We start from the raw sequence: 129,674 nt of genomic DNA on the forward strand, positions 1-129,674 counted from the left end.
CCTCTCTGTGTCTGCCTGCCTGTCTCCCTGCCTGCCTGTATGCTTCTCGATCTGATCTGTCAACACGATCGTCTCTGTCGGCCAGCCTATCTGCGTGTCGGTGTGGTATCCCGCCAGCCAGCCTGACGATCCATCAGCCAAATCCGGCCTGTCCATCTATCAGGCAGCCTATCTTACCGTACGTCCGGCTGTCTGTCTGTCTGGCTGCCTGCCTGTTTGTCTGTCTGCCTGCCTGTCTGTCTGCCTGCCTGTCTGTCTGTCTGGCTGCCTGTCTGCCTGCCTGCCTGTCTGTCTGTCTCTGTCTGCCTGTCTGTCTGTCTGTCTGCCTGCCTGTCTGTCTGTCTGTCTCTGTCTGCCTGTCTGTCTGTCTCTGTCTGCCTGTCTGTCTGGCTGCCTGTCTGCCTGCCTGTCTGTCTGTCTCTGTCTGTCTGTCTGTCTGGCTGCCTGTCTGCCTGCCTGTCTGTCTGTCTCTGTCTGTCTATCTGTCTGTCTGTCTGTCTGTCTGTCTGTCTGTCTGCCTGTCTGCCTGTCTGCCTGTCTGCCTGTCTGTCTATCTGTCTATCTGTCTATCTGTCTGTCTGTCTATCTGTCTGTCTGTCTATCTGTCTATCTGTCTGTCTATCTGTCTACCGGACCAGTCTCCATCTCCGTCTATCGCTTTGCCCCAATGCGTGCGAGCACCGCATTGGGGCCACGCGCACGCGCGCAGCGCGTGGGTGGGTTGCGTGGCGCGCCGCCTCCTTGGCTCGGACACCACCACGGTAGGCAGCGCAGCGCCGTGGGGGAGGAGGGGGGGGAGGCGGGGGGAGGCGGGGGAGGGGGGGAAGGAGAAAACCCCACGGGGGCTTGTGGGGAGGGGAGGGGGTGAGGGCTGGGTGCGCGAGGGGGGGGGGGCTCTGAGGACGGCGTTGGGGGTAGCGTGGGGTTATTGCTGGGGTAGAGGAGTGGTGATGCTGGGTAGGATGGGGGGAGGGGTGTGTAAGGGGGTGGATGGATGAAGACGGGGGGGGGTGGAGGGGAAAGGCGACTCGGCTGCGCTTTTTCTGGACCCGGAGGGGCGCGTAAACATACGTGCCCTGAGCATGATCCTGCTGCTGCTGCGAGAAGAGAGAAGGGGAGATTAGGACTCGCACACGCACGTGCGTGCGTGCCTCGGCCACCCCTCCACCCCTCCACCCCTCCACCCCCATACACCACCACCCAACCTCCCGAGCGAGAATAAACATCCAGCAGTAGTGTTGAGTCGCCCTTACCCCCCACCCCTCCCCACACACACGGCATAGCTCAGTCGGTGCATGTCAGTGTTGTTTGTGTGTGCGTGGGCATGTGTGTGTGTATAGTAAGTGCGGAGCGGTGATTTGCGCACCGAGTTACGAAACCGGCCCACCTGAGTTCCATGACCGCGGGCCACGGCGAACGTCAGTGGCGATTTATTTGAACCGGTGGCCTGGGCGTCCCCGAGGGCGACTCGGGACTTGCGTGAGAGTAGCCCGGTGCGAGGTGCAGACATCGCTACGAGAGAGACAAAGGCGGTCGGCCGTGGTTCTGACCACATCGCTCTCGTCCGTGCCATTCCCGACCTTAATAGGGGCACGATGACACAACATTTTCCCAGTCTTGATACATGGGGATGTTAATTGATAAATGTGTATGTATGTCGTGCGGTTCGCGCTACGAACCCGGTGACCCGAGTTCGATTTCCGCTCACGGCCAACACCAGTGACGATTATCTGAACCGGTCATGGGGCTCCCCTAGGTCGACTACGCCTCAAATGAGTACCTGGTGCGGGAGACAAAAGCGGCCGGGCGTGGTGCTGGCCATCGTAGGTGCTCGCGAACAGCACTTGCCCCAAAACGTCTGTTAAGGCTATTGTGGCGGGAGGGGGGAGAGACTTTGTCTTTATCTTTATACACACTGCTTGGAAATCGGAGTGCAGTCGATGTTCTTGTTTCAGTGATGGTGGGAATCGTTCTTCTGTAAACACGAGTTTGTCGCGAGACTTGCAGAACTTTAAGTTAAGCCTGCCTCGTGAAAAAAAATATATAATTACTTTTGGGGGCCCAAATTAAGTTATTTTCTACGTTTTATCGTCGACTCGACTACAAATATTATATCATCATAATTTACATCCGTCACTGAGCCACGGTCGTCTACGCGTATTGTACACAGCAATGGTACGTATTTTGTTACAGATGTACTCCAGTTTAACGTGGACAACTGCTGGAGCGAGCGCTGTTAGCGAGCACCTATTAATACTCCAATGAGTCGTGTAATATTTTGGAGTTCGGAGCGTAACGCTTAAGACTGGAGAATCGGGAAACACCACCACACCACCCATCACCACCCATCAACACCCAACCACCCATCACCACCACACCACCCCACCACCCAACCACCCAACATCACCCATCACCACCCCACCACCCAACACCCACCCAACCACCCATCACCAACACCACCCAACCATCACCCCACCACCCAACATCACCCAACACCACCCAACATCACCCCATCACCCAACCACCCATCACCACCCAACACCAACCAACACCACCCACCAAACCACCCACAAAACCACCCAACCACACCTAACCCCCATCACCACCCAACACCACCCACCCGTTGCCAGCCTAGTTCAAGTATAAATCACTGACAGCTCCTTTTTTTAATCCGCTACTGGATGAAGGCCTCCCCCCACGCCGTGCCGGTCATGATGGTTGTTTGACCATACTTCACCACGCCGGTCAGTGCGTGTTAAAGGAGAGAGAGAGTTTTCCGTGCCGTTCATGTGGGACGCAGTCACCCACCTACTCTAGCCGCGGGGTGATATCTACAGTGTGGTCCAGATGTCTCGTGACCCCCATCTAATGATCTCAAACGTTCAATTATATGCAAAGGAAAGCAATGTTTGACGTCAATTGGGGGGGGGGGGTCACGAGACATCTGGACCATCCTGTATGATGGGCGCAAGGGATCGCACACCCAGAAGCGTCCATCCTCGCGTCCCCCCTCCTCCTCCTCCACCCGAGCCGAATTCCTGAAATCTTCCTCTCTGCTCCTACCGTGCAGCAGAGCTTCCTCTGCACGACTAGACCCCCCCGCCCGCCCCGCCCCCCCCCCCGTCATGTCCTCAGGGCCACCGCAACTCTGCCTCTCTGTCCGCGGTGTCTCTCTCCGGGTCTCTGCGCCGCGTCTGTTCGTCTCTCTTCGTATGTTTGTTCTGCTGCGCCACTCTCCCTGTGCACGTGCGACTCTCTCCGTGTGTTTACGCCTCTCGATTTCTCTCTCTCGATCTCTCTATCTATCTCTATCTATATCGCTCTACATCTCTGTCCGTCTAGCTCCGTGTCCCGGTGTGTCCTCGTCTGTTCCCCCCCCCCCCCAGTGGCCCCCTCCCTGCGTCTCCGCGTGGTCCTCTCTGTAATATCTCTGCGCGTCTCCACTTCTCACTGTTGTCCTTCCCTCTCTCTGTCAAGACCCCCCCACCACCACCATCATCATCACCACCATCACCGCCTCCCCACTACCTCCCACACGTTCCCCGCCACAGGGACTCACTTCGTGTTCAGGCGGCACAGCTCACGGGCGCCCCCCCCCCTCATCCCCGATCGCCCTCCTCTCACCCCTCCCTCCTCTCCCTCCCACCGCTCAAAACCCCTTAGCCCCCCACCCCACATCCTCCACCCCCCCTGCCACCCCCCCCCATCCCTCCCTCCCTCCTCCCTCCCTCCTCCCCCGGCCGCACGTGAACTCTAGCGTGCGCGCCCGGGTGACGTCGCGTCGGTGCCGGGGCGTTGTCTGCGCGGCGCGCGTGCGTGCGCGCGTGCTCGTTTCGTCTGTGTGTGTGTGTACGTGCGTCCGTGTATGTGTGTGTGGGTGTATCCGCGCGTGCGTGCGTGCGAGCGAGTTGGTGCCAGTAGCCACGCACGGAGCAAAACTGCAGAAGCGAAAAATCTTCCTCGGGAGTGCAGCGCGCGCAGCCGACTGGATAACGGAGACCCTCACCTACACACTCGCATCGCGTTACCTGCCTGCCTTGCTTACATTCCTGCCCACCTACCAGCCCATATACCTGCCTGCCCCCCCCCCCCGCCTGCCGAGTTACCTTGCCAGTCGCTAGCGCGTGGAGAGATATGTCAGCTCGCACGATCTAAATTTCAGCACGTTCCGTACTCGACGCCGCGTCCATAAGCAGTTGCAGAGTTTTAGTTCTGGCTGTGAAGGACGAACACAATGGAGACTTCGTTTGTCAACTCCGAGTCGCGGTTCTCCGTGATGGGCGATGGATCTCTGCAAGGAGGAGGAGGGTGAGTCTGCGTGCCGCTGTGCCACACAACTCCACCTGTCGATGCGAACGCACACCTTGATGTGGGTGCGATTGGTGCCCATAATGTAAAGTGATATTCGCGTGTGTGTGTGTCGAAATATCTCCGTGTCTCTGTGTGTTCTTGTGTGTGTGTCTGTGTTTCATCGTGTGTCTCTGCGCGTGTCTCGTGTGCCGGTGTGTTATTGCGTCTGTGTGTGTGTTTACTGGACATATGTGATAAAAAAGCTTCATAGCTCATCGGATTCCTCCAGTATAAATAAAGATTGTGATTCTGTCTGCGTGGGTGTCTGTCTGCTGTGTGTGTCGATCTGTGTGTATGGCGGTGTGTCTATATGTGCGTGCGTGTCTGTGTGCGTGGAGACCGGGAATCGCTAGTCTAGTGGTTAGGGCAATGCGCTTTGTACTTATGTTGAACTTCTTTCGCACCGTACGTAGCCAACTGTGCTACGAACCCGGCGACCCGAAATCGATTCCTGCTCACGGCCGACACCGATTGACAATTATCTGAACCTGTCCGACCGGCCTTCCCCTCTAGGTCGACTCGGCCTCAAATGAGTGCCTGGTGCAATGTGTGAGAATTGGCACTGGGGATACAAAGGCGGGCGGGCGTGGTGCTGGTCACCCCGTCGTGTCCCGTGCCGGTCTTCATCGGTGCTCGCTAACATCACTTGCTCCAAAAAATACGTGAAGGCTATACGGGGGGCCTTTGCCTTGTGTGTGACCGTCTGTGTATCTCTCATGTCCGACAGGATGGATTATCAGGCGTTCATGTACGGCGCACGATCGAGGCGAAGCATTAAGAGGGAAGATAGCAAGGTGTGTCACAGTCCACATAATAGACTGTACCGGTAACCCGAAAGCGGGCTTTTGTTTGGTACAACAACAAAACTCGGCTTCAGCATTGCGCCAAACACGGGAGGCGAATAACTCTGTTCACTGATGATTTGGATAGTTTGTGTGTTCATTTTAAGCGCGAGGTTTTTTTTTTAAGCAATGTAGAACTTTGTCCTGAGCATGCCCTTTGAGTAAAACCAATGCACGTCATAACCCTAATCTTTGGGGGGGGGGCTACATTGGAAAATGTTAGTTTTAGGATTTTCAGAGTTATGCACACAAAGTCATAGGTATTAATAACAATCAGGAGCGGTGGAGTCGTTCGCTAAATCTGTGCACCATTTGGGCACTTGAACATTTTTTTGAATGTACATCAGTCATTTTCAACGTATTCGATATTCCCCTTTTTGAAGTTACAGCTCATTGTCACTCGACTGCTGGACGAAGTCCGGTCATGGGGGGGCGGGGGGGCTGGGTTGTATGACCATACTTCACCACGCTGCTCAGTGCGGGTTGGTGAAGGTGTGCTTGTAGGTAGCGGTTAGCGCGCTGCGCTATGAACCCGGCGACACGGGTTCGATTCTCACTCACGGCCAACACCAGTGACGATTATCTGAACCGGTCCCGAGCCTCCCCTAGGTCGACTCAGCCTCAAATGAGTACCTGGTGCGGTGTGTAAACATCGCGACTAGGGAGACAAAGGCGGTCGGGCGTGGTGCTGGCCACCCACCCCCTCGTGTGCCGTTCTGGCCTTCATAGGTGCTTGCTAACAGCACTTGCCCCTACAGTCTGTTAAGACTTTATGGGGGATCTTTGTCTTTGTAGGGAGTGGGGTGGGGGGGAGATGCCAAAACCGTTTCAGAAATCTCGTCTCGCCAGTCTCCAGTAATGTGTTGCCGTGTCCGGGAATCAAACTGGGGCGGTCTGCTTCAGAACGGAGTGCACAAGAGGCACGCCGGGCGCCACTGATCGGTCCACTGCTCTGCTCAACTCCCCGATGAAATGAATATGCGCTCATGAATATGTATCCCATTTATGAGATATCATTATGCCGTGTGTTTCATTTTCTCCTTTGCTGTGTTGGTTGTTGTTGTTGTTGACAACTGTGCCACCACCCACCCCCCATAAGCAGGTGGCTGTGTTCTGCTCGATTTGAGATGGAAATGTAAACTCATACTGGGGTCCAGACACAACTAGGGCTTTTTCTTTGGCGTTTGAATGCAGAAGAAAGAAATTAAGTAAAAACAAAACCACGACTAGGTTCAGGATCGGCGGGACCTGGACAGGTTTATTTTTCTATTATGAAATCTTCAATTGTCACGCGAGACGGGGAATCTGTGTTGACAATTTCAGCTCGTTTTGCTTCGTACATACGAAGATATCAAGATTTGAAAGAATAGAAACGGACAACACGGCAAGTTCAATAAAAGTGTGTAGAAGACGACTGCGACGGGAATGGGAGCGGTGGCGCGGTGGTTTAGCGCACTGCGCTACAAACTCGGCCCGCCTGAGTTCGATTCCAGGTTAACACCAACGGCCAGTGATATCTTAACCAATCTCGGGCTACCTCCGCCCCTAGGTTGACTCAGCCTTAAAAAGAGTTCCCAGTTCGATGCGTGTGTAGACATCAGCGATGTGGAGACAGGTCGTTGTCTTTTCATTTTGCGCCGCCCTTGATAGGCGCTCGCTAACATCACTCCGCTGTTGTGTGTGCAGGAGGGCTACAAGCTGCCGCACAGATTGATCGAGAAGAAGCGGAGGGATCGGATCAATGAGTGCATCGTGCAGCTCAAGGAGCTGCTGCCAGAGAACTTGAAGCTAGCGGTGAGTGAGCGAGTAAATTGGTGGGTGGGTGAGTGGGAGAGTGGGTGGGTGAGTGGTTGGGTGGGTGAGTGGTTGGGTGAGTGAGTAAGTGGGGGATTGGGTGGGTGAGTGAGTGGGGGGGTGGATGGGTGAGCGGGAGAATGGGTGGGTGGGTGAGCGGGAGAGTGGGTGGGTGGGTGAGCAGGTGGGTGAGTGGGGAATTGGGTGGGTGAGCGGGTGGGTGAGCGAGTGGGGGATTTGGTGAGTGGGGAATTGGGTGAGTGGGAGAGTGGGTGGGTGGGTGAGTGGGTGGGTGGGTGAGTGAGTTGATGGGGGAATGGGTGGGTGGGTGGGTGAGTGAGTTGATGGGGGAATGGGTGGGTGAGTGAGTGGGGGAGACTCTCTATGCGAGCGGACGAGTGTGAGATTGAGTGAATGTTTCCGTTTGTGAGCGATGAGTGGAAGAGTAAGTGTCAGGGAGGTGAGCGTGTGTGTATGTGAGAGTAGAGTAGACTCAGCATTCAAATGAGGACCTGTTGTATTTTGACTTCGTGTGTGAGCGTGCGTGTGTGTCTTTGTGACACACGCGGGCGTGATGCTGGCCACCCACCCCCTCGTGTGCCGTGCCGGCCTTCATCGGTGCTGCTCGCTAGCAGCAACTTGCCCCAACGGTCTGTTAAGGCTACACGGGGGATCTTCGCCTTTGTGTCTTTGTGTGAATAGGGAGCGGTAGTGTAGCGGATAGCGTGCTGCACTATGAAACCGGCGAACCCGAGTTCGAACCCGAGCCGGGCCTCCCCTTAGGTCGATTCAGCCTACAATGAGTACCTGGTGGGGTGGTGATGACCGCCCACCCCCTCGTATGCCGTGCCAACCTTCATGGGTGCTCGCTAACAGCACTTGCCCCAACGCTCTGTTAAGGCTACACGGTGGTGGGGGGGGGGGAGATCTTCTTTGTCTTTGTGTGGGGTGAGCGTGCGCGTGTCTCCTCTGCACGTGTGAGCCCGGCGCCTTGCGTTGTGTGTAAGATCTGCTCGGTGTGACAACGTGTGCGTGTCTTTGTGTGCTCAGCTAGCTAACGTATGAAAGCAAACACTTGGTGACACTGCTGCCTCTCTCTGGCAGTGGCTGCACATGCAATGGGCCCTTCACAGCACACAGAGAAGCCACAAACTCTCCTGTGAAGAACGGTCATATATATTTGTGTAAGCCAGACGAATGTGATGAGTGTTTTTTGTTAATTTTGCTTATGTATGTGCTTGTGAGAGCCAGCTTTCGCGTGCGCGTGTGTACATGTTTATCAGGCTTGTGTGTGTGTGTGTGCCGCTCCTGGCTAGCGTGTATGCGCCTTTGTGTTATCATGCAGTGTGTGTTTGTGTGTCAGGGCCAACTTTTGCGAGTGTGTTACTCTGGAAGGTTTTTTTTTTTACACCTAAACATCTTTGACTTCAACCCGATGGCAGTTGTCCCAGCTCTGAGCGTTAATTACATGGGAAGCGACTTACTGCGAAGCGTATACTTGGAATATGATTTCATAAAGACTTTCTATTTATGACTTTATGATATGGCACATAGTGTGTGTGTGTCAACTCATGGTGCGATTCGCAAGCATCAGTCCAAGGGCGGCTGGAGGTTATTTGCTTTAACGGCAGCGAATTAAAAGCCGCAGGATCAGCCATAATCATCATTCTCGTCCATCCACAATCATTGGTATCTATAAATCATCATCCATCATAAAGAAAAAAAACATCATCGGCAGCAGTAGCAGCAACACCCATTGCTCGTAGCCATTATTTAGAATTATTATCCATCATCATCACGATCATCAATACCTCGGTGGCAGCAGCTATAGCCATCATCCATCATTGCCATCATGGACCATCATCACACATCATCATCTCACTAACCGACACATTAGTATTATCATCATCATTGGCAGTAGCCATGCATCATTGTCATCATCATCTATTTTCCTTCATGTCTCCTCTATCATCATTGTCATTATCAACCATAATCAAACAATCAATCATCCATAATCACCTATCACCATCCATCACAATCCTTCCCAGGCAGTTCCTCCTGGGTCGATAAAATGAGCGTCACACATTGTTGAGGTTGCACAACTTGGTTAGTGCTAGAGAGCGCTTGGACAGACTGCTCCCTGCCACAGGAACGTGGAATTCCCACTGGCTTTGTAATCCTAACGGAGATCGGCCAGCCATTTCAGTGTGGGTGACCTAACTCACGGGGCATCCGTTATCATGCAAACGTGGCCCCAGAGTCAACAGGCCTCTGGCGTCTGCGGTCAGATTCTTTTGGGGGGTTTTGGGTTTACACAGGTGCTGGGAACCAAAGGCAATTCTCAGAACTTTGGCAGCGATTCTTGTGTGTGGGTGTGTGGGGAGCGGTGGTGCAGCGGTCAGCGCTACGCTGCGCTACGAAACTGGCGACCCGAGTTCGATTCCCGCTCACGGCCAACACCGGTGTAACGATTATCTGAACCGGTCCTGGGCCTCCCCTAGGTCGACTCGGCCTCAAATGAGTACCTGGTGCGGTGTGTAAACATCGCCACTGGGGAGACAAAGGTGATCGGGCGTGGTGCCTGCCACCCACCCCCTCGTGTACCGTTCCGGCCTTCATAGGTGCTCGCTAACAGCACTTGCCCCAACAGTCTGTTCAGGCTACACGGGGGATCTTTGTCTCTGGAGGGAGTGAGTGTGCGCAGGCAGTCTGGCAATTTAGGGGAATTCCGAAATATCAGAGTGCAGGTTCCTTGTTAATTTTTTTATTGTTATTCTGCGGGATATTTGGAGGAAATGACGGACGATGCAGCATTGTTTACTCCCACGAGTCTAGAGGTTAGAGAGGTCTAATGATTCACCACCGATTCAACGCATTGTCGCGAGTCGATTAAACAATCAAGTCTTGTTTCTCGCTTTTGGTGGCTGCAGCAGTCGCCTTTCTGCGCACGGTGCGACAATGCTGAACGTCAAATGACTCGATTATTGATGCTAACAACACACTTGTATCGCATCGAAATCGGGGGCTGGGTCGGCGGGGGGTGTTAGGGGGGGGGGGGGCAGGACAGATTTGGGTAAATCACTCGCTGCCGATGTGAGTCACAGCAACGGCCAGGAATAGAAGTTGGGTCGCAGCAGCAGACGTCCGAACACGGCCCACCCGCCCGCCTGCTCGCTCACTCCCACGCCTTGTTGGATTCTTGGTGGCTCGATTGAAATCCCACGAAACAGCAGCGCCAGGCGTGTGGCACGCACGTGGGACCGATCCCCAAGTAGCGTGCGCGTGCCGCGTGTTGGTCGCGTTGTTGGTCTCGAGGCGGCTACGTGGAGCTCGCGTTATTGATCCTTGGTCCATTGTTCGACTCGGAGGCTGTTCCCCCACCCTTTCTCACACGTGCCACTCTGCAAAATAAACTGCTTTTCGCAAGAGAGGTGGTGGAGGCGGGGGGGGCTTGCGACTCCACGGGTTGGCTTATTGCCCTGCTCGAAGCCGCCGCGGTCGTATTGTGTTGTGAAAACGGGAACCCCCAAGTCAATACCGGGCCATAAACACAAACAGCACTCGCACAAGACCGTGCGGTGTGGCTGTTAACACCTTGGGTGGAGCGGTGGCGCGGTGGTTAGCGCGCACTGCGATATAAACCCGGCCACCTGAGTTCGATTCCCGGGGCCACGAATAACATCGGCGGTGAGCGATATCTGAACCGGTCAATGACCGCGTAGGGACAGCTGCCGCTGGGGAGGTCCCCTTGGGTTAGACTGCAGCAGGCATTGCAGTGGTTGGGATGAGATGTTGATGTAAGGCTGCTTTGAGTTGCCGAGTCATTTAAGCGCTCGCTGTCAATGCCAATCCATAGGCTCTAAATCCTTGTCTTCTTGCACCGTGGTCCTGTGCAGACGCTGGGACACCTGGAGAAGGCCGTGGTGCTGGAGCTCACGGTGCAGCACATGCAGGCCCTCACCGCGCTCTCACAGCAACAGAAGGAGCACATCGCCGCCCTGCAGAGCGGTACGGCTCAACACAGACAAACACTCACACGGCCCGGGCCACGAATTCACACTCTCATGCCCGCTCAAACCAGCGGGAGCAAAAACTCAACTAAACTACAAACTGAACTTTTAACCAGCTAAGACCCACTCGCTAATATAGCTGTTGTTTCAGAAGCGACCTGGACACATTATATTTCAATGAAGTGGCAAATTTATAGCAGCCAAATACTCTGAATGCGCGTTGATTCTAAATGTGGAGGGACCAACCGGAGGACGCGGAGAAAATCCACGAGACCACGAGAGGAGAGAGAGAGACACGCAAATTACAAATATTCAGCAGGCGTCAGGGTCGGGTTCGAACCCACGACCTCCTGTATACATGGCGAGGTCGTTAACATCTCGCCACCGTGACTAACCACGGAGTGGCAGCCAAAGCAGGGAACACGCCCTGGAATTTACCACCTCGGAGATGGAGCGATGATATCGGAACCACGTGCAGTTACTCCATGGATTTTTACATCACAGGACTGTGAGAGGTGGTGACGGTTTTGGGGAATCATTGGCTTGATCATGGCTGATGGTGATATGGTGATAATGATGATGATGCCAGGTAGAGCAAGACGGAAATTAGATAACGTGCACAAGTTAGAGACGTCATATTGAATCAGAATATTTATTTATACTGGAGGAATCTGATGAGCTATAATGCTCTTTTTCACCGATGTCCAGTCGAGGAGGGTAAGGAAGTTACAACAACAAACGATACCAAAACGCGATAGTAGTGCAAAGTACAATCAAGGTTAACAAATCACCCAAAAACATACTAATACAACTAAACCACAGCCCGCCGGGGTTTTAACTTCTAACTCGAAAGCGACCTGCCCACAAGTGGCAAAGTGGCGCACCACGTGGGAATTTAGAGCGGCGAAATAATCTAAATAATAATCTAAGTAAGCATCTGAATAATCTAAATAATAATCATGTAGAAATCGTAATCTACATAATAATCTAAATCACAACCTGAATAGAAATCTTCATGGTAATCGAAATAGTCATCTGAATAATCTAAATAATAATCAAAATAGTAATCTACAATAATCTCAATCACAATCTGAATAAATAAAAACTTCGTAATAATCGAAATAATCATCTGAATAATTTAAATAATAATCTAAATACTAATCTAAAAAAAACCTAAATAATCGTCTGAATAATCTAAATACTACTCGAGATAATAATTTAAATCATCATCTAAATAATAATCTTAATAATCTAACAAAATCCGTAATGTGGAGCGAAAAAGACCTCGTTAAAACAAAGGTGGCTTTGGGTACCAACGGACAATGGCTCACGGACGGGGGGGGGGGGGGGTGGACGGGTGCGGGGGGGGGGGGCCCTACGAAGATTGCTTCTGGGGTTAAGAGCGCCCCCGTTGGCCACACTTGGGATGCGCGCACCATCTGGGTAAGTGGACCCCCCACCGCTGCGCCCGCCGTGGTGGTCCCAGCTGAGTCTAAACGACTCCCAAAATAGACACGGGGGGGGGGGGGGGGGGGACGCAAATGAGATGACCGCCGCTCGGCGTCTCCCCCTTCAAGGTATTTATAATCCCACTGTTATTTAGGGCAACGCGGAGTGGCACCTGTGGGTTGCAACCCCAACGAATTTCGCATTCAAGTGTTGTTGTTGTTTGTTTACCAAGAACACGGCGAGTGGTGGACATCACTCACCGTGTTCTACACCACTTACCGTGGGTCTTCACTCGATTTCAGTGGATGGGTGGAGCGGGGCGGGGTGGCACTTTCGCCGATAAGACATCATCAGTGCGAGGGCCGCCACGCATTTGAAACCCATTGGGGTTTGGCAGCACGATAATGATGGGAGGGTAGGGGGAGTGTTTTCACATTTGTGTAATTGTCGGGGGGGGGCCGCACTAAAAGGCCACCGGGGGCCACCCGCGGGCCTTGCGATGAAGAGCCCCCGCGAGTGGCCACCGATGCCGCCAATGCCACCGATGGCACCGCCGCGGCGTAGCGCTTGGCCCAACTCGACTTCCAAACCGGCCGGAGGTTTTCCAATTCCATCTCCCGGGCGGCGGTAGCTGAAACAACGGAGGTGCCCTAGCCGGTGTGTGCCGGTGGACATCAGCACCGAGTAGAAGGCAACCGAGATGGGCCGTAGTTGCAGTCCACGCCAATTCCATCGGGCATTGAGCCAGTCTTAGTAGGTGCTCGCTAACAGCACTTGACCCAGCATTCCACAATGCTACAGGGGGTGTAAGAGGGTTTAATTTGATTTGTGTTTGCAAAATTGCGGTGATGATCTCAATTTACGTGCAGCAGTGAAGATGTATCGTGGCATTGCAGGACTGCCAGGAATGACAATAGCGTAGGGAGGCTTTCATTCGGCAGTAGATAGACACTCGCTGATGCGCTCTACTGCTGATGATGGTGGTGATTGCAGAGCGCTGGATATGCCAGCAGTTGGAGGCGTTTGACGCGTGGCCTAAACGGGTGAAGGGGCAGCCCTGCAATGTCTCGCTCGCGCCACCGCTGGCGGAAGGGCATCCACCCGAGGCAACTGTAGAGAGCCCCCACCCTCTCTCTCTCTCTCGAGGGAATATTTGGCCTACTCTTCCACGCCGGTCACACATCTTGGAAGTACCCAGACTTCTTTGCCCCACAACGCACGCGACCTTTCCCTATCGACTCAACCGGCGTTTTCGATTAGCACGGTTGGCTACGTAGGGTGTGAAAGAAGTTCAACATGCGTGCGAACCCACTCATACTCGTGGGAGAACAGAGCGAATTAAAGGTTACGAATCCAGTGGATTTCCACCATCGTACCACCCTAATGAAGCTTAAGTCTGCCCCATGCAATAATTAATAGAACGCGGCGCGGGTTATTTCTGTGTCGTTACCATTGGCAGCCACAATAGGGTTGGCACGGCGAGGGTGGCGGGGGGCGGGTAGTGTGCACAGTGGCGGCGTTGCGCCCTGAGATTAAATCGACACGGGGGGGGGGGGGTATGTGCCGGGGTGGTGCAGGGAGGCAACCCCACTCTCACCAGCCCCTGCCCCCCACGGGGGGCGGTGAGAGTGGCTGCGATGGCAGATCCACACCGCTTCGCTCCACTCCCTCCAGTGTGGGGAGGCACCAATGCTAAATTCGGACGGTGCATGCCATCAACACTTCGTCCTGCTGCCTGCTGCTGCTGCTGCTCCCACTCGTGTGATCACACCCAGACGCGCCGCGTGGCGGGTGTGCCACAGTCAGGTGACAGGGTGCTAATGCAAGTTGGTGTTTTGGAACGCTTTCTCCAACTGCGCTCGAAAGTGTTAATGCGGTGCTTCTCGGCCCACTTGGTACGCCCCCCCCCCCGTCCGCCGCTTTGCCCCAATCAAGACCACTGGTCTCACGTGCCCCCCCCCTAACCCCCTAAACTCACCACCCTCCCCCGCCCGCCTGCTCCCCCATCCTCGTCCCACTCATGGCAATTAAGAATCTGCATTGCGGTGCAGTGCACGAGTTGTTTGATCCTTTCTACCAAACTGCGGTGGCCATGCTGTCAGGCGAACGTCCTTCCTTGGGCTGCCACTCCATCGTCAGTGTCAACCGACATCACAACAGCTCAATTTGACGCAGCCCACGACCGAGGTTTGCGAATTGCGGGAATATAAATAATTATTGCGAAAAATTCGCTTTTTTTATATATATACACTGGTGTACCACCAATACATCACATTTACTTTTCTTATCATTCCGTATTGAACATCCCTTATCAACGTCCACAATCGCGGCTTTAAGGAAACTACCAAAACGATTCTTGGAAAGTGGCTGTTTGGTTTTGGAAGGGGGCCCACCTCTGTGTGCCAGTCATTTGCCTGGAGATAGTTTTGACCAGGAACCAACCAACTTGGGTTTTAGCACCCTACGGTGGTGCGAAAGAAGTTCAACATGTATGTGTCTGTTGATTTCTTTCGCGCCGTACGTAGCAAACGGAGAGATGACTTCACAGAGGTCAGAGGCCACGGCTGGACATGGGGGCAGCTGCAGCTGGCCGTCTGGAACGCTCTTCCTTCCGATAGGAAAAAGCCACTGGAGCTATGCACTTTCAAATCTCAATTGAAAACGAATTTCTTTAGAACTGCTCTTTGTGATAATTGTTTTTTTTACCCTTCTATCTGGCAACAAAACTGACACCTTTTTTACAAGGAGTCATGTTTGCATAGACCACAATACCTGCAGTCATAATGCAAACAAAAAACATAACTCAGATAATGTGCACATTATCAGGACAGTGCACATTATCTGAGTTATGTTTTTTGTTTGCATTATGACTGCAGGTATTGTGGTCTATGCAAACATGACTCCTTGTAAAAACAGGTGTCAGTTTTGTTGCCAGATAGAAGGGTAAAAAAAACAATTATCATATTTTTTACTGGCAAATGAGGTTCCAAGGGTGTAACTGCTCTTTGTGTTTAGTTTGTTGTCCTTCCACCGCACCTCCGATTACCACGGTTGGCTACGTACGGTGCGAAAGAAATTCCGCATGCAGTACATGCGTTAAAATGCAAACTGTGGCTGCTGCTGCGGAGTGTTATTCAAACGAGTTGGGATGGCCTTCCTAAGAACTGGCGCTAAATAGAAATTCCTCGTCGGCCAAGGCTGTCGTTAGGTTTTGTGTCGGTCTAACGCATGCATCATCATGCTTTCTTTACATCCCTTTGTTAATCCACTGCTGGATGAAGGCCTCCTTCACATCATGTCAGTCATGATGGGTTGTTTGGCCGTACTTCACCAGCGCTGCTCGGTATGGGTTTAAATTTAGATTTAAAGCTTTCGTGACTGCAGGGATTCATCTTCTTGGTTCTTTCGGTAAGTCACGTAGAATGGAAATAATAAAATAATAATAAAACATAATCAAATAATTCTCACGACGTTTCGGCCACAACGCAAGCAGCCGTCCTCAGGTGAAGAACAGGTCTGTCAGAAAGACAGCGTCATTCAGACGCTGTCTTTCTGAGGACGGCTGCTTGCGATGTGGCCGAAACGTCGTGAGAATTATTTTATAATGTTTTATTTTTATTATTTTATTATTTCCATTCTACGTGACTTTACCGAAAGAACCAAGAAGACGGTATGGGTTTGTGAAGGGGACGGATTGGAGCCCAGTTAGCTGGGTTCGCGGATTATATCACTTGCGCAGCGATGTCAGCCGTGGCCAGGGAATCGAACTCGGGTGTCGGGGGCTGGTAGCGCAGCGCGCTCCGCAGCTGTGAAAGAAAAGCTTTACATCTCGTCGGATTCCTCCGGCGTATAAATAAATATTCTGATTCTGAGAAAGAGGTGGATGAGTTGGTGGAGCTAAACATCAGAGGGGAAAGGTCAGCACACTCGTCGCATTCAGCCCTGCGGGGAACGTCAGGAATTGGGGGGGGGGGGGGTCAACGAGGAGAGGTGGGGGGTAAGGAATGACGTGGGGGTGAGAGGGGGTGCAAGAGGAACGGGGGGGGGACCCCCTCGGCAGCATGCCGACCGCGTTGGGGGGGGGGGGCAGACGGGGGGAGCTGTCCCGATGGGTGGAGCCTGCCCACACATTACAGACATAAATATCCACGTATTTCACGCCAGCCTTTCTACAGTACACGCGGCCACTAATTGCCCTCCCGAGGAAACGAGGCGTTGTAATTGAGGCAGGGGAGGGAGGGAGCGGGCGAGCGAGCGAGCGAGAGAGAGAGCAGAGAGAAGGTTAGGGATAGAGGGATGGAATGGGTGATGGGAGCGATGGAAGTGATGGAAGGTAAACTCTTATGGTATTTTTTTATACTACCAGGTAACGCCCACTGAGCTATCTAGCTATATGGCTATTTTACAGAAGCAACCTGACCACGGATAATAACTCAACAAAGTGGCTTATCTTCTTGGCTCTTTCGGTAAAGTCACGTAGAAGGGAAATAATAAAATAATTAAAATAAAACATAATAAAATAATTCTCACGACGTTTCGGCCACAACGCAAGCAGCCGTCCTCAGGTGAAGAACAGGTCTGTCGGACTGACATTCAGACGCTGTCTTTCCGACAGACCTGGTTTGCTTGCTTTTAACAAATGCCGCTGCGTAATATTGGTACGGGAAGCCAAGAGGCAATTGATTTAAAATACGTGAAGACACAGAACGAGTGTCAGCTTAGATATGCTTTTAACACGTATAGAGAATTGTGCCTGACTGAGCAACCCACTCATTGGGCAACGTCAGCCTAAAGTTCAACATTGCCTTAAGCGTGATGCCAAATAAAATTGTACAATTTTAATAATTTTCTCCCCATGCAGTGTGACACCAAAGCCAAGAAGGTAGCGTACAGAGCCCACTAGCAGCAGTCACTATTAAGGACATAAGTTCAAATCCCATCCAGGGTAAGCTCTGTCATCACCGTCGTCGTCACCGCCGTCACCCCGTGCTCTCAGGCTGGTAAACAAAGCGGCACATCGTGTTGGAGCATGCGTGTAGTGCGTGCTCTCCGTGCACGGCTGCTCATCTCAAGGAAGTGTAATTCCCACCGCTGGCTTAAGGACCACCGGCCGGAGCTGAGGGCCACCCACCCCGCTAATTATAACACGAGGGCACTTTGACTTTTCATTATTTCTGTGTAGCTCATGTGCACACTTCATTGATGAGGCTTGCTCACAGGATTGCAACACGTGGCTTCTGGCACTTGTGCTGAGATTCAAATAGCCCTAGCGCGGTGACTTGCACTCTTGAGCACTTGGGTGGAGGAGAGGGGGGGGGGGTGTGCGAGTGAGGTTTGCACGTAGCTGCCACTGAGTCATTTTGATATTTCAACTTCGGTTTCTGGATTAAAGTTCGACCGACATGGTCACGTACGTCGGCCAGTTCTTGGGCATGCGGCGCATTATAAAGACGGTGGAGGGAGCGGTGGCACAATGGTTTTGGTGGCACTGCACCATGAAACCGTCGACCTGAGGTTGATTCTCGGCTTGGGCTAATGTCAGTGGCAAGTGACATTTGAACCGGGCCTGGCCTCCTCTCCCCACTATTGTCAATCCACGCTGACTAGCGTGCTGAAGTGTGGTCAAATATCCGCCGTGGTCAACACGCTTGTGGGGAGGTCTTCATCCATTCTAGATTTGAAGCTTTCGTGACTGCAAGGATTCATATTCTTAGGTTTTTTTCAGTAAAGTCATGTAGGTAAAACATTAAAATTAATAAAAGTAAAATAAAATATAAATCACGACGTTTCGGAGGCAACACAAGCTTCCGTCTTCAGGTGGAACCGTCACAACCACGACAGCTGTATCAAGTAAATGATACAGCTGTCGTGGCTGTAATGTTTTACCTACGTGACTTTACCGAAAAAACCTAAGAATAGGTTTTCATCCAGTAGTGGTTTGACAAAGAACGGTATAAATTTCGATTTAAAGCTTTCGTGACTGCAGGGATTTTATCTTCTTGGTTATTTCGGTAAAGTCACGTAGAATGGAAATAATAAAATAATAAAAATAAAACATACTAAAATAATTCTCACGACGTTTCGGCCACAACGCAAGCAGCCGTCCTCAGGTGGTACCGAAAGAACCAAGAAGAAAGAACGGTATATTAGTATTATCATATAAACCATTGGGATTGCCATCCGGCCCTGTATTGGTGTTTGCCAGACATGTAACGATGAATCAATTCATTGATTAAAACCGATTCTATACGCTCGTGATATAATTAACAACCTGTGGAAGAATTGATAGGTATGACCTATGCAAATAATGTTCATATAACTCGCTAATGTTACATTTCTGCTAATGTAGCATACAAAACTGTGCGAATGAATACGTAACAAAAAAACTGTTATTAACAACACAATTCAGATTCAAAAATGAGGACGAGAATTAAAAACGTAAACGAAGATAATTCTTGAATCGAATCGCAAACCAGAATCGCGACGGTTCATCTCACATTCGCCACGGTGGCTAGGAGATGTTAACTCCCTCGCCTGGTATGCAGGAGATCGTGGGTTCGATCCCTACACTGGCGCCTGCTGCATATTTGGAGTTTGCATATTCTCCGCGTGGTCGCGTGGATTTGTTCTCCGCTCCACATTTAGAATCAACATCACGCGTTTCGAGTATTTGGCTGCTATCAATGTCCACGTGATGGCCAAGTCGCTCTGATAAAGATCTACATAGCTCAGTCGGCCTTACCTGGTGAAATAAAGAAAGTTCGTTATTTAGTGACATTCACACACGTGTGTAAATCTGGGACTGGAACATTAACCCCATGAAATGCGAGAGGCGGGTGCTAGAATTACACTGGTCAACACACTTTTTCTGGCATAAGGTATTCCGACGGTTTTAAGGTAATTTTGGGGTGCTGATTTCAAATCTGGCATCAGTTTTTGTCTATCCCATCAGGTTTTTGAGATATCAAATATTGCATTTTCAATAAAAACTGCAGAAGAAAAATATTAAATAAATGTGGATATCTACATAAAATAATATTATAAACACACTATCCTAAAAATACAGCACCATATTTTAACACTAAAACAGTCACTGGCTCGCAACAACTTGCAATCATAAGTGACAGAGTTAATTTCGGGTAAAATCAATGAAAACGGGGTATGCCGATAGCATAACAATGAGATGTGATAGAGCAAATCTGAGATCAGATTTGGAATCAGCACCCTAAATTAGTATAAAACAGCTGCAAAAGTCCAGGCCAGAATTTTTTTTTTTGTTGACCAGTGTTAGTAATGATCAGCGTCTCATGTATCGGGTGTCCGACCACATTAAACTAGAGATACAAGCGGATTTATGGCAGGCACACGACGATGCCTTTTTAATAACTTTACGTTGAGAACTTTCGCTACCAATATCGAGAGCACGATTCCGCTCCGCATTAGGCGTTCCGTACTCTGACGCTTGCCGCTGCCCATTTTCGCAAACTTTTATTCCTACGAAACCGCTGAATTTGTGTCCTATAGTTGGGTTAAATGAAAGTACAAAAACTTAACAGCCACTTTTTGAATCCACGATTGGAATGATGTCTCCCCCGTGCCACGTTGGCCATGGGGGGATGTTTTGACCATACTTCACCATGCACGTCAGTAGGGGTCGGTGAAGGAGGGTGAGCCAGAACCAGTTGGTATTATATCACTTGCCAATGATCTTAGCCAGGGATGGGAATCAAACTCAGGTTTGTTGGATTCATGGCGCCAACACTCAATCGCAGACCTGTTGTGTGACCATATTAACGGTCGGTATTGATCATATATGGTAACTTGCTATACAGTCGTGCTGTCATTTATGGCCAGGTCACTTCTGACAAAGAGCTCTATCGCTCAGTGAGCCTTACCTGGTCAAATAAACATAGGTAGGGAGGTAATCGATGGGTACAGCGATCATGTATCAAACACACGCGCACATGAACAATAAAAAAAAAAGTAAAATTGCCTTCACTTTGTGCGAGCGAGTGAGATGACGTTTCTGCTCCGCGCGTCTCTGTCACAGGCGAAGCGAACGCTGCCATGGGCTCATCGTCATCACCGCCATCGTCGTCACCGCCATCGACTCCCCTCTCATCGTCGCTGTCGTACAGCGCTGGCTACGAGTCGTGCGCCCGCGAGGTCATGTCCTACCTGGGACGCACGGAGCGCGCCTCTGGACCGCGGCTCCTTAGCCACCTGCAGCGCGCGGTCGGACGCGTTGAGCTCGATCCAAGTCCGCCCGCCGAGAACAACCACCAGCAGCAGCAGCTGATGCCGGCGAAGGTCCAGTACCTGCAACAGAGGGCGCAGCAGTCACACTTCTCCAGCAGCAGCAGCAGCAGCGGCAGCGGCAGCAGCAGCAGCGGCGGCGATGACGAGTCGGCGCCCCGGCGCAACTGCGTGCCGGTCATCCAACGCGCTTGCGCCGCCGCCGCCACCGCCGGCGACGCGAGCGGCAGCGACGACACGGACACGGACAGCGGCTACGGCGGCGAGGGCGCCGGGCCCTCCCCGGCGGAGCCGTCCGGGGGGGCGGAGCGCACGACCCCCCCGCCGCCGCCGCTGCCGCGCGTCAAGCGCGAGGGCGACGCGCCCGAGGCCCCGTGCGGCGGCACCGTCGCGAAGCGGCCCCGGCCGTCGAGCCCGCCGACGGAACGGCCGCGCGCGGGCACCGTCTCGCGCGGGCAGCAGCAGCTCGCGCCGCCGCCGCCGCCGCCGCCCCACCCGGCCCTGTGCCTGCCCTTCTACCTGTTCCCCCCGTCGGCGGCGTACCTGCAGCTGCTGCGGGAGAAGAGCGGCCTGCGCGACTACGCGTGGCCCGCGCAGCCGTTCCCCTTCGCGTACGGGCCGCAGCAGCCGGCGCCGCGGCCTGTCTCCCCGCACCGGGGCGACTGAGCGGCCGACGGTCGCTCGAGAGGAGAGGGAGAGAGAGACGCTCTGCGACCCGCGCACGAGAGACGCGCCTCGGGCTCGCGGTCGGCGGAGGTCCCCTCTCGTGAACGATTTTGTAAAGAAAGAGGGAAGGGGATAAAACAAAAAACCCTCGCACGAACTTTGCGGCCAGCCCCCCACCCCCCCCACCCCGCGCAAAAGGCGACGCCACGCTACGAGAAACGGGACAACGTAGAGAATTATCCACGACGCAGAGCCACTGCAGCACATCGTGTGTGTGTGTGCGTGCGCAGTGCAAAGCGATAACGCTAAGTTCATTCCGATGATGATGACTCCCTCCCAGTGATGAAGTGATCTACATACACACGTACACATCAGCACGCACGCACGCCCATCCACGGATACGCGTTGGGGTCAAGGTCAAGATGTCATCGTGTCTGGGTGTAACCTGCCCCTTGTTCAGCCTGCACCACGTGCAGCAACATCCTCTTCCCGACGGCATCGACAGCACACGAGGGAAACGTTGCCTGCAAATTACTCAATTGGGTAAATGTACGCAGCAACATCGCCCTCTCCTGGCACTCTACAGAATATCCATCCGTGCCACACCGTGCCTTTGTGATAGCGTTGTGCAATAAGAATGGCACGAATACCAACTCTACCATGAATATTTTAATAGTATAGCTACGTCTGAATGTCCACGTTGCTTCCCCTATCCTGCCACGCGAATTCTAATTTCCTACGCGTGCACTCGTTATATTCAAGGGTTAGAAGCGTCTTCTGTTTGGGGTTTTTTTTCCTTCAAGTCCAGTTCTGAGAAACGCCAACGCAACTCTCCTGCATCAAGCACACGTCCCTGAATACCGAGTTCGGCCTCCCCACCCCAAAAACACGCGCCCAAATGCGTGCACAGTCACGCACGCGTGCACAGGCACACACAAGAGTCACGCACGCGTGCACAGGCGCACACACACACCCGCTCCCCTGACATCAGACGGAGCGTGAGACGCGTGGCATCGTGGAAACAAATCTCGCACGACGGTGCGTTGGCAGAAAAACAGCATCGGTCGCTTCGCAATCTTTACATCTTTGCGCACATTGCATATATGAGGATTATTTATTTTTTATTTAGCCCTTTTTTATTATTATTACAAGAGTCCATTCGGAAACCTCTAGTGGCGGTGCGCTCCGTGCGCGAGAGAACGGCTCTGCGAGATGTCCCGCTGAACTCCTCTCGACAACAACGAAAAATCCATCGAGTGGCCGTCTGCATCTTGCCAACGCACTCCGCTACGATGCGGCCACGCCAACGCTTTAATTCAGTGCCAACTTAATTGAAGAACGAGAAATTGGCGACTGTGATTTTAATCCAGCGATGGCCGTCTCTCAGAACGTTGACCTCACGCGATCAGGAACAATTTAAAAACATCATTTGGGGAAGACATTGAACAAGTCGGAGGGAGTCATAGACACTTCAATAAACAACAAAAATATATAAATATACAGCACCTGTGATATATATAGGATAAACAACTTAAATGTGTCAAGAGTGAGTAAACGGTTCGGCATAGAGGCTTTTGCTGCCCATGCCTTTGCTGACAAATAGCATCGATCAATGATCGTGGTTTAAATTTCCCTTCAAATGGACTTTTACATTTGCACCATAAAACACATTGGTCGTCGTATATTATAACTCAACCCGTACACGGCATTGTCCGTGCGGCAATACGTAATATATTTTGTGTAGGCGCGCATTGTCGTCGCAAATGACATTGCATAGTACTTGGAGCGATGGGCATTATTGTGTGTGTGTGTGATTAGATGCTGAGCGCGCGTGTGTGTGTGCATAGACGCTGTGTGTGTCTGTGTGTCTCGTTGCTGTGTAGTAGCCAAGGCTGGTCCGGGCAAGTGATCACTGATTTCCATAGCACGAGTCGAGGATTACGTCGGCATATAAATACGCATATGCTGCTGCTGATGCTGTTGTTTTGTAAAACGCCTGCGTTGATGAAATGGCCGGGGTGAATTTGCAATTTGGTTCCGATTTTGGCCGATTTTGACCGCCAACATTTACCGAAAGGTTTTTCTGTTGCGGAAAAAAAGAAAACGTACAATTTAGTTGGCCAAATTTGGGCACATTTAAAAAAGGTATATATTTTAATTGCCCAAATATATCAAATATATATTAGTTGCCAAAATCTGGACAAATTTGGTCGATGCTACCCACAGTTGGGCAACTGTGATTGCAACTGCGGGGAGGAGAGTGGCAACTTCCAATCGGATCGCAGGCGGTGGCAACATGAGCGTCGCTTTCCCACGAGGCTGGTGCTGAATGGCCAGGCAGGACGCGTCGTGGTTGTCATCTTTTATCGCGGTCAACGTGTTGCCATGGCAATTGGCCGGCTACAATTGTCCTAGAAATAAAGTCCCCCCCCCCCCCCCAGCCTAAGCGCATCGTGGACCTTTAGGGCGGCCAATTTTTGGGACGGCGAATTCGAATTGTGGCCATGTCAACTTCTGTCGCCATTATCACCATAATTAGTCATCATGATCCCTCCAGGGTGGATAAAAAGAGTAGCACCTTGGTGAGTCTGCACTTATTGGTGGGGGAGCGGTTTCTCTGATTAAGAGCAAACTGCTCAATGCCATAGATCTGTGGCAAATCTCACCACTGCCTAAGCATTTCCAATGATGACTGATGATGATGACTACGACGATGATGCCGATGATGATGGGTACCTCCCCAGGCCCGTTTTAACACGGGAGGAGTCACTGATGACGACTCATTTTGACTTTGTACTCAAATTGCACAATTCTGAACGCACCTTTAGATTTAATTTCGTGTCTAGCGTTGCACTTTGACTTTGCAAAGTGACGTGCTGTGGTGATGATGATGACAATGATAATAATGGTAACAATTATGATAATACATTGTGCGCGCGCGCGCGTGTGTGTGTATATATGTATATGAATAGCTGGTACTTTGCCTGTGCGTGGTAATGTGTATTGTAACGGACATCTCCTGTGCCCCACGTGCCTGGCTTTTTTGAGCTGCCACGTGCCGTTGTCAGTCGTTCCGTCTCGTTATGGTGCCTTAGTTTGGGGCTCTCCCGAGTCCGCGTTAGGAAATGTTCCTCCGCAATGTTATCTCAAAGAGACCGTAGGTTTATGCTAATCATCGTTAACCCTCTCAAGCCAGTCGACGACATTAAGTGGAAGGTGTATTGACAACGCGCTGTACAAAATCACAGAGCGACGCGCGGACGACAACGTGACTTCTATAACGCAACCATTAAATAAAAGTCAAGAGTTTCTAAGCGCTCGGCCATTTTTGTCAATGATTTTTCGGCTCGCTGTTGCTTATGAGTTGCATGTTTTTTGTTGTTGTATGCCTCCTTTCACATGCAAAAAAATGTACCTACTCAACATCACGGAGGTATCGCCCTACTCCTATTCAACGTTGCTTATACTAAACAATTAACGTGTTTTTCTTGTTTTTGCAAAAAATACGCAAATTGCACGCAACGTTTGAGAAAATCGCCCCGTGTATTATTTTCAATCGTGGATAGCCCTGTGTCAATTCATCGCTGCGATAAAGGCTTTTGCCACACTTGTCAGTCACGAGGCTGTTTGACCTTAATCGCGTAGTTTTGGTGGAGCCGTGAGCAATACAGAGATCACTCACCACTGATGCGAACACCAGCTCGGGTCAGTGGGTGCATTTTACAATGTGCACAATACTGCCTCTGTGCTGCCCCCCGTTATATATGAAAGGTTTTGCAATAGACATCATTTGGGTTCACGTTTTTAGCAGACAACAATATATATAGAAACGAACCACCATGATTGATGTTCAAACATTACTACATGTCTCCAGTCTCCTTTACCTTGCTCTTAACCGAAAACTGACAGGCAGTAATTTTTTGCGTTCAGACATACAAATCACCATTATTTTTTGTTCAATTATTCAATACAAAACTCAGATTTTGCTTTGCGTCGCCTTCAAAACGAAAAAGCATTGGGGTAACTTTTCGCAACACGCAATAACCACCATCGTATGAGTGACCATGTGCGTCTCGTGATGAGAGATGGTTCGATCGGTTTCTGAGTGGAAGCACTTGACCATGCTTTTCCAGTTTATTTTTCAATTAAATTAGCCTTGTGTGGGAGATCCAATTGATTCGACTTGTTTGATTTTTACCCAAGCTATACACGGGGAAGGAAGCCTTACCATTGGTATCGCTGAAATTGAGAGTGCATGGGTTGGTAGCATCAATCGACTGATTTAATACTGTTAGGAACCTCCTGGTTACATCAGCCCACGGTATTATTGTATCCGTCCGTCGTGAAGGGAGGGGCTGGGTGGGGAGGGGAGGGTGGGGAGGGGCTGGGTGGGGAGGGGAGGGTGGGGAGGGGCTGGGAGGGGAGGGTGGGGAGGGGCTGGGAGGGGTGGGTGGGGTGGGGCTGGGTGGGGAGGGGTTGGGCTGGGTGGGGAGGGTGGGGCTGGGTGGGCTGGGAGGGGTAGGGCTGGGTGGTGAGGGGCTTCTCACCCCGTGGTGCCCTTATAAAACTCAACGTTTAACCTACTCACGCCGGCTTGTGCCCGCCCTCACAGTCGGCCATATTTGCGGAATACACCACGCCGCCGTTGACCCTGGCCATTGACCGAGCAACCCAACGTTCCTACCAGCTCCCTCCGCAGGAATGTGTTTAATTCGGGCCAAGGGCTGGCAAGGCAACATCTACCAGCAGGATGCTGGCGATATTAAGTCAGGGCACGATGCGAGTGTGAAGCAGATGGCCGTTTGTGAAGCTGCTCGTGTGCCGGGTTGGACAAAACCCACGCTGGGACGGGTCGAGTTTTTTGGCACGAGGTTTAGAGTACACACACACAGCACACGGTACTTATGTAATGTTAGTTCTGCAGTGAGTGAAAATTGCAAGATGCAAATATGCACTGGACAGTATGACACCCGGTGTTGATTGGCTGGGTAATACCAACCCTTTCAAACTGTAAAAATCTACATTTACTCGGTGGCTAATAATTTACCTCGAAATAAGTGCAAGATATATATATTCAATGTGTATGGAAAGTAGTCATTTTAAAGGGTAATTGTTTAAGTTTTTGTTGCTTATATTTTGCACGTAAATAATTATCCTGACTTTGGAAACATTTTCAAACAGGGTGGTCAAGATGTCTTTGTAACCACCCGCATTTAATTGTTTTTTTTAAAGAATTATTTAAAACAGAAATTAATATACAAATGAACAAATATGTTGGGGGTCACAACACATGTGGACCACCGTGTACATTCTTGCTGGTTTTCTGTAGCCAACCAGGATTTGCGAGTTGAACACGCAAGGCTTTTGCGACGAGTATTATCCACGAGGTTTTTTGGGTTATATCGCACAAATCTAAATGTGCCGTTAAACCCACCACTACCCGACACAGGCAATTTAGTAAGGTTTGTCACGTAAACAACGCACGTGCCACTTCGTTACTAGTTCAGCACACCGGTGTGTTGGAGAGTAAACCCACGAAATTTACAATTCCGAGTACCGTGTGACATTTCGCCGGTGATTACAACAAACCGGCCTCAAGATTGGGAGCTACAGATCAAGCTGAGCACCAGCGTGGCCAGGATTCAGCATCACGGTGCCAGCATCGTGCCCCCCCCCCCCCCCCCCCCCACATCTTGTGGGCCATACAAACCACAGCCTGGCTCTTAACACCGAAATACACGCTTGTACCGTGAAAAGGTCAGTTGAATAGTTGGCTTTCACCACGCTTACACAACCAATCCAATCCCACGATGGTCACATTTCAAATAAGTCTTGACGAAAATAATTATCCACCCTTCAATGTTTCTCAAAGATCCCATTAATACATTTGGAAGAGGTATTAGGTCATCTCTTTTTGTATCGTTTACATTTTTTTGAAGTCTGCCACTTAAAGCAACTCGCGACTTAAGCTATTCCAACGGCTTGCATTTATAATGTACCCATAACTTGCGCCTTGGAGTAGAAGGGGAAGAGACTCAAGATACACACACACACACCCCCCCACACACACAACCACTTCAAAAAGGCAAAGACAGTAAGTAGTGAAATAAATTTTATTTCATCCCAGCACTGGATTACAACATTTATTTTATCACATATGTTACACGCAGATCTCCTATGTAGCCCACACAGGCTATTGGGGCAAGTTCCATTAGCCAGTACCCATGGGGGGGGGGGGGGGGGGGAGCGGTGTGGCCATGGTCACACCTGACCGCTTTTGTCTCCCCGGTGCTGATGTTTACGCACGGCACCAAGCACACTCATTTAAGTCTGAGTTGACCAAGGGGAGACCCAGGACCGGTTCACACATTCGCCTACGTTGGCGGTGATCATTAATCCAAGGTCGCCAGGTACGTAGCCAAGCGTGCTAACCACGAGGTGACCATACAGCCAAATACATGGAGATGCTCACCGCCACACGCTCTGCCACCACTGGAGTGTCTTGGTTCCACATGAATAACTCGACAAACCCTAAGGCTGCAGCTTGCCCTGCTCGTCCGCATTTTTATTTGCAAACTTCTCAAAAAACTTCTTGAAAACACTTTTATTGTTGTCCTCCATCGCCTCCAGGTTATCTGCAAGGAAAACGCACGCGTGTGGTTAATGCTCCCACCGTGGAAGATCTCGGAGAACCTCTCCGCCGATGGGTGAGGGCCTCCGCCAACGCAGATGGTGGTGGGGGTTACGGATCAAAACTTCACGACGCTGGTCGGCGCGGGGAGTACAGACGTGGGAGAATCAAAAATATATATATATAACAGGTGCGTCTCGTTTACCCGGGATGCCCACGTCTCGCCATTTATTTACAGCATTCTTGAGATGCGATTGTATTCATAGTGCATTCTATTAAATGACAAAGCCCTGCACCCTGAGCTGCTGGATTAGCAGACTGCTGTCTGCACTGTCCATGTGTTACGAGGTACCGTGTGTTACAAGGTACCGTGTGTTACAAGGTACCGTGTATTTCGATCTAAAGCTTTCGTAACACACGGTACCTCTTCTTGGTTCTTTCGGTAAAGTCACGTAGAATGGAAATAATAAAATATTGTATTAGGTTTTCTTTTATTATTTTATTATTTCCATTCTACGTGACTTTACCGAAAGAACCAAGAAGAGGTACCGTGTGTTACGAGGTACCGTGTGTTACGAGGTACTGCATTACCTGTGGACAGGATGAGGCGGCAGTCTTCGGCTGTCATCCCGGTGAAACTGGTGTTTTGTCGGCGAGGGTACTGCAGAGGTTGTAAACAAAACAAAGAGCGATTAGTCGTGAAGTCGTGCCCGTATACAAATACAAAACTAAGCACACTGTCAATTCTGTCGGTGAAAGAATTACGGAGTAATTAAACAATCGGTAAATTTATTTAAATAAGCTGATAAACACACACAAAGACAAAAAGAGATTTTTTTTTTTGACTGTATTGAAACGGCTGTACACCGTATGGCCCTGAAAACTCAATTTCCCTGCACAAGAATACGGGGTGAACCGTAATGTTGTTGAGAGCCATGCATTTGGGTGTATTGCGGGTGATTTGTCATTCTTGATTTGAAGCTTTCGTGACTGCAGGAATCCATACTCTTTGGTTCTTTCGGTAAAGCCACGTAGTTATACAATTTTTTTTTAAACAAATCTCGACGTTTCGATCGCAACACAAGCAGTCGTCATCAGGCAAAGGAGTCAGCCTTTAAAGGCAAACTGTTCATAAAGGTTTGTGGATGGGCGTAGCCCCCCAAGTGTATCAACAGCACCAGCAGCATGGGCGGTGCACGAGTGCCAATGCAGCAGCAATGGCAATGCCAATGCAGCAATGGCAATGCCAATGCAGCAGCATTACTAATGCAGCAGCAATGCCAATGTATCAACAATGCCAATGCAGCAGCAATGCCAATGCAGCATCATTACTAATGCAGCAGCAATGCCAATGTAGTAACAATGCCAATGCAGTGGCAATGCCAATGCAGCAGCAATGCCAATGCAGCGGCAATGCCGATGCAGCAGCAGTGCCAATGCAGCGGCAATGGCAATGCAGCGGCAATGGCAATGCAGCGGCAATGCCAATGCAGCGGCAATGCCAATGCAGCGGCAATGCCAATGCAGCGGCATTGGCAATGCAGCGGCAATGCCAATGCAGCGGCAATGGCAATGCAGCGGCAGTGTCAATGCAGCGGCAATGCCAATGCAGCAGCAATGCCAATGCAGCGGCAATGCCGATGCAGTGGAGCCAGAGATTTGTCATTATGAATTGTCAAGTTCAGGCGACGCGTAACCCGATGTTGCTGTACTGCAGCGCCCCCCGGTGGCGTCGCGGTGTCTGTGGCACCTTCTTCTGGAAGTAGTTCGTGTTCATTCGCACCAGACTCTCGTACATCTGGTCGCATTTTTCAGGGTCGGCGATCTGTTAAAAAAAGAGAAACCCCACAAAAGCATCAACATCGCGAGGCAATCTAGTCAAGTGTGCGGGGCTAAGCGAAAACACCTCACGTCTTCGCACTGGCAGTGATTTATTCGCTCCATCTCCACGCTGCACGTCAGGTCTACAGCACGTGTTCCATTCCCGGCACTTCATAGAACAAACAAGCCACGTGGCTTATAGCGCCGTCATCACCCGAACCGAGCATGAGCCAGGCTCAACCCCACTCAATCTTCTTCCAAGCTCTGTACCCTACCAGCTCGGCCTCGGCAAGGTAATTAATTGTACCCTTTTTACCGGGTAAAAGGGTACAGGTTAAAGGTGTCGACATGCCAAGGGGGTAAGGGTAAAGGGTAGGGTAAAAGGTAGGGTAAAGGTAGGCGCGTTGCTTTTTAAATCCTTTATATTAAGTTCGCTTGCTTGCTTGCGCGCTTACGACCGTGCAAATCTTTCGGTCGTTTTTTAACCCACTTCCCGTGATCCAATCGAGCTGACATTTTGCACACAGACTCGTTGTGCGTGACAATTTATTTTCGTGAACAAAAAAAATCCATAACTTTACACTTTTTAGGGAATTTTTTATTTATATTTAATTACCAATTGCTTAATGGATGGCAGGCAATCATCTGACCCATAGGCGGCGGCCATCTCAAGCCAGAGGACGAGAGGACTCTAGCCGCCACGCATATAAAGGATTTATAGTGAAAAACTTTGTTTTTACGGGTTAATTTTTTTACCGTTTACCTTACCTGCTGAAGGGTAAAAGGTAGGGAGGGTAGTGATTGTATTCCTACCTTGTACCTTACCACAATACAATCACTCTACCCTACCTTTTACCCTTTTAGCAGGTAAGGTAAAAAGCAACGAGCCTATCTTTTACCCTACCCTTTACCCTTGGAATGTCGACACCTTTTACCTGTACCCTTTTACCCGGTAAAAGGGTACAATTACCTTACCTTGCCGAGGCCTACTACCAGCCACGATCCGAGTGATGTTGTCCCACCCCTCCTGCATAACGCGCAGCACTTGAGACGAGTGCTTGTTAGCGAGGCGCCTTTGAAGGTCGGCACGGCCTTCGTGTGTGTGCACGCTTCGAGGCCGAGTCGACCTAGGGGTGGCCCAGGACCACGGTTCGGCTTGTCGGGAATCGAACTCGGGGCACGCCGAGATTCGTGCCGCGCGCTCACCGCGAAAACGCCATCGTCTCCACGCGTTTACACAACAACAACCACCACCACGCGGTCACACAACAACAACCACCAGCACCACGCGGTCACACAACAACAACAACCACCACGCGGTTACACAACAACAACAACCACCACCACGCGGTTACACCACAACAACAACCACCACCACCACCACCACGCGGTCACACAACAACAACCACCACCACCGCCTCCACGCATTTACACAACAACCACCACCACGCGGTTACACCACAACAACCACCACCACCACGCAGTTACACAACAACAACCACCTCCACGCGGTCACACAACAACAACCACCACGCGGTTACACCACAACAACCACCACCACCACGCGGTCACACAACAACAACAACCACCACCACGCAGTTACACAACAACAACCACCACCACGCAGTTACACAACAACCACCACCACCACTACCACCACCTGCGTGTGTTCGCCCTCTCGGAAGGCCGCGGCGACCCTCGCCCTCAGGTGCTCGCCGAGGTCGCGGCCGCGCTTGCTCGGCTCGAGGCGCCACTCCTCGCAGAGGCGCAGGAAGAGGCGGTAGCGCGTGGCGGCCATGGCGGCATGGAGGCGCGCCACTCGCGAACAGCTGACGGGGGGGGGCTACGCACGTGGTGGGGGGGGGTGACGTCACTCGCACAGACTACCTGGCGGCCATGTTGGGAGAGCCGCGCCTCTCGCGAACAGCTGACGGGAACGGGTGGGGGCGGGGCACGTGGTGGGGGGGGTGACGTCACTCGCACAGACTACCTGGCGGCCATGTTGGGGGAGGCGCGGCCTCTCGCGAACAGCTGACGGGTGGGGGGGGGCACGTGGTGGGGGGGGGTGACGTCACTCGCACAGACTACCTGGCGGCCATGTTGGGGGAGGCGCTGCCTCTCGCGAACAGCTGACGGGAACGGGTGGGGGCGGGGCACGTGGTGGGGGGGGGGGTGACGTCACTCGCACAGACTACCTGGCGGCCATGTTGGGGGAGGCGCGGCCTCTCGCGAACAGCTGACGGGAACGGGTGGGGGCGGGGCACGTGGTGGGGGGGGGGGTGACGTCACTCGCACAGACTACCTGGCGGCCATGTTGGGGGAGGCGCGGCCTCTCGCGAACAGCTGACGGGAACGGGTGGGGAGGGGGCACGTGGTGGGGGGGGGGGGTGACGTCACTCGCACAGACTACCTGGCGGCCATGTTTGCTAAGGGGGGTTGTTGTTGCGTGTTGGATGGGTTAAAGATTAAATCTGGCTGCCGCCTGATGGTGCTCGTTGTAATTATGTCGCCTGATGGTGCTAGTTGATGGTGCTGGCTGTAATTGACGCCTGATGGTGCTAGTTGATGGTGCTGGCTGTAATTATGACGCCTGATGATCGAGTTGATGATGGGAAAAAAAACATTAATCACATCGGTAACACCAATTATTGGCTTCGATACGTCAATTTTTGACATTGTATCAGAGTTGTGTTTTTTGCTTGCATTCTGACCGCAGGTATTGTGGTAAATGCAAACATGACTCCTTGTAAAAAAAAAGTGTCAGTTTTGTTGCCAGATAAAAGGGTAAAAACCCAATTATCATATTTTGCTACTGGCAAAGGAGGTTCCAACGTTGAGCTTCTTTCGCACCGTACGTAAGCCAGCCGTGCCAATCGGTGGATGGTGACCACCGGTGTTATTTTATTACTTCCCTTCGACGTGACTTTACCGAAAGAACCAAGAAGATGAACGGCGCGATCACAGATTTGGAGGGATTGGAATTGAGACTTGGGTGGACAGCCACTGCATTGATCCCCCTGCTTCGCCACCACGCGATTCCGCACAAAGCCAACACCGCTCTTATAAGTCACAGCAATTATACCGGTAGGAACGAAGTGAACCAGCCTACAATAGATTCTAGATTTGAAGCTTTCGTGACTGCAAGGATTCATATTCTTAGGTTTTTTCGGTAAAGTCACGTAGGTAAAACATCAAAATTAATAAAAATAAAATAAAGATCACGACGTTTCGGAGGCAACACAAGTCTCCGTCATCAGGTGGGACCGTCACAGCCAGATTAGCTGCATCAAGTGAGGCAATGATTCAACTCGCTTTTAAGGGATTACATCTTGAATCATTGCCTCACTTGATGCAGCTAATCTGGCTGTGACGGTCCCACCTGATGACGGAGACTTGTGTTGCCTCCGAAACGTCGTGATCTTTATTTTATTTTTTATTAATTTTGATGTTTTACCTACGTGACTTTACCGAAAAAACCTTAGCCTACAATAGATTATATCGTCCGTCCGTCCGATATCCGATTAGGTGTAGCAACATCGCCCCCTACTGAAAACACTTGGCAGGACCCTATAAAAACCTTTAGACTCAGTGAGGCTTTCCTGGCTAAACAAGTGTAATAATACATTATGTTTATATTCTTTGGTTATTCGTTCCTACCAGCCCACCCCGCAGGGACCTGTTAGCATTTCAAATAAATCCATACGTGTGTGTGTGTGTGAGTATATATAACGTATACGTTTCGATTTAAAGCTTTCGTGACTGCAGGGATTGATATTATTGGTTCTTTCGGTAAAGTCACGTAGAAGGGAAATAATAAAAGAATAAAGATATAAAATAATAAAATTGTCACGACGTTTCGGCCACAACACAAGCAGCCGTCCGCAGGTGAAAAAACATAGCTGTCGGAAAGACAGCGTTCATTGTTGTGGCCGAAAACGTCGTGAGAATTTTATTGTTTGATTTTTATTATTTCCCTTCTACGTGACTTTATCGAAAGAACCAAGAATATAACGTATACGCTCAAAAATTCAGAAAATAGCGAGAGCGAGGTGACCCACGAGCATTGTCAGTGGCGAGTGATGTACGGCTCCGGTCCTGAACTGCTCCCTTCCCATACCACCTTTGAACGACTTCGCACGGTAAAATGATCGACCTTCATTATTGACTCTTTGGTTTTTTTCGGTAAAGTCACGTAGGTAAAAAATAAAATTAAAATAAATTTAATCACGTTTCAGAGGCAACACAAGCTTCCGTCTTCAGGTGTAGTAAGTGAACTTACTATAGTGACTTTGGCTGTAATGGTTCCACCTGAAGACGGAAGCTTGTGTTGCATCTGAAACGTGATTTAATTTAGTTTTCATTTATTTTATTTTTACCTACGTGACTTTACCGAAAAAACCAAAGAGTATGAGCCCGGCTCTTGCTTCAGGTACCCGATCTCTCTGTGTATTGCGGGGAAGCATTCTAGATTTTTGGATGCATACAAAAAAATGTACCGAGATATGAAATTTCAAATCATTTGTTTGTTTATCTCCCCACCCGTCAATATAAAAGGAATAAATTACAGATTATCGGTTCAATTACTCGACGACAATCGAACGAAGTGAAAATAATTGGGGAATAACGCCCAAACACATGGTTGGCTCCGCACGGTGCGAAATAAGTTAATAACACTGCCTTCAAAAAAAATATAGGCAACGTTTTCGAGTAATGAACGTCCCATCTTCGCAGCACATTGACCCCAAGGCCATTGTGCTATGATTAGCCATTGCCCGAAACGTCTCCTCTGATGTATTTGTCCTCATAAGACCAGTGTTGATGATGAATGTTGAGTTTTCTGCAATCACGTCCATCGGTGACCTGCCGCAAGCAGCAGTGTGTGATGGGTTTATTCCCATCACACACTGCTGGGTTCTCAGCCACTTGTTCATTTTCCACCAACCCCATCTACAACTCAACAGTACCTCTGCTACAACAGCATGCGGAATACCACTTCACCCCTAGCCTCACCTCCCATCATCTTAGTGGTTCTTCCCCGACACACCACCTCTGGCTTTGTATTTATAGAAAAAAGTAAATCTATTGCTGTTGCACGAATGCTTGTACGAAGTTGTGGGGAGCGGTATATTCGTTTCACTGCATATCTCGCTACCAGAGTTAAATTCGCGATCGCGACAAATGAACATCAGCACTCGGGAGACAAAGGCGGTCGGGCGTGGTGTTAGCCACGTCACCCCCTTGTGTACCATCCCGGCCTGCATCGGTGCTCACCAACAGCACTTGCACCAAGTCTATGGCTCTGCACAGGATATTTGTGTGGAGCAGTGGTTAGCGCACTGCCCTACAAACCATGTTCATAGCTCACAGCTGTCGATAGCTCAACTCGGTTGATCGGTGTTTTGTGAGCATTCAATCACGCAGTACGGCAATCATTAAATGGCTTGCCTTTGTTTATCAAAAGTGTAATCTACCCTCTGTCACCACCACCACCCATCAGCAAGTTCCATATCACCGTTTTCTATATATAAAAAAAACAATGGACATTCAGTTTGTTAAATTGATATATTTTTTCCAAAAAAAAAAAGTGGTTTATAACGGGCCATTGTGTATAAAGAATATTACATGTACAGTTGTTGGCCTGTTCAATACAGAAAGAGTATTTTTATTTTACAAAATTGACAATGCTCAGACAAGCTCAGGTTTTATTCCGAGGCTCCAGTGTATACAACGTTTTCTTTATTCACGTAGTTATTATAATTGTGTCTGCATCCAATAAACAAATCAGTAGTAAATGCACATATGTACACACACACACAGAACTCGGGACAATTATTTGTAAACATCTTAAAAAGAACAAGTGAAAATCAGTGACGGGGACATTAGCGGTCGCACAACAACGGTGTACAAACGCGAGATTCGGGAAAAGCAAACAAACTGGAAATAATGCAGATTTTTCTTGACAGCTGCAACAATATTCGTAGGAATGTTGTGTTCCACAGTGAGCAGCCGAGAATATGCCCTTGTCGCCACCTATATTGTGCATTCAGCCGACAAAAGCACAGCAGCGCTGTGCACTTGGGCGAGCGGTCAACATGTGGACTGTCGGTCAGTGGCGAGAGCGCTCAGTTACGACGCTGCATGTACTTATTGGCAAGGTTCATTTTTGTAAAAAATATGCCTTTTAAGACCTGGGTTCGAAAAAAGCACCAGTAAGCCAGCCCAAGAAAGACAAATCGGTCGGATTATTCGCTATCTGTTGCACCAGCATGCGTATTACACTAAAGCTACCAACATCTTAGGCGTGCCCACCCCTCCTTAAGTCACACCCACCCCTCCTTAAGTCACACCCACTTTTCAATTGCCCCACCCAGTCAATCACGAGCCCTGCCAACACCAAGCAAGGTGACCCCTACCCCACGACTGACTCTCTGATGTTGGCCCTGCCACCAGTCGACCACTTGGGTAGCTAGCTCTGCCCTCCCCCCATCCTTTGCCAATCGACAGTTGAGCACGGAGGCCAGAAAATGTTCACCCCAGGGGACGAAAAAAAATAATCCCAAACTTCACAAATCATTCGGGACACCAGGGACAGCCTTCCTGAAACTCTCCGGCCAAACCAGGGCAGCACAATAGCGTTAGCATATAACCCGAGACGGTGATGCACTGTCCTTTGGTTACTACACAGTGCTTATAAAACAACCCTCTCTTCATGCCAAAGACGAGCGTTAACAGGATTAAGAAAAGAAAAAAAGAGACCCTTCCAGTATAATTCACAACGTTTCGTCTCTGCCGACGATTAAGCCAACCATTGCCAGGAGCAATAAATGCACATTCTTTATACAATACACTTGTAAAAACATGGAACATGTTTGTATAAAGTCGGTAGTGTTCATACATCAAGTGTCAAAGAGGAGTGCGCATCTTTTTGTAGTCAACTATGTTTTTGCCCTTGCATTATTCCGATTGTATTTAACCCCTCGGTAACCTGGGCTGCCCCGAACGTGGCTTCAAGAAGCATTGTGACGAGCTGATAAAACATTTGGTCCGAGCTAATGAAACACAGGAGTAAAGTGAACTTTAGCTTCCGTGTCGGGCGTTATCGTCACTTTTAAATGACGCTGCAATTTCGTGGCAGCTCTGCACTGAAGCATCGCTGCCCAACACTCTCCAGAATGGCGGGAATAATATGGCCAAGTTTAGTTGAAGCCGTAGAACACACTTTTTTTTCATTCAATTAAGACTTCAGAAAACCTGAAATTAGGATATGTCACTCAATATGGAGTTCACCAACATGCTCAACTCCCAAGTTAATTACAGCTTTTCGATCAACCATTCACAAGGCGACGAGTCATCTTGGCAGCGAATATCCATCCTCTGTTGGTCCCTGCGTCAGCCAGCCACCGGCTTTTCACTGAAACATCGCCACTGCCACAACACCAGGGATCTGGAAATGCCAGCAGCACAGCCGATTTGCTTTGCGCAACCGGCAAAGATGGGGGTGCTGCAGTTCAAACCTGGGGAGCAGAGCTTGATTCCCAGGCGTGGCTAACATCGGTGGCGAGTGATATCCGAACCAGTCCTGGCTACCACCTGCCTCGCCCCCATCTACATTCACCAACCTGCACGGACCAGTGTGGTGAAGTATGGTCAAAGAAGATACCTTCATCCAGCAGGGGATTGGCAAAATATTGTTGTTCATCGATACCAGACAGCATGGAATCTCCGTATTGTATACCTGCACTGCCGTTAGTTATCCACGAGCCATCGCTGCTGCCACCTTGCATTATTGCTGTACTCTTAACTACAAGTATGCCAAAACTCACCACGAGTGTTTATTAAATTGTGCTAAAAGCAGGGTCAATCTAATTATACGGTACACCTGTAGAAACCCTGTTGTTGTTCCTGTTGGTAGCAGGTACAAGCTGCTTAAATAAGTACGAATTTCACACCTTCACAAATACCACGTGTGTGTTTTCCCAAAGTGTTTATGGCTGATAGTGGTAACGTAATTTCACAACGTGCTCGTAAAATACTTCAATATGACACCCATGTAGTCCAAGGCAAATACCTATTAAATATTGTAAAATTATGAGCCATACTTATAGGGCACATACTGGAAGTGTGACATTCATTTCGAAGTAGAAGCCATCGTAGAAGTATTATTATTATTCACAATTTAAAATCCAGGTTATAAATGCACTGAACATGCGACTGGCAGCTTGATTATGGCATCCCAACCAGCTTCCTGTAGATAAATGTCGCTCTGATCCGAGGCAATAATCCTTTAGCGATATGATAGTGACAAATTGTCATAAAAGTGGCGATATATATGGATGTGAACTGCAAGACATTCTTAACAAATACTGACCAAATCAATGGTCGGTCTAATTATCAAAAATAACGCAAAGTTTGGTTGAAATGTTGACATTGTAAACGGTAAACTTAAATTAAATTCTGCCTTTCCCAACAGCCGACAGGTTATATAATAACACCGCAACCCATAGTTAACTACTTAACATTTTTGCAGCTTTTTTTCTCTCAAAACATTTTTAAAAAACATTCCAAAACGTTACGTAGTAAAAAGGCAATGCTATGTGCACTCTGTTTCATGCAGAGTAAAATGAAGTGCAAAACGTATTGTCGCATTGCCTCGAGTGCTGTAGATTGTGGGCACTTCACTTCAAAAAATGCAATTTCATTTTATTTGTTTTTAAAGTCAAAACGAATGTCATTCATGTGGCCAAAGATGGCAGGTCACTTGCATAGGAAGCGATCATTTCCATGCATATCCCTGGCATCGGTGAGATTTATTGTTCGACTGGGAAAACGATGAATCAAGGAGAAAACGCCAACCACATAAAACCCCCTCACACAATCACAGGCGAGTATCAATCTCTATGTTGGTGAGTTAAAAGGTCCTCACCGCTAGATTTTTGGTAAAACTGCCAATTGTTTTGTTTGTTTGTCCAGAACCGCAGGAAAGACGCGAGAGATTACCTTGCACACAGAACCCCCGGGCCGATGGCTCGTAGAAAAATACACGAAAAGAGAAACGGATGGGGAGAGCGCTGCCATCACAGCGCCAGCGACGGCCCTTCCTGCGAGTGGTTGGGGGGCGCGCTAGTCCGCAGGCCGGGCATGCCGTCCCAGTTCTTCCAGAGGTACGCGAGCATGACGGTAAGCAGCGCCGTCACCAGAATGCGGTTGCGCGTGCGCACCAGCGGCGTGATGAAGTTGGCGGCCGTCGACACGAACACCAGCACGACGGCCATGAGCGCCAGCAGCACGTTGATGAGCTTGCCGAGGAGGGCGCGCGCGTTGGCGTTCTCCAGACCCTCCAGCTGCACCACCTGCTGCTGCTGTTGCTGCAGCTCCAGCTTGGAGATGCGTGTCTGGCATCCCTCCAGCGCCTCCTGGCCCGCGGGGAAGAAACAGAAACAAAGATTGACAACACGTCGGCAAAGTGATCTGACCCCTGCGTTTGTGTGTGTTTTTACGTGCGAGGTTGGCATCGCGGTTTGTACTCGGCCACAATCATAGTCGTCACCGTTAACATCTGCCGTGGTCTCGTTCCCGCAATACAAAAACCCACCTCATACCTGCACGCAAACCGATTCAATTTCCACCACTCTGGTGGACATCTTCACAATCCCATTAATTTCTGTTTTAAAATGTTCCTTTAATTTCTCATAACATATGTCAAGAGAAATTCCCATACAAAACTCTCACAGGAAGCACCGTAACACGTCACCCTACGTCACAGAATGACCTTGCGAAGGTGATTTCACAGGACCTGCCGAGATACCTCTTATGCACACTAGGGGCACTGCCTCACGCTACCCCCTTTGCTTTCATGGTCATATACTCTGCACATGCAAGCGTGTCTTAGATGTCAGCTTGGTACTGCGACAGGTGCACCGTGCCAAAACCCCGGCAACGCAGGTTCAATTCCTGACCATGCGCAACAGCAGCGATAATTAACCCTTTCCCATTCCAATGACGTATGTGAACGTCATCACTATTTATTCCGATTCCATCCTGATGACGTACGTGAACATCATCGGAATGGAATCGGAAGAAAAACTAGAATCGAATAACTATCGGTACCGAGGCTCCCACATTGCCATGCGGGAGGGCATGTGGCACAGTTTGGCACCAGCTATCATAGTGTGGTCGTGTCGATCCGGTTCTTTGCGGCGAGTACAAGGTATTAAAAAACAACGGCGCTATGCCTCTCCAAATATAATTAACGCTAACCGTTTGCGCGTTCCGAGATTCCGCGGTGACCGGGACACCCAATCTGCAACTTGCAGACATCTCGGAATGGAAAAGGGTTAACTGTACACGTCTCATCAGCGTCACCATTAACAATGCCTTATGACAGAAAACGACACAGCAGGCGTATTTCGGTAGTGTTCTTCAGATGGTCTTGCAGAAGGTGGCTCTTCTATAGTCGTATTATTATGTTATAAGGCATTGCTTATGACGACAGTGGGCAGGGTTGTTTTGGGCTATGTGCATACACCACTGCCAAAGCAATCGATTGAGTTTGATTTGAAGCATGGCAATTGGTATCTGCACCTAACCTGCATCTGACCCAGGTTGACTCATGATTTGATCCCGATGGTGACAGCTATCATGGGATGGTGCATCCTCATCATTCCGCTTTGAAAATGTGAGCAGTTCCACAAACATCAGTCAACAAAGCAAAAATCATCTAAATAATGCACAAATGGGGCATCATTGTGAAGGTCTCAAGTGACCAAAATATACTTGAAAACATGTACAACTGCCCCAGTGAGGAATAAAATAATAATTTCAGCGAGCCTACGCTCGCAACACATCCGCCGTGGGAGAATGGTTCAACACTCGGCACTGCGTCCGCACATGCGAGAACTGGAGACGACACTAATGTGAGCCCTGTGCAGTTACTCACTGGCTCGACCGCACTGCATTTCATCCACACCACAAGGGGGCACCAAATCAATTTTCAACAGAAACAACCCCCCCCCCCCTACCCAACAATGCAGAGGGCCACTTTAGATCTGCAACACCATTTCTAAATACTGCATTTCCCTTCTAAGTGACTTTACCGAAAGAACCAAGAAAATTAATCCCTGCAGTCACGAAAGCTTTAAATCGAAATTTAAAACTCAACTATATTTTAGTTTACCAGGTAAAGCCCACTGGAGCTATACAACTCTTTTTCAAAAGCGATCTGGCCACAAATTATGGCTCAACGAGAAGATTATCACGTGGATATTTATATCAGCCAAACACTCTAAATGCACGTTGATTCTAAATGTGGTGAGGGGGGGGGAGGAGCTGGAAGACCCGGAGAAAATCCCACGCGACCACGGGGAGAGGACATGCAAACTCCAACTATACAGCAGGCGTCAGGGTTGGAATGGAACCAATGTCCTCCTGCATATCAGGCGAGGGAGTTAACGTCTCACCACCGCAGCACAAAGTGAAGGTACAACTGGTTGGTAGAGACATCAATATATATAACGGACAAATTAAAACCTTATTCGGTTTCTGTCAGACATTTGGAACCAAGTTGTTGTTATTACAATTTGCTTTGAGTAGGTGGGTGCTATGATATGAATTCAACGGTTATTTTCAACAGTGTAAAGCATACGTTATTAGATTTTTAAAAAAAGATTCAAGTATAGGCTTTTGCAAATCCAATTTTGGAGCAAAGCCTACCAAAACTGTGTCGGTCACGGGGTTGTCTGACCAAACATCACCATGACGATCAGTGCAGGTTGGGGAAGGGGGAAGCGCAGGACCATTTCAGCAGATACCACTCTTCACACCGTGGCTGGGAATCAAACACAGTTCAATGGATTCATAGCGCAGTGTGCGCAAGCAAGGCCCTATCAATAAATCACTAAAATTGTAATGCATAATGTATGGCCGCACAGGGCTTTCTCGTGAAAACACTGTCAATGAAATGTAGATTCCTTTCGAAAACACGGCAAATAACTAAATTCCATTTACAGATTGTCTTCAGCCGTGACAGCATGTCACGAAACCGCACGCCACGGCCATTTGTGGCCAATGAGTCGTGGGCAAGAGGGAGTGGCAGGGAACAGCTTCAGGGCGAGCCAAGAAGGAGAGATGACTGGCAAAGAGTGCGGCTAAACAGGTTGATAACGTGACCTACGGGCCGGCTCAATGACGTGTTGACAATTTTTGACCCTTGGAAATAAAATAAAGAATACAAAAATCAATGTGCTGTAGCACAGTGGGGGGGCTCTGCTTGCCGTGACCCTGGAAGGCACCCATGCTGGGAATATACAGCACCTGTCTGCCACTCTCTCATGTACATGCTGCTAAGCCTGTCATTTTGGTGGGTGAAAAATAATGGGATTTTTGTGTTCCTCGCCGAAGGAGGAACGTAAAATAGGAGATATGACGTTCACGCTCTTTTCGCGCTTTGTCATCCTTTGTCAATTCGCTGTATTATTCCATTTCATTACATTTTGCTTCTACTTGCATGCATTGTGATGGTAAAGCAACACCATCATTTTCATTCCTCTTGTGCAGTTGCGGAGGAGAGCAGGCTTATTCATATTTATACTAATATGCATTTCTAGTCTGACTCAACAATATAAGATATACGGGGTGTGTGGCAATTTTTTTATGTTATTTTTCTTTTTTAAGTCGTCATGACAATTGTTTATATCCTTTCACACTTCCCATTAGCACGGTTGGCTACATATGTTGCGAAACAAGTTTAACAAACATACAAACGAGGATGTTTGACGGTGCAGAAATGGTTGCTGCATATGCGGAATTGGCCATTCATTTCTACTTCTTCAAAGTTATAACGTAAAAAATAAAAACCATGCAAGTTACTATCAAGACTCGCTCAATAAACGTACAGCTCGTTTATCAACTCGCTGCTGAATGAACGCCTCCACACGCTGCGCAGCCGTGGGAGTTATTTGACCTTGACCATACTTCAGCACGCTGGTCACTGCCAGTTGATAAAAGTGCATGCACGAAGCATAATCCAGTGCAATAATGGATTTTGCTGTTGACAACATATCAGCCTGCAAGAGCTGTTTTATAAATGCGGTCACCCATTCAAGCACTATACTACAGACTCTTGCTTGGCTTGTGAAATGATGATATTGGGCGTATTCCGAGTGATATTGTCATCGGCATCTACGCAGTAATCTCAAACAAATCTTACTGAAGGTGTAAATGCACTCGGATAAAAACATTCGTCCGTTTCAAAGAGTTCAATTATCTTCCAATTGCAGCTGCCTCACAGCAACGCCCTGGCCGATGACATCACATGATCATTTCAGCATTCACGCATAACAATCACGAGGTGAAAGGATGCCAAATTACTGCACGTAGCAACAACATTTTCATTTCCTGACGTCACACGCAGCCCACCCACAACACGCCAAGGCATGAAATCACCTGCACGTCGCGTGCCCGCTCATAGGACTGGTATGCCACCTTCTCCTCCATGCTCGCCAGCTCCTGCTTCAGGTTGGACATCTCGTTCTGGTGCAGCTCCGTGAGGTCATTCAGCTGGTCCTCCAGGCGCCCGAACCTGGAGACGCGCGGACGCAAAGCAGCGAAATCGTGAGAATCCGCGAACACAACGCGGAATCTTTTGTCACTGCCGCTTGCAAACCAAGTTAGGTTTTCTTCGTTGCGTGTCGAGTCTGTTTTGTCTCTCAAACTTCCGCCACCTACTACCGATCTTGTGGCAAAAGCTTTAAAGATGACATGCTCGTCACGTAGACCAATCTGGAAAATGTCAAATATTTTTGAAGTCGCATCACTGTACATTTCCCAATTGTTTTGTGACACACGGATGGGTCTCATAATTGCCAGATCGGCCCCTCCTGGGTCTAGGGGTCGTCAGTTCAAATCTAATTTCTGCCTCCCAACGCACAGAGGGGATATCAATAAATAATCACATTTTCTGCCAAATCAGGCTTGGATATAATGAACCATGAAAATATCCTATTTACCAGTATAATAACCAAATTTGAGCAATTGCCAGAAATTTTGAAATTGCCAAATCACCCTTTGCTCAACGCTTTCTGCGAAGAGGTGTGCCTCTGCTGAGATGGGAGCGATTCCTTTGCACGAAATCCACCTTGGCATAGGGATGGACTTCTATAACATTGTCAAATATTGTGGATTCACATACGTGGTACAATCCCCTGATGTACAAGGATCTCTTCATGCAAATGGATTGTGGGGTTTATTGTTCCATACTTAGCCATGCCAGCCAGTGTGGAATAGTGAAGGTGGGGAGTCTATACGTAAAGAACCGTATAATACATTTTGCTGTACTGACCTTTGCTACCCACAATGACGTAGCCCCCCGCAGCAACCTATAACACCTCTTATGCATGGTGGTTGCCCATCCGAGCTCTACCTTGATATTTTTGCTAAAATCAAGTTAAATATCTGTTATTGAAAACATATTTCATCATGGCCAAAAGCTGTTGATGCCATCAAACCTTCGTCAATGCTTTCCACCCTCTTCCAGGTACTGCAGCTGCCACGGTGAAGCATTGTCAAACAAACCCTGCATCTCTTATCAGTTTAATAGTTTGTTTATGCAGTAAAAGCAAAACTGTACCCACTTGTTTATGGCTAGAAATGACAACAATTATTGGCACTGAAAACAAACGATGACCTTCGTCTACCAGAGACCCCAATAAGAGCCTCCATTGATGGTGTTTACATGTTCTCAACAGCGAAGTTCTTTGCTTGCGTGCGTGCCCCAGTCAAGCCTCAACAGGCTCACATCAGACGGTTTACACTTGGGTGGGCCATTTGTATGCAACTCAAAAAACCAGAAGAACCGTGGCATCGTCTACTGCAGTGGTTCTTAACCTGGGGTGCGAGATATGGCAGATTTTTTGAGGAGGTAAATAATCAAAAACACAAATTAAGCATGGGCACATAAGTACAAGTACTTTGTTTCTGTATTTCTTAACGTTATACTTGTTTTACGATTGAGAACCAAAGAGGTGCAAGGCTGCAGTAAAGAACCCATTCCTGCGGAGGGAGCTGGTAGGAACGTTGGGTTGCTCGGTCAATGGCCAGGGTCAACGGCGGCGTGGTGTATTCCGCAAATATGGCCGACTCTGAGGGCGGGCACAAGCCGGCGTGAGTAGGTGAAACGTTGAGTTTTATAAGGGCACCACGGGGTGACCAACCACTCCCCACCCAGCCCCACCCTCCCACCCCCCACCCTGCCCCTCCCCACCCAGCCCCTCCCCACCTTCCCCACCCAGCCCCTCCCTTCCCTCCCCACCCCTCCCTCCCCACCCACCCAGCCCCTCCCCTCCCTCTCCACCCAGCCACACCCTGCATGACAGACACAATAATCTCCTGTGGGCTGGTGTAACCAGGAGGTTCCTACCAGTATTAAAAACCACTCGTCTATAGGAACAGCACATACTACGAGCACACATGTACAGCTCGTTTTTAAACAGTCCTCTGCTGGATGAGCACCTCCCCACACAGTGTATTGTTACGGTGTGGGGGGGGGGGGGATCTATTTTACCATACTTCCTCACAATGGTCGGCTGCAGGTTGGTGAAGGCAGGGAGCGTAGACATTGGTGCAGGAACATAACCACGTTGGAGGTGTAGATAACAAAAGTGGATTGTACTGCACTGCCCCTCAACCGTCCATAATGCCTATTGCTGAATCCGTCTTTTGTGCATGTTGATGTTCACACATCCAAGCACGATGAAAAAGTTAACCCCAAGCCTCCGAGATATGTTCCGAGCGAGGTGGTTAGAGGAAATAAGGGTATAAACCATCTGAAATGTATAACCAGTTCTTCCACTTCTGCCAGAATTGATTACCGACCCTAAAAGCTTCAGACTAAGTCAGCAACACTTTCAAGGATCTTTTCATAAACCCAATATATTCTGGCAGATACCTCTCAGACCACTTTCCTCCCAGAATTCCCCTTACATGATTAATTCGTAACTTAAAGCAAGCCCTCCTGGGGACTGTACACCGGCAAAAACTAGATATGCGCATCTCAATTCAATCCACCAAAACATGAATATCAAAAGGCACGAATAAATAACTTCACCCGGCTAATGAGCAGTTGCTTTGATGAAAATTTAGGATGTGCTTTGGAAACATTTAATTTATATTCGCTTAACTGTATAAAAAACATCAAGTCGTCAGACCTCGCCAATGCTTTATACCCTCTGCTAGATTCTGCAAGTGCTGCTACACAGAAAACGTGACCTTCACCTGGCTAATGAGCAGTTGCTTTGATGAAATTTAGGATGTGCTTTGGAAACATTTAATTTGTACTCACTTAACTGTATTTAAGAAAAAAAGAGATGAAAAAAAAACATCAAGTCGTCAGACCTCACCAATGCTTTCGACCCTCTGCTAGATTCTGCAAGTGCTGCAACACAGAAGACATGACCCTTCAAGTGCTGCTCCAGCAGCATCCCACCAATTCTAGATTTGAAGCTTTCGTGACAGCAAGGATTCATACTCTTAGTTTTTTTTGTGACTTTACCAAAAAAACTAAGAATAAGCATCCCACCACATAATCCGAGGCCAATCCCTTGGTGGCCAGACTTTGTGAAGACCATTCCAATGCATGTCTCGGTAATGGGCCCTCACTTGCCCTGCACACACGTACTACACCCAGCACAACCGTTTTTGCCCGGTCATATCTACCTATGTTCTCCGTTTCACCTCTGCATTGCTTCCCATTGCTTATCCTGTCTTGCCATGAAATTCAGAAACCCATGCTCAAACGCTAATGAATTTGAGCTGCTCAGTTAGGGTCCAGCTCTCCGAGCCATGTAGTAATACAGATAAGCCCTCCCCGACTCGACTATAAAAATAGTGAGACATTCTTTATTTCTTTTTTTACTCGCATGAGATCAGTCAGTGTGTTGCGGCCTGCGTGGCTTTTACGGCCGCGGGCTGTGCCTTGATGGATTTGCGGGCCTTGAACTCTCTAGGCGGGTGAAACCTATCAGCTCAACCGCCAACTCCTCGCATCGCTGCATGCGGCAAAAGTGATCAGGACGGACACTTTCGCCGGAAGGCGTTAAACTGCCCCAAAACACAAGATTCACTTAAGACTTGGAAAAAGGGAAAGTATTTATTACAATAAATCCCCCCCCGCCCCCGTCTTTACAGCAGCCGAGGGCTTTGCGTTTTCGTCTCACAATGGGGCTTTCCCCGCAGGCACATTTTTGCACGAAAGCCGATGCAAAAGGGATTGTGCACGTAGCAATTGTGGGACAGGATGATCGTGTGACACGATGGACACTGCCCTGGAATTATTAACTCACATGCGGTGGCCTCTGGCAACATCCCAACAGCAAGGATAGATAATAATGCCAACAGAATATAACAGAGGATGAACGGGGTTCTTGTGCATTGTTTTTGGCAACTAATTCAATGACTCATGACGGTTGGCATGGTACAAAGCTAAAATGGCTTAAAAAAATTGACAATCACTGTCTCTTAAATAATATCTTTTATGCATTCAGTAGGAATGGTCCAATCTACCGGGACAGCATAACAATGCTGGCACAATTACTGTAATTAATATATTTGGGGGAGTGCATAATGCGATCATAATGAACGGTTGTCAATCAGTTTACGGGTGCTTCATGAAAAGGACAATTGCTGGAAAGTTTCGTATCCTCTAAAGTTATTCTGACTGACCCTCCCACCCCCACAACTCGTACAACTCGGTCAATGGTCAGAGTTGATGGTCTCAGCCTTGTCACCAACGACCGCTCAAAATCACCTCCAGATTAAATGACTTGGAAAGGATTGCAAACGTCTGTGAAATGTGCTTCTGCGCGCCACTCTCTTACACAAACGATTGTACTACTCTCTGCGAGAAATTCAAGTGCATTCAATCAATCTTTACGTTATGTGCCGTGCCAACATGACGCTCAAGAAATTATCATTCTACGCCTAATGACATGACGGCAATGGCGCGCTCGAAACAACAGTGGGGGGGGGGGGAAATGTAAACGAAAAAGAAAATGAACAGGCGCTCTCCGCTTGCCTGAATCTCTCCTCTAAGAGCGACTGCTTGAAGTTGGTGACCTCCGTCTGGAACTGCGTGCGCATCTCCTGCACCATGCCCTCGAGGCGTGCTTGCGTGGTGTGGATCGTGTGCAGCTCCCGGCGGATCGCCTCCATGCCGAGCCCCTCGTACGACGAGTAGCGTGGACTGCCCAGCTCCGTCCCTCCGTGCCCGCCGCCGTTGCCGCCGTTGCCGCCGCCGTTGCCGTTGCCGCCCACCGTCACCGCCGCGGCGGAGTTGGAGCCCGTCAGGTTGTGCCCCAGCGACGTGGAGATGATGGCGAGCCCCAGCGCGGAGCCGGCGCCCGACGTTCCGCCGCTCGAGCAGTCGTCGTCGTCGCTGTACTTGGGGCACGAGACGAGCGTGGCGCTGCCGCTGAGGGTGCGCGACGCCTCCACCGAGCGGTGCTGGTCTGCGTGCTCCTGAACACGCGGTACAACAACGACGACGACGACGCGCGTGTTTAAAAAAAAACTTTGCAGAGCGGCAGTTTGGGGGTTCGCGGAAAGCATTAATACGACCTCGTCACTAGAAAGGGTTCAGAGATTCAGTATCGGGATTCAACTTGATAGAGGGGAGGGGGGAAGAGGGGGTGAGGGTAGAGGGGAGGGGGGAAGGGGGGGTAAAGGGGAGGGGGGGAAGGGGGGTAGAGGGGAGGGGGAAGGAGGGGTGAGGGGAGGGGGGAAGGGGGGTGAGGGGAGGGGGTTGAGGGGAGGGGGAAGGGGGGGTGAGGGGATGGGGGTGAGGTGAGGGGGGTGAGGAGAGGGGGAAAGGGGGGGGTGAGGGGAGGGGGAAGGGGGAATGTTGCCATTGTGGTGAATATAACACCTTACGCACTCAATTGGATGCATGCACCGCAAGCACTAGCGGTGGCTAGCGCCGATGAATTTGATGAATCCTCATTGCTTGCTGACCAATCCCTTTTCAATGTCCCCCTCTAACCACCCCAAATTTAATTCCAAAAATGTTACGAGACAAAGTATCCTTCCGGAACTCTTGCAGAGCAGCATAACCCCTTTGTGTTTGAGAATGGCGAAAACATCTGGCAGGAGGGAATTTCAGATTATGCAGAGAAGGAACATCATACCATTAAGTGGAGGTTGACGCACAATGTGTAAGAATTGTACATGATAAACACTGAAAACAGGAAGCTAGTGTTCAGCTGATAAGCATGGTTTTAATTATATTTGTGCAGAATGCTTGCCTCTGCTCCCTGCGCATAAAATTACTTCAAGAAGTATTTCATCGCCCCGCAGTGCTTTCACCCTTTCATCACTTTACAATTCTTTACAAATGTAAGAGAATAGTTCATACACTTACGTGCATACGAGAGATGGGTTAAAGTTTCATAGCAGCTAAACAAACGAGACAGGATTGGGAATAGCACTCAGTGTATTAGTGGTGCGTTGTTTTTGTCCTGGAGAATAATACAAACACACTGCACCACGCCGAGTGGCGGGCCACACTGCTTAATTACCTTTTGTAAAATTAGTCAACGTAAGAGAGCACGGGTAGGTTGCTACCCAACGCGTTTCTTGAGGGTAAAGCTGCAGTCCTGTAATTACACGCTCACACCTATGCTGGCGGAAGGGCCTTCGCTAAACAGAGCTCAAGAGGGCCCCTCTAGAGCAGTGTCCTTCATTACAAGGCCCGCAGGCCACTGACGCCTCCTGACGTGCGGCCCCCGATAATACACAAGGCGGTGTTAGCAGCCCTTGCACTGATGTCTTGTCGGCCAAAGTGGGCCCCCCCCCCCTCTGAAAATTAGTAGAGAACACTATTCTAGAGGGTAATTTGGCCTACTCTTCCACACTGCCCAGACGACTTGGATAAGGTGAGATTACTCACACTTTAAGCTACAGCATGCGACAAACCAATTGAACACATTCCTGCGGAGGGAGCTGGTAGGAACGTTGGGTTGCTCGGTCAATGGCCAGGATCAACGGCGGCGTGGTGTATTCCGCAAATATGGCCGACTGAGGGCGGGCACAAGCCGGCGTAAGTAGGTTAAACGTTGAGTTTTATAAGGGCACCACGGGGTGACCAGCCCCTCCCCACCCAGCCCCACCCCTCACCCAGCCCCACCCTCCTCCTCTCCACCCAGCCCCACCCTTCCCACCCAGCCCCACCCTCCCCACCCAGCCCCACCCTCCCCACCCAGCCCCACCCTCCCCACCCAGCCCCACCCCTCCAATTTTTGGATGCACAACGGACGGACACAATAATCCCCTGTGGGCTGGTGGAAACAGGTGGTTCCTACCAGTACTAACTGTAGTGTACACATTCACACTGCTAGTTGGATAGAGGTGGAGGGGATTCTAACAGTTTGCCCATTTCATCTTCTTGGTTCTTTCGGTAAAGTCACATAGAAGGGAAGTAATAAAATAATAAAAATAAAGCGTCAGACGCTGTCGCCTCGACAGACCTGCTTTTCACCTGAGGACGGCTGCTTGCGTTGTGGCCGAAACGTCGTGAGAATTGTTTTATGTTTTATTTTTATTATTTTATTACTACCCTTCTACGTGACTTTACCGAAGGAACCAAGAAGATGAATCCCTGCAGTCACGAAAGCTTTAAATCGAAGTTTGCCTATTGTTTCAAATGTTACGCCAGGAAGATTGAACCGGTGAACTCTGACTTGTTAATCCAGTCTGGTAATCGTTACAGCACAGCGGAAACCTATAGCTGTTAAAGATGTAGCATAAATTGACAAATGTTTCCAAGAAAATCATTCAAATAGATAATTTGTAATGTTCAAATTGTTCATAAAAACATGTATACACGTTCCCACAATGCTATACTACCACATTCTTATACGCTTAAAAACGTTAAACCACATAACGAGACCACAAACAATTTTTCCCACGACTGAATTTAGTTAAAATCTATTTTTAAAACAACCGTTTCACACTGCCTTTGTATTTGCGGCTCAAAAGAATAAACATCCGCAAAGGACTGAGCCAGCACTGTTGAGATGTCATGTTCAAATCCAGACCGCCACCCACTGATTAAACATCAATCCAAAGCGTAATCGCACTAATTTCGTCCATCTGAGCTCAGATGGTTTGTTCAATGTGAATGACGAAAAAAAAGCTTTCGGCTGCAAAACTACAAAGCACATGATGCTTGGGTTTGTGTTACAATAACGTAAACCTTCGCACGTCAGGCAATGGAGAGTAAAGTTACTTCTGGACCATTCCCCCAATGTGCAGCACCATCATTGGCCAAAATAAATCTACTGAAGGCCTCCACAAGCCGTCGACAAATCTGATGATCCAGCAACAAAACAATCCACTTAACTCCTGCACAAGAGCTGATTTCATCACTCCAACTCCGAGATGAATGTCCTCTCGAGCACGTGCCCTCCCGATGGCTCTCACTCCATCATTATTCTCACCTTCCCAAGCCTACTTATATTTAATAACGATAAAAATAATATATCAAACGTGCGTAAACTCACAAATCCACGTGTTCCTATTTCTGTCTTATCGCTGCGAATTCCAAGATTACTTTCTCCCTCGAGCATCGACCACGTCGAGGGAAACGTCGGACAAAGGCTGGTCGACTTGCGGTTCAACCCGAAAAACCACATCGCACTCGACCAAAATAAAAAAAACCAGAGGAAACCAAAAGCACGCGGGGCGAGCCTGGACACCTGCCACCATTACCTTGAACGTGGCAATGTTGTCAGCGCTGCCGAACTTGCTACGGATGATCGTCGCGATCTCCCGCGGCGGCTTGGACAGGCCCCGCGCGCGGTCCACGACGCCGCCGCCGAAGCCGCTGATGCCGGCGCGCACGTTGGCCGAGACGTCGCGTAGACCCTGCTGCACGTCGCGCAGCACGTCCTTGGGCTGCCGCGCCACGCCGTTCTGTTCAGCCTCGCGCAGCCGCCGATGGTATAGCTCCAGCTTGCGCTGCAGCTGCGAGATGGAGTTCAGCGACCTCTGGTTCTTCTTCTCGAACACCGCTTTGATGCGCAGGGCCTGCTGACGATCCGTGTTGGAGGCGAGCTGCAGCAGGACAGACGTGCCCGGGGAGGCAGGCAAAACGTGTTTGTACAGCAGCCGAGCGGGCTTGCTTTTCGGACAAGTGGCACCATCGTCATTATTACAAACACGGTGGGACTGTAAAGACCCCAAGGGCAGCACATGTTGTGCGCCGTAGAAATTATGATGACTAAACAGGATCCTCGGGGATCGCGAAACTGCATTGGGACAAAATTAAGAGATGAGTAAGAAGAGAAGAGAGGTATCCATCTCAGACACAATGCTAGAAGGTTAATACGGATGGCTAGGGCATGCAACACAGAGGTAAATCACAATAGCACATGTGTAAATTAAACGGAGGCATCAACGGGAAGACTTAATGGCAGGCCGAGAAAGAGGTGGTTCAAAGTGGTGAACGAGTATATTAAGAACTGTCAAGTGGATGTAGAGATGGGCCAGAACAGGAATGAGTGAAGAAAAAGGGACGAGGAAGGCAGACCCGACAAAAAAGTATTGCAGGGTGTAATAGCATGGTGTTGGTGTTGCGTGAATGTCACTTGTCCCCATGCGTGCCTTTCCAAAACAAACAATCAGCTCTTCTGTAAATCAAGTCGTGAATGACATGCAGTGCTGTAAGACACAACAGGCTTTGTTGTGATCTCGTCAGTTAGTTAAACTTGTGTAGAATATAGCGGTGGTTCTTCTGCACTTATTGGATGCTACTTGTCCAGCTGATGTTTAACATTCCACGGCAGTGCTGCGTTTCAAAAGGATTGATCCCTTTCTGCGGCAGCCTTTGTCCCAGTCCCAATCATCACACGAGCGCGACAGTACAGAGCGAACAAAGCAGACTGAAAATGTATTGTCTGAATGTAATATTATCACTTTCAAAAAGTACTTTTTTGCCAATGTAGCAAACCGATTTCAAATTAGGACAGTCACAGTCATGCCAATTACGCCACATTTGATCAAATGTAGTCGTAGAAGTTTGTTCACACACAAGCGCACAGTCCGATACACATTTTACAAATAAATGGCATTGGATAAAAGTGAGTATTGAAAATAAACAATGGCTACACAAAATAAAACCACAATCTGCTATGTATGCTGGGTACTGGAACCCCACTGAGCGTTGATCGATGATAAAAAGCAGCCACAAAAGGAATCATCCCTTGATGAATGCAGCACTACCACAGGATACAAAACATCGGCCATACAAAACTATCGTTGCAAGCGAAGAAATATAACAAGTGCAGCTATATTTGATCAATAATACTGCACAGAGAATGGTGGCCAGTTTGATACGTGTTACATGTCCCATCGTTACATGTCCCATGGTAACGATCGCCATCTGCTCCAGTTTCGTGACTTTATCACTTTAACGTACGAGAGTGATGTCAGTGACATCAGTCAAATTATCAAACCTGTGTCAGAGAGCCCGGGGACACTCATCATAAGAACACGTGTACAAGGTAATTTTGGTTTGAGTCTTCTTTGAAGAGGATCAGACGTTACTGAAGACCAAATTGATGGTAAGAGATCAAGAGACAGGACCAAAGCAAATGTGGTTCGGTGACGTCAAACAATGTTCTCAGGAAGGAAGTTTATACTTCCATTAAGGTAAAAAAAAATGTGGTGGCACATGCCTGCAATCCAGCACTTTGGAGAAAAGGATTGCTGGACCACAGATTTATGAATTTCCCAAACCTGCTCTGCTGCGACGTGGCTATGAGATGGCAGACAGCAAGCAGATTTGTGAACGCATCTGTGCAAATCTTGAAGCGTTACTCCTCGTACAAACGAGTTTTCTCTAGATACTCTGGCTTCTTTCCACACGTATAAATCACTCATAAATGGAGGGTCAGAACTTAGGGCGATTATTATTGGTGCTAGTGCTGGCTTTCTTCTCGCTTGTCTGTGCGTTCCATGCCTCTGAATCTTAGAAAACTGCACGTCACAAATTTGTAACTCAACTTTTAACTGTTGCAACCACTAACAATCACAAGCCAAATCTGGAATGCACAATCCAATGCCACACTAATTTCTGTACGATAACAGTACTAAACGGTGACTGCCTGGTGTGTGATCTTTCTGTGCATCATGGAGATGCAAAAATCACCAATCAGCATTGCATTGCCATGCCATTCTAAACCTTTAAATGCTTAAAGCATTTTTAATTCTCAAAAAAAAACACATTACACGCGGGGCACGGCAACACGCGCCCAACGTCACCGAGGAAACCCTGCGATGAAATCGACAAAACTATTCCAAGACACGCACGGAAGGAGGAGGACGAACGCAAGGCCACCTTGAGGTACTCGGCAACGTTCTCGTCGCACGCGTGCTGCTCCACGCGGATCTGCTCTGTGAAGCGCAGGATCTTCTGCTGCAGCGACTCGATGGTCGCGCGTGTCTTCTGCGGGTCAGGCTGGACCGCTGTTGCCCGCGCTGCCGAAGAGCAGACCGTCGGGCGTGTCGCTCGCGACGCTCACGTCCGAGCCCGCCGACGCCACCAGCACCGCGGGCAGTGCCAGCGAGCTCGCATCCAGCCGCTCGTGCTGAGTGGGGGAAGGGACATGACAGGCGGCGGAGGAGGAGGTGAAGTGAAATTATACTGCTGCTGCTGCTGTTGTTGTCAATGGCGCGCAAGCACAATTAATAAAAACGCGCGCAATCGTCAATGCCACTTCGAGAGGGGAATTTTTTTGAACAGGTGACATTACAAGCAATAGGCCCTCTTCATAGCACATGGACGCAGAAGAGCCATTGCTCAGAATGTTGCGGTGTTATTGACAAATGCGTGGCGTTTTTCTTTTTGCGGTTGTGCTGAAAAGCTCTCCAATGTGTTTTCGGGTTGTACCGCGTATTGTTCGGCATGATGTCCGACGTTTTGCTCCACGAGCAGGGAGCTTCTTCAGAAACTAAATTGAGCTTGCTTTCTCCCCAATTATATTCCATATTATATAGCCGATTGTATATATTATAGAGCGTATAAAATCAGTTCAGTTCTCGCAGAAGCTCCCAACTGGGGGAATGAAATGGATATTATTCCAAACACACTTTGCAGCAAGAAAACACATGATACAGTGAATCTAATATTATTGTGGCATCGGTGACAAGCAATTTATAGGACATCGTGGAGCATAGGCGGCTCCCAGACTACACTGTGGCTTCCGGAACGCAATGCGTCGTGTAGAATGAAATACGACAGCAATAATTAAATGTGCCTCAACCAGGATTCAATGGGAGACCAATAATGCATTGTGACATTTAGAATGCAGTTGCTAGAATACACTGTAGTTCCCAGAATACAACTTGGTTCTCAGAAGTGAATGTAGTTGCCAGGAGTTAATGTGGCTTCCAGAATACAATGCCCCACACCACAGCAATGGGGCATCTATATTATAATCCAATGTCAATACTGCAATGTGACGTGTATAATGCAATGTATTGTACACACATTTCATTGGGCTGCTTTCACTCAATTATTGCTAATGTCATTAATGAATTTACTATGTTTGTTATCCAAAATATTTGCTGAAATGTCGAGTTTGAAATAGGTGCAGTACTGGTGACAAATGAATTGTTAATGCAGCCATTTTATCTGGTGGATTTTTACGGCTGCAGCAACTTCATAAAGATCACAAATACTGTAACATGTTTACAAAGATGATAAAAGTACAATGAGATTGTGTTCAGAAAGAAACAAATATATATTCTAAGGGAAATCAGAGATGCCTTTTTTCATAATAATTTCACGGCAACATTCAAATGTGTTCTAAAATGTGATTGAAGAAGTACAAGGCATAAATATACATTTTGAAAATATTAAGCATCGCGATTTTTTTTTCGACGACAGCCAATGGAAGAGAATAACAGAAAATGACAGAGATAACATTTATTTTAAAAGACTGCAAGGCGGGGCTCGAGATTAATACGAACAGAGTACAAGTCACGGCACAGCAAGTTCGCCAATCATATGAAGAAATCTGAACGGGGAACAACCGAAAATATATCAGGGCATGTACATCCAGTTCAGTTGTGCAAGGCTGACCGCGATGATATGCAGAAGTGGATGAGAGCATGCTGGATTGCGTTTTGAAAAAAACTGAACTTATACTGGTAGGAACCTCCTGGTTACACCAGCCCACAGGGGATTATTGTGTCCGTCCGTCCATCGTGCAGGGAGGGGCTGGGTGGGGAGGGGAGGTTGGGGAGGGGCTGGGTGGGGAGGATGGGGAGGGGCTGGGGAGAAGGGTGGGGCTGGGTGGGGGGTGGGAGGGGTGGGGCTGGGTGGGGAGGGGCTGAGTGGGGAGGGGAGGTTGGGGAGGGGCTGGGTGGGGAGGGTGGGGAGGGGCTGGGGGGGGAGGGTGGGGCTGGGTGGGGGTGGGAGGGGTGGGAAGGGGCTGGTCACCCCGTGTTGCACTTATAAAACTCAACGTTTAACCTACTCACGCCGGCTTGTGCCCGCCCTCAGTCGGGCATATTTGCGGAATACACCACGCCGCCGTTGACCCTGGCCATTGACCGAGCAACCCAACGTTCCTACCAGCTCCCTCCGCAGGAACGTGTTTAATACAGAGCAACACACCAACAAGGTCATTACACCTCGTGTACATTTCTCACTAGGTATGACATACGGTTTTAAAAAAAAAAAGGACGTTGGAAAATGAAGTGTGCAAAGAAGCACGGACAGATGCATACATGCTTGTATTATACCGAGACACAGAAAGAGAACACACATGGATTAGAGAACATACACAAGCGAGATGTATTATATTGAATGATGAGAGAAGTAAGCGGGCTTGGGCAGGACATTCCACAAGAAGGGTTAGTCCGCCAGTTTTTGTACGCGTGTATATATATATTTTTAGATATGCACTGAACGTTCAGTAAATCCAAAGCAAATTACATTATCTTGTATACCCTATGTGCACGTGTGTACTGTATATGTAAAATGCATGTCTTGTGCGATATGCGCATGCATAGTGTGTATGCGTGATCGACCGAGTCCATCTGGTTTGTGTGCATTTGCGTATGCGCGTACACATATGCGCATGCCACAATATTTTGGCAATATCCCATCATCAATAATTCATCAATAATTCATTCATATGCAGCCCTTTCGTGAATGCACGACTGGCGATGATGACCTCCCCATTTTCAGGTATCCTTATACCTGAATATCTTCGGATATAAAGGACATAAACTATTGGTGGTGAATGCATTGAGCAGGAGTAGGTGGGTGTCCAGCACCACACTCGACTGCCTTTTTCTCCCCAATAATGATGTTGAAACACCGTACCGGAAACTCTTTTTGAGGCCGAGTTGACCTTACGGAGGCCTAGGACCAGTTCAGAAAATCCTTGCGGGTGTTGGCCGTGAGCGGGAATCGAACTCTGGTCGCCGGGTTCACAGCAGGGGAGTATGCTAACCGCTGCACTACCACTCCCTCTTTGAAAAAAAAAACACACAACTCCAAATAAGCCAAAAATATACAATTAGCTAATGAATTGAGCAGCAGCTAATGTTAATCTTATTTTATGAAAAAAAGAGTATATGTGGTAGTGTAATTAGGAAGCTGTTGCAGGAAAATGTGAATTAATGTGCCAAAAAAAAATCAGTGGAACAGTAGCGGCCTTCACATGCATTCATTATCCCATTGGATAAGTTCTATTTGCAACACTGCATTACAAAGGGGTTATTTTTCCAGTACAGTAAAACCTTGTATTGTGAGTAACTTGGTCTGCGAGTGTTTTGCAAGAGGAGCAAAATTTATAATAAATATTTATTTGATAAACGAGCGAGGTCTTGCAATACGAGTAGTACGTATATACGCTTTGCCTGCCGAGCGTCACGTGATCACAACTGATATACGAGTGCTTTGATATACGAGTGCTAAACACGTTTCAGGAACGAATTATGCTCGCAATCCAAGGTTTTACTATACATGACTATGAACAAGATAATTATTCACAGGCCCTTTGTCAATTCCCCTCGAAATAAAATCCTATTGGGGGGAGGGGAGTTGACTCAGTCCATCAATACTGGTATTATACTATGGATAAACTCGCCCCCCCCCCGCCATAGGAATGTGGAATTTCCAAGGCTGGAAAGATGAGATGAGCGAGTGCTACCTCAATGCCGAGTGGGGCAGAACATCACGGATTTATTCGTCAATCCACTGGTCATGGGGGTTGTGTGACCAAACATCACCACCTTGGTCAATACTCATCACCGAGCTGGTCAGTCTCGACTGTGAAGCTGGGGAGGGGGTCGGGAGGTCGGCGCGGGCAGAGGGAGTTGGTATACAGGTCGTGGGTTCGATCATGACCCCGACACCTGAAAATTTGGAGTTTGCGTTTTCTCCCGGTGTTCGCGTGGATTTTTTGCCAGGCCCTCTGGTTTTTTCCTCCAGATTTAGAAACATGGGTTTTAGAGTATTTGGCTGCTAGAAATACCCACATAAGCCACTTCATTCAGCTATCATGTGGCCAGGTCACAACTGAAAAAAGTTTCTATATCTTTGTGGGCCTTACCTGGTCCAATAGAATAAAAAATAGTTCAGTTTATACCACTCCTGGCTAATGTTAACCGTGGTCTGTAATCGAACTCGGGTTTCTGGATTCATAGCTCAGTGTGCTAATTGCTGCACCGCAAACTCAAACAATAAACTCAAATGAAAATCATGCTGCGCAAGTGAATTCGGGAATAAATCTCTCCTGTGTTTCTCTTGTTGCTGCCATTTGGGCATTAAAAGTTAAGAATTATTGTTGTAGGTGGCTTTAGCTATTACATATGTGCTCTCTAAAGAACAGCGCTCTCTCTCATCTTTTAAAAGGTTACGCAACGTCAAAGCGATGTGTTGCACTGGGTTTTCCGGTGAGATTTTCACATCTAAGCAGCTTCCATTATTTTCAATAACAGACTTCATTTAATATTTTGTCTGCACATTCAATTGATTGCGAAAGTTACAAAAACCGAGCCCATAATGCAGTTCGTAATTACCTTATAAATGTATTTATTAGCTGCATCAGCTTCACAGAGGAATTTACAAATTGGATTCTTTTTTTTCTCCCTGTCTCGCTCTGAACAAAAGTAGATTGCTCCGAATGTCACCATTTCACCCTCACCATTTGGCAAAGGTGCAGCGCTGCAATTGCTTATTTTCTCACGCCACTGTTGGCGGAAGGGCCTCCACTAAATAAAGTTCTACAGAGCCCTTCTGGACGGTATTTTGAATCATTGTTCCAAGCTGGCCACGTGTTCAAAAGAGGTGGTAGTACCCACACTTTACCCCACCACACGCAACCTGGCAATCGACTAACTTTGGGATACCCATTTATAGGGGCGCCACAGTGGTGTGATGTTAACTACATCGCCTGGTATGAAGGAGGTTGTGGGTTCGATCCCGACTCTGACGCCTGTATATATTTGGATTTTGTACGGTCTCCCCGTGGTTGCATGTATTTTTCTCCGAGTCCTCCAGTTTTTCCCCTCCACATTTAGAAACAGGCGTTTAGAGTATTTGACTGCGATAAATTTGCACGTGATGAGCCACTTCGTTGAGCACTCATTTGTGGCCAGTTCGCTTCTGAAAAAGAGCGGTATAGCTCAGTGGGCATTACCTGGTAAGAAAAAATAGTAGTTAGATACTGCGGGGTGTGCAAAAGATGGAGGAGATTAAATAAACTTTCCATCATTTAAAATTATGCGAATCCACTGTGCTAACCAGTGCAGAGTCGCTAAAATAATTATGTCACATACCCACAGAGCTTAACGTCCATCCGTCTTGCTCAACATCGTGTTGTATGTTAATCTGCGACGTCAACAACGAGCTAGGGTGAGAGCACATCAACGCTGAAAATATTACTCGAGTGGAAATAATAATAATAATGTAAAATAACGATACTAAACGCAATGAGTGCCAGTTGCGTTCTGTAGCGTGAGATATGACGGTGGGTAATCTAACCACACTGGACGAATCACCTGGCAACGGTTGTCATACAATGGGAGCAGCCGCATGCTAAAATAGTGAAAGGAGCAACGTTGGCCTCGGCGATGTAAAAATCGTACAGTGCGGCTTCTGACGTGCAACGGGCTCCCGCAAATGTCACTTTGCATTCGTCACCTCGGGAAAGGAAACAAAAGACAAGTATCGCTCGCATGCATAGGGGCTGCCACATTCGAGAAGGCAAAACAACATGCCTGAATCACCCACTCACCCCTCTTGAGAAAGAAAATTACACGAAGGCTCCACCAAAAACCTCCACAAGTTCTCAAGGACCCATCCCACGGGGCTGCGAAATTAATGGCGCAAAAAACGGTGGCGGCACCGCCGCGGTGCCACCGTCGATACGCTCCGCCGTAAAGTACGGAAATCAAAACGCACGCTGTCGAGCGTGGCTCTCAGCGGCTCATTCCGCTTGGCGTTGAGGCAAGCCGTCGCAGAGCCTTTGCAAATTAATCAATAGACACGGCGATTACAAATTGCTGACCTTATGGACCCAGCAGGTTGTGTGTGTGCACCGAGAGAAATAATGGTGGTGGCCGTGTGATTTATTTTTTTCTGCGATCGTACTGATGAGGGCAGTTACGCGCACTGTAGGGATGCGAGGTAGAATTGCAGGGTAAAATAGGCTGTGACTTTACTAAAAAAACCTTTTCTTTCCTTCCCAAATATGATTGTGATTGTGCTTTCAGCATCATGTCGTAAAATGCTGACTATTGGAGGCTCCAGCGGAGCAGTGTATCACGCCTTGTAGAGAATGATCCACGTAAGGTGATATCACTGAAGCGCCCGTTTATTAAAGTGACCTTTTCATCCACACTCGAAGGCAACAATTTATGACTCACCCTGCTGCAGAGATGTATGACTGTTGCTCGACAATATAACATACATTTCAATTCCCAGAAACTGGAATTTATCCAAATTAAGTACAAAACCAAATGTATTACGTTGTGCAGTCATCGGTGACCGGTCTGGACACCACCGACTCGCTACACTTGAGAAGCAAGTCGACTTCACAGGCGACTGAAACCCGGATTTGAAAGCAGGATCTCGGCAGTGCCAAGCTCAGCAGGCCGATTTCTGAGCCACCCGGCCCAATCTCAAATCACTGTACACTTGTAAACAAAACAAAACTAAAAAGGGAAGACATGGGCACATTCTTGGTTCTTTCGGTAAAGTCACTTAGAAGAAAAAAAAGAAAAAAATATTTTTATATTTTTATTATTTTATTACTTCCCTTCCACGTGACTTTACCGAAAGAACCAAGAACATGAATCCCTGCAGTCACGAAAGCTTTAAAATAAAATACATGGGCACATGTTGAAATTTTACTCTTATCCAAACCAAGCCATATTGAAACTTACTTTAGTATTGTTACGAACTTAGGGACTCCTGTGCTGTGGACTATTCGGTGCCACGGTGGTGAGATAAACTACCTCGCCTGGTATACAGGAGGACGCGGGTTCGATCCCGACGCTGACGCCGAAATATTTGGCGTTTGCATGTTCTCCCCGTGGTAGCGTGGACTTTATCCGGGTCCTCCGGTTTTTCCCTCCACACATTTAGAATCAACGTGCCTTTAGAGTGTTTGGCAGCTCATACATTTTGCACGCGACAAGCCACTTCGTTGAGCTATCACTTGTGATGACGAGGTCGCTTCTAAATAGAGCTACCTGGCTCCGTGGGATTCACCTGGTAAAATAAAAATATATTATTTAGTTTTTCGTTTTACGTGACATGTACAGCTGGCATTTGGGAAGTGTCCGGTGGGTGTCAGCGTCCGACGACAAAAAAGGGATGTGTGCACAGCAAGCGCTCAGCGGCAGATTAGCGATAAGGAATGCATTATAAAGGGCTTTCGCTCCGCAGTAGCTCTTGAAATATATATCTCAAGGAGGGAAGGAATGTTGTGAGACATCACCGCGTCGTAATGTACACCAGCAGCAGCTTCCCAGTGACAACAGAGAGATGTACAATCAACAAAATTGGATGAGAGGGAACGTTGGAATGCTGCTGCATTTTAAACAAAAGCCAGATCACCAGACAGGAACGACATGGCGAGGCCTCGCCAGGTTCGCTTTCATGGCCGTGTTCAAAAGCATGGCGTTTAGGGTTTCGTTTATTTATTTTATTAAAACCAAAATGTACAGATATATGTACAGCCCCCTTTTGGTAAATCCACCGCTGGACCAGTGCCTCCCCCGTGTCGCGTGGGTTGCGGGTGCTATTTGACCGTACGACACCACACGGTGCAGTTTCATGAAGATTGCGACGTATTTATGTGGGAGCAGAGAATTACAATACCACGGATTTTGCGGTACTGCCCTCTTGGCGACACGGTAGCTCCACAGCAACCTACAACACCTGTTTTATGCACCGTGATCACCCATCCCAAGCACTGTCTAAGGCTCAGCCCTGCCTAGTTTCGAAAGACCCGATGCGATCGTCCTCCGCACTCCGGGTAATTTGTTGATAGGCAAAACCAACAACACAACTCAATAAAATGTGAAAATGGCTTCACGTCTCCTCCCACACTCCAATATCCCTGAGTGGAGGTTATCGGGCAAGTGCACATGTTCTAACACAGCTCTCTCCGAACAGGGCTTGAGGTCCTAAGGGTGGAGGTCACCTTGTGTCAATACCATGACCATATTGACCCACGTGTAACACCATGCACAGACAAACCACACTCAATAAACACAAGATCCATGCCATATAGTGACAGCACAACGTGAGTCACCATCCCTTATGCAAAACGGTCTTGCTAAACCGGACTTATTTAGGCATTTACCAAAGCAAGGCATCATCAACAACAACAGACTATTACGCTCAGAATACATTGCATTGAAGTTTGCGCGAAAGAATAGAATAGATTAGATTTGATGCCGAGACGATTTGTGCAATTAGTTCCCATTACCACTGCAGTCATGTGTAGAGATGCTGCATGAACCACAAAGTAAAAAAAAAATGTTCACGAATTAGACAATAACCCAGAACCGGGACATTTCATCAAATCACGAAGATGGTGAATCCTTACAGGCCAATTGCCTGTGAATGCCCAATTGTTAATTTGTTGCAACTTAGTTAAGGGGTAATTTTAAAGCTTTGGATTTGGCCAAAAACATGGTTTTACAATGGTCTAATTATGCTGATTATGACAGAGTCGTTGTTCATTTTACAGCAAATTAATGACTTCAAATCTTTAATGAAATTTGTGGGAGCTTGCAGAGAATGGAACTGTACACTCCCGACAAAACTGGTGGTGTGGCAAGCATGCCAGCCTCAAGGATATCCCAGCTGACTAGATATCTAACATTTACATATAAATCTTTACTATTTTAAAATGGAAATCCCATGAGAGTTGATTTAATCTGACTATAGATATTCCGAGCTAGCGGATCGCCGAGATTCAGAAAATTAAATGACACTGTACTGCACATTGATGAACGGCAGCGCTTTGAGATAACTAATGCCAAAATCCCCAAACCCACGTTCAGCAAATCACGTGTTTGCGTATTTAGTCGAATGTCACCGACGTGCAGCGTTTTATGTCTGGGAGAAGGGACGTAATTTTGCCAATGCATTCGTAAAGCCCCAGTGTTGTGTTGACATCGTGCTAAATATGGAATGCTTTTTGTAATGTTGAAGTGATTTAAAGTTCGAACTGTTAATATGCTCCACTGCACTGGCACACACACACACACGTGTGCAGCAATATCATCATCAACCCAAATCAATATCCTGCTGGATTAAGGCTTCCCCAAGGCATCGCCATCCCTCATGATCCAGCAATGCAACAATCCACCCAGCTCATGGACACGAGCTGATATCATGGCTCTGTCTCAAGCAGCAGCCATCATTTTGGTTGCATTTCCTCCTTTGGCTACCACTTGGATAGACATTCTCACCCACTGCCTGGCCACCAACCCTTCAAACAAAGTGTCCTGCCCAAGCCCAGTTACTTTTCTTAACGGTCACATTTAGATCGTTAACCTGCGTATTTTGTCTAAACTAAGTGTTCCTGTTTCTTTTTCAGTGTAATAACCAAGCACACGTTTCTCCACCCTTCTATGTGCACTCGTGAGCTTGTGTTCCCATCGACTTTGAGTGTCCATATTTCTTACCCATGTCATCGCAAGGAGGACTCGCTAATGAAAACACAACGATACTTTGCTTTTCATGATGAAGTTCAGCCTTCCAAAAATGCACTTCAGAAATAACCCAAATGAAGATTGAAATCCTAAATCATCGCAGAGTCAAGGTTTCCACGTTGGAGGCTGCTGGCACCGTGATTTAATCTCACCGCGTGTGGCAGCAATCCTTGGGAATGCATTTAAAAGGTCCACAATAAAAAAAACAGAACTTAAGAGCAAGCTTCAAATGCCTAGAATTCACATTGGGAACTCATTACAGAGCCTACTCCAAATACGGGCAAATTACAATACTTAAGTGCATTTCATTCTCTGCAAAGACCTTTTTAATTATCAAAAACATTCGAATATCTAACGCGACCGTTGGTAATATACTCTTATAGTGGGGAAATCAATGCCGTGTTGTAAGGAGCCACGTGATCACCTTCTTCACAGCGTTCAGCATGTCAGGTGTGTCGCGATAGTCTCTCAGGAGTTGGAAAAAGGTAACGACCAAAATAAAAAGTGGGAATTTGAACAATTAAGAGGAATTCAAAAGAAAATGCTGGTTCACCCGGCTAACTGGTCCAACCAGGAATGGCACGCGCCCTTATCACAGGTGTGGCACGGTTATTTATAAGGCAGGCGCAACATCAAAAAATTGCACGCGATGCTTCCCAAGATTCTGTTGTCAGAGTCAAGTTTTTTTACAAAGCAACGATAAGTTGAAGGTCTGCCAGCAATACGTACGTACGTATTTATGTATGCCACAGTCGAACAATTATCCGAATGCCAGCCGACAGGGTTGTTTTATCTTTAAAAAGAAACAAATTATTTGGTGATGCGGCGTCGATGGCAGTGGTGCACGAGTACAAATAAAAAAAATAAACTCACATTCGCCATTAAGACTGTCTTAAAAGAAAAAAATATATATATACAACAGGCAACGTTTAAGGTAATGACCCTTTTTCATGTACGTGTCATACAGAAGGACCATCGCCTAAACCATCTCCTTCAACATATATTTTTATTTTTAAGTCAGTCTTCGTTGTCTTCACATCACTCACGTTAGTAATTTGACATCCCAAGTGGCTTTGAAAAATAAAATCTCCACTTGCACAACACACGCGAGCTGATCAACATCGGCAAAGTGCATTTTTACACCGAGAGATGAGTTTCTTAGCCTGTGGGAAAAAAAAGTACGGTAAAACCCCGGTCCGTGTTGTGAGCTGTAAATGTTTATTTGCGGCGAGCTATGCGTTTAGTCAGAGCCAACACGGCTTTATTGTACCGAACCAAGTTTCGGCATGAACAACAGCCGCAGGTTAACTTTGCAACTGTACGTAAAATACGGAAATTATCAGCTATGCGCCAAGGGCAAAAAACAAGTCGATGGGGTGTCCAAAACTTTAACCCGAAGAGAGAAGCTTTTTTTTTCTCTCTCCCCCTTCTACATCTGCTTAGAAGACGTAACAAAAATTAGTATGTTGGCGCTGTAATAAAAGCAAGGCGAAGGCACAAACCAACCGGGCGGCGGGCCGTGGTTTGAACATTCTCATTCACAACACGGCCGCCAACAAAAACGGACACCCCTCCCGGTTACCCCAATTAATTCACGGAGTCCCAGAGGCGCGCCTCCGTCTTTCCCCGTGCACAGAGAGCACCGTTCCTCATCGCCGCATCGTCAACCGAGCCATCAAAGCGGAGCAAGGGTTACTCTTTTTTCTTCCTTCCCACACCAATTCTCACGCGCGCACACGCTCGCAAGCGGACCCGACAAAGCCAAGCGTGAGCTTTTTTCCCCCGTACAGCGATCGGGCACAACACAACACACTGCTCGCAAAACACAGCGGCAAGAACAACAAAAAAATAAACATATCCATCCAAGCCAAAGACCACTGACCGATTTGCTGCGCCTATGCGTGATGCGGTGGTCCAACGCTGTCGGCACAGTTAGGCGATCCACTGACCCCATCGCCAACTCGCTGGTTAGCATGATCAGACCGGTGCCTCTCTCGACGCTGGCGCTTCAACAACGGAGGAATATTATTTGCAGCGGCAACAAGAACAAGAAAGAATGTTTCAAAGCTCCGGCTCACGGGACGGGTCCCCACCCCATCAGAGAGCCGCTCGGAAGACGATCTTGTCGCCCGTCGCACATTCCCCGTGTGACCGAGGGAGCTCGCACAAAAAAAACCCACGCACGCGCGCACACGACGGAGTACTGTAAGGCAGGCGGCGGAGGAGGATACTCTGCTGCGGTGGCCGTAGTGGAGAGAAGCGAGCGGACTGGTTGGATGAGCCCTGGGGCTTCACCTGATGTGTAAACCTGCCCCGCTGGTGATTCTCAACAACCCTGCAGACTGTACCATCTTCTCATATCTCACAGGGGGAGATGGTGGGGGGTGGAGGGAAGGTGGTGGTGGGAGTTGGATGGGCTGTGACAACGCGCGCTCGCGAGTCGTGCAGATATTTTAACATGCACCGCACCGTGTTCAAACTTGGCCTATGAACGAGGAAGCATTAAAAGGCATAAGTTATTGATTTTGAAAGGGGGGGGGGGAGGTATTAATATTTTAGAGTACACACACGCAAACAAATTATATGACCATACTCCGTTTCCTTGGCTGTGTGATATGAACACCCCCATTGTGTGTACACAGTTAGCAAGGCCATTTTGCCTGCTGGGTGCTGTGGCATTTGATTTACAGTTCAGGTTGCCAGTTCATTATTTCACTCTGTGAACGGAGCAGTCTCTTGGAGGATTTGCTCTCCTGAATTCCTGAAAGAGACCCCCCCGCGCGCACAAAGTGCACCACGCACTGCGCATAAAATGCCGTGGCATGAGTTTTGGGGCAGAGCGGACCAAAGGGAACGGCGGCACTGTGTGGCTATGAATGCTAACACAATGATCCGTACTATAACAATGGAGAGAGAGAGGGGGGGGGAAGACGACAGGAACTCGTCCGCTTCGATTGAAAACGCACCGGGGGGGCTAGATGCTTTAAAATAAACACGAGCAATGTCAATATTATGGTCGGAATAAACAGGTGCCACATTCTGACAAGCCATTGTGTATGTGTGTGTGAATGTGCCATCACCGACAAATGCGTATCTAATTGCCGATCGACATGTCGACGCGAATGATATTCGTGTGTGTTGTACACAATGGGCACCGTCTTACGACGGTCTACATGAAAAACGCACGCCGTTAAAAATGTAACCTTTCGTTTACAAGCACCGCTGGCCGATTAGTCCCGGAAATGTACGCACTTCCTTTTGACAGTCATCCGGAGAGATATTGGGAGGTACGTGAATGCCAAAGTGCAAAATGTTGTTTGTGGTAAAATGACATTTTTCAACCCCAAGTCGGTTCATTTAAAAGCCCCACAATGTTTCTATAAATTGAACTCGGGCCGCACAAGAGCAAAATAAAGAAAACAGGACATTTTATTTTCCATTTTTAACTATGTTAATTTATATATTTTTTTATTATAATTTATATGCACGATCAAAATATTGCCACGATATTTAAATAAAGTGTTGTCATGATTAATCACGTTTGTCAAACTCCACTCATGATCTCTATTAATTCCTCAATTATCCCAGCAATGAAATAAAATACCGTGGCAATTTCTACACTTGGCAGATCATGATTCACTCCCATTCCAGAAAGTCAATGAATAATCATTATTCTGGCCATTCAATTTAAGAAATAAATTATTCTTGGTCTCATTTTTACCATCTCGCTCGTGATTCTTTGTTCATTGGCAAAGTAAGTTTCGTTTGCGCCGTCAGCCTAAATGTAACACACACAAACCATACATTATTGAATCTCCCACACAATTCGACATCAGGTTATCGTGAGCGCGGGTACGGAGTGAATCGATGCAGCGTTACATGCCTAACAATTGCTGGGTGTTTGGCGATCACTTGTGACTCAATGCGAGTACCAAACAAATTCATGCAGGCAGACTGGTTAGACCACTCCGCTCATATTATTATTTCACCATCATTGCATAACCATCACATGATCCGGACTACAAAAACACATTTAAAAACATGTTTCTTGGCAGGGTTTAAAGTTCAGAAATTAACTTAATCATAGTTAATTAATTGCATCAATAATCATTCGCGGCAGCGATAGTATTATACCAAAGATGTGTGGGTTTATTTGTGAAGAGCTGAGGCCACTTTCTACCAGAGGACTAGTTTGTATTAATCAATTAATCCAAATCACTAACCCCTACCCGTTTGACCTCTCCCTCCCCTCCCACTCTTTGCGATTTAATGGATTGTTTGTGTCACGATTCAATTTAATTAAATGTTTATTTTTGTGGTTAAAAGTACCCCTAGTGGCAGCATGCTCAAGTAATTTCTTTTCAACGATAATATGCGAATTGCAAACGATCAATTCACAAACACAAAACACGACGCATGGATCGCGACACATAAGTGACAGCAATCGATGACTCGATTAATCACCGCGTGTCGACTTGTCTTTCCTTTTAATGTTCCCAAACTTTACCCGATTGTGCCGTCTGCTATCGGTGACGTATCAATTCGTAGACCTCGCAGAGCGGCGCAACGCTTCCGCGTCACAATCGCATCCACGGAAGCGGTCGTGACACGGCTACCTCCCAGAATCCTTCACGGTGACCTCTGGTCTGCACAGGTGGGGACACCATATTCTCCCCACGTGCCCTGCCACACAGATTCATATTCACGACAGCCAAACTAATGTTTTAATTCTCAGAGCAGCAAGTTCTCCAAATTGATGTGCGATACCGCATTTAACTTAATGGGTTTTTTTGGTTTGTTTTCGCAGTCATTGGTGACTGGGCTGAGATGATTAGCTCGCAACAAATGAGAGCCCGGAATAATAACTGGCACCTGCCTTAATTCTAGCCCAGGATCTCGGCAGTATCAGCACAGCGGAATGACTTCCGAGCCACCTGGTCACCTCCTACATGTCCTACTGGTAAGCGTGACCCTGTTAGAATCCTTTGGCATGACCTCGTGCTGCATTCTGCCTGCAGCGACTACTCAAACACGCATCAATCAGCGGCTCAACTCTCCACCCTCTGCCTAATTTTCAAAACAACCCCTGCACCACAATTTTGCTTGGCACCGTTACCTTTCCCTGCACAACACATTCTATTCATTTACAGCATTCACACACGGTAAAAAGAAGATTAAGAACAATTTGTGAGAGTGACAACCAAAATTACTGGATCATAATTTGGTCGCGTGGCATTTACCATGTTGACGAATTTTACAAAATGTGCTTGTTAAAATTCCACAAGGCCACCGAGGCATAGCCACTTAATGAGCATCCTCTGTGGTTAAAAGTTTATGCAATTGTGTCCTCCGCATCTTCCCACAATGTCCTGCGTTACAAAATAACGAACAGGCAGACATGCTCATCGTTTGTAATGCGGCCTTTATCAGCTGGGAACATCTCTGTTTTGCCGGGAGACTCTGAGGCTTTTCCAACACATCACCTCGTCTAAATTTCGCAGGCCTGGAGTCGAAAATGGGCCAGTGGACCGAGAGGCCACTTTAATACGATCAATTGGGCCTATCAAAACCAACTAAATCATGTCAGGGGGTTTCATGGACCGAGGTCATCAGCAGTGGTTTATAGGAAATTGACCAAAGCAATTACATCGTAATTGCCAACTTCCCATTGCTCAGCAAGTGGTAAGGGGGGACATACGCGAGTCAACTGAAACGTACGCAGCACACACTATTGCAGTTTAACACGTAAGTAGGCTTTCGCGACCAATATTATCCATCGATATTTTTGGGTTATATCGCATATCAATGTGTCATTAAACCCGCCACCACCCGACACAGCCAATTAGTAAGGTTTGTCACGTAAAAAAGTTGCCAATTCGTGACTACCATTGGAACCTCATCATTGGAACCTCATTTGCCAGTAACAAAATATGATAATTGGTTTTTTACCCTTCGTGACTAGTTCAGCACACCAGTGTCGGAAAGGTGTTGGAGTAACGTCGTACTCGAATTGTAAATGTTGTGAGTTTACTCTGCAATACACCGGTGTGCTGAACTAATAACGAATTGGGATTTTTTTGTTCACGTGACAAATCTTACGCATTGGCTGTGTCTGGTGGTGGCATGTTTAACGACACATTTATATTTACGCGATCTAATCCAAAAATCTCTATTATGGACACACTATTGCGTACACTGTAGAAGGCAGTGTTTCTGGACACATCCTCAACAATTCAATCAAAGGGGCAATTAGAAGTAACATTCTTCATGGTGGCAAGACGTTAACTCCCCTTGCCTAGTATGCAGGAGGTCGTGGCTTCAATCCTGACACTGACGCCTGTTAATTTGGAGTTTGCATATTCTCTCTGCCCGTGGTCACGTGGAATTTTCTCCGGGTCGTTCGGTTTTTCCCTCCACATTGAGAAAAATACGTTTATAGTAATTCGCTGCTATACATTTCCACACGATAAGTCACTTTGATGAGCTATAATTTGTGGCCAGGTCACTTGTGAAAAATAGCTGTATAGCTCAGTGGGCCTTACCTGCTGAAATATAAATTGTTTAGTTTACAGTTTAGTTTATTCGAGAATGAATGTCTGCTAACTGGGTATTTTTAAACAGTGTTCAAGTATTTGCGCTCGTACCCCAAGGTTACATTTGTCCGGAACTGTGTATACAGCAAAGGCCAGAAATATAACAAATAATTATTGCGTGCACGAGCTACCATTACACTTTTACAGGGTTCCAAAATGCACAACCCGTTATAATGTAAGTATTGATTATCAAAGCAACAAGGGTACCATTTGGCAAAGAGTGGGGAAAACAAATCGTTATATTGTAATATTGAATAAGGTAATGTGTTTCATAAGGGCTTTTGGATGATAATAAAAACAATTTTTATTATATGTTCCATCTACGTGGCTTTACCGAAAGACCCAAAGAATAATAAAAACAACTTTGAGAAGTGTACAAATAACTTTTCTAGAAACGTAATTGCTTACGAGCTCAGACTTGTTACCGACGCAGTGATATAACACTGGTATAACCTTCAATAAAAGCTTCATCCAGTATTATATAAAAACACATTAATGACAATTAATAAACCAAAAATTATTATCCGCAGATTTCCTTGCAACCGTTTTAACATGAAAATGAAATTTTGATTCATTGTAAAAGTATGAACCTGGGACACATTAAAATTAATCTGAGCTAATGATTCTTCTCTCCACTTTTAATAATTGCCTCAAGCTGATAAGACTAAGCATGCCATTCGACTGTTGGGCCAACTATTGCAGGTACACTGGTGGAATATTAATGAACGTTTCCATCAAATTTAGATAAATAAACAGACTAAACCACAAAGCTTTAACTTCGGTCCGAATGGGTCCCAACAAGCACTGCATGCAAATCAATTATGTAACTATCTTTAAAAAAAAGGCGTGACATTTTCTTGCCGCCTTGGCAGTAACCACTCGCTTTTTCAGATACTGGGCCCTCTGTAGTGAAAACGTGTGGGTTATTCCCCCTTAGCCCACAATGGGCTCTCTCTCCGAAGGCTGTCGATGCCGATACTCACTCACGCACTCCTCCGCAAGTATCCTGCCACAGATGTGTCCACACTGCAGTAACAGCAGCTCACAGCAATGACTCACTTGCCTCAAGATCTTTGTCCTTCGTTCCTAATTGCCTCCCCAGCCATAACCTTACAGCATGCCGAGTGAGCTTGACATTTAAACACCAGATGTTTATATATTTGTTTACCTCCCGCCCCCCCCAATTAAATTCCAGTTACGCTATCAGCTACATGCCAGGAGAGATCCATTGAGAACTCTCCCCGAGCGGCGCAATCCTTACGTGTTACAGAAGTGTATCCCAACCTCTCATAAACACTTGCTTCAGCTGCACCGAACCTCACAAAAATAATATTCAGGGCCTACCTTGGCTCCTCCCACCCTCAACCAGTATATATATACAAGGAATTTATCTTACTTGATACAGCTATCGTGCTGTGACGGTTCCACCTGAAGACGGAGGCTTGTGTTGCCTCCGAAACGTCGTGATTTTATTTTATTTTTATTCACTTTTATTAATTTTTAAAAAATTTACCTACGTGGCTTTACCGAAAAAACCTAAGAATATCTCATAACACTGTCAAGCCTCAGAAAATGTTTGCCAAAAACAGGGTTTGAAAAAACAAATCATAAATGGTCCATGGAACTGCTGCAGATAGGTGATTCACCATCAGTAAGCCACAGGTTGGGGACCACCGTGCTAGAGAATTGCCCTGAAAATGAGTTTCACAGAGCCATGTCTGTGATCCCTTCAATTTATCAAACGCACCAAGAAGCACATATTTCACGCAAAGCTAAAGCAAAATATTCATCACATGGCAGTCAAATCGAACATTGTAATTGTCAAGCTAGAAGTGGGAAAAATCAACAAATAATGTGATTTTGCTGTGCGCTCATGAATCACTGGGCTAAAACCATCAATTCCTTGTACCTGAGAACCAGAGTTGTTCAAACAAGGCTGAAAGAAAATCTAGATTTATAAACCAGGATATCAGTATACAGTGCGCTGACCTCTGAGTCACCCGGAAACCACAGATTACATTTCCGCAGGTAACTGCGTTATCACACACACACACGGTTAAATTCCTCACCGAGGAACTCACCAGATCTCATCAGATCTTGGAATACAAGCAGGATGCATGATCAACATGCACAATGTGTCGTGATATGGGGACAGGGCTATGTTTAGCACAGCAGAGGGCAGTCCAGCCAAATCCGTTGTTCTGTACAATAACTCCCCATACTCTTAGTTCTTTCGGTAAAGTCACGTAGGTAAAAATATGAAATAAAAATTAATAAAAATCACGACGTTTCGGAGCCAGATTTGCTGCATCAAGTGATGCAGCAAATCTGGCTGTGAAAGTCCCACCTGATGACGGAGACTTGTGTTGCCTCCGAAACGTCGTGATTTTTATTTTATTTTTATTAATTTTTATTTAAAAAAATTTTACCTACGTGACTTTACCGAAAGAACTAAGAGTATGAATCCTTGCAGTCACGAAAGCTTCAAATCTAGAAATAACTCCCCACTTTCAGTAATTCCCATTCAGCAGTGGGGGGGGGGGGGGGGGCAAGTTACAGCCACGCAAGCCCCATGACCAACAAAGCCAAGGGGAGGCCCCTCATCCAGCAGTGGATTTACAAAAGGGCTGTGCATGTAAAGTAAACCGTTAAATCACAAATAAACTCACCATCACCACACACCATTGCGTTAAAAGTAAATGTTCTTTTGTGGGAAGACATTTTTTGAAAAATAGCATTTACTGTATCGATAAATGCCACGAGTGCACATGCTCTCACTGTGCATGGAGCATTGTCAATGCCATCTGTCGAGATATGTCCGCACTCCAATTGCAGATGGGGGTTTCTCTTGAACGTGTTTGCAGGGTTTTTGTTCGTTTGTTTTAGCCAACAAGGGATCGCAAACGCACACGTGCCCGCTTTGAGCGTGTCTCCATCTGCTGGTGCTCACTCGCCTCTACAGTTACATGGGGAAGTTCAAAGTCAAAGTTGGTTTCAAATCAAAACGAGCAATGAGGCGGTGCTCATCTCCAATTTGCAAGGCCATTGGGGAAATTATATGTTTCTATGGCGGGGGAAAGTCCATCCAAAGGACAACCAATGTATACTTCACAAATTGGTATGCATTGTAAAGGCCCCAGAGGGATGATGAGCCGAGTCAACCACCGACCCGGAAGTGAACTCGCAGCCTTCCAATGACGAGCCGCTCACTCCAACACTGAAAACACGTTTTAACAGAATTTACATACGAACAAAAACGGCAGCAACTTAATTTTTTAACACTTTGTGGCAAATTGCACAAATATGATCAACAATTATCAACCAGGCAACTCAATGTCGCACTTTTAAAGCTAAAGAGGCAATCCTTGCATTTTTGTTATGTTCAGCATGCAGTCCATCGCCAGGACGATGACCTTCGGCATCTTATACGGTTATGTTTGGTTCCTGAGTTCGCTTGACTTAGCAGGACCGGCATTTGAACGACACTGACACACCCTTCCACAGAGATCGATCAGATCACGTGACAGTGGGCCGAGTAACTCTTGAAAACCAGCTTCACCGGTCGACACTGGAAACCATCACTTCTAACCCCCACCCCCACCCCCAATCTCCTGGCTTGTGTTACTGGACATCTGTGAAAAAGAGCTTTATGGATCATTAGATTCCTGTAGTAGAAATAGATATTCTGCTCCGATTCTGATTCTGTTGTTGTATCTTGAGCCAAGCCTATGTGTCATTGCACGCCACTGTATTTCCAAGACAACAAAACCGGTTTCAATCTAACGGGCAGAGCACAAGGCGCAACCCATCCAGTTTATTTTGCAGATTGGCCACATCAGGTATGTCCCATTCACTTAAGTGAATAATGCATCGTCCTCTCCCGTCCAATTCGCCGGCAATCTGTCAGCAGCGCCCGAGTGAGCCTCTCTGGTAGAACGCAGATGGCTCGTCTTTGGTATGCATTTTTTGCAGCCTGAATTTAACCGACGCATTACTTAAAATTTACTCGGCCACACCCCAGTGGGCCCAAGCGAAATGGCACCGTGTGGAATGGTGCTGGTGTGCAAAGGAGAAAAGCATTTAAAATCATTTTTCATTGTCAAACCAATGACCACTCGGTCTGCTCACTTAAATATAAAATGGATATACCAATGATACAATTCTGTGGCGTAGCATTCAGGTATTACGAAACTATTAGCGATGCCTGTGGTCAAATCATGCGGCCATGTGCTTCATCTCGATAGACATCAAAACCTAAGCAAGGGTGAACCTGGAAAGCGCTTTGAAAAGGTGACCATCATACATAACAGGCCTGGTGTCATATCGGCTGTGGGGCTCTGTGGTCGGCAGCAGAGGGTTGAGCAAAGCTATTGTCGGACTCTACCCCTGTGCTCGTAAGTCTGCCCCCATCTTCAAATCGAATTTACCAACGTGGTGAAGCATGGTGAAATAATTCTAGATTTGAAGCATTTGTGACTGCAAGGATTCATATTTGTCGGTAAAGTCACGTAGATAAAAAAGAATAATAAAATAATAATTAATGAAAATAACTAAATGAAATCACGACATTTCAGAGGCAACACAAGTCTCCGTCTTCAGGTGGGACCATCACAGCCAAATTTACCTTGATACAGTAAATTTGGCTGTGACGGTCCCACCTGAAGACGGAGACCTGTGTTGCCTCTGAAATGTCGTGATTTCGTTTAGTTATTTTCATTTATTATTATTATTTTATTATTATTTTCCTACGTGACTTTACCAAAAAAACCTAAGATTATGGTGAAATAACCCCAACAACCTACATGGTGTGTAGAGGCCCTAATCCAGCAATGGAATAACATATGGCTGTTCATGTATATTATGAGTGATTGAAGTATTAACCATTATAAATAATATTTATTTTAATCGTTATTGTAATAAAATTGCAACTGTTGTTTGCTGTGAATGTTTTACCAATGGGAGTATTTGTTGCGTTCGAATATTACATTTTAAACATTAGATGTGGTTATAATTAGACACTACGGTCCATACAATAAATACAAATTTGGATTGTAATTGTACAATTTCACTAAAATAGATACTGGTACTAAACTGCAGTGCAAGAAAATATAAAACCTAAACCCCATTACTTACTTACAGGTTCATGGCACATAAGCAACAGTTTTTTGGAAGAAGCTCTTGTTAGGCGCAGGTGTCATCAATGTATGTATGTAGAGCTTATTTCGCACCGTACATAGCGAAACGTGCTAATCGGAGGTGCGGGGGGGGGTAAAACAAACTAATGCAGGGGAAGGAAAACAAACTTAACAATGTGACTTTTGACAAAACACCAATTATTCCGACTTGTAAATGCGAAACAACAGAATGGCCAGTCTGTCCTTCTCTGGTGGCACAGGTGGAATGAAACAGTGTTTCTTCACCTGAGACTCTCACCACACCACAAACACGGGTAGCACAAACGCTACACTCAGCAACTCAGGTTGACGAACACTCATTTGTACAAGACACTCTTTTGGAGGTCGCCTTGAATCCCCAACGTAAAACTTCTCGAGGTCAACCTCCTCGCTTTTGAAGTCTGCCTCTTTCTTCGGCAGGAAGCTCAAAAGAACCCAGACCAGAGGCTCCTAAGAAGCATCTCGCACAATCGCTTAAGAACAATTTTTACAAAAATTACACCTATTGCTCAGTTGGTTCAGTGCCCAGTTAAAAAAAAATTCCACTCATTTGCAGACTCTTGCTGTGACCCTGAGGCACCGTCAGATCTGCCAATTGTGGTATGCGACCAACCCAATCCAGTGCGACTCTTCAGTCGGTGCGAGGTGGAAAAATTTGCGACAAAAGGGAAACCGACCAAAACTCACAACCCGACCTTGAAAAACTGTGAAGTGCAATACAATTCCCTGGTAATGCAGACTTACCAGTCACACAGAGTACACAATACAAGTGAAGTATGTATGCATTCATGAAAACACACGGCGGTTCACGTTACGCTGCGTGCTCACATACATTGCTGGGTGTTACATGGCATCGCCTCCGTTTGTAAATTGCTGCAAAAATAATAAAATAATAAAAATGCAGAGCTGGCTTACATTACACAAGTCTGCATTACCGTTGAGGGGGCATCAGGTGTCTTGTATTCACATACAAGGTCTGCCAAAAAAGATGTCCCCAAGCTGAGATCGTGTTGCGACCAAGGTCCAACCAGAAAGGAGTGCCAGAGTGCTAAAGGGAATTGAAGCAGAAAGCATTACGCGATGGCGCATTGCACCGATAAAAGCCGCCAGCTATATTGCTGAATGTAACCGCCACTACGTGGGCCAAAGTACAACACGAGACCGTGTGCCTTTTCCATGCGAGTGCCTTTCCAGTCATCCGATGGGAACTCGCCCATGACCAAAATTACTCCGGGTGCATTTGAAGGTGAGCAACAGCTAAACCTGGATGGTGCTTGGGATGGCCAAGCACCATCCAAAGCCAGGGAGTCATAGGCCGCTGCGAGGCTGTGCTACGTGTTGGACACCAGTGGGCAGTGCAAAAAAATCCAATCTGTTCTCCGACATCTATACTACTCTGCCTTCGTAAAAAAAGCATTGAACATTACGGTGAAATGTGGTCATATAACTGCCACAACCGGCATGGCGTAGCAAAGTCCTCATCCAGCAGTGAACTTTACACAACTCTGTGTGAATGTCCACTATCCCATAGACGTATGAGCCAAGGTTTGTGCTTAAAAGTCTCGCTTTGAGATGCGATATAATTTAAGCACGGCACACAGTAAAATGCAAATCCTTACCCTTTAACAGTGGTACTCTACCGGACCCTTGTGAAGACATGAAACGAGTTACAAAACTCACCACATTTGTCAAAAACACTTTTTCAAGAAGATATATTATATAATGGGTGACGTTATTGGGCAGTGGTCCATCTTCAGAGCAAAGAGGTGACTGAAGGACCATTGCCCAAAACTTCACCCATTAGACATCGTTTTCCTATTTAGGGCAGTGTTAGTGAGTTGTTATTATTAATGGCGCTTGTGCCCCACTGCCAAAGCAGTATCACATCAAACATATACTTTAACATGGAACTACGGTTATTAGGTTGCCCTCGTGAGCCGTGCGCTTGCCTCCGAGTTCAGGGTTTGCTGGTTCAAATTGTTCAAATCCGACCTCTGTCCACCAATAACGAGCTTCGGAAACATTACAAAACAGACACGCCGTAGGTTAACGTACATAATCACACCTTTTTAAAAACGGCATTATTCTATTGTGCATTGTACTGTAGTCGGTATAAAAAAACGAATGAACGTTAATCATTAACTTCTTCTTTAAACACAGCCTAAAAGCTCCACCTACAGTTGACAGATACTTTGTACTGACTCGGCTGAAATGTAGGGTATGGGCATATAAAAAAACGTAATACACGAAACAACAAACTTCATGACCTGTCTTCACAATGTAAACGTGTCCCTTACGAGCTTACCTGTGTACCGGATGCACAAAACGGCAGAGACATGAGCAATAATGTGTTTGTTTCCACCGTGCGTTTGGGCAAGGACTTCTGCGGCTGTGGTGAGCCAGAACACTTCAGGCTGCAAAGCGTATAGGTTTACAGGCCCCCCCCCCCCCACAACAACCGTGAAGTCAATTAATTATGTATGGCAACATGCGCAGGCAACGCCATCAGACAAAGTCGGGGTGAAAAACTAGCCTTCCCTCGCAACTGAGCAATGCTTCTGGGTGACAAATACGCACACAACACCACAGAGGCGATGTTCCGGGGCTTGCTAGCTCATCCGAGATATGGTTGACAGCACATGGCTATGTGGTGCGGCAATGCCCACAACACCAGAAGTACACACGCACAATATGCCACTGCCTTCAATTAAGGCAGTCTGGGTAAAAGCTTCCGGGCGATTTGAAAAGTACGCAGCACAACCTGCATTTTCAGTCTCGTTTTATTGTGTACACGCGTACAAGCCTCTTGTCAATCCACTGTTGGATGACAGCCTCCCCACGCCATGTGTCCGTCTTGAGGACCACAGTTCACCACACTGGTCAGTGCGGGTTTGGCGTAGGCAGGGAGCATAGACGGAGGATGGTACCGTACAAAAACTCACTTTTTAGCTACACTGCTCCCTGCTGTCCACAACTTCACCCTGCAGCAGCCGAAGATAACCCGTTTCAGGTACCAGCCTCATCCCAGAAGTCTTTGGCTCAACCCTGCTTACTGTCCGAGATCTGCCAAGATCAGGCGCCTTCCAGGTGATATGGTCCTCAGGTCGTTTTACTGAGGTGTACACAATTTATAAGTGAGGAGTGTGAGTAACCTGCGCCGTCATTCACTCAAGTTTTGGGTTTGGCTCCAGCCTTGAGGGTACAAAGCTCCAAAAATAGCAAATCGTCTCCCTCCGTCAATACAATGAGCACTCAGGCAAGGTATTGTCCAAAAACCCACGAAAATTGAACGCCCGTTTACTCAAGCCTCCTACAGAGCCACCTAATACCCCCCCCTCCCAACCTACAACACAAGTCCTTCGTGCCAAATGTGTCATTAGTCACCGGGTGGTGTGCGCGCAAGGTTCCACGCCGTGTCACCTCGCCGCAAGTCCTCCCATGCGAGGGGCACCGATTGAGGCGCCATAAAAGTCGTACGGCATGGCTTTTCCGGTTATAGTGGGCGCAGGGGCTCGCACAAAGCGCACATCAAGCATCGCTGGCTGTGGATAGCACCGGCTTAAAAGCAGCTTTACATACCACAGCGACGCATTTTTGTGCGCACATGACAACTTTTAAGTGAACAAATCCCAAACAAATCCCAGATGTTTCAGGTTTACAATGACGATTATCCAGTGCACTTCACAATGACAAAGTGCATTTCTGGTGGAGAAATATGCGACTGTAAGCTTGTATTTTGTTGCCCTCAATACAAAGTTAATCGTTATTGAAGCACTCGCGATTTTTTTCAGTGTAAGCTGTTGCACCTACTTTCACTTGCAAATTATTTAGTTTAACACGAAGGCTTTCGTGACCAATATCATCCGTAATAGAGGTTGTTGGGTTATTAACGTGATCTAACCCAAAAACCTCAACTATGGATGCAAATTATTTTTTAGGGTACATTTTATTACACGCCCTGGTTTGTTCGTAAAGCTAAGGCTAGGTAAATAGATCGATATCGAAATGTTAAGACTGGGTGAGCAAACTTAAGTTTTTTTTTCCCCACGAAACCCCTGTACCTGCTGACTCGGCTGACATTTCATAAATGGCAAGGCAGATGAAGAACAAAAAACTGACAAAAAGTATGAATGAAAACAAACATTCAGTGCTGTAGTTCCTCAATACTGTGCTACACGATACCCACTTATATTTTAGCAGATTGTAATAAGTGGCCAGGTGTGCACATTAATCTTCAATATCATAAAGACTCATGTCATATAAGAGAGAGGATTTTTACACATTCAAGCTCTATTCTTTTAACAACGTGCAAATTACAACCTCGTACCTGCCAAGCGAATGTTTGACATCACCCTGTTAGGCAAAGTTTGTAATGACTAACAATTTAAATAATGGCTGCAGGACTGCTGAAACCCAGTCAAAGTGAGGAAAGATAAAATATTCATGACAAAAAAACACATTGGCTCTTTGCTCTGCAGGGCATGACGGCTCAACCACACACCATTACGCGAATTCAGCAGAAATCCTGCTTACTCGCACTCGTTCTATAAATAGGAATCAGGACATCCCTTTTCAGTTGGCTGGGAATAACACATTCCTGCGGAGGAAGCTGGTAGGAATGTTGGGTTGCTCGGTCAATGGCCAGGGTCAACGGCGACGTGGTGTATTCCGCAAATATGGCCGACTGTGAGGGCGGGCACAAGCCGGCGTGAGTAGGTTAAACGTTGAGTTTTATAAGGGCACCACGGGGTGACCAGCCCCTCCCCACCCAGCCCCTCCCCACCCAGCCCCTCCCCACCCAGCCCCTCCCCACCCAGCCCCTCCCCACCCAGCCCCTCCCCCCCCAATTTTTGGATGCACAACGGACGGACACAATCCCCTGTGAGCTGGTGGAACCAGGTGGTTCCTACCAGTATCAACACTCAACAGGGACCATCTACAAATTCTATTTGCTGGCTAATGACTTTTAATGGACAGCACAACAATCCTTGTTGGCTATTCAGCCTTGGAAACAAACTATAAAATGTGCATTACATGAAAACCCGCCATCAATCTCGCGAGCGCGGATATGCGAGAGATCTGCATTTTTTTCTCATACGCAAGCAATGTCACGTGAATGCCATCCGACATAACCACGATCCGGTATCATGAACACAGCATCTGGGCGATTACAACGTTAAGCTGCGTCATTTAAAGGGCAGAGAGAGACGGCACTAAAAAGGGAGCATTAAGGGGTTGACGTTTAAACAGGAATTTCAATTGCGCTCCCGTGCACAAGCAGCACTCGTAGAAAGGCAATCACCATCACGATGCTAGCAGCCAAAGCACTATATAGCTTTACCATCCTCAAGATGAATTTAACAAAACACAATTGTCATCGCCGACAAGCCGTACACACCACACATTGGAGTGGCACACGCCAGGGCAAGAGGACACATATTTAAGACCAACAGGCAGAAAAGCTGAATTGAAAACAAAAAATTGTGGAAAAACAAGCGTTTCCATGCACACACTTTTATTTGCACTCAAAAGTATGAGTACATTCTTTTTGACACGGGAATTAATCAAGTTTGATGTGCTCAATAAAAGTGGGTGGCCTGCATAAAGAATATTAAACGTATCAAAAGGAAGCCACCCACTTTTATTGATCACATCAAATTGTGCTAATTCCAAGGTCAAAATAATAAAATTTCTACTTTTGAGTACAAATAAAAGCGTGCGCGTTGTTAATCTTGTTTAATACCTTTGTGTTTTACTTGTTATGTGTACTAGTGTTACTAGTTGTGTGTACTTGTGTGTACTAGTTGAGTACTTGTTGAGTATACTCTTTGGTGCTTTCGGTAAAGTCACGCAGGTATAAAACAAATCACGACGTTTCGGGCGCAACACAAGGGTCCGTCGTCATGCTTTCTCACCTGATGACGGACGCTTGTGTTGCGCCCGAAACGTCGTGATTTATTTGATTTTCTACCTACGTGACTTTACCGAAAGAACCAAAGAGTATGGATCCCTGCAGTCACGAAAGCTTCAAATCAAGATACTTGTTGTGTACGAGTTGAGTGTACTCGTTGTGTACACTAGTTGTGTACACACTAGTTGTGTGTGTGCACTAGCTGTGTACATTACTTGTGTGTACACACTAGTTGTGTGTGCACGAGTTGTTGTGTACACACTAGTTGTGTACACACTAGTTGTGTATACTACTTGTTGTTGAGTACGTGTTGTGTACACTAGTTGTTGTGTACTTGTCGTGTACTAGATGTTGTGTACACGTGTTGTGTGTGTACTTGTTGTTGTGTACACTACTTGTTTTTGTGTACTAGTTGTATACTACTTGTTGTGTACTTGTTGGTGTGTACTTGTTGTTGTGTACTTGTTGTTGTGTACACTACTTGTTGTTGTGTACTAGTTGTATACTACTTGTTGTGTACTTGTTGTTGTGTACAAGTTGTTGTTGTGTACTTGTTCTCGCGCCAAGGATGAAGAGGGCAGCACAGCGGCCGCTCCGGCGCCATGACGATAGAAGCGCGCCTCTCATTGGTCACAGGCTAGCCAGCAAGAGCCGCTGTGATTGGACAAGACGTTTGTCGCCCGAGGTGGGTGTGATCATTCAGGATTTCAAAAAGGGGGGAGGGGGGGTGGAATATCCGATTATTAATTAGTAAAAAATTGTTTACTAAAACGACCTGAACGATTTTTTTAAAAATAAAATCTTGAATTGTTACACAAGGCGGCGAGTCTGTGTTGAAAATTTCAGCTCGTTCGGCTTTGTAGATCCCAAGATATTAAGCGTCAAAGATTCCAAAGAATACAGAAAACACGGAAAGTTCAATAAAAGTGTGTGAAAAAAGTGCACGATAATAATAAAAGTGTGCAGTAATGAGATGTGGATGATATATGAAAAAAGTCATTAAAATAACTTGTGTTAAACGTCGGTCCAATTTGCTAAGTGAATGTCCCAAAAAAGAGTGTAGCATCAAACAAATGACCGTTTCAAACTAACAATGTACTCCGTCGATTTCTGAAGATCAATGGCAATTTTTTTACACAAATCATTAAACGCAGAGGCATGCATAATGGACATCTTAATCGGAAAACGCAATTAATGTTGAGGTTAATGGATACAATGACCGGTCGTCAAATAACGAGGCACCCATTTTACATACAAAAAGCCATCCCTCCTGTTTGGTGGGTAAAGAGCTCTTATGTTATTTTACATTTTGTATTTTTCAACTAAGCGTAAAAAGTACGTATAAGTGTTATAAAAATGCAAAGCAAACCACCGCAACAAAGTCTGCATTTTCTTTTTATGACTGTTGTTCTACTGTTACTAAGATACAAAGGTCATTGGGTTCCTGAGTGATCTCACCTATGACAACATGACTAAACGCGTTTCCTGGTCTGCCACACTTGTGCAAAACACACACCACGAGCTTACCATGTCAACATTAATGAACGTGTTCAGGGCCTCCCGATACCGTTACAGGTCCCAGTGGTTGTTTGACCACACTTCACCAAACTGGTCAGTACAGGTTGGTGAAGGAGGGAAGCAAGGACAGAGCATAGGAGGGTGCAAAAATATGTTTTTCTTGACTGCCCTTGACTGCTAACATAGCCCCCACAGCAGGCTACAATGCCTGGTTAATATATGGTGGTCACTCATCCAAGCACGATTCAGGCTCAAGCCTGCTTAGCTCCCAAGACCTGAACAGGCCAAATGCATTCCACATTTGGTCACGGTAGTACAGGATGTAATACACCCAGTGTTGTATAGGTATTTGAGGTAGGCTAGCAGGCAGGTAGGCACATAGCTAATGTGTATCAGCACTTAGAATGAACCATGAATAATTGAAATACAACCATTTACATCATATATTAAGCCAGTAAGAATAATGAAGATATGAACATGATGCATAGGCTTTAACAATATTAAACACAGGATGTTGGATGGAGGGAAATCAATAGTGTGAAATAGAGGTCATAAGTGGAGATGAAAAAAAATGCTGACACACAGAATATCTGATAGTACATACGTAATAGTAAAATAATTCCAGGCCTATGCATAGATGGACACTAACACGATGATATCGTATAACCTGCAGAATATATAAACACAGAGTAATAGATAATGTTTATAAACACAATGTGGCTAATCAGAACAAGGACCTTTGCTGTGAACCATCCACTATTGGATGAAGGCCTCCCCAATCATCATGATCTATCTTATACAGAAACAATTATCCAGCTTTCTATCTCCTGCATAGAAACTTATCTCATTGCTACATTTATCGATTAGCACGGTTGGTTACGTACGGTGTGAAAGAAGTTCAACATACGTACGTACACACCTGGACAACCTCAAGAAAGTTCCTTTACTTTGGTTGTCACTTTGGTATTCTCACGACCGGTCATCATGCCTTCCAGCAAGGGGACCTGCCCAAGACCACTTTTATGAACAGCCAATATGACGTCTCTAACTTTCATATATTCTCAAATCCACATGTTACTCTTCCTTGTCCCCAAGTATAATGCCAAGTGTGAATCTCTCCATTAAAAATATACAAAGCAGTCGCAAAGGGACTTGGCAGACACGGAAGGAGGGTTTATTGTCCAAAATGTTAGCCATACTCTGTTAGTATGGCTAAATGTTAGCCAGTTACAGATTTTACTGTTGTAATACTGTTAATTAAACACTAATTATGTTTCAGATATTGTTGTGTACTCCTACCAACACAGTTACTTAATTTCTTCTTAATTTCTTGCAGGCAGATGGACACATGACTAAGATACTGTAGATACAGCAATGAAAGACCCACAAAAGCAATACATTACTAATCAAATAACAGGTTAAGAAAATAGGGTTTGCGTTGCTGTCACTGAAAGGGAAGAAAAGATCGCAACGTTTCAGCTGACAAGTCTTTAGGAAACATGAAGCGATACACAAGAATTCTTACAATCCTGGAAATGGTAAGTGGGTTCAAACATTTTGTTTGATGGCCAGATGGCAAATTAACCAGACACATAAAGGGAAATACACGTAGAGCCCATTTGCAAATTGACTGCTGGATGGATGGGGTGGGCCCTCTCCACGCTATGGAAATCATCTTGAGGGTTATAGGACAAGGCGGACACAGACGTAGGGGCACAGAAGTACAGTACAGCAATGGATTTCGCTGCACTGTTCTCTGCTGCCCTACCATATGGAGCCTGTTAGTCTACAACTTGTTTGTGCATGGTGGTCATCCATCCAAGTACTATTGAGGTTAACCCCTCCTTATCATCCGAGATCTGAGATCGAGCATTTTCCCGCTGATGTATGTATGTATGTTGAACTTCTTTCGCACAGTACGTAGCCAGCCGTGCTAATTGGACGTGCGATCACCGTCATTAACATGTTTTCGGCATGGCAGTGCTATTCAGTGTGATTTGGTCAAGCGATCCCCAATGGCAAAATGACTCGGCACCACCACACGGCGATCCTATTTACCTGCTCGAAGCCGCCACCTTCGTCTGGATCCATGGGAGGTCCCAGTCGAGGATGAGCCAGGGCCGGCTCCGTGGCTGAAGCAGAGCGGGGTCGAAGCCCCACACCTCCACTCTGCTCCCGCGGCAAAGACTCCGCTTTCCTGTGCTGCTGCGGGCTCGGCCTTACCACCGACGTCGCCGTCGGCTGGGCCAGGGTAGCAGTGGTTGTCGTGGTGGTGGTGGTGGTGATGGCAGCGGTGAGCGCTGGTGGTGGTGGTGGCGGTAGTGGCGCTGGGTCCAGCTGGGTCGGTCCCGAGCCCCGTTTGCCGGTGCCGCTGCTGCGTGGCCTCATCTGCTGCAGCACCCGGTTGAAGGCGGTCTGCCGATCTTGGGTGCCCGCCGTGTCTTCATCGGCCGTGGGTGGCACAGCCGATCCATCCCGCTCAGACTTCTCGTCCGACTCCTCGCAGTCCGACTGCTGCAGCAGGTGCTGCTGGGAGTCCGAGCCGCTTCCGGGGGCGAATCCTACCCCTCGGCGGGTGAGAGGGGACGCCTCGGCGAGACCGGGACCCGTGGCTTGCGCCTGAGCCTGGCTCGGAGTCTCCAAAATTGGCGTCGGTGTCACCCCGCGGTCTTTTGAGCGCTTCCGCGGCTGAAAGAGCTGCTTGAAGCCCTGCCCGAACAGCGTTGCTCCTGCAGGCCCTCCTCCTCCACCACCACCAGCAGCTGCTTTCCCACCAGAAGCCACAGATCCTCCAGAAGATCCGACGGCTCCGGTTGCTGATGCTGCTGCTGATGCTGATCCAGCTCCACTTGCTGCTGCCTCTGACCCTGCCGCCGTGTCCGGGTCACTGGGCATGACCTCTCCACCTCCATGGCCCAGCTCGGCAGAACGAAATCGCTTCATGGCACCCAAAAGCCACTTCGCCTCAACTTTTGAGCCTCATTTAATGTTAATGTCGCCTCATTTAGGAGCTTACTTTTCCTTTCGTTTATCTCCCCCGTGGGTGTGTGTGTGGTTTTTTTTCTCTCTCACTTTCTTTCAATGGTAATTGTTAAGCAATTCTCCTCGCCTCCTTTGCCTGTGTAAAGGGCTGCTGCCACCTACCTACCTTACCAACCCTCACGATTTAAGAGGCGTGGAAATGCGTGTCAAAGTGCAACTTAAATATACAAATAATGGAAGTCTCCTTTATGGCGAGAATCAGTTGTCTTAAAAAAAACTATTTTGTTAGTTTCAGTTTAGTTTGTTTTAGTTCAGCTAATTCTAAGAAGCCCGTACTTTAAGTTTAATCGCTACAGTCGGTGGTAGGTGACGCTCTTTATACGCCAACAAACCAACCTAACTATATTAACAAGTTGATAATGTAGTACTCTTAATAAGCAGCTCTGCAAGGAGAACACAAACAAGCACAGCAACAAGAAGAAAGCAAATTAATAACACGAAACAATCCACAAACCACCGCGCGCACTCAAAAAGAGCCTGGTCCCACACAAACACACAATCTGCTTGGGCCACCTCCATTACCACCACACAACCACCACCACCAACACAACCGCTGCTAAAATCAACACAAAACAGCTCTACCGAACCTGCAACAAAGCGCAACAACTAGAAGAAGAACAAGAAAAAAAAACAACTGCCGGTCATTTTAATAACACAACAAGCCCGTCCACCCCCATTCCCCTGGATCGCATCACACGAGCACCGAGTTTTGCCACAACATCTACCGGCGAGCGTTTGAAGCCCCAAAATGTGTTTTTGTTTGCGAGAACCAAGCGCTCACCTCTCTCTTGCCTCCCTCTCCCTGCCGCCTCCTGCCACCGTCTACGCCGTGGCCGCCCTCGCTCGGCTTCTGCAGCTTCTGCAGCTCGGCACGACCACGACCCCCAACCCCGTCGGGGGTTGTGTTGGTCGTAGTGGTGGGTGGGGGAGGGCATTTAAATACGACGTCTCCAATTCCCTACGCTGCATAGGCGACGCGCTCCGACGTCTCGTGGCTTTCTATTGGTCGGCGAGCGGCACGCGCCACGTCGCCGAGCCAATGGGGCGCGAGCTCGCGGCGCGTCTCGGCTTAAGCGCGCTGGGAAATGTAGCGCCCCTCTGTCGGAGGGGTGGGGAGGGGGGGGTAGTTAGTTTATTATTTATTTATTTGTTCGCCACCAACTTCCCGGATGCGGTTCGGGACGTAAGAGCGGGGGGGGCGGGGCGGGGGGGGAGCTTTGGCCAATCGCAGCGAGGCTTGTTGACGCGCAAGCCAATCGTGTTGGAGCTCCGGAGTGACGTCACCTGGAGTTGTGGGGCGTGGTGATGGGGGGGGTGATGGGGAGGGGTCATGGGAGGTGATGGGGGAGGGTGGGGTGGTGATGGGGGGGTGGTGATGGGGGGGGTAGGGGGGTGAAGGGGGGGTGGTGATGGGGAGGGGTGATGGGGGGGAGGGTGGGGTGGTGATGGGGGGGTGGTGATGGGGGGGTAGGGGGGTGAAGGGGGGTGGTGATGGGGGAGGGGTGATGGGGGGGAGGGTGGGGTGGTGATGGGGGGGTGGTGATGGGGGGGTAGGGGGGTGAAGGGGGGGTGGTGATGGGGGAGGGGTGATGGGGGGAGGGTGGGGTGGTGATGGGGGAGGGTGGGGTGTTGATGGGGGGGTAGGGGGGTGAAGGGGGGGGAATATGATGGGGGGGTGCTGGTGATGAGGGGGCGGGATTGTTGTGTGATGGGGGGGAGGTGATGGGGGTGTAATGGGGGGGGGGGGGGGTTAGCGCTACGCTGCGCTACAAACCCGGGGAACCGAGTTCGAATCCCGCTCACGGCCAACACCAGTGACGATTATCTGAACCGGTCATAGGTCTCCCCTAGGTCGACTCAGCCTCAAATGTGTACCTTTTAAGGTGCGTAAACATCGCAGCCGTGTCGACAAAAAAAGGCGGAGACAAAGACGGTCGGGCGTGGTTCTGGCCACCCACCCCCTCGTATGCCGTGCCGGCCTTCATATAAGTGCTGCTCGCTATAACAGCACTTGCCCTGTTCACAGGCTACACGGGGGACCTTTGTCTTTGTCTTCTGGTCGGGGGGGGGTTTGACGGGAGGGGGGGTTCCGCCCTTAGTGATGCGCGTGCACTGCCGTTGCATTTCGTAATGCGGATAGGCTTCGGCGGTCGAGTGGGGGGGGGGGAGCTCGCTCGTGATTGGTCGTTGTCGCCCCCCCCCCCCCGCCTTGCGTCTGCCTGAGCGGCGTCCTCTGATTGGCGGACGCCGCCGCGGGGCTGCTTAAGCGCGTTGGGGAATTCGAAGGCGGGGTTTCGGCCATTAGCGGCAGTGCAGTGACACGGGAGAGGAGCCGATCACCACCAACAACCCCCCCCACTCGCCTCTCTCGAGCTTCAGCAGACCCGCCAACACTCGGCCATGAACGAAGATTACGACGTGATCGTGCTGGGCACGGGCCTGAAGGTAATGGGTGAAGGGGAGGGCGAGCGAGAGAGATGAGAATGAACGTAGCCGCTGTCACGCCAACAGGGCCGTGTCTGAAAGGGCCTCCGTGCGAGCCCTTCCTGGAATTGAACCCAGAATTTTTTTTTTTGGTATTTGCGACGTCTGCTCTGGGCTTCTTTCGTTTTCGTTGTTGCCCGTGTTTTGTGTGGTTGTTCACGGGGTTTTTTTTTAAGGCTCCTGCCATGCTGCGTTGTTTTTTTTTTTGCGTGTCATTAGTTTCGTTTATCCGCCACTAAATGGTGTACTGTACTGCGCGGCCTTGCGTGATCCCAATCACTTTGCACGTGACCAATCTGGCCGCACTTCGGAAGCTCGGCAGATGTTGAGCCTGGATAGTGCTCGGATGGGCGACCGCCACACGGCCACGTACGTTTAGGTACGTGCCGCGTACGTCGTAAGTTCATTTCGCACCGCACGTAGCACCATGCGTGCTGTCATCGGAGGGGTGCGTTGGCAAATGAGTTTGTCACGGATGGTGGCGGCAGCAGCTGAGATCCATTGACGCCGTACATTTCAAAACGCTTGCCACGTTTTTGTGGTGAAGTATGGTCAGATAACAACCGTGACCCGCACGGCGTGAGGAGGCCCCTCGTCCCTCATTAGATTTTAACAAAGGGCGCTCGCTATATGTACTCGACTGTGAAATGTCAAGTGGGTGCTCGTGTGACAACGTTGGCAATTCACGGCTTTCTGTAGTGTCAAAGGGCACCGCTGAGATTTGTTTTAGTTTAGAGCAAAATGAAGCCGTTAAATAGCAAACCAAATTTTACTCTGCCAATTTACATCTCAACCATTTAAAAATCGGATTACTTATTCTGGAGGAATCCGATGAGCTGTAAAGCTCTATTTCTCATGTCCAGTAGGGGTGGGTCAGAACGTTACAACAACAAACAATACAAAAACATGATAGATGAGTGCAAAGTGTAGCAAAGGTAAGCAGATTTTTTTTTTTTTAAACGCAAGTAACCATAACGCCGCTTTTGCGTTAAGCATGAATACACCACATGGACAATGTGGAGATGTGTACATTGTGGTATGTATTTATATTCTGAAATCTAATGCCACAGTTATTTCATGGCATCTCCACGAAAAGCAATATATGGCATCTGAAATACAGCCGAGTCAATTATATTTCCACAACATTCAGCCCATTGTTTTTTGGTGAATTTCCGTTTCCTGTTGCTTACTTGAGTGCGAGGTTTTTTTTCAAGTGGACAGAGTACATTGTTTATTTGTGCTTTGTCAGAATTTTTTTTTTACATAACCCTGTTTTTGTTAATTTTGTTTTGAGTTTGATAATCCTCTTAACTTTAAACAGTGATAAATGAAATGTATTCGAACGTGGTCCATTATGATTGCAGTTTTGTGCCCATAAATATTTGTAACAATTTAAATATTCGTGGTTTTTTCTCACTCAAACAAGGAAGTTTCAAGGGCTAAAATTAAATATCCTGCTTTTTAAGCCAATTTTGCTTCACAGTGATCATGGGATGCAGAAGCTGCAAAGTCCACCTGCAACCAGGCAGCCATCATTTCCTGCATGCGGCAGAAGCTTATTATTAACCTACGTTGTCATTATGGCAACTCAACATTACGCAAAAATGACTGAAATGCACGCAAGTCAACGACATGTCACTTTCACCTGCACAGTGACTGAATACATAGGTTACACTATCGCAAGACACTCATGGTCTCAAGAAATGTTTCTTGCAATCTAGAAATGCTGCATGTCACAAATCGTCATGCATGTTTAAATGATGTGGTTATATTTGTATAAACCATAGTCATGTGGGCGTTTTCAACACATCTTAATGATATTCTTAGGTTTTTTCGGTAAAGTCACGTAGGTAAAACATTAAAATTAATAAAAATAAAATAAAAAATCACGACGTTTCGGAGGCAACACAAGCTTCCGTCTTCAGGTGGAACCGTCACAGCCACGACAGCTGTATCAAGTAAATGAGAGATTACAAGAGCTACCACTCCGTATATATAATGGTTGGAGAGGGGGGAAGGGCCAAGTACGGCACACTTTTTATTAATATGGTAAGGTGACACAGCAGCGGATGTGAGTGTGAAAGCGATGGGTATTACCTTGTTATCTCGGCATCTCTTGAGGAAGGCCAGTGTCTCGAGAAGCTGTGACTTCTTGTCTCGTCTGTTAAAAACTCTAACAGATAGGTGGAATTCCTCCCCGTTTAGGCATGAGCGGTGGTGCAGTGGTTAGCTTCAACCTGTTCTAACTAACGTGGTGAAGTAAGTTCAATCAAACCCCCAACCACTGAAAGGCATAGGGAGGCCTTCACCAGCAGCGGGTATGTACAGGGCTGTACGAAACTATTTTCTGTCTGTACATCAAGCCAAATACCACCATGTAAATGTGATATGTAATCATTGCAATGGCACCTCCAATTAGCACGGTTGGCTACGTACGGTGCAAAAAGTTAAACATATACATTACATCTTCTTGGTTCTTGCGGTAAAGTCACGTAGAATGGAAATAATAAAATAATTACATATATCATAATGAAATAATTCTCACGACGTTTCGGCCACAACGCAAGCAGCCGTCCTCAGGTGAAGGCCAGGTCTGTCGGGGAGACAGTCTTCACCTGAGGACGGCTGCTTACCGAAAGAACCAAGAAGATGAATCCCTGCAGTCACGAAAGCTTTAAATCGAAATATACATTACAGTACAACGTCCACATATCCAACTCAGAGCGGAGATTTAGGCAGATATGTGACGGTCAGATATGTGTACATCTATGGAAATGTATAGTTGAACCATGTACAAATTTCTTGCTGGACTAAAATGAAGTGTAAATTACTTTAAAGATGAGAAAAATATTCACCGTACTGTAGCAGTGAATGTATGCAAGATTACACATTTATTTCTGCACATGAAATAATCAGATTTGTGAACATCAATGGAAAATGGCAGTTGCATCATATGCAATCCTGCACTGGGCATGGGCAGTTAATTGGTCACAATGGATATGTGACTGTCGGATATGCGACGGCGGACTGTATAACATACCATAAATGTACACGTGTGCATGTTCTTCTGTCCAGGAATGTATCCTGTCGGGCATCATGTCGGTGAATGGGAAGAAGGTGCTGCACATGGACCGCAACTCGTACTACGGAGGGGAGAGCTCATCCATCACCCCCCTCGGAGATGTCAGTATGCCATCATCATCCCTGCCACAACCTCCAGCTTTGTAGCCATAAGCTTTATTCAAAACCACGCTAATCTATAGAATGGCTTAAATGTGGTTGTATTTCAAGACATTGTACGAAAATCAATACGTGCACATTGTTAGATAATGGTGAAAAAACATGGGCAATTTATTTATATTAGAGTATCGTGATGGGCAGCAAGTGGGCAGTGCAGAAAAAAAATGTTCTTGCACTGTTCTACGACGCTCCCACCTATGCTTCCCATGAAGGGGCTTGGCATGACATGAGATTAAAGGCGGCTTAGCCAAAGTAATCCATCACCCAAGCCTCCGCATGCTGTGTCATGCTTGTGTTGTGAGAACCCAGGGTGTTGATTTTGCCAACTTGTACATTTAAGGTCATGACAGAAGAGTTGTTTGCACTATGAACCCAGCGACCTTGGGTTTGATTCCTGGCCACGGCTAGCATCAGTGGTGGGTTGTATATGAACAGATGGCAGGGCCACCATTTCACTGGCCAGCACTAACCTGATTGGTGAAGTGTGATCAAACAACTTATATGACCAACATGGTATGAGGTGGCCTTCAACCAGTTGTAGATTCACAAAGAACTGTCCACATACAGATGAAGTACAACGTTGTCATTCACGTGTTTATGAAGCTGTAACTCTCAGGATAAAGAGTGTAGCAGAGATCTGTCGTGTTGTCATGTTGTTGAGCTATCGTCTGCCTTGTTCAACAGCTCTACAAGCGGTTTAACATCCCTGGGGAACCCCCAACCTCCATGGGGAATGGACGTGACTGGAACGTGGATCTCATCCCCAAGTTTCTGATGGCGAATGGTACAATTGCCAAAGTTCACGTGAAAACATTAAAATACAAATTTTGACTTGATGTTAAATTCCAAGAAATATTTATATATGCTTGTGTTGTTCATTTTTCAAGTCATCTTTTGCCATTGATGTCTACTTTTTTTTTTACTTGCTGGTGTGCAGTAATTATTTGACCGAGTATCCCTTGCGAAATACACTTTGGTAACAATTGGCAGGTTCATAAGTAAAGGTCAAGTACTTATCCACGTTATTCCTGGTTTCTCCTAAACTACTCTAGAATTTGATGGGCAGTATGCTTATTAATTGCCCAGAATGTAACTGATTGCATTAGATCTCAAAAGTAAAGCCAGGTTGAACCTGGATGGTGCTTGGATGGGTAACCACTATTCACGAAAATGTTTTTATATATCCAGCTGCAGGGCTATACAGTGATCAGAATAGGACCGTGCAACAACATCCATCGGGCTATAATCCCACATCAGTGCTTCCCACCTTAACCAACCCGAACTGACCATCGTGGTGAAGTATGTTCAAATAACTCCAATTAACCGCACAGAGTGGGGAGATTCTCATCCAGTAGTTAATTGACAAAAGGCTAAATATGTACACGCTATTACGAACGTACTGACACGTTTGTCCTGGTGATAGGTCAGCTGGTGAAGATGCTGCTGTACACAGAGGTGACTCGTTACCTGGACTTCAAAGTGGTGGAGGGGAGCTATGTGTACAAGGGCGGCAAGATCCACAAGGTGCCTTCGACGGAGACAGAAGCTCTCGCCTCCGGTGAGTACCGTGATAAGATTCCTTGCCGATGACCTTCAATCCATGGTTCTAGTAATTGAATCTGCTCTGTCCGATGCCAACTTAAAGTGCTTGTGGAAAAAAAAAATTGGCATTCTTTTCGGGCATCGGTTTGTATATTTTGTACATTTGTGAAGCCCAAGACTAAACCCACCTTGACTTTGCCCAGTCTCATCAGACCTTGGGAGTTAAGTAAATTTGAGCCTGGATAGTGCTTGGATGAATGCCCATCAGGGCTAAGTGGTAGAAAGCAGAGGTCAGTGCAGCAACTTAGATTGTTGTGCTGTACGTCTGTGCTCCCAAATCTATGCTCCACGCCGTTCACTTGCCTGCAGAGCATGGAGGGGACCTCATTCAGCAATGAAGAGACAAAGTGCTGTACATGCACCTCATTGTGACTTAAGTGTATTGCAATTTAATTGTCCTGAAACTGACATTTTCTAAGAAAATTTTACTTCGACCTTCAATCAATAGCTTCTAAAAAATATATTTTCGTAATTGTCTTTGAAGATTCTCTCGTACTGTTATTTCAGTAGGTCTCTTGATGCGTCTATTTTTTTTCCATTCCTTAAGTGATCGTGATTCAGCCCTTTGACATTTAAACAGCATCTTTGCCGTCATTGCCAATAAATGAACGCACTCGGCTGGTCTCCTCCATCGCAGGTCTGATGGGCATGTTTGAGAAGCGGCGCTTCAGGAAGTTCCTGGTGTTTGTCGCAAACTTCGAAGAGAATGACCCGCAGACCTACCAGGGCGTCGACCCCAAGGCGACCACCATGCGCGACGTCTTCAAGAAGTTCGACCTGGGCCAGGATGTCATTGACTTCACCGGCCACTCGCTTGCGCTCTACCGCACCGATGAGTAAGCGCTCTCGAGCGGTTTTCTGGGCTGCAGGCCATGGTGCTGTTGCCCGTTTGAGCGAAGGTCCCCTTTAGTGACTGCTTCTCTGGGTCGTCTTGCATTTGCTGTCGCGGATCGATACCCAAAAGCACTCGGCAACCACTTGATTGCCTTTGTCCTCGAGTTCAATCAACGTTTCCATTCCACGTTCCAGCTGCCGTAAAGGGGGGGGCAAGGTGCTCGACAATGTGAACCGCTTTTGCTTGGGCAGCTTTGAAATCGCATGTGGACTGGGTGGCACGCGCGACAAACCGGCGCCAAATTGGCTTGCCAAATCACCCATGGCCACACTCGTGCCTGATCGAAGGCAATCTGGAGCCTACGTACAATTGTAACAGACTTGTAAACGCAGATGTAAGTTGGTTTGATCAGAGGATTTTCTGTGTTCACTACACAAAAGCACTGAAGCATGGCTGTTTCACTTAGACACGGCTTGGTGGGTAGTGTTGTATTGACTGCCGCCTCGTTGAGGCTTTCCTGGATGAGTGTGAAGAAAGTCAAAGTGTGTGTCTGTGTTTAGATGCGTATTGTGTGATGCTCGCCTTCATTGATTCCTCTGAGCCACCTGATAAAAATTCCACATGCTCCGTGGAACAGCCACTGTGTACTTTTCACAAAATGATGCGTATTTTATCACCCCCAAAAAATTGCGGGTGGTAGATTAAGAATTGCCAGCAGTACGATTGTTTTAGTATTAAGGGTAATACCTAGGCAGGTCTAATTTAAATTGAATCGATTCTTACGCTGGTGATATATCTATCAGATCGTACGTGTGAGAAGCCATAATTTATTTAAAGCCAAGTAAGAGCCCATTGAGACTTAAGTGTTGCTGTTTCAAGGAATATTTGGGTCAAACAAAGTAATACAGAAAATGTGATTAAAGGTCAATAACACTCCCAAAAAAACCTCAATAATATCTTAACAAATGTAGTGTTTACCTTACTTGGAACTTTTGAGATACGTCTTCATTTGCAAGGATGTAAATGAGGAATTTACCAAGATAAATAATCACTTACAGCCCTTTGTCAATCCCCTTTTGGATAAGGACTCCATGCCTCATCAGTCACGGGGGTTGTTTGAACATTCTTCACCATGCTGGTCCTTGTGGGTTGACGAAGTAGGGGACTGTGATAAACCTGGGGGCAATTAAAAAAAAAAAGCCGGAACAACATTTACCCTACGGCTTGTCTCACCATAATGACAATAGTAGGTAACCTATCTAGTTACGTGTTTAAGAGATCATTCATGTAGTGGTTCTCATTTACAATGTTACATACAGTTCACTTAAACCCTATAGCAAGTATAGATGCTAAATTTACCACAATTGGCAATTAAATTGTTTTATAAATTGCTACCCAAAATTGTGACAAATCATCGTACAACAAGGAGTGAATGGTTACATGCATAGTAATGATACTGTGCCTAAAGGTCTGTTAATATAATCAACTATCGGGCGAGAGGTCCCACCCATGCCACATGGGTCCTGCGGGTTATTTGACCACACTTTGACACACTGAACACTATATATACACGCACACACATGTCAAATAATCCTGTGCTATGCCCACAGTTACCTTGACAAGTCTTGTCTGGAGGCGCTGAACCGCATCAAGCTGTATAGCGAGTCGCTGGCCAAATACGGCAAGAGCCCCTATCTCTACCCGCTCTACGGCCTTGGGGAGCTGCCCCAGGGTTTTGCCAGGTGAGTTTCGTGCACCCGCTCCGCTCCGTCACTTAATTTCACAAGCTCAAGGTGTCATTTTTTTTTTGCATAGTTAAAGACACCTCTGATTTTGAGAGTTTTCTTCTTTGCGAGATCAACACGTGCGATTGCCTGGCAGATTCACTTTAACCCTTTCTCGTTCCCGAGACGTCTGCAAGTTGCAGGGTGGGTGTCCCGTTCCCCCTCTGAATCTCGGAATCGGACGGAAAACTGATGACGTACACATACGTCAGCGGAATTGGAAAGGGTTAATATACAGTCGTTGGACGGGATATTGGTTCGGTGCATGTTGCCATCACATGCAGATAAGATCCATGATATGTTAAGTTTTCATGATCAGAGTGGTCAGGTGGCTCAGGTTAACGCTGAACTGGTACCGCTGAGATCCCGAGTTCAAATCCGAGCAACCGCATATGGTTAAATCGGTTTTCTCAAGCGTAGTGAGTATTTGATCTGGAAATCAGATGAGCTATGAAGCTCTTTTCACAGATGTCCACTGGGGGTGGGTCAGTCTCGGGCCAGTCACCAATGGCTGTAATAAACCATCACTATTAAATTTGTTTCTGAGCTTAACTTGTCTGTCAGCCCTAATAATTAAACATGATTGGTTTGACTAATATCATTACCATTACCCTCATGGCAGAGCGCGTAGGAAAATGCACCCCCCCCCTTTCTGTCGACCAAAAGTCACTTGAAGGCATCTCCGAGGTAGTTCTGATATTTGCTTCCATGGGCCGTTCTCTTCCCACAAGAGGGTTGACACTGCACTGTGAGCTATTCCACATGGATACTTGGTCTCTTGTAATATGACACCAATTAGCGTGATGCCACTAGAACAATCAGGATAAAATTGGATGGTAAATTGCTATCAGATGATATGTTTAACAGCTGTTCAGTGTCTTTGCCTTCAGGCCTGCAGCATCCACCCACTTGGGCAGGGGTCGGCAACCAACATAACAAGAAGGGCCATTTTTTTCCAATTCATTAAAAAAAGCAAGAAACATTTTTAAAGAGCCACCAGTGCATGTTTATAACGTCACGAAGCAGTCCTTAGAGTTGCACCTGACTCCGGAGCCACTGGTTGCCGACTCCTGCGCTAGAGGCATAAACCAAGTCCCAACGCTCGGGCTTGCTCACAGTCGCCGTGGGGGTATGACACGTGCCCGCTAACCGCCCGCAGGCTGAGCGCCATCTACGGAGGGACGTACATGCTCAACAAGCCTGTGGAGGAGATCGTCATGGAGAACGGGAAGGTGCTGGGCGTGAAGTCGGAGGGCGAGGTGAGACGCAGAGAACTCTGGGCTGGCGGTGGTGCGCAGAAAAAAAAATAACCACCGCGGTTGTCACCGGTGCTGCCCTTACACGAGATAATAATGTGCGCCACGTTAGCGAGATGCTAATTACCTCGCCTGGTATGCAGGAGATCGCAAGTTCGATCCTGACCCTGACACCTCAGATGAGCAGGTTGGCTACGTACGGTGCAAAAGAAGTTCAACATACATTAGTGCAGTAGTCGAGGCTAATGATGGGAGTGGCCTCAGTAAAGAGGGAACGTGGCCAAGGGGATGTTGAAAGTAGAGAGGAAGCGATGAAATCGGCTCGTGTGCAGGTGCTTAATTGATTGTATGCAGGTACATTTGGTAGGATTTGTTAACAAAGTGCTTTTTGATCGACTATGATTAAAAGCAATGCTTTTTTAAGCCAACAGAGGGCACCATTGCATTGTGCAGTGTATACTAATCGAGCGAAGTTGACTTGCGTGCTTCCATCTGCACAGTGACTGACTGCACACGAGTTACACTTTAACCTTTCATCAAGTCCTTACTGAAAGCGTTTACTGTAAAATCCGTGCGTGATGGATGTAATGACCCAAAATATGCACAAGTGAACCTTCTGACCAGTTGAGTGCCTATTGAGACTATAAATGTCTGCATGTGGAGTACAAAATAGTTTTGGTGCACAAAACCACGTAAACAGTCGTCAAAGTCAAGGAGAGAACGTAGTATGAAAAAAAATATAAAACACAAGTGATGCTTAGAACATACATGTCACACAGATTACATGGATGTCAATGGTTTACCTCCTGATATTGTAATTCAATAAATAACAATGACACAATCCAATGAGCGAACAAACCCTTCTACATCAGTTTCAAAAGGTGCCACATCTTGAAATTGAATAACTGTTGCTGTAATCTCTGGATTATAAGACGGTCCAGATAGTCAATAAAGTTACACAATACCAGTCACACATATACAAATATATAAAGACACATTCCCAACTTTTGCTCTAAATGACAGAGGGGAAAAGAGTGCATATTATCATCTGGATAATACTTGACTGATGGTATGAGACTTTACAGAGATGGTAGTGATGATTCATGTTGTATATCAGAATCTTTATTTAGACTGGAGGAATCCGATGAGCTAGGAAACTCTTTTTCACAGATGTGCAGTATGTATGTAGAACTTATTTCGCACCGTACGTAGCCACCCGTGCGAATCGGACGTGCGGGGGAAGGACAACCACTATAAAAATCAATGCTTTTTGTTATAGGGCCTTTAGATCAGTGGTGCACTGAGGGCTGCATAGGACCTTTCAATATCTTTGCTAGGCCATATATTCACACACACCTTGGCGTTATCCAAGTTGGCATTATCCAATAATAATGTGAACATAATTAGAACTTGCAAACACATCGACGTCGTGTTGGTGAGAGGGGACCATGTGCATGCACCCACACACACACACACAGTGCAGCCTTCGTGACCACAGAACAGCAAACAGAACATCCATGCCGACTGACTAATAGGGGGAGGAGGCCCCTGACAGTGACAGAAGTGACTGAGCGTGTTAAAATTAGAAATGCTGTTGCAGGTCAAAAAATTCCCCTCTAGGAATCGGTACAGCCAAGATGCTTCCAATGCCGTATATTTTTGGTGGGCCATTTAAAAGTGTTCATCTCTCTGCGTGGATTGATTTCCACAACCACGTTGTTTCGGCTTGCAAACCGCTCCTCTGTTTAAAAAAAAAAAATTGCGATTCGGTTAAAACATTATTTACGATGTCAGCAGTAAAGTGAAACGCTGATGCATCTTTCCCTTCGGATATAACAAAATATTGTTACCGTCTCGTGGGCAGGTGGCTCGCTGCAAGCAGCTGATCTGTGACCCCAGCTACGCGCCAGATCGCGTGAAGAAAGTTGGGCAGGTCATCCGCGCCATCTGCATCATGAGCCACCCCATCAAGAACACCAGCAATGCCAAGTCCTGCCAGATCATCATCCCACAGAACCAAGTCAACAGGAAGTCTGGTGAGCCCTTTGCACACTGTCCAAATGGCACCTTCGATGGAAATCCAGGGGTTCTTGTTCTGTGCACGCACCGAAAGAGATGACAACGGTCGTATCTGCATTTGCAAAAGTTAAAGGATCAGCCCCGCAATTGCTTTCTCGCACCACTGCTGGCAGAAGGGCTTCTGCCAGAGAGAGAGAGAGAGAGAGAATCAGAATCTTTATCTTTCACAATCTTTATTTAGACTGGAGGAATCCGATGAGCTATAAAGCTCATTTTCAAAGATGTCCAGCTCTAGAGAGCCCCTATGAGAGGCCACTTGGCCTACTCTTCCACGCGAGCGAGACGTCTTGTCAGAGGTGGGGATTACCCACACTTTAGCTGATGCGCCAGGAGATTGAATTGAATTGGATACCTCCGGATCGCAACTGAAATGTGCTTTCTTGATTTTAAGCTTTCGTGACTGCAGGAATCCATACTCTTTGGTTCTTTCGTAAAGTCACGTAGGTATAAAATAAAATAAAGCACGACGTTTCGGGCGCAACACAAGCGTCCGTCATCAGGTGGGAAATCACAGTCTGCTGCTGATGCAGACTGTTTTAAAAGGTTTGAAATGGGTGTAGCCCATTCTGCATCAGCAGCAGATCATGCTTTCCCACCTGATGATGGACGCTTGTGTTGCGCCCGAAACGTCGTGATTTATTTTATTTTATACCTACGTGAATTTACCAAAAGAACCAAAGAGTATGAAATGTGCTTGCTTTTACGCCACGGCAGCAACCCACAGTTTCGTAGGGCAGTGAGAGTGGTAGCGAGATTGAGTGGAGGCACCACTGGAGCGAACATGAACACAATATTATTTTTTTGTTAATTATATTATTCGTAGTATCCATTATTTTATCCACGTCTCACTTAAAAGAGATTTACATTTCGGTAAGTATAGCTCTCTTAACGTGTTTGGGCTTTAACTGTGTGTGGTTCGGCATGTTGTCCGACGTTTCGCTCTCGTGCGCTGGAAGCCTTTTGAGGAAAATGAACTCCGTTACAACCACAGCAAAACCGTGAAAATCTCCTGGCTGGTTATTTCTGCGAGTTGCCTCCCGCACGTTTGGTTAAACGCCTGCTTTCGTGGATGCTTGCCGACCGCATTTCCACAGCGGTTGTGGTTAGGCTGACCGTGCGTGGCATTCTCCCCCTCTCTGTCCGACCGACGGCAGACATCTACGTGTGTATGGTGTCGTTCGACCACAACGTGGCCGGCACCGGCAAGTACATTGCCATCGTGAGCACCACGGTGGAGACGAGCAATCCCGAGGCCGAGATCCAGCCGGCGCTCGAACAGCTCGACCCCATCGACCAGAAGTGAGCGCACAGACACACCGCGCTGTTCGTCCGCTTGTCAGCCAGTACGTCCGTCCGTCCGTCTTATCTGTCTGTCCGTTAATCAGTTTATTTGTCCGTCAATCAGTCCGATTTTTCTCTCGTGCTGTTAAACAGTTCAGCGTTTTAGTAGTACACCTACATGTGTGCGTCACCATCTCTCATCGTTGTCGAATATTGTGTTTTTGACTTAAGGCTTTCGTGACTGCAGGAATTCATATTCTTTGGGTCTATCTACGCAACTTTACCGAAAGACCCAAAGAATATGAACCTATCTCCGTGGTAGTCTTTGGGTCTTTCGGTAAAGTCACGTAGATGGTTCAAAGAAAATAACAAAAACCTACGACGTTTCGATCACAACACAAGCGATCGTCATCAGGAGGAAAGACTTTCCCGAAAGAACCAAAGAATATTATGTTTTTGTTGCACGATCTGCTGATGCCCCCTGTTCACTGAACATTGAGATTAGTAAACCTAATAAAAGTAAAAAAAAAAATTCCACAACTTTGTAAGCATTCTTGCAGTATGGCTACTCATAGGTGGCTGTTTGTAAATTGTTGTACCCCAAAAGCTCTTAATTGTAATTTCTAAATGCTCAATGGAAACAAACTGACATTAAATATTACAAAGACAAAGCAAATCGGTCGGGTAGCTAACTTTGCAATTGTTGTTTTTAAGGATAGGCTACTTCTTGCTGTGCCTGGGGATACGTTACCATTTTCACAAATTACAAAATCGCTAAACAGTCACTTATTGATACTTTATATGAATTCAGTGCACCAACGCAATTAACGTGGACGCGTTAAAGCCCAAGCATTTGGTGTAAGCACATGTGCATTAAGCTTTGGTGACATATGCGTCTGCTTATATCCGTACGCACTTTTGTTCAGTAAAATCTCTTGTCAAAATTGGAGCTCCCCGAATGGACCGGCTTGCCAGCTTGTCTATATTTCTACTGATAAATGCCCCTGTGGTGTGTGCAGGTTTGTGTCGGTGAGCGACTTGTACGAACCAGCCGACCTGGGAAACGAAAGCCAGGTGAGTTTGTTTGGCTCGTGTAGCTGCGGCCGTCTGGAACGCGCTCTTCCTTCCGATATTAAGAAGCCACCTGGAGCTATGCACTTGTAAACCATCTAGATTGAAAACTCATTTCTTTAGAACTGTTGTTTAGTTTGTTGTCCTTCCCCCACACCTCTGATTAGCACGGTTGGTTACGTACGGTGCGAAAGAAGTTCAACATACACACACGTACAAGTGATATGTAACGAAATCGGCAGGAATGCACCCGATTTTATAAGACCTAGGAAGCTAAGCAGCCTTGACCCTAGATAGTGCTTGAGTAGGTGTCTGCGCAAATACAATTGTAATAGGTATTATGGGCAGTCGAGTGCAGTGAAGTAAAATCCATCGTTTTGCACTCCCCACACCCATCAGCTTTTTAAAATATAGCAAAAATATCCTCAGTCCGTACGGCGTGGGTTGAGATCCTCCCTGTAGTGGATTGGGAGGAAATTAAGACTACCTGGAGCAAACCCACGAATCAAACTAATTAACTTTTTTTATTTTTTACTTTACCAGGTAAGGCTCACTGAGCTATATCACTTATCAGAAGCAACCTGGCCACAAGTGATAACTTAACGAAGCGGCTTATGTAGAAACGTATAGCAGCCAAATACTCTTAACGCGTGTTTGATTCTAAATGTGGAAGGAAAAACCGGAGGAGAAAAATCCACGCGACCACGGAGAGAACATGCAAACTCAAAAATATACAGCCGTCAGGGTCGGGATAGAACCCACGACCTCCTGTATACCAGGCGAGGTAGTTAATATATCACCACCACGCATGGAAGATAACTGAAAGGTCTACGCTGAAATGTTCCTCAAGCCTCTGGGCTGCCATCGCGTGGCCCCTGAGGCACAATGCAGCAGTTGGCAATGATGGCTCTGCTGTACTGATTATTCTGCTGCCTAAAATAATATTACCACAATTTAGAATCTTGGCGATAAAAAGCAAAAAGAAACACTGTGTGCATTACACACTGCAGTATGGCGACGTCATGTGACATTCAAGGCATGATGGGAAGACCGAACCCATGGTCACAGTCGTGCCTCTTTCTGTCTAGAAGTCACCTTGCGTTGTTGACTTTGAACTCTTGCTTATTGTCGATCGCCGACAGATCTTCATCTCGCGGTCGTACGACGCCACCACCCACTTCGAGACCACGTGCGATGACATCAAGGACGTGTACAAGCGCCTGATGGGTGTCGCGTTTGACTTCGAGGAGATGAAACGCAAGCACAACGATGTATTTGGCGAGGACAACCAGTGATTGGCCTCCCGTACGCTGCCGGCTCCCTAGGATATCCAACTCCACCCCGTCCCCTCTGTCTTCCCCCCACCCCCACGACCACTCCCTGCCACCACCACCACCACCATTGTGCCGCAGTTTTTATTGTAATTTCAGCTTCTGTTTGCTCGGCCAAGCTGACACACATTTCGGTAGCCAAAGCTGCCAGTGGTATTTGCTGATTTCATGAGTCGGTGCCATAAGCTCGGCCCAGAGTTCTTGTTGTTGCAGGCCTTGAACTCTCATTGCAGGGCTTTTCGATTGGCGTTGCTGTATTTCGGAAAGTGTTTAAAACGATTCTGTTTGGCAATTACAAGTGTCTCTTGAATAATTGCTTTAGAGTACATGAAATTAAATAAAGCAAAGTTTTCCAAGGAAGTGTAACAGTTTGGTATGAATCTTTTTTTTTTATACAATCATGATTAAGTATCTTCTTTTGCTTCAGAGGTTGGCTTGCCGAAGGATTATTCTCTTTTCGTAGCATACTCAACTGCAAATGTGAAGAGATCACAAACTGAATGTTCTCTCCGGATCCAATGCTCTCATCAATAAATTGGTTGCAATTGGTGGCTGTGTTCTCAGTGTGCCATGCTAGGGGTTGCCGTGGTAAATATTACAGCTATTATTTTTACAAGAACCACCTCGTTTGACCGATGAGACTAAAATGATGGTGGGAGGAAAAACAATCTCCATTTATTGACTTATTGTGCTGCATTGTTTCACTTGGTGATTAAAGAGTTCACCTTCTTGGGAGAAAAATCGATTCGTGGTATTTTTTGTTGTTGTTTGCAAAATAATGTGTTTTTGAATGGACACATACCATACACACGTGTGTTGTATATCATCATCCACGTTCCATCTCCTGGATGAAGGCCTCCCCAACGCCATCACCGGTGCTGCTACCATCAATCTCATGCACCACTATCACCAGCAACGTCCGTCCTGTCTTGCGAAGTGTCGCCCTACCCAACACCACTTATTCCATTGTGCGGTATTTGGCTTGGTTCATACTGGGCAAGTATTGATGCATCAATTGTTTTGTAAAACGATATTCTCACCATTCCGATGGATGCATCGTTATGATATATGCAAGTCATATATATATATAATAGGAAAGTTTCATTTTGGCAAAATAATAACTACAAATAAGACTTTGATAGGCCACAAATGAGACTGGTAAGGTTGACAAGAGGCGGCTTTTACTCGTGCCCATTTGCTTTAGGAAAAACTTGTGTAGAAAATGTCCAATAATGCATTCACTTTCCACACAATTCGGGGCCACTGCATTCCCTACGTAGCGGCATCGGTGGCCAGGGTCAGGTTATTTCCTTTCCAAATCCACAACGTGTAAAATAGAAATAGAGTTCGGTGTTTGGCAAAGCGCAGAGGTGCGACTACACATTGCTAGCCAATCATTCATTTATATAATGCTAGACCGATGGTGAAGTGCACTGCGCTATGAACCCGGCAAACCTGAATTCCGAGACCTGCCCATGGCTGAAAACAGTGGCAGGTGACATCTGAACGAGTCCTGTCGCCCCCCCCCCCCTCTTCACCAACCCGCGCGGACCATCAATGACTGAGAAGACATGGGGAGGCCTTCATCCAGCAGTGAATTTGCAAAAAGCTGTACCCTCCTGAATGCAAACAACAAAACGTCTTGAGATTCAAGCGACGTTTTTGTCGCCAAATAATCGACACCGATTACCTCTCAGTGATATCATAATCATTAACATTATTATCATGAATACTCAACTAAAACCCAAAAATTGCCAGCTAAGGCCCACTGAAATATATAGTCCGACGAAGTGGCTTACCATGTGGACTTTGATGTTAGCCAAACGCTCAAAACGAATGTATCTAAACGTGGAGGCAAAACCCCAGAGGACCCGGAGAAAAATCCACGCAAGCGTGAGACTAGAGACAAGCAAACTCAAAATATACAGGCGACAGGGTCGGGATCGGGATCGGGATCGAACCCACAACCTCCTGTACACCTGGTCGAGGGAGTTAACATCTCGCCACCGTGGCACCCCGATACAAAACCCACCACTCTCTGCCACTGAGACACGCGGGAGGAGAGAGTGAACGAGCGAACGTCCGCATCTGCGTCCGCCCAGCGCCTGCGTGCGCACAGAAGCAGACTGCCCCTGATGGCGGAATAATTTTTCCCCAAAAAAAAAAATCGCCGGAGTGGAAACTCCGGCGCAAGGCCATCGCTGCGGTCAGAACTGCCACGGTGGTGCAATCTGAAACCCCCCCCACTACCCCTCCACCCCCTTACCCCTCCACCCCCCTACCCCTTTACCCCCTTAACTCCCCACCCCCCTACCCCTCCACCCCCCTACCCCCCACCCCTCCACCCCCCTCACCCCCCTACCCCTCCACCCCCCACCCCTTTACCCCCTTACCCCCTACCCCTCCACCCCCCTCACCCCCCCACCCCTACCCCCCACCCCCACGTGGCACCAGACGTGAATGTGGCCGTCGACCCGTGCCCCCGTTCGCCTCCACAATGGGCGATTGTCTCGTTTTGCCGATGCAGCGACGACGATCGATTCGCGAGGAAGGAGCCAACATTGAAATGGTTCCACGTTTAGTTGCTTTGCATTGCGCCCTCCGCGTACACGCACATGCGCACGTGTGCGTGCGTGTTGCACGTGTGTGTGCGTGGTGCCTGTGGCGGGAGCGGTGGTGCAGCGGTTAGCGCTACGCTGCGCTACGAACCCGGGCATCCGAGTTCGAATCCCGCTCACGGCCAACACCGCTGACGATTTTTTGAACCGGTCCTGGGACTCCCTCTAGGTCGACTCAGCCTCAAATGAGTACCTGGTGCGGTGTGTAAACATCGCCGCTAGGGAGACAAAGGCGGCTGGGCGTGGTGCTGGCCACCCACCCCCTCGTGTGCCGTGCCGGCCTTCATTAGGTGCTACTCGCTAACAGCACTTGCCCCAACAGCCTGTTAAGGCTACACGGGGGGTCTTTGTGTGTGCGCGAGTGAGACTCGTCTCGTGTTCTGCCCCCTAATCATTTTGTTTAATCTGCGAGCGGCGATCGCAGTCGCAAGAGACATCGCTGCCAGCTCGGTGTTTTGTTTGGCAAAATTCAACACCAGTCGATTGTAGCCCAGTGGGGCGAGGTGGACTAACGGGGTCATTTGTGTATTCGTGTTTCAGCCACGTACAATGCGCTCCAATGTGGCTTTATATAGCGTCTCAATGCAACCACGGTTCGAGGCGCAATACAAAAACCAGTGGGTGCGTGGAGGGTAGTAGAGTGAGATCAGAGGGGAGAGGCAGGAGAGTGCGTGGAGGGGAGTAGAGTGAGATGAGAGGGGAGAGGTAGGAGAGTGCGTGGAGGGGAGTAGAGTGAGATGAGAGGGGAGAGGTAGGAGAGTTCGTGGAGGGGAGTAGAGTGAAATGAGAGGGGAGAGGTAGGAGAGTGCGTGGACGAGAGTAGAGTGAGATGAGAGGGGAGGTGAGAGGTAGGAGAGTGCGTGGAGGAGAGTAGAGTGAGATGAGAGGCACAAAGTAGACAGGGCTGAGTCCACGGTGAATATTTAAGACGGCCAATGTGATCTTAATATGAATCCAGAATTGGGTTGGGAGCCCTTGGAGGGATTGGGGGCGATGTGGTATCATTTGCGTGTGCTGGTGAGAAGTCTATTCGTAGAATTGTGGATCGTCTGGGATTTGGAGGTGAGCGATTTGAGGAGGCCACGGAGGCGAGAGTAACGGAAAAGGGAGTCAGTAAGCAGCAGCATCAGCAGGTGCAGTAAGGGAATGACGGATGCGGGAATTGTGGAGCAGAATGAGGTGGGAGGTCCTGCAGAGGTGGAATAGGTTCCGGAAAGTGCAGGAGCTCGGTTTCCATCAAAGACCACTTCAAGTTTTCACGCCAACTTAACGAGCGCTTTAGCAGCTTGTATGGGTGACCACCATGCTTAACACGGAGCGGCGTTGTGGGCAGCCGAGGCCAGTGCAGCAAAAAAAAATCCAGTGTTGTACTCTACTTCTATGCTCCCACACTAATGTCGCCCGCCTTTCACCAGCCCGCACTGACCAGCGTGGTGACGTGTGGTTAAATAACCCCCCGCGAGTCGCAGAGTGTGAGGGAGGCCTTCCTCTAGCAGTGGGCTGACCAAAGAGCGTGCATGTCGATGCACGTGTGTGATTGCCGTAATAACTAAACGCTCACATTGGACCCACGCTGTGTCCGTCTGACAATATGCACCTTCCCTGGATTCGCACGAAGAGCGAGGCAAATATTTTCACTTATATTTTTTCCTGTATTTCCCCCCCCCCCCCCCAAATGTTCTCCCATGTGTTTCTATCGGTGTCACGAGTGGCAGATTTGTGCCAAAAAGGCCCCACGGTGTTTAAGCAAAAATGGAATTGGATGACTCATTTCACGTAAAATTAAATCCTTTCGGATCTCTGGCATAAGCACCGCAAACCCTCTGCGTTAGAGAATCGCCCAGGTAAGTGGATCGCACAGAGCTACCTCGGAAGATCTCTTCAAAGTTACTGGGCTGAGACCATGAACTCACTTCACTTGAGAACTCGGTTCATTTATGGGCAGATGTCTGGATTTAACCCCCAAAAATATCAGCAATGCCAGCGAGCCTCACCCATTTTAGTTTTACAGGTTCCACATTTACCACCATCAACTCCACATTGCTCACTAGGCCACCACATTAACCTGCCTCTCTCTCTCTCGCTCTCTCTCTGTCCTTTTTTAGTCTTACATTTCACTCCCCTTACTGCTCGGTAGCAGGTTGCCAGTGCTGCCATAATTAACACGCACGGCATTGCCCCAGAAGGACTGGCACCACTCAATTACACGGCCACAGTTTGCAATCTTATATTTATTTCATGATTATAGTGAAGGGTTTGAAAGCTCCTCTGACTGCTATCCAACGTGTCCTTTCGTTGACCCAAATAAGTCAGGTATAAATGATTCTACATTTCCACTCCCTTAAACAGAATCTTGCATTTTAAAGCATTAAATATATGGTATTAGACTACGGCCCATGGTGTTAATGCACTGCTGGATGAAGGCTTCTCCCGTGTCATCTCGGTTATGGGGGTTGTTTGACCTTACATCACCACGCTAATCAGTGCGGGTTGGTGAATTGAGGGGTAGGGCCCAAAACCGGTTCAGATATATCACTCACCACTGATGTTAGCCGTGCCCTGGTGCACTCACCACTGCACCACCATTGTCCACAATAAAATGTACTGTTGGATAACCAAAAACTCTACAACATTAACTGGACACAAATCCTCCCAAAACAGTGGTGCCAATGCAGTCCCACAAACTTTTATCCCAATAAAGGATTCTCCTGAATTTGAGTGTTGAGATCCAGCGAGGCTTTCATGGGTAAACAACATGTTAAATTTTGATTTAAAGCTTTCGTGACTGCAGGGATTCATATTCTTGGTTATTTCGGTAAAGTCACGTAGAAGGGAAATAATAAAATAATAAAAATACAAACCAATTAAATTCTTACGACGTTTCGACTGCAACACAAGCAATCACAAGCAATCATCATCAGGTGACGTTAAGAAAAAAACGCCACTTTTTTCTAATTTTCTTGCTGTGGATTTCACACCTGATGATGATTGCTTGTGTTGCAGTCGAAACGTCGTGATAATTTAATTGTTTAATATTTTTTATTATTTTATTATTTCCCTCCTACGTGACTTTACCGAAAGAACCAAGAATATATAACGACATTTTATGCAATATCCTAGCCTATGAAATTGACTCATGACCACATAAGCAAAGCTATAATGTGTAACTGATTGCAATATCATACTGTAATTTTAAGCCAGCCCATAATATTTAAAGACACCGAGTTAATTATACACTCACAGACTTAAAATGTGACTTAAAACTTTCGTGACTGCAGGAATTCATCATAGAATACTCGCAGACTTGTCACTGGATTTCCAACATGCTTTTTTTTCCTGCCATACTTTGTGTTTCATCATCGGAAATTGTCTATCCACTGCTGGATGAAGGCCTCGCCCTGTCGCCTAGATGGTCATCCTCTCGAGTGCAGTCTCTCCTTTGCAAAAAAAAAGTCTAATTGGAGCGATACAAAATATACACATGAAGTGCGGTGGTTTTGTTTGTTGATAACGACGACAATATTCATCGACCAAGTGGTGGTCCTCTACATGTGAAGGCGTTTCCTGTCGTCGAATGAGTGTTTACATGTCGGAGGTGACCCCAAGTTTAGTTTAAATAGTCCAATAAAGCATTGGCGGCTGTTGATTGTACAGGGCTGTCGTCGGGTGTGCAATCGCCTCTCCCTACCCCTCTCTGCACCCCACTAACCCGTTGTGGCCACCACTCGCACTGCCATATTGCTGCACCGCGTGCCCTCTCTCCCATTGGACAGCGCTGCAATGGTCTGCGAATGCCTGCGTGGCCGCCTCGGTCTGCCAAGGGGCCTCTCTGCGACCTCTCCATGACGGCCCCAGCCCTCCCCGCCGCTGACGCCGCCGCCAACATTCCACCGACTGCAAACTCCGCCAACCCCTCCACAGTGGTGTTATGCAATCCCCTGCTGCGCGTGCATGCAGTGGGCGCGTGCGCGCGCACAAAGCCAAAGGGCCCACCGAATAGCCTTGAACAGACCGTTGGGGGGGGCAAGTGCAGTTAGCGAGCACCTATTAAGGCCGGCACGGCGCACTAAGTGGTGGCGTGGCCAGCAACTTCGCCCCGGCCCGAATTTTCCCTCCCCGGTGATGGTGTTTACACGCCGCGCCAGGTACTCGTTTAAGGCCGAGTCGATCTAGAGGAGGCCCAGTAGCGGTTCAAATAGTCGCAACCGCTGTCGCTCCAACTCCGGGTCGCCGGGTTCGAAGCGTAGTGCAATAAATCACTGCGACACCGCTCCCCACGCGTGGGTGCGCACGAAAGTTGCAATTGTGCAAGGTCACGCGTGCGAATTCCACAAATGGGGCCACGTTCTTCGCTTTAACCCAATTTTGAACATTTGCAAAGCAAGCCGTGCATGCCTGTGCGAAATCCTTGAAAAATCTGGACACATTCCCATCGGTGAGCTCCTCCGGCAGGCAAGGCTGCGTTGGCTGGGTCATGTAGCCCGCATGTCCAGCCACCTCATGCCCAAGCAGCCTTTGTTTGGCTGCATAGATGGGCACGACACGGGCTGGAGAAGAGATGGAGTGATGTGGTACAGAAGGACGTGGAGCTGAGTGGACTTACCGATGACTGGTACCATCGGTGTCAAGATCGGCCTCTGTGGAGGAGGCTCGTGAATGACGTTGCTACTGGGCAGTTGGAAGCAGTCGTCCTCCAGCAACAACGAAGGGCAGAGGAGCGACGCTCACAACAACGAGCGCAGCGCCGGGCTAATAAAATACAGCAAGTTGGCACAGTAGGGGGTAGAGCTGGTGCATCTACCAGACATCTCAGTCAGCCAACACATGGCACCTGGGTCTGTCCCGAGACCTCCTGTCAGCGAGCCATCGACACTTTATGTGGCCTCAAAGTTCACCTGGCCTGGCACAGATGCCGTGGCGACATCACCGTCACTTAGTGGCGAATTGCGTCTATTGGTATTAGTACGTACGCAGTGGGGAGCACAGTTTGGCGCATTTGCATCTCAGCCATTTTGCACCCATGAACACCTGTTTCTGTCCTAACACATCACAGATCTCCCTTGTAAAATACGGGCGAAACGGGGATCATCCGTGTAACGAATCAAACAAACACAAAACGCGTGCCAGCAGCGAGCCTTTTTGACACATTCGCGTGACAGCCTCAAAGTGCACCTGGCGTGGCACAAGCGCTGTGGTCACATCACCGTGACTCGGTGGAGAACGACGGCGGCTGTTATTGTTGTTGTTGCTGTTGTTGTTGCTGTTGTTGCCGTTGTTGTCAATCTACTGCTGGATGAGGAGCCATCCATCTCCGCGCCATGCAACTCGTGGGGGTCTTCGTGGAGCAAACTTCACGTGCACACTCATGAGATCGGTCCGCACGCACGTGCTATGGTCGATTGTTAACATCGCAGGCGTCGTGAGAGGTGGCGGACGGCTCGAGGGGTGGGGGGGGAGGAAACCGTCATCCAGCAGTGGATTGACCATGGCTGCTGCTGCTGATCTTCCTCTTCTTGTTCTTTCGTACGGCTGCTGATGTTGGCGCAGAGCAAGGACAACAATTTCACACGCAGGTGGCAGCGTCAGCAAAAAGCGCAGTCGTATCGCTGCGACGTCTCCCTGCCGCTGCCGATGTTGAAATCGAATCGGCGAGACCAAGAAGCCACTTTCGCTGACCTCCCGCTCTGAACACGAGCCACGTGGCCGAGACTCGCCAGAACTCGGCTTGTAAAACGCGGAGCTGGACATCTCCACGTGTCAGTGTTGCGCCTCGACCCCACCCCACTGCCCTCTGAACCTCCGAGCAGGCGCGTCTGCTTGCGTTGCGCAAAGGCGAAGATTTCCCCCCCTCCCCCCCCCGTACATAACTTTGGCAGATTGCCAGCGAGCATCTTTGGAGGCCGGCACTCATTTGAGGCCGAGTCGATCCAGGGGGGCGCCCGGGTTCGTAGCGCGGTGCGCTCACCACTCCGCACCGCTCCCCGTCACACAAGCGCTCTAAACTGAACTTTGTGGGGTTTTTTTGTTTTAAACCAGGCAAGGCCCACTGAGCTATACAGTTATTTTTTTCAAAAGCGACCTGCCACAAATGATGGCTTCAACGAAGTGGTGGCTTATCCTTATGGAAATGTATGGCGGCCAAATACTCTAAATGCATGTTTGTAAATGTGGAGGGGAAAAAACCGGGGGACCCGGAGAAAAATCCACGCGACCACGGTGAGAACGAACATGCAAACTCCAAATACACAGCAGGCGTCAGGGTCGGGATGGGACCCACGACCTCCTGTATACCAGGCGAGGTAGTTAACATCTCCTAGCCACCGTGATGATGATGAGAGAAATACGCAAACTCCGAATATACAGCAGTTGTCAGGGTCGGAATCGGACCCACGACATCCTGTATACCAGGCGAGGTAGTTAACATCTCCTAGCCACCGTGATGATGATGAGAGAAATACGCAAACTCCAAATGTACAGCAATTGTCAGGATCGGAATCGGACCCACGACCTCCTGTATACCAGGCGAGGTAGTTAACATCTCCTAGCCACCGTGATGATGATGATGATGAGAAAAATACGCAAACTCCGAATATACAGCATTTGTCAGGATCGGAATCGGACCTACGACCAGGCTAGGTGCACACTGATGCCACGGATGCTCGTTGCTAGCAGGTCACGAGACAGACTCGGGTGTTATTCGTCGACTGACGGAGAGCAAAGGCAAAGATCCCCCGTATAGCTTCTAACAGACTGTTGGGGCAAGTGCTGTTCGTGTGGATTGTGATTCTGTGTGTCGGGGTTAGCGCACTGCGCTACGAACCCAGCGCTCACGGCCAACACCAGTGACGATTATCTGAACCAGTCCTGGGTGTCCCCTAGGTTGACTCAGCCTCAAATGAATACCTGGTGCGGTGTGCAAAGCATCGCGAGTAGGGAGACAAAGGCGGCCCCGGCGTGGTGCTGGGCAACCCCCCCCCCCCCTTCGTATGTGCCGTGCCGACCTTCATAGGTGCTGCTCGCTAACAGCACTTGCCCCAGCAGTCTGTTCAAGCTATACGGGGGGAGCTTTGTCTTTGTGACTGAAATCACACGCCACCCGCGACGGGACTGCAACACTCAGTAGGTGAAGGGTCGTCCGTCTCGCCTCCGCACGCGGCGCGTTCCGTTGCCAAGTTGTCCTCCGATTGGCACGGTTGGCTACGTACGGTGCGAAAGAAGGCCAACGCACGCGCGCGCACGCACGCGCATACGACGCACGTGCCACGGGACGCAGATGACCAGCGAGGAGTTTGCGTCTCCCCCCCCCCACACCTTGGTCTGCCCTCCCCCTCCCTCCCTTTCGCCAACCCACATGCAGGATGGGGCAATGTGCTGTGAAGGAGGAGGACCATTGCCCGAAACGTCGCCTGTTATGTTTGTTGAGGCCACAGTGCCTTAACAAACCACCGACAACGCGGTAACATCATTAAGAGAGGATGTGTCTAACACTGGATCATAAGAAATACAAAGGGGTGGTGGTGGTGGTGGTGGGGGGATGCACATCGTAATCTCGCTCAATCGGCCTTCACCGGGAACACCAAACACGAAACAATATAATTAACTGTCAATTAAAAAATAAATCTCGTCCCTGGGTGGGCTCGAACCACCAACCTTCCGGTTAACAGCCGAACGCGTTAACCGATTGCGCCACAGAGACCGTGAACACCCTGGGGGAAGGAAGAACCCCCCCCCCCAACCACCCACCACCCAAAGCCTCACAGATGGATTCAAGAAATCCATTTGTTACCATCTCATGGTCATTCCCAGGCAAGTCTCGCACGCGAGCACTCACCCGGCACGCTCCTTGCTTGGATGCATTTGTGGATAACTCGGTCACAGAATTGCTTCATTGCGATAAATTACCTCTTATATGTCATTTATATATCCTACCGGCACAGCTGAGCTCAATTAGTCCACACGTGTTCCATGTGGCAATTACAACAACAACAAAAAGTGAATTATGACCGAGTGTGTGATAGCGATTTACCTGTGCAGGTGCTCTCGTGACGTCACGGCGGGGGTCCATGGGTCGCCGCTGTCAGCCAGTGTTATTGAAGGAATTTCATTTATTATTTAATTTCATTCATGCCTCGGTCTGATCCCGAATACGCCTGAGAAGTAGTACATCCATTCTGATCACTCGCAGGGCAGCACGATACTTCGTGTTAGAGAATGACCTGCGGAAGTAGACATCGCAGAGCTAGTATCTGAGACTCTCTTCAAATGACCTCTGTTCCATGTTGCCGGTTGGCAGCACGACTAATATTCGACGCATGACAGAGAACCCGATATGTTTTTTTTCATTCTCACATTTGGAATTTGGCCAAATTGAGGGCAGAAAAATAATGTAATGCAATAGGGGTGTTATTGTGTAGTCATTGGTGACCGGGCTGAGACCATTAGCTCACTAGACACTAGACTATAAACGATTAAAACTCAATTACAAACTAATTATTTTATTTCACCAGTTAAGGTCCACTGAGCTATACATCTCTTTTTCAGAAGCGACCTTGGCCACATATGAGATCCCAATATCATTTGGCTTATCATCATGTGGACCATTTACAGCAGCAAAATACTCGAAATTTGCAGGGAAAAAACCGGAGGACCCGGAGAAAATCTACGCGACCACGGGGAGAGAGAGAGAGGCACGCAAACTCCAAATATATAGCAGACGTCAGGGTCGGGGACGAACCCACGACCTCCTCCATTCCGATGCATTCATCATAATTTCCTGTCATCAATTTCGCTTTCACGTATCAGAGAATTCGCCCATTGCTTCCGCTCATTCATTGTATCAACCTCATCTCCACCAATTACATTTATGTGACGTACCGTCCTTAATTCGCTGTAAAGCGCCTTTCTTAAGGCGCTATATAGATTACGATAAGATAAGATAGTTAACATCTCACCACCACGGCGCCCACACTTGAGACCCCAGGGTAATCAACGATTCACGTTCTGACCTCTGAGCGACCGATGGGGGCCACGTCATCTTATTTATTTATTTGTTGGCCGGCAGGACTTTGTGCAATCAGCGAGGCAGCAGGTGCGACCGTGGCGGTCACAAATAGGTTCTAAAGTTGGCATCTAACGCGTGTCACATTCACATACTTGCTGCGATTAATCATGCCTTTGCTTTATTTCTGGCGGGGGAGGGGTGGGGTGGTGGAGCGGTGAGTGGTGCAGTGAGCAATAAACCCAGCTACCTGAGTTCGATTTCCGACCATGGCTAACATCAGTGGTGAGCCGTCCACCTCCCACTGCCCCCCCCCCTCGCCCCCCCCTCGCCCCCCACTTTTATCAGGCAGAAATCACCGGCGTGGCCGGGAAAAATCGACCAACTCCAAGATCGCCACGGCGTCCGGGAGTCTTTTATCCAGCAGTGGAATGACCAAGGGGTTTATATTGTTATTAGAAATAATCATAACATCAGGAATTACGATTCTGTTACGTGTGTGTATGTATGTGTAGAGGAGTAAAATGGGGACGTGACGTCAGGTGTGCCGTTCAGTGCGATGACGTCACGTCTCCTAGGGTATTTAAGGAATACCCCGTGACGTAAGCGGGGTCACTGTGTGAACGGGTAGAGTAAGCAGGGTGAAGAGGGAACCAGGGGTAGAGAGAGGGATCGAGTGGTGAGTCTGGGGAGAAGCCGGTGGTAGCCGTAGAGGTGCTTCTCTCTCCGCTCGATGGAGTCGGCAGAGTCCCCGATCCGACACGAGAGAGAGAGAGACCGGAGCTAGCCGGCAGGGACCCGGACTCAGAGTAGGACCCCCCTCGCCCCTGGGAGTTGTGTACCCTGCTGTGTGTTATTGTTAAGCTTTAATAAACCCTGGCGGAAGCCCTTAACTTACGAGTACGTCCGTCGGAACTTCTCTACATATGTAACGAGATGAAATGTTACGTTGTGTACTGTCGTGTTTGCACGCTCCATGAACCTCATAGTCGTAGTTTGCACATTGTAATTGTGTATACTAGAAAGAAAACAACAGCAGTTTTCAAATTTGCGGAATATTCAATGATGTTTTTGTTTATTGTTATAAAATTGTGCGCATCAATGTACAAAAATATGCCCCAACGATCTCCTAACCGGCACGTACAAAACGAAAACAAGCATAACAAGCCTCGCGAAACCACCGACCCCATCCACACCGAGATGAAAACTCCTCTCGTCTTGAACCGAAGCAGACTGCCACACGACGTCACCGCGCGCATTGATCTCGAGATGAACTCACAACGCAGCTTGGCATTTCAACCCTCTTCACACGTCCACGTCGCTCTAACACAACACGCAACATCTTTCCGACGCAACAAACAAAAAAACTCGCCAATGTGAGCTGAACAAAGGTAACAGCTGTCAACCCATCACGGCTGACCCGTATTCTTGTAGAGGGAAATTGAGTTTTCAGGTCCGTATGGCGCACAATACGGGCAAAAAAAAGTTTTTTTTTATCTAGTTGTTTGTGTTTCTCCCTTGTGATGGGACTTTGTAGGATGGACGTTGACATTTCTAAGGGCACGGGGTGACCAATAAGGTCTGAATTGATTTCTAATATTAAAGTTTGGCACTGATAAGGGCTTGACAGGTATGCAAACGGCAGAACACATCTTTGTATTCATGTTAACGACGCTTCTCTGAGCCACAGAGCACTTCGTGGGATGTTTGGCTAATTCCTGACCGAGTTTATTTCTCGAGCGCGTGAGAGCAGCAGCAGCAACAACAACAACAACAACCCCACCAAAGCCCCAAACGGGCAGCCCACGCAACACACGACGCGGACAAGGCGACGAAAACGATCCGTGCCGACAGGTCAGTAGCCTCCTCGCTGCACCGCTCGCGACGCGCTCGCCGACCCCGTCGTTTTCATTCTCAGCTCGTGCCGATGTCACTCTGCAAATGTCCATCGCCGCGGTTCCAGTTTGTTGTTGCCGTTGTTTTATTTCACTCGGACAAATTCATTGCTCTTCGTTCTCAAGAGTCTTAACGTATGTCCCAGCAATGAGGCGGCGTAGCTTGCTGGCTTTTTTTTTTATTTACTGCCGCCGCATGCCCCGTTCATCCGACGCCCTCGCGCCCCAAAGTCCCGGCTGACTTGCCACCATCTCAGCCCCGGTCTGTCCGCGTCTTCAGTGGCCGTACAGCCTCAGTGGCCGTACGTCCTCAGTGGCCGTACAGCCTCAGCGCCGTCGCTTCCCCGAGCAGCACCTGCGGGTGACCGGCGACCTTCCGGATCTCGCCGTCTCTGTCTCCGCCACTCCTCCTCCTCCTCCTGCTGCTGCTGCTGCCTTCCACCGTCGTGTCAGCGCTGCCCCTCATCCTCCTGCTGCCCCTCCTCGTCATCCTCCTCTCTCCGCCGAAGATGTCGTCCATCTGGGCGCGCACGTACTCGGACTCTGCGTCGTCGGCGGTGGCTCCCCGCGTCGCGCCTTGGATGGACTCGAGGATGCCGAAGAGGATGGTCAGCATGGAGAGTAGTGCCCCAAGGACGTATATTTGCACGGCGTGCTTCATGGTGAGATGCAGATGTCTCCCCCTCTCTCTCTCTCTCTCGTGCTCTCTCTCTCTCTCGCTCTCCACGTCTCTTCTCGGGTGAGCCCACCGTTATTTCTCCTGGAACAGGAGCAAGAGGGAAATATTGCGATGAGACCCGAGCAGTGTAAGAGTCATTATTGAGACGGATTACACACACACACACACACAGTTATAATGTCAGAGGGCATTATTTGTACGTATTGGCATGACTATAATATAGTGTGAATTATGTTCATGAGCCAGGAAAGCCTCACTGAGTCTCAATGATCCTTTGCAGGAGGTTCCTGCCACATTGGATGTTCCGTTGGCATTGAGTAGCATGTTTGAGTATAGTATTGCCTACGATGCGATAATAAGCAGTGGTCCCAACAGATATATTAATAATCAATCGATTGCCGCATTGATCAGATCCTGACCACTTTGCCAGGCAAGCTGACAACTCCAGGTCATTCCCATCTCCTGTAGCGTCTCCCAATCCAAGCGCGAAACAGGCTCTAACTCTGCTTAGCTTCCCAGCTCAGACGAGATCGGGCCTTTTGCACCAAACTCAAACCAATTCTCACCCCACACCCCGCATGACGTTGCTACGAGTGACTTGAGTTTAAACACGCGCGCGTACACACAGCCGTAGTAGCCTACACGGACTGTTGGCAAGTTACTATGAATAGAAACATCCATACACACACGCGCATTCAAACATACACGCGCCTCCCTCACTGCGTGCACGGATGAAGGCGCGCGCTTTCATTCGCCTCCGATTCGGACGGTTGGCTACGTACGGTGCGAAAGAAGTTCCAACGTACATACATACAGACTTTTGCAAGTGCTGTTAGCGAGCACCCATGAGGGCTGGCACGGTAAACGTGGGGTTCGATTGGCCAGCACCGCGCCCGACCGCCTTTGTCTCCCCCTTTTGTTTTACACACCGCAACAGGCACTCGTTTGAGGCTGAGCCGACCTAGGGGAGACTCGTGTCCGGTTCAGATCATCGTCACGGTCAACGCCAGACGATGGGCGTTGACCGTGAGTGGGAATCGAACTGGGGCCGCCGGGTTTCGTAGCGCTCACCCCCACCCCCGACACACGCACACAACCGGTGGTGGAGGTGGTGGTGGTGGTGGAGGTGGAGGTGATGGTGGTGGAGGTGGTGATGGTGATGGTGGGGGTGGTGGGGTGATGGTGGTGGTGATGGTGGTGGAGGTGGTGGAGGTGGTGGAGGTGGTGGTGGTGGTGGAGGTGGTGGAGGTGGTGATGGTGGTGATGGTGGTGGTGATGATGGAGATGGTGGAGGTGGTACTGGTGGAGGTGGTGGAGGTGGTGGAGGTGATGGTGGTGGTGATGGTGGTGGAGGTGGTGGAGGTGCTGAAATGCCAAAATACCTCTCGTTCGTGCTCGCTGCGCGCGTCCAACACAAACTCGCGGACTCGGTTATTCCCCAGCGTGATGAGCCGAGCCTCGCTTCTCTCGCTCCTCCTTCTGCGTCTTCCTCCACGCCGAGAGCGTTCAGCTTCTTATTGTTGCTGTCGTTGCTGTTTCAGCAATCGACGTCGGCTTCAACGCCCGTGCACTCAGCTCCAGCATCAGCAGCAAAGATTCAAAGCAGCAGCGGCGGCAGTGGCAGTGGCAGCAGCGGCTCAGCTCCGAGGTTGCTCTCGACTCGACCGCTCTCGCGTCCTCCTATTTATGCCCGACGAGCCGCCAGTCGGTGGGGGGTCACGGTCACTCCGCTGCTGAAAGGTCTCCTCCTCCTCCACCCTCCCCCCCCAACATCACTGAGCCCCGGGCGATAATAGAGGTGGGAGGTGGCAGGGAGGTGGGCACGTACCACGCGTGCTACACGTGTACAGCAGCAGCACTGCCCTCGCGGACAAAGATAAAGCTCCCCCGTATAGCCTTCAACAGACTGCCGGGGCAAGTGCTGCTGGCGAGCTGCACCTAACGAAGGCCACCGGCACGGTACACGAGGGGGTGGGTGGCCAGCACCATTCCCCGCCGCCTTTGTCTCCCCAGTGGCGATATTTACACACGGCACCAGGTACTCATTTTAGACTGAGGCCACCCAGGGGAGGCCCAGGACTGGTTCAGATAATCGTCAGTGGGTGTTGGCCGTGAGCGGGAATCGAACTCGGGTTCTGCGCTCCGCGTTCACGCACCGACTTCACTGGGACCCGCTCCATCTGACACCGCCCCGAACTCGAACCCCTCCAGCCAGCAAGAGCGCACCTCTTCGTGAGGACGGCTTCTGATGTTGATGCAGAGCAAAGAGGACGATGCCACATTGGGGTGCGACGTCTCCTTCGTATTTGCGGATCGGGCATTGCATCGTTATTCGCTTGTGCGGTCTGTTCCGGATGATCACAGTCGCACGCTGCTACTGGAGAGTTTTTTAATGTTCAATTCGTGCATCTGGTATCCGCATCCAGTGCCATGGTTTGTGCGGTGGACGTGATGTAGGGTGGACCGTGAGCTTAGTGGAAGATCAAACGCAGAGGGATCGTCTCGGTTGGGTCTTTCGCGAGGTGTTTGTTTGTGACTTCTTCAGAACGCAATTCAGCATTCCAAGCTTCATCGAGGGTTTGAATTCGCATTGTTTAAGGTGAAGCAGTGGGGAGAGAGGGGGGGAGTGGACGGAGAGAGGTGAGAGGGATAGTGGTGGGGGGCTGGGACAGAGAGGGGAGAGTGGGGAGAGTTGAGTCGAGAGGGGGTAGAGTTGAGAGAGAGAGAGCAGAGAGGGAGGGGGGAGTGGAGAGAGGCAGGGGAGAGTGGAGAGAGGCGGGGGAGAGTGGAGGGAGGTGGGTTCACAGGGGTTCGTTATCATCGCGGCTCGGGCACTGTCAAGGGGAGATTCTGAACGTAACGCGCTCATCAACTATTCTGAATTCATCGTTTTGTTGTTCGCATTCTGCGCGAGTGAGATGTAAGAACGAAGCTATTTAAGTATTTTTTAAAATATATTTTTTGTAGTTAATACAGCACGATGAAGTATTTAAAGAGGGTAAAACTGTAAATAAACGTTCAGGCCCTTTGTCAATCCCCTGCTGTACGATCAGCCTCCCCCCCCACACACAGTGCCAGTGGTGGGGGTTGTTGTTGTTGTTTGACCATACTTCACCATGCTGGTCAGTGAGTGTTAGTGCATAGTGGAGGAAGCTCGTGAAGGACGCTGCTACTGGGCAGTTGGAGGCAGTCGCCCTCCAACAACAACGGAGGGCGGAGGAGCGACGCTCACAACAACGAGCGGAGCGCCGGGTGGCTAAAGCACAGCAAGTTGGCACAGTAGGGGGCACAGGTGGTGCATCAGCCAGTCATCTCGGTCATCTCAGTCAGTCGACCCGTGGCACCTGCTGGGTCTGCCCCGTGACCTCCTGCCAGCGGGCGTTCGACACTTCACGTGGCCTCAACGTGCAATTTTTTTTTTGAAATTATTTCTTGCTGTGGATTTCACACCTGATGATGATTGCTTGTGTTTCAGTCGAAACGTCGTGAGAATTTTTATTGTTTGATATTTTTATTATTTCATTATTTCCCTTCTACGTGACTTTACCGAAAGAACCAAGAATATGAATCCCTGCAGTCACGAAAGCTTTAAATCAATATTTAATATCGATGCTGTTATTCAAGAGGTTGCCGTGTTGGGTGTGTGACTAGCAACTTGTACCAGAAGAAACCCCGTGCACGGATACACGAGTAGGACCCTCAAACTTCCCATTTATAACAATAACCTACTTTCTGTACTCCCACAGACACAAAGGAACCACATCTCTGTGTGAGCTACCCAACCCTTTTACAGAGGTTTGGCGAGAGAGTGGGAAGAGGGTTGGTTGTCTTCTCAAAAAACTTAACGCAGTCGTCAATACCACCGCGGCGTTAAAACGAAAAATACATAACAGGCGACGTTTCGGGCATTGAACCTTCTGCATACAGGGAGGCCAAAGAGGTCGAGTCTTCTGAAGAAGGATGATTGCCAAATACGTGAGCTTACAACCAAGATTTTAAAAAATCAAAGTAAACAACTCCAACGCTCGCGAATTCACACATTGTCACAAAGATCCAATGCACAAATTAAAATACCAAATGAAATCGTGACATTCCGCATGAGCCTGATGATTGATCAACACGTCCCACGTGATGTCGGGAACGCTGTTTCACATTAGAAAGTGGCCATCTCTGAGTCACGGATGACGCACGGGCGCTCACACACAAATCCAAAATCCCTCGTGAGTTCGAGCTCTTCACATCACAGCCAACACAGTGGACGTGCGCGCGCACACACACACACATTGCCCATCGTAATTTTAATCATTGATGTTGACGTCACGCCGGATCCATGTACAAAGACCAACACAAAGGCTTAGCCTCTAACAGACTTTTGGGACTAGTTCTGTTAGCGAGGAGCACCTATAAAGTCCGGCATGCCACACCAGCTGTGTGGGTGACCAACACCACGCCCAGAACGCCTTTGTCTCCCCAGTGCTGATGTTTACACACCGCCCCATGTTCTCATGTAAGGCTGAGCCGACCTAGGGGAGGCCCAGGACCGGTTAAAATATTCGCCACTGTCATTGGGTCGTGAGCGTGAATCGACCTTGGGTCGCTGAGTTTGTAGTGCAGTGCGCTAACCAATACACTACCGCTCGCCATGAACACACACACACGCACAAAACTATCTGAATTTTATTCAGGAACTACCACGTCCGTACAACAAATACGATATAATCTTCATCATATTTGGAGTGTGCATGTTCTCTGCGTGGTCGCGTGGATTTTTCTCTTTCGTTTCTTTCCTCCACGTTTATAAACATGCGTTTAACAGTATTTGGCTGCTTTACATTTCAACGTGATAAGCCACTTATTTTAGCTATACAGCTCAATGGACCTTACTTGGTTAAATTAAAAGAAATAGTTCAGTTCAGTAATAGTTTATTGTAAATGTTTGCGGTTCAAATCCGGCGGCCGCCCTGGTTAATATTTCAGGAGTATTCGCCATCAAATACTACGCGTCCGCCCGCTTCACAGAAGACTTTTAAGAGAGCCCATGTGTGCTGGCGTCGAAGGTCCAAAATGTGCCACATTTGCATGTGTATATATGTTGAACTTCTTCCACGCCGTACGTAGCCAATCGGGGGGGGGGGGGTGAAAGGACGACACCGAGATTTGAACATTACCCGCAGAATCCTTCATTCGTTAACAGCACCGCGCGGCATCGCCACCGACAGGATGCGCTCGTCTGCACGACGTGGCACCTCCGTGATGGGGGGGGGGGGGGGGTGACCGGAGGACCCGGAGAAAAATCCACGCGACCACGGGGAGAGAGAGACATGCAAACTCCAAATACAGCAGCAGCAGGCGTCGTCAGGGTCGGGATCGAGCCCACGACCTCCTGTATACCTCGGCCGTCATAGGTCTCCGCTAACAGCACTTGACCCCCGACAGTCTTATTATGTAGGCTACCCGGGTGACCTTTGTCTTTGTGTGCAGAACACACACGCGTTGAGGGGGTTGGCAGGCGGACTCGATTGTTCTATTGTATGCCTCCCCACATTCGCCAAGTCCGCGCCGACCAGAGTGGGGAAGCGTGGTCAACGTAACGTGCTCGCCGCATGAGGATGTCCCCATCCAGCAGTGAAGTGACTCAGAGCTGCGCGTGTCCGTTGGTGTCTTAGCTCGTCTTCTTCTTCTTGACTTAAAGCTCTCGTGACTGCAGGGATTCATATTCTTGGGTCTTTCGGTAAAGTCACGTAGATGGGTTCAAAGATTTTTTTTTTTTAAATAACAAAAACTACGACGTTTCGATCGCAACGCAAGCGTTCGTCATCAGGAGGATCGCTTGTGTTGCCACTGGCGGTCCCGCACGAGCTGCCCCTGACAACACATAACGAGTGAACCTCCCCCCCGCGTCCCCCCCCTCCCCCAACATCATCAACATCATCATCGTGTTGCTGTCAAACCCCTAGTGGTTTCAAATGTGTGGCGGCCCCTTCAACACTGACGATGTCTTATCGGCGAAATTGGCCCCCGCCCTCCCTCCTGAAATTTAGTGAAGATCACAGACGTCACAGTTAAACGTTACGGTCCTTTAACCAATCCAAGGAGGGCGGTTGACGCTGCAACGGATTGCAGCGATGACGCCAGGGTGGGTGCGCGTTGGTGGGTGCGCTCTCGTTGGTGATGATTGGGGGCCTCTCCACAGTTTGGCGATTACTCTTTGGTTCTTTCGGTAAAGTCACGTAGGTAGAAAATAAAAGACTATAAATTAAATCACCAAATTTGGTAATTTAATTTTAAATCAAATCACCAAATTTGGTGATTTGATTTGGTGATTTAATTAAATCACCAAATTTGGTGATTTAATTAAATTATTTGGTGATTTAATTAAATCACCCAATTTGTTGATTTAATTACATTATTTGGTGATTTAATTAAATCACCAAATTTGGTGATTTAATTTATATTCTTTTATTTTCTACCTACGTGACTTTACCGAAAGAACCAAAGAGTATGGATCCCTGCAGTCACGAAAACTGCACATCTAGTTTGGCAATTCTTTGATTTTTTTTCTTTTCCATTCGTGGAACAACGTGGACGGCGAGAGCGAGAGACAGCGAATCCCTGCACTTCAACAGAGGACGGTAGGGTCGGGTCCCCAAATTATTATTTGTTTTATTTGCAACGTTTCGTAGCACTGCGATGGTCTGTTTGCTCAGAATTGTATCGAATGGTGCTGAATTCATCACCAATGCAACAAAAAAAAGCCTCAAGCACGGGCCTTGCCAACATATGGGCAGACACACTGAGGCCGACAGCCAACAGCTCTGGTTAGCCGAGGATAACCTCCCTGCTTATCCGTGACCAGACAGGAACAATGGGACATTGATTAAACAAAGTGAAATGAAGCAGATGTCGAAAGTTCCTCTTTTGCGACAAATCGCAAAACCGCGGGCGAGCGCATAGCGCGCATACGTGGGTAAGTATTCACATGCACGAAAACACATGGGTGATCACGCAAAAAAAAACCCCTAAACTCCTGTTGATCCCCAAACAGACAGACAACTGGGGAAAGATCCGTCCTTCTTTAGTCCTCTATCCATTGGCGGTGTCCTCGGTTTGAGCTGCCTCTATCCAGCCCCTACTTGAGCTTTATTCCGTTATTCCCCTGTGGCCAGAAATTCCTTCCAGAACATTAAACTTTCACCGCCGAGATGATTAGCACGGTTGGCAACGTACGCCGCCAAAGAAGTTGAGCGTGCACACGTACTCTCCGACGTACATGTGTTTTCTTGTTCTGGATTGTTCCGAGTGAAATGTCCCTCCTCCTGGAGCGTCTCTATAACCTCATTATTTCTCTCCATCGTCACTGGTATTCTCCAATTGACACCGCACACCCAAGTCCTCAGCACTTTCCAATCTCCTCGGTGCCTTCCTTTCTCGGGGTTCCAAGTTTCTGGCACGTACAACGCTACACCCCGACACACACAAGGGGACCTCACGAGTAGCTCCCTCAACTCTCTGCGCAGTCGTTTCTTCAAGCAGCGTTCTTTCTCTCCGCACCTCCGATTAGCACGGTTGGCTACGTATGTTACGAAAGAAGTTCAACATCGAGTAAATACATCTCTCACTTGATGCCGTTCTCACCGTGGCAATCTTGGCTCTAATCTCCTTTGAACATTTGCCATCTTCTGTCAGAATATCTCCCGAATATTTAACTTGTCTCTCGCGTCCAGATGTCCGTCCATCGTATTATTTACCATACCTTTAGGTGCGATTTTAATTAAATATTTTCTGTATGCTCATTCTCATCCCTAAGTTGGTAGGTAAAGAAAACAAACTCAACACATTTGTTCTAGGAAGAAGGACCATTGCCTGAAACGTCGCCTATTACATATTTTTCGATTTAAAGCTTTCGTGACTGCAGGGATTCATCTTCTTGGTTCTTTCGGTTTTATTATTTCCTTCTACGTGACTTTACCGAAAGAACCAAGAAGATATTATATATTTGTTTTTCCTGTGAAGGCTGCACAGTGTTATTGACGAACGTGTTCAGTATTTAATCTTGATTTGAAGCTTTCGTGACTCTGGTTCTCTCGGTAAAGTCACGTACATATAAAACATATAATAATAATGTTCAGTGTTAATTTGTGTTAATTGTGCTTGTGCAAACACTGCCAACAGAAGTAGCAGAAGTAGAAGCAGCAGCAGCAGCGTCAAATAACTTCCTCGTGGGTGGCTCAGCGGAGCTATCGACGACCCAAGTGGGTGAGAGATGTTCAGACTTGCGCCACTCCTGCTTCTATTTCGTGTCGCGTTTCTGCCAAAACGTCGCATCCACCATGTGCGTCATTTCACGCAACGCGCAAAACTCAAAACGTCAGGCCCGCTGGTGACTCAACCTCGGAGGCTGTTGGAAAAAAAATCCACAAATAAACATTGATTTGGCTTCCTCCCAATCGGCATCATCAAGTTGCCATCAAGCACGTCGACAGCGAGACATCAGATGTGCACATTCCCCGACCAAAACTGAGAGCAACCATCACAGGAATGTTTCGTAGGGCACTGGGCGAAAGTTTACCCGAAAGCATCTGGCAATCCAGCAGCTTTTGTGTTGCAGGCCAGCCTTGCCGATGAGGCTCAGATGAGTGGAAACTGATCCAGAGGTTTTTTTTAAATTGTGCTGGAACAAACGGTACTGGAAAATACTTATCCACAAGACATGCAAGTTTCGATTTAAAGCTTTCGTGACTGCAGGCATTCATCTTCTTGGTTTTTTCGGTAAAGTCACGTAGAAGGGAAGTAATAAAATAATAAAAAAATATTACTTCCCTTCTACGTGACTTTACCGAAAAAACCAAGAAGAAGACATGCAAGACTAATGTCTTGTTTTTAAATTGTTAATCAAACTGCCATTGTTGCTGTGATGTGAACCTGGCTACCTGAGTGCGATTCCCGGCCACAGCTCATATCAGTGGTGAGTGATATGTGACACACAACACTGCACAAACCCACACCGACCAGCAAGGTGAAGTATGGTCAAACAATGCCCATGACCGACACGGCATGGGAAGGCCTTCATTCAGCAGTGGGTTGACAGAGGGTTGTAAATGATAACATTTATGGAATTTGTATTATCACACACGTGAACCAAAATAGGTTTTACATTCTTATAAAGACGATATAAAACCGGCGGTTTCACTCTATTTACATGTTCAATTAATTATTCATTTTATTTGACAATTCTCTGAATGTAAGCTGGTTATGAAGGAGTAAATGCACGTATCTTGTGGCTTCGTGCTTAAACCAGAATCGAGATGTACCGCTAACGTGTTCAGACCCCTGACAAGTCGTGGAAATTCCCCATTCATATGGCAGAGGCAAAGCGATCCGTTGTACTGCCATTTCCGACGAAAAATGCTGGACAGCCCCCTTGTCAATCCACCGCTGGTCAAATGCACTTCCTAATCCACCATCACCTCGCATGGCGCGATGCAACGATTCACCGAGCAGCTGCAGAAGAACTCACTCAATGGCTCCATCTCCTCGGCCGACACGTTCTATCCCTTGACAAGCTTCCGCTGCGAGCATGCACCCGCTTCACACCGCGTTTCTGCCAGCCACGTGCCCCTGCACAAGTTTAACATTCCCTTCCACTCGGGCTAAGTTCCCAGAATCTCTCTCCAGCAGCAACTTCCAGGAAATCTACAACCTGTACCAACATACACGCACACGCAGGAGAATGTTTTATTTTCCTGTGTGTGTCGGTGGTGAGATGTTAACTACTTCGCCTGGTATACAGGATGTCGTGGGTACGATCCCGAGCCTGACGCCTGCTGTATATTTGAAGTATGCATTTTCTCCCTGTGGGTGTTAGATTTTTTCTCCGGGTTTTCCCTCTAAATTTAAAAACGTGCGTTTACACTATTTTACTTCTATACATTTACACACGAGCCACTTCACCGAGTTACCATTTGTGGTCATGTCACTTCGGAAAAAATAAACGATTTTAATTTAGCGATGTTGTGTGTCTATTATCCATGCTATGCAAACCTGCCGTTGTAGCGCTCTCATTCGAGCTGTTACCTGTGCACCCACATTTGATGAACCCGAGGTCAAGGGTCAAACGACGGCACCCTCGCAGCACCCCACGCCACGAGCCCAGTCGAATGCCAAAACACAAACACATGCGAGACGCAGTAAATCCACGACCACGCTCGCGCGATCAGCAGCCACCAAAAAAAAATCCGCGCGGGGGGCGGGAGGAGGGTGGAAGAGAGGGGGGGGGCTCGATCCTGACGCACCAGACGCCTCTTGACATAATAAACAATAAACACTGTCGCGGTTTTTCTGGGTGGTGGGGGGGGCGAAATGTGAAAACGACGACCACGACGACGGGGAGAAACCAACGTAGAGGTATAGTAATAGGTGTTTACCCTTTTATCTGGTACAGAAACTGACACCTTTATACAAGGGATTATGTTTGCAATAACCACAACACAGTCAAAATGCAAACAAAAAGAAACTCTGGTAATGATGATATGCACTGTCCTTGAAATTAATAGGTCCACACCCGAGACAGCTTTTCTTAGAGCCTAGTCTCCATTGGTGTTGGACCAGATGACGCCAAAAGGCGTCGTCTAGGCTCTAAGAAAAGCTGTCTCGGGTGTGGACCAATCAACTTCAAGGACAGTGCATATCATCATTACCAGAGTTGTTTTGTTTTTTGTTTGCATTTTGACTGCTTGTGTTGTGGTTATTGCAAACATGATGCCTTGTATAAAGGTGTCAGTTTTTGTACCAGATAAAAGGGTAAAAACCTATTACAACGTCGAGGTGTCAACAGTTCTGCACCACGTGGGTGCTCCGTGAGCAGCACTGCGAGGGATGCTCCGTGTTGGAGGTCACCGACGTTGAATGACGACCGATGACCTCTGGCACAAGCGCCAAAAAAACAAGAGCGCAGTTCACGGTTACACAACACTGGCGACGCGACCCACCGATTTGACGAGGACCTAAATGAATGTACAACACCGCCGGTCGAAAATGAGAGTACTCATGGGCGAGTTGGCAAATTAAAAAATAAATTTAAATGACCCCTGTATTGTATTAATGTAATCCTGTTCTATAACTTTTTGGCCATCCCTCGACAAATGTTTCATCTCATCCGGCATAAACAAGAATCAAATATTTTGATCCCGAGTTGAATGTGGAGGGGGTCACCAGCCCATCGCTCACGTTCAGAGGCCCCCGTGGCGGCTACAAGCACTAAGAGAGGAAAGAGCCGTGGCTGAGAGATGTTAACTACCTCGCCTGGTATACAGGAGGCCGTGGGTTTGATGCCAACTCTGACGCTTAAACATGCGTTAAGATATGAGAATAGGTTTTTTCCCCTTTTTTTCTGGCAACATTTTCTTTTACAAGGAATCGTGTCTGCATTAAGCACAATACTTGTGGTCAGAGTGCAAAATGATTCCTTGTAAAAGGTGTTTTTTGTTGCCAGAAAAAAAGGGGAAAAAACCTTTTCTCTTATTTTGGTACTGGCAAAGTAGGTCCCATGATGTAGCTGCTCACCCAGAGCCCTCATTACTCTGATAGTGCATTGTCTTTGAGCTGTGTACGCCTTTTGGCGTCCTCTGGTCTAACACCGGTTTGAGACGAGGCTCAAAAGAAAGCTGTCTCTGGTGTGGACCAATCAATTTCAAAGACAATGCATATATTATCAGTGTTTTTTGTTTGCATTCTGACCACAAGTATTGTGGTTAATGCAGACATGATTCCTTGTAAAATGTTTTTTTCTTGCCAGAATGAAGGGAAAAAAACTATTCTCATATTTTGGTACTGGCAAAGGAGGTCCCATGACGCGTTTGGATAATTTAGCTTATGTTGCTCGGCACCTAGCGTTTTAGGTATTTTTGCCTGTGCTCAGTATATGTCTGCTATGAAGGACTCTTGCCTGAACGTCACCTATTATATATTTGTTTACCTTTAAGGCCACCACAGTGTTATTGACGAATTAAGTTGAATGTTTTGTATATTTGCGCGAGCGATCGAGAAGTCTGTAGCCTGGCACGAATGGAAGTATTATCGACATTGAATATACAAGGTGGGAGTGATGGCACAGTGGGTCTTGCGCTGCCCTATAAATTTATCGATGAAATAATTTCCAACCTGCATTGGTCAGTGTGGTGAAGTATGGCAAAGCCCCATGACCCACATACATGGGTTGGCAGAGGGCTG

At 47.9% G+C, this 129,674-nt stretch overlaps 4 protein-coding genes and 1 non-coding gene across 5 annotated transcripts; 2 read left to right on the forward strand and 3 right to left on the reverse strand.

The window, feature by feature from the left end:
* The first annotated feature begins 3,741 nt into the window (after positions 1-3,741).
* Positions 3,742-24,699, forward strand: LOC133351614 (class E basic helix-loop-helix protein 41-like). The gene is made up of 5 exons (XM_061566936.1): positions 3,742-4,308; positions 5,078-5,144; positions 6,879-6,986; positions 10,883-10,994; positions 20,496-24,699. The coding sequence occupies exons 1-5, from the start codon at positions 4,235-4,237 to the stop codon at positions 21,365-21,367; spliced, it is 1,233 nt and encodes a 410-aa protein (XP_061422920.1). The 5' UTR covers positions 3,742-4,234; the 3' UTR covers positions 21,368-24,699.
* A 2,767-nt stretch (positions 24,700-27,466) lies between these two features.
* Positions 27,467-31,657, reverse strand: LOC133351713 (ubiquinol-cytochrome c reductase complex assembly factor 2). The gene is made up of 4 exons (XM_061567132.1): positions 31,480-31,657; positions 29,749-29,823; positions 28,590-28,659; positions 27,467-28,002 (listed from the first exon to the last, which is right to left on the reverse strand). The coding sequence occupies exons 1-4, from the start codon at positions 31,615-31,617 to the stop codon at positions 27,899-27,901; spliced, it is 387 nt and encodes a 128-aa protein (XP_061423116.1). The 5' UTR covers positions 31,618-31,657; the 3' UTR covers positions 27,467-27,898.
* A 3,881-nt stretch (positions 31,658-35,538) lies between these two features.
* LOC133351819 (transmembrane and coiled-coil domains protein 2-like) lies at positions 35,539-87,233 on the reverse strand. The gene is given in 8 exon segments (XM_061567377.1): positions 35,539-39,232; positions 43,260-43,395; positions 47,884-48,326; positions 51,573-51,917; positions 54,202-54,321; positions 54,323-54,451; positions 85,310-86,676; positions 87,075-87,233. Coding segments are annotated over 7 exon segments (2,397 nt in total). The 5' UTR covers positions 86,195-86,676; positions 87,075-87,233; the 3' UTR covers positions 35,539-38,893.
* Positions 87,234-88,578: 1,345 nt separating this feature from the next.
* LOC133351599 (rab GDP dissociation inhibitor beta-like) lies at positions 88,579-103,622 on the forward strand. The gene is made up of 11 exons (XM_061566918.1): positions 88,579-88,738; positions 91,853-91,960; positions 92,702-92,801; positions 93,441-93,575; positions 94,257-94,455; positions 96,065-96,196; positions 97,398-97,497; positions 99,359-99,530; positions 100,728-100,872; positions 101,874-101,928; positions 103,068-103,622. Exons 1-11 carry the CDS (start codon positions 88,694-88,696, stop codon positions 103,218-103,220), a joined length of 1,344 nt encoding a protein of 447 aa, XP_061422902.1. The 5' UTR covers positions 88,579-88,693; the 3' UTR covers positions 103,221-103,622.
* Positions 103,623-113,496: 9,874 nt separating this feature from the next.
* TRNAN-GUU (transfer RNA asparagine (anticodon GUU)) lies at positions 113,497-113,570 on the reverse strand. The gene has a single exon. It is a non-coding gene; the product is annotated as a tRNA-Asn (tRNA).
* Positions 113,571-129,674: the final 16,104 nt, after the last annotated feature.

This window comes from Lethenteron reissneri, chromosome 38 (genome assembly GCF_015708825.2).
Source record: "Lethenteron reissneri isolate LAM-NWPU_2019-01 chromosome 38, ASM1570882v1, whole genome shotgun sequence".
NCBI classification, from domain to species: domain Eukaryota; kingdom Metazoa; phylum Chordata; class Hyperoartia; order Petromyzontiformes; family Petromyzontidae; genus Lethenteron; species Lethenteron reissneri.

Excerpts from the sequence above, each read along its gene's own strand:
- LOC133351599 (XM_061566918.1), top strand. The coding sequence starts at position 88,694 with ATGAACGAAGATTACGACGTGATCGTGCTGGGCACGGGCCTGAAG. Across the intron at positions 94,456-96,064 it reads GCGCTCTACCGCACCGATGA|TTACCTTGACAAGTCTTGTC; the intron begins GTAAGCGCTCTC and ends CTATGCCCACAG. Across the intron at positions 97,498-99,358 it reads GCGTGAAGTCGGAGGGCGAG|GTGGCTCGCTGCAAGCAGCT; the intron begins GTGAGACGCAGA and ends TCTCGTGGGCAG.
- LOC133351713 (XM_061567132.1), bottom strand. The coding sequence starts at position 31,617 with ATGGCCGCCACGCGCTACCGCCTCTTCCTGCGCCTCTGCGAGGAGTGG. Across the intron at positions 29,824-31,479 it reads GAGAGGGCGAACACACGCAG|ATCGCCGACCCTGAAAAATG; the intron begins GTGGTGGTAGTG and ends TTTTTTTAACAG. Across the intron at positions 28,660-29,748 it reads CGAACTACTTCCAGAAGAAG|TACCCTCGCCGACAAAACAC; the intron begins GTGCCACAGACA and ends CAACCTCTGCAG.
- LOC133351614 (XM_061566936.1), top strand. The coding sequence starts at position 4,235 with ATGGAGACTTCGTTTGTCAACTCCGAGTCGCGGTTCTCCGTGATGGGC. Across the intron at positions 6,987-10,882 it reads CAGAGAACTTGAAGCTAGCG|ACGCTGGGACACCTGGAGAA; the intron begins GTGAGTGAGCGA and ends GGTCCTGTGCAG. Across the intron at positions 10,995-20,495 it reads CATCGCCGCCCTGCAGAGCG|GCGAAGCGAACGCTGCCATG; the intron begins GTACGGCTCAAC and ends TCTCTGTCACAG.